This window comes from Epargyreus clarus, unplaced genomic scaffold (assembly GCF_041222505.1).
Source record: "Epargyreus clarus isolate Ecla_fem2 unplaced genomic scaffold, WU_Ecla_fem_2.2 ptg000019l, whole genome shotgun sequence".
NCBI lineage: Eukaryota > Metazoa > Arthropoda > Insecta > Lepidoptera > Hesperiidae > Epargyreus > Epargyreus clarus.
This window is the reverse complement of record NW_027332227.1, coordinates 13,602,820-13,746,998: the sequence shown is the minus strand read 5'-3', so window position 1 is coordinate 13,746,998 and position 144,179 is coordinate 13,602,820. Positions and strand designations below refer to the sequence as shown.

The window sequence follows — 144,179 nt, the reverse complement described above, 5'->3', positions numbered from 1 at the left end:
CTGTAATTGTATACCTAACCCGGACATCGAATGTCATGGTCACTTGCGAATTTTGGAATTGCGATTTACCTAGAATTTGCTTCGTGCTTATCAAATTGTGATTGAGAATTGCAGGATCATTGATGCATTGAATTAAGACGTTTTGTATTCTAAAAAGACAATTATATTTTTTCTATCGATATTGGGGTTAGAATTCGATCCCATTTCTGGGAAATTAACCATGATCAACTCTTTATTATGTGAAGTACTTACGAAAATAATATGATTAAACCTTGACCCATTTTAGCTATTCAAGATAGATAGAGTCGTAGTACAAGAATGTAATGTTATTATATTTATTACATTTTTTTAAACAAACAATCATCTTTGCTACGTTGAAACTATAACTATACCACATACGACTTTTTCCATTAAAATATCAAGTTAAATAAGCTTTATATCAACAACTTAAATTCAAAAAGTTTGATTTTTCGAACATTTTACATTTAAATTATACACTAGAAAAAACAATGAAACTAAATTTTATTTATTCGTATGAAAAATACCAGAAACACAAATTAATTTATACAAATAATACGGAAAACAAATGAAAACCACATTACACTGCACTGAGCTATTTAACAAAAATTACTACAGAATTGGGAATGTTCTCCTTTTTTGAAATCTTTTAAAAAAAAGCTGCACGCCCGTTAAAATCACTGTATTTTGATATTTTTCAAACACATTATAACCCGAAGAGAAGCGTAACGTAGTATACTCAAAATTACTCTACATGTATTTTAATTCTAAAATTGTGTATTAACTTTTTATTCTACAATTTTAATGTTCACTCAGTCCAATTTAATTATTAATCTAATTGAATTAATTTTCGTCTAGACTGTCCATAATAATTACAATAAATGGTGTTCACGAAAATCCTAATTACATTATAAGGGCATTAAAATCAATCAGTACAGTTGAATGCATAAATAATTAAATTTGTACATTGCACGGGTTTCATTTACGATTTATTAAGTCAATTTCATTATTAATTCAATTTTAGAAAATAGGTCATGGAGTACTTTATAAGTTTATACTTATTATATTTTGATGTGAGCCATTCCTTTACAGTAAGGTTTTACATGAATTAATACCACTTTCTACTATTTAAAACAATATGATAAAAAACTTTGGAGTACCAGACGAGCATGCAATTCAAGTGATGGTCAGTGGCTACTGCCGCCCATGGACATCTCTTATCTACCACAGATAAGATTATTTTCCTACCTGACAGTTTTCTAACCAGAACAGTGCAGCTATATACTGCAATAATAAGACAGAAATAGGTAACGATAAAAGATACTGAATTCAAAACTTAAAGTAAAAATACTTCAGTTAAAGATAGATACATTTTTCACACAGACCACAGAGAAGTCTAATTCAGTACACAAAAACGTAGAAATAAATTAAAAATAACTATTTCTGTACAATTCATTTCAAACAACGGAAAAGAATGCACGAGACTAACACAATAGCTAGAAACCTCCATTCATCACGAACTGTACGAGAAGTTGCGGCTACATTTTATTTTGGTAACACAAAACTATTCTTTCTTCATCTTTTGCCGCGTAACAGCGTTTTACGATTGTTTTAGTAATCAAAGACAAGGTTTTGTTGGTAACCACAGTGATATATTGACAATGGAATATGTATTGAAGTATTTGTGTATTGATCGGACATCAAACTTTTCAACTTCCCAAGTACAAGCTAGTAACTTTTACCGATAAAAGGAGTTTGACACTACAATATTATGTAGGAAGCAGTAAGAGATTGAATATTGATATGAATTTCTCAAGAATTAAATAAATGTCTCATTAGTCGATGTTTTGTCTTAAAAACAAAATGTCACAAAAATCATTATTCAAAAGTTAATCATTTAATTGATGAAAACATCGTGAGGAAACTAACATGCCTAAGATTATTCAATAAAGATAATCCGCACTTGGCCAGCATGATCATCTATGGTCTATTTTGGTAGTTATTAGTAGGATTACAATAATTTTATATTGATAAGTCGCATTTTAAACACATATACTTTTATTTCCAAACATACAAGTTACACACTAGTAAAAATAGTTTTACTGCAATAAAACTGTTTTAGTCATTCAGTAGTTTTTACATCTAATCATTGTGACTTTACACGGATCAAGGCCTTTCATTGTTGATCTCTTAATTTCACAGTCAAGGGCAGTGCTAAAAAAGTTAATGCGTAAACAGTCTGAATCAGGATTTTTTTGCACTATTTTCGCGATTTCTTATTTTAGCACGGATTTTTCTGGAATACAGTCGAAGAGAAAATTTGCTAGATTTTCCTATAACCTTTTTATTTTATTTTTTTCCAAAAGTTTTTATCTTCGTTTCGCATAATACAACTTGGTATTTGAAATGTTTTTTTTTTTTGATAAACAAAATATTATTTTATAACAAGGCCACATAAAATACTAAAAAAAGACAAATGTAGTAAACTTGTAATTAATTTAATAACAAAGTCCAAAAAAATTAAGGAATACTTTTTAACATTGCAATAAATGTACCCAAGAAGTATCTCATTTGTAAAAATAAAATAGGTATAAAAAAAATTCTTCATTCGTTGCGAAAATAAAATCGTATGACAGAACAAATAAAACCAAATACTCGTACAAATTCACTACATTTTTATCGATCCGACTGTACCCAATACAATCAAAGCTAACTTTAACTTGTATATAAAATAGATAACGCCACCGATTTGTTTTTATTATTGTTACTATCAGTAATTTCAAATGGTATATAAAGTGTTGCAAGTAGGGAAGATATTAGTTCTATTTGAACGCTCTGCGGTATTAACATATCTTTTACTTTACATTTCATTTGTATTTAAATTAAATTGAACGTTTATAATGATTGAGACGATAATACCTGCGTTTGCTGAGTTGAGTGAGTTGGCGAGTACCGGTGTAAGTATATTAAAAAAATATATTTATTTTTCATTATTTTCCAAAATATTGCCATCGTCGTATATAATAGCTTATATTGGAAAGGGTTCGATCTAAGCTAGTATAGACGACTATTTAAATGAAAGCAAGATTTAACACCACTAGCACAGAAATACCAATTAATATCCATATTTTTTAAGGTGGTAGCCATGTGATACAAGCAATCGATCTAAATACAAATTGGAGTAGATTAGGCTTACTAAAGCCTACTACTAAAATAACCGGTGGTACGGCTACAGTTGGTACATGGAACGATCCATGGTCCATAAGTGATAAGTGAGCATTCCCTCCCATGAACATCTATTGTCAACTCTATAAAGAATAGACGTTTCATCTGTAGCCGAACCCATATGCATTTTTACTCCAGAGAACTATATAGATGGTTAGGTACCCCATATTGCATATCTTAGTCAGCCGGTATCCACGCCCTTCCCGTTAATCGTAACGATTGGTTTACGCTAGAAATAGTTTTACCGCAAATCACCACTTCGTTTCAATAAGTTCGCTAATAACTTCTTATTTAGTACCAATGAACGGTCTCATTACCAAAATTGTTAATTAATACTTTATATGTTATTACGTTTCATTCACGACTCTTCATAGAAATATTCTTTGACTGTAAAAAATTACTTTAATTATTATCTTGTAAACAATAACAACATACTACAACAGTACCAAACGCTGGTATCTTCTGGTTTCGAGGGTGTGGCAAGGCCGAGATACTTACGCAAAGCATTCCACCTTAGTCCTCAGTGTACCAACGCATCTGTGACCGACCTTAAATCTAATTAGGCTTAATTATAGACATCTAGGCGGATCACTTACCATCCGACTGCATACTTATATGAAACTAAAATTTCATAAAATGGTCTTAATCGTAATAATTGAGTGTATTTTTAACCGACTTCAAAAAAGGAGATTCTGTATTCGATCGCTATGTACGAATGTATTTAAAATTTGGATGGACCATTTGTTGTTATTACTAAGGAGATTATTACATTATTTTATTTTAACTAAAACGATATATAATGTAACATTTGACCTCTTATTGGGTAACTGTTGTTATCCAAACCATTTCCGTGTTTGGGAAGATATAATTTAAGTACTCAGTAGTTATTGATAATATCTTTGAATAATCTTGGAATCTATCAAGTTAAGGGCTGTTGCTAAACTTAATAATCAGATTAGCAACAAGATTCAGTAATTACTAACAACAGGTGGGAATCCCAATGTTAATTTATCTTGTTATAGTAATTAACATATTTGTGTAATACGTAATTATGATCTCATTTAAATTTGTGGCAATACGACAAGAGATAGCGCCATACAATCCTGAATCACACTATCGAAGTTTTTTAAGCATTTTCCTAAGATCTATTTATATCAACCGAGGAAGTAGCGAAATACCCATTTCGTGAAGAAGGACGTGCGTTTCAGTGGAAGATCATAGATGCCGCCCCGCTTACATATGAAGTGACTAACTTAGTCCTCAGGAGTATCAACTCATATCCTATAATACTCCTATAATATCGCTTGCAAATGTCCACGAGCGGAAGCGGCTACATTTTCTTATGTTCATTGAATCTCATAAAAAACATTGTGTACATATATCAGCTCCGATTTTAAACTACCAGATACACTGCCTCCTAAGTATCATCTAGCTTGCCCAGAGGTCTCTTTTTGCTAACGTGGCAACAGTACCATAAATTAAATTTTTTGTTTTCTTATTAACAGGCTGGTGGCAAAGTCCTCTTTGCAACGGACGATTTCTTCGCGACATGCGAGAACATGATATCTGATGCGGATCCGACTTTCGACGCTGATAAGTACACCGAGTTTGGAAAGCTGATGGATGGCTGGGAAACCAGGAGGAAGAGGATCGCTGGTCATGATTGGTGCATCTTGAAGTTGGCTACTAAGTGTGTGATACGAGGTGAGGAGTTCCAAAGTGATTCTTTTAAATTTTTGTATGTAATTTAAAAAGAAGAAGCGAGCATGCGGTGTGCTATCTGTAAGTGGACATTGTCGCGCTTCGGAATTTGTAATCAACCTCAAATGGGATTATGTAACTGATGGAACTCAAATGCTACCTCTGATGAGTGTAAAAAAGTTATAACATACCCTTAAAATAAGAAAAAAGTAGCTAAAACTTTATGGGACTTTGTGGTTCTACCTACTCAAATACGCATGTTATAATGTAACGTAGCTGCTGACCCTTACCTTCCTCATCCACATATTTGGTGGCGTACGCTCCAGATATTCCTCAATAGTCTTGTATCAGATTAATCCCATTCACAAAAAAATAAACACAATAAGTACAACGAAAATGTAACAAAAAATCTCAATAAACGAATATTTTCAGGCTTGTTGGTAGACACGGCATTTTTCACCGGAAACTATGCACCGAAATATTCGATACAAGCAGCGCGGCTGACACCCGAAGGTATTTTATTTTTTGGTTTAAACTTTGCTAAAACACTTTATTTTAACTGCTACACGATTTCTAGTTGTGTAATTTACCGACTATTTTAGTGCTATTCAGAAAATAATATCCAAGTCCTTTACATTTTAACTTTTTAACTCATAACAAGTATATCTGTAATCTTGTAACCGGGTAGTTTTAGGTACATATTAAACGTTAGCTAATATTTATTTTAAAAAATCTATGTATGTTTTGTAACATAGAACCGTGAGGTTAAGTTTTCCCCTAATAAGCTATCGAACTATCGAGCTGATACAAAATAAACAACTTTTCAAATTCGTTTCAAAACAAAACACACATCAAAGACAGGTCTTACTATCTGTTGTCTTTATATCAAAGGTTCAGTTCCATCTGCTCCCTCTTATCTACACATCAATAATGGATGAGGGTACTCTCACGTATAGCAAGCCGATTTACCACAGATCTGTCCGCAGAAAATAACCTTTATAAAAATTATGACCACGACTTCATATCCTTTCAAAGGTATTATAATAAAAAACTGAGAAGTTGTGTCTATTCTAATTGAAATAACTCTTACTTTTAATATTGAATGTGTAAATAAAGATGTAATGTTTATTGACATTAACGGGCATAATAATATCGGAAATGAAAAAATTGAAACCTTTGATATTTATAGCAAAATTTAAAACAACCCTTACTAAACGTTATGTTTTCTGATTAAGCATCGTTTTGTAAAGAAAATACTTGTTACGGTAGACATAATCGAAATAGTGCGTCCCTTAGAAATCATAGTCTTCATGCAAGCATAATAATTACAGACGAGGCTCTAATACCCGGAAGGGACACACGAATGGGGTCGGCGTGCGCTGAATGTGACTTGGTACAGATGGAGCAGCTTAAGTCAGACAAATGGGAGGAGATAGTGCCCATTACCGCTCTCCGGCCAGGCTATCAAGAGACAAGGCTCAACTTTCAGAAGGTAACGAAATACTATGTTTTGCATTGGATATTTAGGTCAAGTGTACGTAGCCGGTTAGTTTCGCTGTAACCTTTTAATGTTTTAAATTTTGCTCTGTAAAAGTTGAAAATGCTGAATTCTACCTAATTATACATTTTTAATTTCTTCTGTCGTATGTCGTAAAGTAATTTTGACTTTAAAGTATGTTTTTGAAAGTAATTCAAAATTATTGATTTCAAAGGATAATTTATTTCACATATTTGAGAATATAAATTACCTTTAGCATTTGATTATAAGAAATGAGTTGCTGTAAAAAAAACAACATCATACAATAAATTGAATGTATTTACTAGAAAATTATTTCATATTTATATAATAAGTATCATATAGCTATATGAAATTAACGAGTAAAATAGACAAATATTGTAAGAAGCTTATCAATTGTAATTTCACCGATGATTGAAATGCTTATAATAATAAAAAAGGTTATCAAAAAATTACATTCCATTAAAGATAAAAGAACGAAAACAATTTAGAATTACGAATGAAAATGTATAAAGAAATAAGAATATTATCTGTAATTGTAATAGTTGGAAAATCTCTTAAAATGTTTATTTACACAGGTACTAAGCGATGAAGCATGGACCCATATCAGGGTGAACATTTACCCTGACGGTGGTATAGCGAGGCTCCGGGTATTCGGAGAAGCAAGAACCGAGACACCTGCAAGTGATGAGATTATTGATCTGCTCTCTTTATTAAACGGAGCTACTTGCCAAGGTAAATGTTTGACCGAATCTGATTTTTTTTAAAACAAAATATATGCTATTTTCATAAGACCCTGACGAAGACAGAAATTGTGAAAGTATTATAAAAATCGCACAAATAAATAGGTTTTTGTAGATTGGCTTAAAATTGTCATGAAATTCAATCATAAAACTTAAATAATCCAAAAGCTATAGAGATAGAAAATAATCTACATTGCAAAAAATATCCATAAAGAACCACGCGATCTCAACTGTACAAGTTCTCTCCTTCAATATTCCGTTTTGCGCTTTAAACTTTTATCTTCCTGTTTCTAACCACGAGCCTGAGTCGGAGCTATGCGGACTAATAGTATCGCTTTTACAAATTCTATCTCAAGACGATCCAAACGAATGGCTGCAATTTTGCAAGCTGGAGCACGCCGAGACGGTCTTTTGTCACGATAACGCTTATACATTCAGATCTATATAAAACGTACCTCGGAATAGGTGCGCGAAAGTAATCATCGTTAAACTGCTTGAATCCTTCCGCGGAATCCAATTCTGCTATGAAACGCGGATGATATAAAACTGCGGATTTAATAGCACATTTTCAACTTAAAATGAAAACTTTGTTGCAAAGAACAATGTACACGATTTGTTTTGTTCTGCTTATCTTCTCGAACGTTTAGTTTCAACAGCTGGATTCAGTTGCAAGTGCTGTAGGGGATAAAATCGAGATGTCAATAGTAATTTGGTTTTATGTGACTCTTTTGTTCCTTACAAAATTGAGTGCAGACTTGTACGTAATTTAATTTTATACCATATCCGCTATTCACATATTTTTGGCAGTGTCCATTTACATCTATTACTTACTGAAAATAATGGCCTAACACAGATTTTCTCAGACTTATATTGTTTACCGCCCACTTTCAGAATCAAATGTTTTCAAGCGCACCCAAAATTGACAATCTCCGCAAAAATATTATTCTGTAACAATCATCTATCTTTGCAAAACGCGGAAGAAAAATAAAACAAATATTAGAAATAACAGAACCCTGTAAACCGCGTAAAAGAAGACAACCGTGATGGCGGAGCGCTCACCATACCTGTCGAAAGCGCAGTTCTGGGTAGAGTAGAGTTCTGGGTTCGATCCCCGGCCAGACAGAAATCTGAATGATGAATTTAGATATCTATTTGGGTCTGGGTATTTATGTATTCGTCTTTGTATATGTTCACGGCATCCACGACACTGAATCCTAGTATAGAAAGTATCTTTAAAAAGTATGTTTGTAATCTCAAATTTTCTTCTTTAACAGCATATTCAAACGCACACTACGGTCATCCAAGAAATATTATCAAACCTGGCAAAGGTTTCACAATGGCGGACGGTTGGGAAACAGCCAGGCGGTTGGACAGGCCGGAAGTTATTGAAGCCAATGATGACGGAACTTTGAAAGTGCCAGGTAAGGTTGCAAGTGAAATGGAATCTTAGAGATAAAGTTAGTTTAAGCAGAAATATATTCAAAGTTATTTTGAATGAACTGGTTTTTTACTTGTATTAAAGATACGTGACAGTGAAAAGTGTCTTTGTAGATATAGGTTTAAAGCAAAAGTTAACCATACTATCTTATTTATGAATGTTACCTTGTTAGATAAAGTTACCTGTTAGCTAAAGTCCTGAATAGAACAATTACTATAATTAAAAATGAATACATAAGTCACATACCATACATACATAATGTAAAGATTAATAATACCAAATGGCTATTTATAATTTATTGTCATATAAGAAATCTGGTAGAAACACAACAAGTAGCATTCAAGTGACTTATTAAAGGAAACCTATGTTCTACCACCAGGTGAAGAATGGGCAATCTACAAACTAGGCTTTTGCGGATCAATCAAAGAGCTATGCGTTGACACAACACACTTCAAGGGCAATTTTCCGGACGCCATCAAAATTGAGGGAGCGTATTTGGACAACCCTGACTGGACCGAGCCACGGCAAATTGTTTGGAAAAATATTTTGAAGCCTAGTAAGGTAGGTGTTTTTGATAACTTAAATACTTTTGATAACTTACTTTGCTCATTCTTATTAAAAATAGCAATTTATAAAATTAAATAAAGTAATTCATTAAATGTGTTAATAAAATTTGTGTAACAAATACATTATATTCACGTATAATATTCGCGAAACTAAAATATCTATTGAAATCGTGATTGATTGTGTACTTGCAAATGAAAATGAATCTGACTTTTTATCGCATTGACTTTAGAAATAAACTGAATACATACATTTATATTACATTACGTAGCAACTATGATTATTCGTATTAAAAAGAAGGCGTTATTTTTTAAACAATATGTTATTTTTTTACTTTCCAGCTATCAGCTAACAACGAACATTGGTACATCTGCGATTCAGACTACATTACCCACATTCGAGTGACCATATCTCCCGATGGCGGCCTCAGCAGGATTCGAGCTTTTGGATTCGTTGAACCTTCTTTATAAATCATCACCATCACTACAAAGTGATAAGTAAGATGATACGCACATTGTCAACTAGATAATCGCACGTTGTCTTGTCTGGGTACTCTTCCGAATGTAAAATGTTAAAGTAGCTAATGTCAACGGTAAATAATATTTCTGTTTTCAATCAACTTTTATAAATTTAAAATATATTTTTTTAAATTTCTCTCTCTATCTCTGAACAGACATAACTGTACATTTAATATTTACAGTCATGTCTGTTCAGAGAGAGAGAGAGAGAGAGGGAGAGAATTAAACACAATATAGTATATTAAAATTTCCAAAGGTTTATTACATAAACTTTAATTATAAATTGAAAAAAAAAAACTATAAATAAATAATAACAATGTTGACACTAATTTAAGTAAACTTACTCGTAATGTGCTTATGAACAATTTTGTGTGTATTTTAATTTTAAGTTGTAGTTTAATATTGTATTTTCAAGGTTGTATTCTTAGTTTTAATATCTGAAAAGTATTATTATTATTAAAGATCTTTTTTGAAATATACTTTGAGCTTTTAATATATGTTTATATCCTCTGTTTAATAAAAGGTATAAAGTAAATTACCACATCTTACTACGTCAACAACACAAGCCTAATAAAAATAAAATTGTATTTTTTGGATAAATTAAAATTTCGTCGGTAAATAAGTAATACACAAACATTGAAAAGACTTTTGACTCACTTTCTATACTTACCTATTTGTCTAATCAAATAAAATTGTACATCGTCTCCTTTGTCTATAGAGAATCAATGATGTAGAATATTGACATTGCTTTGTTCCAATAACATGGCTTGACGCGTCGCGCCTATAATGTGCGCTAACCTCAAGAGTGCCAAAAACAATATAATTCATTGTGAGTAAAAATATCGGGTGGATCTCGCAACATTTATGTTATAAAATATTCTAGTAAAAATCCCAGTAGATAAAACGCGTGTATCCTATAAGCGTTTCCAATCTCCTGAACAATATCCGGTTTCAAATTTTATATGAGCCTTGTTCATGATACACAAAGGATATGGTACAGTATGGAAAACAACGCGAGTAGATTTCATTTTTAACTAGCTTTTGTTCCTGACTTTGGCCTCGTTATTAATATGCAATGAATTTGTAAGTTCGCTCCTATGAAGTCCAAAAATATTGTTAATAGGAACTGCGCTAGAACGATAGAATAGGATTAGTTGATGTTACGTACAGATAGCAAACCTTATACAGTGTCTCAACGATGCAAAGGTAGTGAAGACTATATTACTCGTATTCGATCGGGGAGTTACCACTGCCACATCCATTTCTAGCGTAAAATAGCGTAAATAGTTCTTGAGTGACAATGGAAGTGTGTGTCGTCAGGAGTAGCAACGTCTGATTAACTTCATGTAGAATGTGAATTGTTTAGACTTGGTCATAGATTTGTATGGGCGGCTGTGACCAGTTGTCATCATCAGATATCGGTAAACTGCATGCCTGCACGCCTGAGAGTTGCAAAAAATGTTAACGGTACTTGAAATCTACCAAATCGCAATTGGCCATTACGATGGACTATAGCGTAAACCCTTTCTTTGAGAGGAGATCCCTGCCCAGTAAGACAGTAATGGTCGACGATGAGACTGCCTGCTCATTTGCGTACAAGAGTACATTTTTATTTAAGGATATTTTTACACAAACTTTTATATATTTTTTGTGGATATTATATTTCTCATATACAAGTCCAACTTCGCCGGTTGTAAAACCTTTCGGGCCTTATGAATATTAATGGAGATAAATATACGGATTAATAAATACGTGTTCGCGTTAAAATAATGTTGAACGAGAATGATATGAAATTATAATTAAGGAATATCTCTAATTGGCAAAACGGTTATGGAGAAAATATGAACTGTATCTATATTACTTGTATGTAAATGGATATCAAGCGCTGGTGGTAGAACCGTTTGTGGTTAGATCCGGGGGCTCCACCGCCACACCTACATATTTCTGCCTTATAGCACCAGTACTTATTTAGCGCTGATGTGCTGGAAGGATGTGTTTAGGTTAGATATACGTATCCGAGGCGTCTCAACTTATTCTTCGGCGATCTATATATTCAAATACATTATCTATGTTATGAAATAGTGCCCCTATTTTTTCGTTTCGATTTAAAATGTCAGTGTAATCCTCATAAATATAGGCCAATCATACAGCACCATAGTAAAGAAAGAGTAGTAGGTTAGCTAAGGCATCTCGGCGAGATAATTACCTACTCTTGCAGTGAAGCATAGGGTTTTCACTTTTATTTTTAGTTAAATACCAACTGACCCGGCAAAATTTTTACTGCCACAGAATTTATTTATGAAATATATGTCATATTTACTCACCTTTTAAACCTTCCCCGGACTTCCACAATTATTCTAAACTAAAATTAGCCAAATTGTTCCAGCCGATCTCGAGTTTTAGCGAGACTAACGAACACCAATTGATTTGGATATATTTTCGTATTATGACAGCACTAGGGTTTAAATACCATAATATAATGAAATGTTGTACCAATTCATAAATAGTTTGTGAATAAAATACGTCTTAAATATAAAATACATATTTAAATAATTATAAATTGGGCACAGAAAAAATCTTCGATTCCTGAAAGTGCGGAACGCTTTATTGTTCGCGGTTAAAGTAAAATAGATTCTCATCCTTATATACAATTTACGCAAAAAAACTTATAGGGAAACATGGGCAGGGCATTAAAAATAAATTAAGCTTAAATAGCTATTTTTTCAAATACTGAGTAAGCATTATTTTAGTAGTATCGCAATATACCTATGTAAACACCTTATATGACGAGTACTTTTATTTACTGTCGTGTAACACGTTGTATACATTATGTTAGTAAATATATAACTTGTACGAAGTAAATACACCCATAATCGGAACAATTACATATCTTTGAACTCAAATCCTAAATTCAGAAAACGGAATGTGCGCGAACATGCAAGGGGCGCAGCCCGTACTGAGGCAACTCTCGGCCACTCTCCTCTATTTGATTGTGTGCGTAAAAAGTGCGTGCTTACACGGCGCCCGCTAGTTACGCACACATTCAAAGCGGCGGAGGCCGATTTGTATGAAGCTGAGCTACTACTCTTTCTTTACTATGACAGCACTATGCTTATTCCTATTGTCATTGGGCAATGACCATTATCAAAAGAAATACACGCCCACTGTTTGATATATCTGCAACAAATAACAAACACACTAAGTATTTAAACCTGCCTAAAGTATAACAATTCAATTTAGTCTTGACATAAACATAACACACATTAAACAATCGTATCATGCTCAAACCGGTTATGTTCGGAACATCGTGAACTTTGTATCAATAGGTCTACATTATCACCACTGAATTGCCACGTGCCAGAAGCGGTCTATATAACGGGTCGTAGAGTTATCTTAGGTCCCGTGTACATGCTATCCACCTATTAATTTCTCGTATGTTCGATACACGTGGATAGTTAGTTCATACTTGCATTAATTTTACACGATATTACAGAAATAGCATTGATATATGAAACGTGTAAAGCCCCGTGATTTGTGTACATTGCATTGTTTTTTACGCAACTGTAATGTTTTTAGCGTATGTCTGTATACTGTATATCTCATTCTTTGGAACGCCTTACAGCCCAAACGTCTAGACGTATTGTAACATGTGAAATATCGTTATAGACTATATTTTTAAGCAGTTGAGTTTTTGTTTTTATAATAATGCTCTTGTGTCAGATGGAAGCAAGCACGCATTCCATCTGATAGTATCGTCGCTGTCTATGGACATACTAACTTTATAAGGAGTGCTTGTTGAAGTCGATCGTTGCAACAGATGCGTTGCCACTTCTACGAATTAAGATGGCCACCATCTAGGACTGAGATCAATATTTCCTAGACCCATAAACTGCAGTAATCATTTAGCATCAGATGCATTTCATATTCGTTTACAATTTTACAATTAAAAAAAATAAAGTAAAACATACAATTCCTTGTAAGTCACGTAAAGGAGGCTGTAATTAGGGATGGCCCTAACAAAGTATGTTTTGAACCGGAACAGTGGTTGGAGACAAACGACCATGTTCCGATAGTCATCTGCTCGGAACTCGTATTTATGGGTGCCGGAAGGCTTCATTAACTTGATTTATATTCGACAGTGCATTGCTGTCATGTGCTGCCATCTGGCTAGGGTAGCTATGAATTACTTTAAAAAAGTCGGGACAAAAAGTAAGCAATGCGCATTTTTTTAAATACCTTAAGAATAATTCCTAAAAAAAATCTGTTTTACTCGGGTCCTTTCGACTTGGGACTCGGTACATTTTCCGAAAAAGAAACTTGCTTAATATCGGCGTAGTAACTTTCTTATTACAGAAAATGTCGTATCCAATAATAAATAGTTCAGCGTATTTTTTAAAATATCTGGTATTAATATTGTAGTACCCTCTATACTGTTAGTATAAACAGAATTGGTCGTGGTCATTCACTTTAGGTTTATGAAATCAAATCATTTCTTTTTATTCAAAATAATTTTATTCTTTACAAAACACTTTTTAAAAGTCACTACCGTCACTTCACAAGGTGTTTCGTTATTGAGAAGAAGCGGCGAAGGAAACTCCATAACTCATATATATAAAAAATCAATGTTTCATACAATGGCTCCTAACCTAGTGGTACATGTGGAGCTGGAACTACTTCAGACCACACCGGTGTATCGGCTAAATTATCCGGTTTGTGTAATTACAAGTTTAAACTGTTTTTCTGTGAGATTCAAGATGTGGTCGGGTATTTTATCTCATTACTTAGCTGCGCCTGTAAATTGTATACACTACCTTTGTTTATTAGTCTTGATACATAATATTACAATAAGCTCTCATAATCGTATTTAATTTCCAATGTAGAGCCCCAGCTTACATTACGTGCCACCTACTCGTTAATGCTCCACACAAACTTTTCAGAGGGACAAATCTGAAAACTCTCAAGCGCATGGTAAACTTACATCCAGTCGACCGCAATAAAACGCTAAGCAAGAAACATTATTGAATAGACATGTTGGACTCAATACAACAACGTTATTAAGAATATTTTTTATAGAATACTTCTGAGGGACCCACCAGATCTGCAACTTTCTGTATCGTCGGTCAATTGAGCTGCTTTTCGGAAACAAGACGCGTCAATGAAACGGAGAGTTACAGAGTTTTTAAACGCAAACTTGTTGCTAAAACTCACGTTTTCGATATTGGGATAGAACATTGCAAGTCTATGCTACGATCAAAACCCAAATCGCCAATGTCAAAAGTAGTCTGGTAGACCCATAACGTATTTTACACTGAAAATAAAAACTTTAAGACTCCTATTATATGAAATATTAGGAATTGTAGGAATAGCGTAATAATCTAGGACCACTCACTACCTGCAATTGCAGGTAGTGAGTGGTCCTACATTATTACGTTTTTGTTACGTTACGTTTGGCTTTCTATGTGGATCTTCATGACAGGTACACGAAATTTCGTGTACCTGTCATGAAGATCCACATAGAAAGCCAAAAAAGCTAGACATAATTCCGAAGTTGGTATTATTTTCTAAATCATATTTTATATTTCCGTCCAGTTCAGATTCTTTTTCATTCGTACATCACCCTCGTATGTTTAAAAAATGTCCAGCGAGCTGCAAACAAAAACAGAGTGAGAAGATAATATTTCATTAATTAGGATGAGAGCGTGATACAAATTTGAGTAGAATTTGGGGCGGCAAAAACTCTGTAATTAACATTTCAAAGCCTAGACTGGTAGGTACTAATTAAAACCACATGTGACAAAGACCGCGCTAACCAAGTTATTCTTTACACATACTCTTGAGTGAAAACCAACATTCCAAATTAACTTTATGATTATTGACCTTTGAAATACTGTGTGTATTATGGTTTTTCGGTAAATTAGTAAATGTATGCGAATGTTGCCTTTGGACCTTATTCCTCTCACGCGTGTATACTCCTGCGCGCATGTAAACCCGTACGCGTGACGAAATTCGTTTTAGTCTAAGCGACCGGTGTGCGTATAGAATGCAATTGGCAAGCGTGCTGTCGAGAAACGCTTGCGGGCATAAATCAGCGTGACAGGAAAGAGGGCCTTTGTTTTCTATACTCTACACACTAGTCCACCTGTTGTTAAGTTTTTATTGCCGCCGTTGAAAATAATCAAACCTAAATAGGTCTGGAGTCCTACCTTATCTTCAATCGTTTCGATTTAGACCTCAAACGTAGCAACCTATATATAAAGGTCTAAATTGAAACGATTCGTCTTTCACTGTCTTATCACCAATCAGACCAGAACTTAGCAGCACTCATCATTGTCATGAGAAGAAATAGAGAATCTTATGATATAAGTAGGTCAAGTTACATAAAATTTCATAAAGATTGCACATAGCTAGGTCGTATCTACTCAAGTTCTACACAGTATGAAGAAAACTCCGGGGATGAAACTTGAATAGAAAGATAAGCCGCTTAGCTCAGTATTCATCATAATATACATGTTGTATTCAGATCTCAGATAATATGAAGGCTTAGTTATGTGGAATACTTCCTTCTTTTTAAGATGATGGATTACTCGCATTATAGATCTTTGTGTCGTCTTTGGGGTTTATCACGCGAAAGATTGCGGGTTTGATTGCTGGCCAAGAAAGCTGAAGAACTGAGATACGTGTAACTTATCGGTTTGTGTGGTTTTTAACAGAATTCATCTACTATGTATTTTTATATAATTTGGTAACCTGTACCTTGTACCTGTACCTGTAACCATGTAAGTAACATAGTGCTAAATTATTCAAGGGCGTTTTTAATAACAAGTACGTACATCATCCTTATCCTCACTTCCTTACTAATTTTTACTAATATTATAAATCCAAAAGTAATTCTGTCTGTCTGCCTGTCTGTCTGTTTGTCTCTTCTTCAAGCCTAAACCACTGAACCGATTTAAATGAAATTTTGTACAAAGATAGTCTAAGACCTGAAAAAGGTCATAGGATAGTTTTTATCCCGAAAATCCCACGGGAACTAGAGATGGCAATGTAAGATCTATTAATTGGAGAATCGATCTTTTGGACCAACAAAAGTCGATTATTTTAATCGGTATTAATAAGGATTTAATCGTAAACTATGCATTTGATTAAGTGATGATCTTTAACAAAGTTGTTGTCCATGAGCCCACGAAGGTTACAGAGTTGGTACGACCAATTTTCGCCAGATGGCGACACTGTCATTCCAATTAAGGTACGAATTTTCAGTTTTATGTATGTTAGTAAGTCATATTATTTTATTTTAAACGCGGGCGAAGCCGCGGGCAAAAACTAGTTTACAAATAAAATTAAACTGTCTACTTGCAATTTCAAACAACTGCAATTTACTAAGCTTGTTTACTTTTTTTAGATATAAAATACATAGGTACATATATATATATATATATATATATATATATATATATATATATATATATAGTAGAAAATGTTGTCCATCTTATTACATTCAGATGGCACTTTACGGTGTGCATAGAAACGTGCGCATAGTAGCACGATACATTCTACATATAGAATACCATAAAGAATTTCTATAACCGGTGACTGACGATATTCGTGCTCATAGCAAACGTGCTTCCTTATGATACAAAGACGTCAAAGCTACAATGCAGCTCGCAATAGACTATAAGTCAAGTATCACAAAGGATCATCCGCGGATACGATGTGGGAAGTTGAACGATAAATCTACAAGCAATGAAAGGCCGAAATTACTATTTATTACGACGCGGGACCACCGAATGGGTGTCTGTGTCATCTTTTCGAAACCTATGGATATTTACTTTTGAGACGATTCTATTTTATTTGCTTAAAGTTTGTATGTATGTGACGGTGAATTTTACAGCTGAAATTTTTAATACTATTAATACATAAGCTGGCCGTATTTAAGCATTGTAAACCATGCTTTTATTAGAAAACTTAGTCCTTATAGTATCTTATGATAAATTTCTTATTTAGAGAAGCAAACAGTAGGTACCCTTACCATGAGTTTTTACGTTTTGACAAATCTGACTGTTTTGGTATTTGTTTACGTATTTGCCCATACAATTTCCAATCAGCGCCCCTAGCGGATTGTATCAGAACTATAGTGTCAGTAACGTATCATTAAATGTCTAAATTGACAAAATGACGCTTTATGTTTTATCTCTCTTTTTTACGAACATGTGAGGTAGACAAAAAAACTTGAGCACTTACTTATTGTTACGTTTACTCAGTCTACTGCAGCAAACGGAACAGAATAAACGTGACGTATAATTGTGGGATATTTTGAAAACTCATGGTAAGGGTACAGGTGTGACGAAAGTACACACGTACAGTTCATCGCTGTATAATTGCCGCCGCGTCCCGTCACACCCTCGTCAAGCTGACGCCATTTGCTTCGGAATATTCCCTGGGAATTGGCTCCACTAATACCAAGCGCATTATCAATAATATTTTGCGGATTACCGAAAAAATAATATAATATATAATTTTTTTATTGATATATTATTTTATTATTTTCTTCATGAATGTCTTATTATATAAGTAAATCGCAAATATTACCACAAATAGTCTATGTAACAGTGAGTAACTAAGTAAATGTATATACAAGCATATTTAATTTAATTTAATAATTTTTTAATAAAATTTCTATAGCGTGATTAGAATACCCGAGCCGCCATATCTGAGCAAGTTGCAGACTCTTCACACCTATTTACTCGTGAAAACTATGATGGAAAACCTCGAGTAAGTCCCATAACACCACCTATTACCACACTTTTCAATCTAGAACACCGATGTGGACACGTTTGTTTTAAGTCAGAAATTGGTGTGACAAGAAAACAGGAAGTACACACTACTCTAGCACTGTTTATCCCTGATTAATTGATCATCGAAATTCAATTAAAATAAACCAATCAACATCTGCTAGATTTGATAACATTCGAATAAATACCAATACGAATTTACTAGCAACTAAATAACAGCGCTCAGCCGATTGTGTTGACATTCACCTGCCGAGTTCGTTTGTGAGTAATGCTAATCAATTTGTATTGCTAACGTGACCTTATCTAGTCTCACTGCAAGTCATGTACGATAAGCGAGTAGTATAATAGCCTTTTTTTGTTGACGAGGGGGAAATCTTCAAAAGGTATCCGACGCCGTGGAAGCGACGACGGGTTATGTGGGACTTATATCGCACTAAATCGTTCTTTCCAGGGTCGATAGCCGGGCGGTTAGAGCTCCCCCTCTTGCAGTCCGCAACCCTGAAAGCCCCCTTTTAGTTGCGTCTTACCCGTAGAGGATACCGTAGCCCTATTCTGGTCCCGGAACTACAGGGTCAAGGATTAGCAACTAAATAACAGCGCTCACCCGATTGTGTTGCCATTCACCTGACGAGTTCGTTTGTAAGTAATCAATTTGTATTGCTAACGTGATCTTACCTGGTCTCACTGCAAGCGATTGACGATAAGCGAGTAGTGCAATAGCCTGGTGATTATATCGCCTCTTCATCAAGGGCTCGGAGGTTCGAATCGTATTTTTTCAAAATTGCGTGAATCTATTACATTTTTTTTTTATATGTAACCTAACGATAAGGCAGACGGGCTGCCTGATGGAAAGCAGTCACCGTCGCCTATGGACATTTGCAACACCAGAGGAGTCGCCAATGCATCGCCGGATTTGAAGGAGAGCTCTTTTTCTTCCTTCCTCCTGAGGGAATACCTCAGGAGGAAGTTCATTCCACATTTTGCACGTACGCGGCAAAAATGATCGATTAAACCGAACCGTGGAGGACCGCCACGGGTCCAGTTGATGTGGATGGAACTTCATCCTTCGGCGAGTGGTGCGATGAAGGAAAGGCGACGTAGGCACCAGATCAAACAGTTCCTCAGAACATTCACCATTGTAAAGTCGGTAGAACACGCAGAGGGAACCTATGTCCCTCCGAAGGCTTAAGGGTTCTAACCGATCAGAGATCGCTGGGTCATCGACGATTCGCACCGCGCGTTTCTGTACGGAGTCAAGTGGGTTAAGTTGGTATTGTGGTGCAGGGGCACCACAATACCAACTTAACCCACTTGACTCCGCATAAACGTTTAGTTTGAATGACAATACATTGATTAGCTTGCTGATGTTATTCTAATTCGAATAGCGGACGTCACATACTCGTAATGGCGGACCAATTATGCAACCACATTACATTTTTTTTATAATATAAGAGTAGCAGACGAGCATGCAGTCCAGCTGATGTAAGTGGCTACTGCCGCCCATGGACATCTGTAATCAACCCCAGATAAGATTAGATATTCCTACCTGAGGTCGGCCACAGATGCGCCGCTACCCCTGAGAACTAAGCTGGAACGCCTCGGAATATTCTGTCTGCCTTACCACACCCTTCAAACCAGAACACACCCTTCAAAACGGGTTGTTTATTAAATATTTCTTAAATATTATATTCGTCCTACTAATGAAGCGCAAATAATTTTATTTCAGTTCCTCTTCATGAACTTGTCCTGAAGATGACGTCGTGCCTGAGTAACGGTCGCAACTAGTCCCAAGTGGAAGTAAGGTGTGAAACATAATTACGTCAGACGCGACAGGATATTTTGCAGTGCGCTTATTTCGTTAAATAAACTTCGTTTATTTTGCTTTCTAGCAACCAGAGTGGAAATCTTAATTGATTCCCTAGTGAAATGTGAATAAAATAATACTATTTTACGTAAATAACGTATGAAGATTTAATGTATTTGTGAAATGAAGATAGAACTTTTACTCGACTGCGGCAAATATACTTTTTTTATAATATAGCAGTAACAGACGAGCATGCAGTCCACCTGATCATAGGTGACTACTACCGCCCATGGAAATCAGTAATCAACCCCATCAGATCATCTGAGTTGGAACGCCTTGGAAAAGTACTCGTATGTCTCCCTTACCACATTCTTCAAACCAGAACACAGCAGCGCTTAACACTGTTTTATGAGGCACAAATAGGTGCGGCGTTGGTGCCGCCGGAGTAGAACCACAAAGGGTTCTACCACCTTCAAAGTTTTTGAGTGTACGCATGTATGTATGTAGTGCAAGGTGGTAGAACCATTTGACTTCGTGTGTTTGGGTGGAAACCGGTAGTGGCAATCGTCTGAGTTATATATGAGGCTACCATTTTTGTCCTCGGAAGTAGCAACGCACTTATGCACATCCTCATGTAGGATTCTGATCACCTCTGGGGTTGATTATAAAAGCTAGCTATTTTTGGATGCAGAAGCCTTTTACCATCCAGGACTGCATTTTATATGTATTTTCTTTTATTGCGTACATTAAAGAGTATAGAGTTGATTTTATTTGATTTGACTGCAATCTAGTTTGCTACTTGTACAAAATATTATAAAAAAGTTGAGCTACTACGTGAGGTAAAACCAACTAACGACGCAACATGCAATAATCATAATATCATTTTATCATCTCATATTAGGGGTTATTCGAAAAAGAATAAAAAAAACGAAGCACGCAAGGAAAACTTCCTACAATAAAATTAAAATCGAGGAGGGTGAATAAATTTATTTTTGACAAATGTAAACAGCTACTTTTGTTCCTCATTTCCAAATTTGTGTGTTCAAAAGAGGTTCTTTTGTTCTAAATAGCTTTTTGAATGGATCCAGTGAATTGTGGACATGGACAATGGACAGATGTAGAGTGTCGCGTTTATGAAACTATTATTTATATTAAAAGGTGAGGATGACACATACTCTTTTAACATGGTCTTCATGGGAAGCAAGCTCCTGTAGGCTGTCTTCAAGCGACGTCAATACTATTTCGGGCTTCTTTTTAAATATAGGAGAATCGGACGAGCATGCAGTCCAGCTGATGGTAAGTGGCTACTGCCGCCCATGAACATCTGTAATGAACCCCAGATAGGATTAGATATTCCTACCTCAGGTCGGCAACAGATGCGCCGCTACCCCTGAGGACTAAGCTGGAACGCGTCGGAAAAATATGCCTCTCTTACCACACCCTTCAAAACGGAACACAGCAGCACCTAACACTTATAACAGGTGTCCATGTGCGCCAATAGTCACTGACCATCAGTTAGAATGCGTGCACAATTGCTACTTTGTTCTCATAAAATTCATCAGATTTTTAGGATGAATCTATTATGTACTCACAATAATCCGTTACTATTTCTATCGTATTTTAATGTTATGTTACAATAATACAGTTTATATTGGAGTATCAAAAGCTTTATTTACACAATAATTTGATACTTTTTGCTAGATTAGTCTAAATCATTATTTAACATCCAGATAAGCTCCACAAGCTCAATTATAATCTATTTCTCAGAAATACTATGTTCACAGTAAATATTAAATTTCTTATTCAAATTAAGTTTATTCGCTTAGCCATTTCTAAGAAAGCCTATAAATAAAAATATTGAAACTAAATGCTTCATTATAAATTGTAGTTGTTTATATGTGCTTAAGATTAGATTATGTCTCTCTAAGAGCGTTAAATTCATCATCCCGAGACTCCAAGTGATGGGCACCGGCTCAGAAGAGACTCAGAATAAGAGGCGTTTTTAGCTTAAGACACTTACTAGGCAACTAAGGTTGGATACTTCTTAGTGCGGTTTTACCAAGTGGAAAGTAGTCACCATCGCCTATGGGCATTTGCAACACCAGAGGAGTCGCCAATGCATTGCCAGCTCTGGAAGAGAACTCTTTTTGCACCGCCTTGAAGAGTCCCATGTGATAGCGCTCAGGGAATACCTCAGGAGGAAGTTCATTTCACATTTCGCACGTACGCGGCAAAAACAACCGTGCAAACCGAACCGTGGAGTATCGCCACGGGTTCAGTTGAAGTAGATGGAATTTCATCCTTCGGCGAGTGGTGCGATGAAGGAAGGATGACGTAGGCACCAGATAAAACAGTTCCTCTGACCACAGTACTATAATATATTTTTATAATAAAGCAAGGAAAATCAAAACTGAATATCCGAAATTTTAAACCCAGAAACCCAACCTAAGAGGTCGCAATTCGTAAGTGTTCTATTACTGTTTTTTCTTTTCACTTACCTCATCAGTCACAGAACAATTGCACCGTTTATTTTGAAAACAAAATCCGCTAAAGATTTTCTTCTTTTATTTATATCTTTGTTATAGCAAAATCCAATATCGAGTGTCGGGAACAACAGAGTAAACAGGAAGTATGACGTTACTATTTGAAATCGTTGACAGAGAAATATGTCTCTGGCTACGTGTGACTTATAGTCCGATGCAAGCTCTTTGTAGTTTTGAGATTATTTGATACTCCGAGTAAAAGAAATAGAGAATATTCAGAATAGAAAATCTATTCTCGGAAATGCAAAAGTAGGCACGGTTCATCTATTCTGCCTTTGAATGGCTGTAACGTTTTTGTGTTCTGCTTTGAAGGGTATATCCAATTTTACAATTTATTTCTTGTTGTTGGCAAGGCAATAAATATGACAGAAAAAAAAACGAAGAAATGGTTGAAAATTACGATGAATATTTCTGCCTAATAACTTGATGTTATTTTTAGGTTTGAAGGGTGTAATAATACAATTTGTTTGTGGAGTGGCAAGGGAGACTAAAGGGGAACTAAGTATAGTTGGGGTCTTATCTGAGGTCGGCTACAGATGTAATGGTCCATGGGTGACAGTACCCATTTACGATCATGTGGACTGCATACTTATTTGCTATTTCAATGCTATATAATATATAATTACATAACATAAAGTGAATATTACTCACGTTTACAACACATACTAGAAATAACAATAACTAATACAAGAAAATTAGTCAGGGGTTGAAAGGTTTCAATTTAAATTTCTATGTACCCTTATCTGGCAGAACAGATTGCAATTTTCCATTTGAAAATGCACCGCTAATTGAATTTTAACTTTTGGTCTTAACGTAACATTTTTCGAACAAAATTCGCAAAGAATTTCATTCTGCATGCCAGTTCAATTAGATAACAAAATGTTCTAAATATCTGCATCAAAGATTTTCAACCTATTTTTCAGATTATATGAATTTTACTTCAAGTTTCAAAACATTGCCATTAAGATCGTAGAAAACCAAGAAATCAATTAATCTTAAGAAATTCCGCGTACATGAGAAGAAAACACAGATTGTTATGTAAAACATAAAACCAAAAGCTACTCAAGATTGATCGCCTAAAAAGTTGCTGCATAACTTTCAAAGTGATCATGTAAAGTAAACGAAAGCCGAAATAAATCAAGAGACGTGACTGTTGTGACGGACGGAGCTTTGGAGCAAAAAGCGAATTCAATACACTTTTGGTTTTCCTTTGATGCTTTGGTTTTTTATTTTAATTTCAACAACCATTTATGGGTCACGGGTTTACCGTACAATGGTCCGAGGTTCGTATATAATTTTCTGACATCAAAAACCCTTTAATCATTCATTTTATTTCTTCTTTTTCGAGACTGTGTGGTGTTTATATCAATTTAATTCAGTTTCCTTATTTAGAAATTTTAATCTTATTATGAATATTTTTATGACAATTCATACGGTATTTTTTATAAAATTCGTTGGATTTTCTTCCTCAAGGTGGATCATCAATCGCCATCCCTGAAGATTAAGTTGGATCTTTGAAGCATAAATTTGATAATTCCGAGCATGTCCCTGATCCCGGAGCAAAGAGCGTCTAACTACAGAATTTATGTAGAATTTCATTAAAACCAAGCTCATTAAAGTTCCAAAGGATCCCAGAATAAAGCAATCGAGCGTCCAACAATGCATCAAGAGATTGCACTTACTAATTTAGTTAGCGTCTCAACTAGCCATTAACTCCGGCAGATAACACCAATTTCGAACGAAACTCTTGCGGAATGCTAATTCTGGATTTGAACAGACGAAGAACGAATTAGTTAGCACAATGAGTTTTTTTAAAGCGGTTCTTTGAGGTTTATTTACGGTTCCACTGTAGCAACACCTCTTGCATGTCTATTGATCGTTTGTATTTCATAAACAAAATTAGTTTTATAATACTGATTACGTCTTTTCTTGTTATGATAACTAGGTATATATCACAGTACGCCATGCTGCTCAAGAGCAGATTTGTAAATTATATACATCTGGCATCGGGCATATAAAACATTTTGATACTTTTCTGAACAATCAGAAGCGTATCAAAATATACCTATAAAGCAGCCTGAAATAATCTTCAATCACTTTAGATGGCTAAGGGTATATCCATAAAACGGAGGCAATATATGAAAATTCTACAAAGTCCGTTACCCAACGGTTTTCAGTACGTTATCGCATTACGCAAAAATGCAAGCTCAATTTATCAAGTGGATAGTTCCATCCAGCGCTAACGCGAAAATAAAACATAAGTGGAACAAACAGTGGCCACTCCGGCCGGATCCCGTGAAAGTGGTGCTCCAGTGGACCGCGCGCGAAAACCCGAGAACACTTAACAGAGAGCCTTCTATCATGTTTAGATAACATTTCGCACCACTTTGTACGCGCGTTGCATCGCGCGCGAATACGAGTAGATTAGTTTTACACACGGAATATAATATATTTTCAGTTTAACTCAATGTCATTTTAACATCGATCCATAGACTAAAACGAGATATCTAAGACAATACGTTTAAAGGAGAAACAGTGGCCACTCCGGCCGGATCCCGTGAAAGTGCTCCAGTGGACCGCGCGCGAAAACCCGAGAACACTTAACAGAGAGCCTTCTATCATGTTTAGATAACATTTCGCACCACGCACGCGGGTTGCATCGCGCGCGAGCGGATTAGTTTTATATGCGGCATATAATGAATAGATTAGTTTTACACACGGAATCTATGATTTCTATCATGGTCTACAACTTGAATTTACCAAAACAAAATTGTCCAAATAACTTGTTATTGAAGCTACAACACGATTTTCTCGTTTATAAGATTCGGGCATTTAAAATTATGAATATATTGAATGGGTGCACAAAAATTCAATATGCCGTTCTCATCTTCACATTTTGTTAGAGAAAGTCTCTTACTCTACATTTACTCATCACATAATCAGTAACGACAAACTTATTCTTAATCTCGTCTCGTAACGACAGTGTCTCCTTTTCATTATCAATATTGTAACGACAACAGCTCCCGTTCAATATTCATTACGACCTAATTTTGTTCGACGCGCTACTAGATCGTTACTCGCTACTCTTTCGCTATAGACAAAAGGCTTTATGGAAGCTTCACTCTACTTTTTAAATTCACTTCTACATTTGACGGATGATTTATTGAACTGTATTTTGCGATAACTCTTTACCCTTTTTTATTCGCTTCAATAAATATAGGTTACTTTATTGGCGCTGTCAAGGCACAAACACACGTACAATGGCGCTTTATCAATGTGAATAATATCTCCAATGAATGACATGTAAAAATTACTTTTCAACAAATTTTACTCTTGATCTGGCTGTGAGAGCCGAATAATTCGGAAAAAATATGTACTATAAATACGTATTCCAAGTCTTTTAAGTCACGCTCAGAGTGGAAATTGCCTTAATGTTATTATATTAAGCCACTTAATAACAATTATCCGATAAAATTAAAAGTTCATAAACATTTCCAGTTTTATTCATGTATTAATGTTTCGGATGTTCTTGAATCAAATCGTTAAAAATTATATTATGTATGAAAGTCAACGTTTATACAGTTATGCACGTCTAAAACCAATAATTTGAATAAAAAGGAGACATGATTGTGAATCACGCTGTTAAAGTTTTCTTTACATCTTACATATACACACAAGCTCAGAACTGATACTCTGGGAGCATGGCTCTCAGACGTAATCATCTGGCCCGGCGGGAGATCTTCCTTTAAGAGAATATTTTCAACAAATCTCATACCTCATAATAGTGTAATATTAAATATGTGATCTTGTTAGAAATATCGTTGACAAGATGGTAGGAAAAGCTCGTTACTATAACCGCAAATAGTGCAGAATTTCCGAGAGTTCACGACAAAATTGCAATTGCCAGGCCGTCATAGATTCTCGCCTTAGTATATAGAGCGTCCTGTCACCATTCCTCTATTCGTGAAAAAGTCCCCAAATTTCCCTTGAAAATGCACGGATTTCCTCGCGATACAGATTACTGTGCATCCATTCAAAAAGCGACTCTGAATCCGGAGCAGCTGCAGTGATCTTCCACTGAGTGTCGACCTAACCGGTTAAATTTCAACGTGTTTGTGTATTCAGCCATTAAACCACAAATTTAAAGTCAACCCATTTAGATAAGAGAAAGAAATTTTGCCAGACGATCCTTTGTTAGTTTAAAACTCTATGATAGAAGTCTGCTCAAGGTGTCTTGTTGATCAAGATTGATTAACTTTAGAAGTGCCCTCTAACTTTGACATCGACCTCCAATCCCTTGAAATGTAATAAAATTCGTTTCTTTTTTGTGATTCTTGTGATATCTCAGACTCAATTCTTAAATAAAATGGACATCTATCGGATCAATCGTAATTAAATTGAGTTTTCAAGTACAATATACTTGTATTAGAAATATATAAAGAACGTAGCGACGAGTTCTTAATATACCTAAAAGTAGCACGTTACTTAATATATTTTATTTATTACATAATCATTTACATTACATAACTTTATTTTTACAACAACAACAACAATTTTCCAGAACCAACAGTCAAGCACTTAGCAAACTATCAATACTCGTACACAACCGTAAACAATGCGCAACCGTATTTCCGAAATACAATTTCCAGCTGAAATTCAAGCGCTTATCAAAATCTCAAATCCGATATCCCAAAAAGACGTAATCTTGTAAACAATTACACAACGCCGCGGTACGTCAGTCACGTTCCGACTAGCCCCAACATCAATATTTGCCCATTTAACAATGCAAACAGCCGTTCCAGTCTTGTTTGCTCGCTCCGGCGATCTCGCTGATGGTGTTGTAATGCGATGTTTCAGATGAGCTCGTATGATATGCTCGTATTATTAAAAAAAAAAATTAAAATCATATTATTATATTATTAAAAACCTCATCAGGAAATAATTTATAAAACCAACATTTTAAAAGCCGAGCACCTTTACTTAGTTTACTTTTTCTAACGAAGTAAAAGAGGTTAAAAGGCGTGACGTCAGCAGCGCTGACGTCACAATTATTGTAATGTTGGTGAATAACTCACGTTCAAACCTTCGAAAGCAAACCACACCAGAATTGTTGAGCTTCGTTTATTCTTCGGGCAGCATAACGACGTCCTAAGGAGGTCCGCACTGTCCCACAGCTCGAGCAGTAATGCCCCAATGTCGCCAGTACGGCCCTTTTTATAGGACCGGCACACGTGCACTTGTTTTCCTATTTAAGATGCAGGTAGTTTTACCTCAGGTGTTTAATCATTTCATTTTATAATAGGAGAACTGCCGTATTTGCTCCGACATATTATAAAAAACCTCATCAGGAAATAATTTATAAAACCAACTTTTTATAAGCTGAGCACCTTCACTTAGTTTACTTTTTCTAAATAAATTAAAATAATGGCAAATTAAAATAATGATATTGACAAAACGAGCAATTTTTTCAACAAATTTACAGAGTAACGCTTTTACATGCCCATTTTTAGTTAAGACCCTCATTTGACAATTATTTTTTTTACCTGTTGCAATACAATACAAAAATGCTTTATTGTACACCAAGTAATAAATGACAAATACATATAATGAAAAGTACAACAAGCGGTCTTATCACTTAAAAGCGATCTCTTCCTGACAACCATAGTTATCGAAAGAAAAACATTTCAGATACAAGAAACACAGGGTAGGGGAGTTTACCGGAAGAACACAAGAACACAGTTTTACCGTCTCTCCTAACAATATTCTACGTAGATTCATTACAAAATTCCTTTTTTGAAAATAATATCAAGTACCACTACTTCCGATGGTGTTTCGTTATGAATAAGAAACGGCGAAACAAACTCCATAACACAATATAATGGTGGTAGATTTATTTGTGGTTTAACTCTGGAGACACCGCACCTATTTCTGCTCTATAATAGCAGTTTTCAGTGCTACTGTGTTCCGATTTGGGGTGTGGTAAAAATAATATACTTAATCAACTTGACAACCAACAACTTACTTACCAAAGCGTTCAAACTTAGTTGTCAAACATAATCAACCTCAAGTTTTTTTAATACAAAAGCCTAAAAATGAAAAATAACACGAAACAAGAAAGTCACTAAGCCCTTTACAAAATATTGCTTAAAAAGCGGGTGTGAAATAACAGGTGGGATTTCGGTAGTGTTGTAATACTCTTACAGCGGATTATCCAGGGATAACGAAATGGTTGGCGCGGATTGTTCAGCGTTTCCGTTGCTTACTTTGCTAGGCTCGCTGTAATCGTAGATAAGATCCGCCTAATTTATTCCTTTGCCTATCCTACATCTGAAGGAAATCTTTAACTAAATCACAAGTTAGTGGCTAAGAGTACTTAAGAAGTTTTCAATGGTATTACTGAAATTATTATAGTTGACTAAATATGAGATTGTACCCCTGAAGACTAATGCCATTTATTAATAGTAATTTTATAAATAATTTAATAAATCAAATTACCTTTAAATATATATTTTCTTAGTCACCGACACTTTATATAATACTCTAAAAGTTTACTGAAATGAATGTATTTTGTCTGACTATTTAATCGAAATTTTATGAAAAGGACACCATATATAAAATACATAACGCTGGTATCTTTTAAAATATTTAACTGAAATATATTTATATCCCTTAAATTTCATTAAATAAAGAAACAGCGTTGTTACGCTGAGTTTATAAAAACAAAACAATAAGTAAAGCTAGTTTGTAAAGCCGTGAATAGCTATTTCTAGGCTTATCCGCGATTATCAGGCCTCGCGCAATGAGGAACGGAAGCGCTCTATCTTTTCTTTATCTGTGGCTAATCCGTTGGAGAGCCTTAAACTCTATCAACAAGATTGTAGCGATATTGCTAACAACGAAACAAGAATCTTGTGAACATTTTAGCTACTCAAAGTTAATTTAGTGACCATTTGTGAGGTATTAGAAGAGATTTATATTGTTAACATAATTATGGTGAAAGTATGGTAGAGAGAGAATGGTTAATCATAACCTAAGCTCAGGTGAGTGTACTATTTTTTAAATTGTAGTAACAAACGAGTTTACAGTATCTATCATCTGTGTTAGCTTACTTTAAACCCCATCAACCCATTGCTGTCCCATTGCTGAGCGTCTCCTATCAGAACGAGAAAAGCCCTATACCACAGTCACACGCTGGCCAAGTGCTAATTGATAAATTTTACACATCTTTAACATTTGTTTAGTCCCCTCAGATGACAGATAACAAATTTGTAATACGCACATAACTTTTAAAAATCAGAGATGCATGGCTGGGTTTCGAACCTCCGGCCTTCAATTGAAAGCCCGAGTTGCAACCACTAGGCTACCTTTACCTACTATCTTTATGACCTTCACAATTACTAAATTCATACAAAATATTATGAACTGCTTTAAAAATACACGTATCAATTCATTTGTATGACTATCGATTATTAATATATTTTGTACATCTAAAATAGCTTCATTAATATAATTAAATGGAGCTGTACAAACACCGCGGCTAATTGTCATGAAAATATAGAAATAACATACAAACTAGACAACTAATTATGTGGTTTTTACCACAACGACCACCGACACGGTACATTTTGTACTCATTATAACGCTCAATTAATTCTGGGCTAAGTACGTAGGTAAATAAACAGAATTGTTTGGCAGTGATACGAATGAAAGTGCGTTCTTGACCGAATTTATTAATGATGAACTTCAATTCTCACTGTGTGCCTACATTATAATAATGTTTGATGTTATAGAAAAAAGTTCAGTATAGTTCTGTACTAGGAATGTTTGTCTTGAATCTCATAGACAAATTCATCAATACCCAGCCTTTTTTTATATGTGCGCGATTTTTTATATGTGTTTTTTATGTGTATGCGATCACACAAACCGCTGTCCTTCCCGGGGTCGCTTGGTGGACGGCTTGAGTTCCCAATCTTGCCGCCCGCAACCCCGGAAGCCCCCTTTTAGTCGCCTCTTACGGCAAGCAGGGGATACCGTAGCTCCATTCTGGTCCCGGTACTACAGGTACAGTCAATACCAAGCCTAGATATAAATATAAATTCATCCTTTGCAAGTCTGTCTGGCCAAGAATCGAATCTGGAGTAGTAATTTACTTCTCTTCAGGGTTGTCAAGTCCTTGAGAGTCAGTAATTTTTGGGGTTCCGTACGGGTAAAAACGGAACCTTGTAATATTTATTTACATTTTGTCATATTCTCGACTTCTTTTAGAGCAATTATTATGAAGAACCACTAAGAGCATTAACCAAATCGCCTTACAGCAAAACGGCTTTACCAAAGATTATTAAATGGCCAGACAATAATCGACCGCGAAGTCTTGTCAATTCTTCGGCATCTATCATTCTCTACAATATTTCTTTTTTCATTAATATCTGAAAAGAACATATAAATTTACACGTCCTATTTGATAGCAATAAAATACTTTTTTATGTAATCTAGGAGTAGCAGACGAGCATGCAGTCCGCCTGATGCTAAATGGTTACTACCGCCCATGGACATCTGTAGTCAACCCCGGATAGGATTAGATATTCCTACTTGCGATCGGCCACAGATGCGCCACTACCCCTGAGGACTAAGCTGGAACGCCTCGGACAAGTATGTCTCTCTTACTGCACCCTACAAACCAGAACACAGCAGCGTTTAACACTGCTATTAAGTAGAAATAGGTGTGGCGGTGGTGCAGCCGAAGTTGAACCACAAAGGGTTCTACCACCTTAAAACTAAACATAAACATACATCAATCAAACTCTCCATTTACCTCATTAAAGGTGACAGAAAACTTTTCTTGGTTGCTTTTGACTAAATCTTTTTCCACTTTCACGTCTAATCGTGAACAAAAACTTTGCTCTCCTGTTTTGGGAGGAGTGAAAAATAATGAAACGTCCCTCCCAGGGGCTCTAACAAAAAATTCTTTTGACTTGACTGTCCTTTAGTATTAAGATTGATGAATTGCCGTGTTATTTTCCTCCAATCTTGGAGCTTCATGAATTTTGTTCACTTCTGTTTTCGTCGAAATAATATTCTAATTGGTTTTTATTGCGCTCGGTATCACTTCTCATAATTGTTCATCTATTGTTAGTGAAGTGATTTCAACTTAGATAACATCATTTTGTACAATTTGTACGTGTAAAACAATAGAAGCATTATTTGGTTCTGATTCTTCTTTGATTTTATTTGCCTTTGTCTGCCTTATCACTGCATTTCTGTAGTCACTGTGGTAAGAAATAACGATAAAAATAACGTCCGACCCCCATGGAGGAGTGGTCACCATACCGGTCTGACACGCAAAGGATACCGAGTTCGGCTACCGGCCTAATAGAAATATAAATGACTAATTCAAATTTCTGTTCTGCGTCTATGTCTTTATGTGTTCATCTTTATGTGTGTGTGTGTGTGTGTGTGTATGTGCACCCACCATACAGGAAATACTAGTGCAGGGCTGTGAGTTTTTTTTTCTATATTTGAGCCTAACGATATAGTAGACGTGCTAACTGTAACTGTAACTGTGGTGGTTACTCGTAGAACTAAAATCCGTAGTGACGTAACTCGATACGTAAAAAACCTATCGAAATCAAATCGCTAGCGAATGTCATTATGATCTATTGCCATACAAATTCGGTCCCATGAGTCATTAATTTGACAGACGTTGTCAAGAAATACCGTAACGATAGTAGTTATGTTATTCACTAGCAAAATGACAATAGTTTTCTATTTACCATTTCTATAGTGGCGTTTCTATGCCATAATGCCATGGTAATGCTACTGATGGAACGTAGTCAACGTCGAACGTAGTGTAGATATGGTATACTGTTTTAAAACGTTCCAATTTACTCATCAGAAAAAAGAATGCACTTTTATGAAAGATTAATTTTAGGAAAGAATGTAACATTTAATCAGCCTGCGAAACCCATTTTAATCCCTTTCTGTATGATTCAAATGACAAATAGGAGTAACAAATAGATACCATCTACAACAAAAACTTTCAGCGTCCATCTCTTTTGATTGAGTTCATCTGTTCAATTGACAACGGTTACTGATTTCGCACGATTATCCGTCCACGTTCACTCATTTCACATTTAACTCGCTCTCCACGTCACTAATTGCGCTGTTGGCCATTTGTTCCCGACTTGCGAACTGAATTTAAATAAAACGAATTTGAATGAACATTGCGGAACTGTCGGGTTCTTTGTTTTTGGGGTACATTTTCATACCTGTATCGGTGTCAGTACCAGTCTAGATATAAAAACGGTAGTGCGAACAAAGGTTATGATTACAGTGAGAATGATAAATATTATATCAATTTGTGTTTCAAATGTATATATAGTATACATTTATTTGTGGTCTAGCTACTTTAAATTCTGTTTCTGAGCATAGAAAATTATCCTAATTAATCTTTGATTTACTTACGCTGAATTGAGATTGATAAATTTAGGCGTATTAAAAACGTCTAAGTTATGCGAGGTCTTAAAAATAAGTAACTAATTAATTATAATAAGGCAAATTAAATGCAATGTTTTTTCATTAGTATTAATTATGCCTTTTCAAGCTACGCTAATGGAATTCTAAAGTCACACCTATATTAATAGATGTATTCTTAATCCGGCTAATACAACAAATTTGAATAGGCCTCGGCAGGCTGTTCCTCCCTCTGTTTTTGCATTTGCTTAACCCGATTTCGGTGTGCCAATATGACCGTTTGAATTAATACTTGCAAAATAGAATAGCAAAAATGTGGATTAAGCCGGTCAGGTGGGGGTCGAGCGAAATGTGTTCAGAATTTGGAATACAATTTGGTTTTGGTGTCAAAATAAACATTAAGTAAAGATTGCTTTGTGTAAATGGAATAATATTTATCACAAACGACAAGATATAATACCCGTATAGATATAAAAAGTTACAAAATATTATCTTTTAAATTGATTTGTTAATACGTAGCATGAAAATAAAGTGATCAAGACAGCAAAATTTATGAAATAACAAGGCAAAAAGTGAGTTAAAAAAATATAATGATTTATAGTCCGCGTAAAACTGCTAGTCTGCTCCAAATATAGAAATTAATCTATAAATTGTATGACTACACCTGCTCGCAACAACTTCAGAGCGGTCTAGCAGTTAGGCGCGGACTATACATTTATAACCCCACATGAGGATTCCCCTTATTGGATTTGACATAAACAAACAAATACTCAAATCCAGAATAGAAATTTAATTTATCGCCTAAATTAATGAAGCTCTCTGCGTGTCAGACTGCTGAGTCTCGTAGGTCGTTATAAATAATGGAAAGGTCTCACTTAAAATTTAAGATGGACGACACTACCCTGGGAGACTAAATTAGAACGTTCAATGTCGCTCTTAACACACCGGCTGTATTCTCCATTGCTCCCTAGCAACTTTCTCGGTTTACCACCAAGTAAAGCTTATTAACACGATTTTCTCGATTTTATTATATAGAAGTAGCAGACGAGCATGCAGTCCATCTGATGGCAAGTGACTACTGCCGCCCATGGACATCTGTCTACCCATATAGGATTAGATTCCACCACAGATGCACCGCTATCTCTGAGGACTAAGCTGGAACCCCTTGAAAAAGTATGTCTCCCTTACCACACCCTTCAAACCAGAACATAACAGCGCTTAACACTGCTGTTATTAGGTAGAAATAGGTGTAGCGGTCGTGCCGCCGGAGTCAAACCACAAAGGGTTCTACCACCTTTAATTACATCGTATCTCTCTTGTCAATACGTTCTTGAATAATATTTTATACTACGTTCAATCAACGTTTTTGATTCGTTTACGAGGCATAACACCCGTTACTAAATCATCTAAGCATATTCATCATTATAAGGAATAAAAACTTACCGCAGCCGATATTCCAACTTAAATAACAATAAAACTATTTCTATCTGATAAGAAGCTTTGTCTTTAGGATTAAAGTGAGGAAAGAGAATGCGTCCTGACGACGAGCGAATAACATCGTTTTCATATTTTAATGTTCCGACTGAGTGTTGCTGATCGAATTTAGGTCGTCGAGAATAGCTAGGAAAGGGCAGCACTCTGCGTTTGAACGCCAGACCGAGCAGCCCCGCCTGCTCGCGCTCTAAGTGTTCGCTAACCCAGATTTTTTGTCTGGCCTTTCGGCCGGTTCTCGACTACTCGATTTTTATCGGTAGCGGTCCGTGCTTTGTTTATTGCCAATTTATTGGGAATAAACAAAACTCACGTCCCGACGCGTTTGAGTTGGTGGATACCTAACGGTGCCAACGAAACCAGCTAGCGTTGACCCGGTGCGCTTCTCAGACCTCTCGGTCTGAGAGAAACCGGCAGACCCGATCCCACTGCACTTGGGCTATCCCAAGGGTGACGGTAGCAGTTACTTTCCCTTAGGGGTAATTGCATTTCCCTCCCCCTCCCCGTTAGCTCCCTGCCTCGGCAGGGAGGCATCCCTGGTTACCATGGCCTACATGGTAACAGATAGGTTTTTCGAGGCTCTGTCCTCCCTCTTGAGCAAGGAGCTCAACCGCCCCATTGACGCTGTCAAACTCCGCTCCCTTTGCGAGCCCTTAAAGTCCGTAACGGATCCCCTGTCCGTTACCGACTCACCCGCATCCCCTGATGCCACCCCGAGACACGAGATGGACTTTGACGCCATCTCGCTAAAACGCCCCGCCTCCTCCGACGAATCGTCGGAGCACACCCTCATCACCGCCCCCTCCTCCGACGACGACCAGGGTTTCACCCCTGTCAAGTCGAGGAAGACCAAGAAACGACCGGTCAAACGCGTCGCTAAGGCGACAAGTGAGACTTCTTCCGAGGCCTCTATCGAAGCCACCCCAGCCCCAGCGGCCCCCGCTCTGGCCCCCGTGCCAAAAGCCTCCACTCTGGCCCCCGTGCCAAAAGCCTCCACCGAGCCCCAGAGCTCAACCCCCGCGGCTAAGCCCGCCAAGCCAGCCACACGCTGCGAACCGGCACTTGCCAAGTGCAAACCGCCCCCACACATTTTCTTCAGAGATAAGTCGAAATGGTCCGACTTCTCTAAAACCCTAGTGGAAAAACAGATCCACTACACCAAGGCACGTAACCTTCGCGACTCTATTCGCGTTTCATGCCCCACCACCGAGGACTTCAGGAGCCTCATTAGGCTCCTAACTCACCTTCAACTCCCGTACCACACGTACGCTTTAGAAGAGGACCGCAAAATCAAAGCGGTCCTTAGGGGTCTCCCCTACGAGCTTCCCACCGACGAAATCCTAACGGATCTAGTCAACCAAGGGTTCCCCGTGGAAGGTGTACACAAGTTGTACAACCGCAACGGGGTCAAATACCCTCTAGCCCTGGCCATTCTAGCCAAGACCCCGTCCTCCAAGGACATTTTCAAGGAGAAGGAGCTCACAATCTGTGGCCTTTCTGAGATCAAGGTGGAACCACCTAACAAGCGTGGCTACCCTGCCCAGTGCCACCGCTGCCAGCTTTACGGCCATGCAGCGGCGAACTGCACTGCCCCCCCAAGGTGCGTCAAGTGCCTAGAACCCCACGCCACACGTGAGTGCAAGAGAACTCGTGAAGACGAGTCCCCTCCTGCCTGCGTGCTATGCACCACTTCAGGGCACCCGGCTAACTACCGTGGCTGCCCTAAAGCCCCCCGTCCCGCTCAAAAGAAGGTTGCTAAAAAGCAGCCCTCGAAAGCAGGCCCACCTCCGGTCAATTCGACCAATTTCCCGCGGCTAGGGGCCTCCAAAACCCCAACCGCTCCCATGAGTTGGAGGAAAGTCGCTCCCGCGACCGCCCCACCAACCCCGGCCCCTAAGGCCACTCCCACTCCCCGTCCCACCCAAGACGCATCGGTAAGGGAACATATTATGTTCCTTAAGGACTGCGTTAAGGGCGTGAACCTCGACGAGATCATACTCGTCTCGCAAAAGATGCGTAACGCCAGCCAGGCGGAGCGCATCGCAATCTACTCTGAACACCTAGCGTTGTTCAAGTCCATTCAATGAGTAACGTTCATACTCAACCCCTTCATCCCGGTCGTCAAAAACCTAAAGGCGTCTCGCTTATCTCCTTCAATGCACGAGGTCTTAAGCCTTGCATTCCCGAACTCAAAGAGTTCGTCCGCAACAGGGATATCGACCTGTTGCTTGTTCAGGAAACTTTCCTCAAGCCCTCCCTTAAAGGCGTAAGTCTCCCCTCTTACGCGCTTGTACGTAATGACAGAGCCGACGATCGTCGTGGCGGAGGCACTGCCATCTACTACAAGAGATCCTTCCATTGCACCCCTTTGGAAACACCCAAGCTCACCAATATGGAAGCCACCATATGCAAATTAGGCATGACAGGACACCCGTCCCTGATCATAGCCTCAATTTACCTCCCCGCCAATAAAGCCCCTCTCCAAAGCGACTTGGAGGCCCTCCTCTCGCTCGGAGACTCTGTCGTACTATTTGGAGATTTCAATTGCAAACATACCGTTTGGAACAGTCGTCTGACTAACACCAACGGTAAGAAACTCTTAACCATTTCCCGCGCACTGGACTTTGATATCTTCTCTCCAACAGCGCCAACCCACTACCCCGATCGGGAAGACCAAGAACCCGACGTGCTGGATTTCGCCCTCCTTAAAGGCGTCGCGCTCAATACAAGAGCGATCGAAACACTGGACGATCTGGGCTCCGACCATCGTCCAGTCTCTCTACAGTTAGGTTCCTATGATCCAACTCCCCATACCTCCTCGAAAACCTTCACTAATTGGGAAGGGTACGAGAAATCTCTCACCTCGGCCATAGAGGCCCCCGATTCACCGTATACTATTCCCCCAGACTACCTTGTTAGCTCGGAGAAAATAGACAGTACGGTGAACTCACTCACCCAGCTAGTTCAGACTTCGCTTCATGACAACGCGAAGGTGGTAGAGGTCCCGAACCGAAAACTACCTCGCGAGGTCAGGAAGCTAATCCAAACTAAAAACGCAGCCCTCAGATGGGCCGCCAAGTATCCCACCCCTGTCCTTAGGAGGCGCGCTAACGCCCTCCAAAGGAAAGTCAGATCCCGGCTAGCCGAAATGAGGGACTCCAACTGGAACTCTCTCATGGAGGATATCCAACCTTCTCATAAGGCATTCTACAAAGTCGCTAGACGATTTCGTACCGAAGCCTTCTCAAGCACTCCCCCTCTCACGCGTCCCGACGGCAGCATAGCCTTCGAAGACGCTGAGAAGGCCGAATGCTTCGCAGATAGCATCGCTGCGCAGTGCTCCCCCAGCACTCAACCGTGCGACCCTATCCACATTCTCAAGGTGGAGGAGGAGGTCCTTAAAAAGATCTCTCTCCCTGTCACCTCTGCTCCCATTAAAATCACTACAGACGAGGTCCGGACCGTCATCCGCGGTTTGAAACCTCGTAAAGCCCCAGGTCCGGATGGTATCTCCAACCTGGCGCTCAAACACTTCCCCGAGCAGGCACTGACCCTTCTGGTCATTATCTTCAATGCCTGCCTCGATCTCAGCTTCTTTCCAACAGCCTGGAAGACAGCAACAGTTATCGGTATTCCCAAGCCTGGGAAACCGAAACATATTCCCTCCAACCACCGCCCCATTAGCCTCCTCAATGCAATGGGCAAGGTTTTCGAACGGGTGATCCTCGTGCACATAAGAGGGCACCTCTTCCCAATAGATGCTCCCCCACTCATCATTCCTCACCAATTTGGCTTTCGCCTCCAGCACTCGTGCCCCCAACAAGTCCACCGCATCGTCGAGTACATCACAAGCGGGTTTTATCCAAGACGTAACAAGACACTAGCAGTCTTCTTCGACGTCGCCAAGGCTTTTGACAAAGTCTGGCATGGAGGACTGGTATACAAGCTATACCATTCTGGTCTTCCTGATCGCCTAGTCCGCATCGTGGCTTCCTACCTTCAGGACAGAACCTTCCGCTACAGGCACGAAGGTATCCTCTCTCCCCCACGCCCCGTAACAGCCGGAGTCCCTCAAGGCTCAGTGCTCGCTCCTACATTATTCATATCGTACTCCAACGATATTCCTATCCCCAAAAATGGGGTGCAGCTCTCACTCTTCGCCGATGACACCGCCCTTTACATCCAAGGGCAAAAGGAGTCATCTGTCCTCGCCAAACTCCAACGCTCGGTCAACGAGTTAGGAGATTGGTTTAGGAAATGGCGCATCGAAGTCAATGCGGAGAAAAGCTCCGCAATGCGCTTCGACCACAAACGCAGGCGTTTAAACAACCTGCCCTCCGTCAAATTACTTGGGGCCCCCATTCCATGGAGGCCCACAGTAAAATACCTAGGAGTTACCCTTGACCCGGGCCTCACCTTTAGACCCCACGTCTCTAAGGTCACCCATACCGCCCGCTCTTACATGAGCCGCCTCAACGCCATGATTGGCAGACACAGCAAGTTGTCAGCCAGGAATAAGCGAACGCTGTATAAGGTTTGCATTCGACCGGTGTTAACATACGCCTCTCCAGTCTTCGCTCACGCGAATCCCACCATCCTAGACAAACTCCAGGTCATACAAAATCTCTTCTGTCGTCGGGCACTTAATGCCCCCTGGTATGTCAGAAACGCTGACCTCCACCGCGACCTGGAGCTCGCTCCAATACAACAAGTCCTCAGACAATTCTCTGAAGCGTTCTTTGACCGCTCAGAAAACCATTCCAACCCCTTAATCAAGGGTGCAGCGGACTATGCTGCCCCTCTTCCTACCCGTTACAATTGCCGTCGGCCAAGAAATATCTTGACCGACGCTCCTAACAAACTCTCCACCGATGTGGAGAATCTTCTGGCCGCCCACAGGGGCGTTCAACTCTCCATAGAGAATCGTCTTCCCGACGATTCTAATCTTATTCATGATACGTTGACACCTTCAGTGTCATCTATCCAGCGGTAGCTCTCTAGGGAGCGCCGCTAGCGCCTCTCGCTCCGCAAACGAGAGGTCGCTATCCGATGTCGGCTGTACGGTCCCCTTGGACGAATGCCTTAAAGGAGTTTTTAGTGGGATGGTCCTCCCTTCAGGAGGACCTTTCAGTCAGCCCCACACGACGCAGGCACCGGCCGTCGCGGCCTGTAAGTGCTTGGACGCATTTTTTGCTCCTCCCTCTCCGTAGAGGGTCAGCCCTTTTTCCACCTACATCTGGGCGCCAAAAAAAAAAAAAAAAAAAAAAAAGCTAGGAAAGGGGAAGAAATACAGAAATACTATTTGCTTGGAGGAGATTTTAATATGTACCACGATGCATAAGAAGTACAAGTTTTGACTATAGCGATATATTCATACCTATTTCAATTCCTTGTAAGTAGTTTTAGGCGCCGCATTGGTCTGCTTTGTATGCATCGATTATATTGAGACGTACATGAAGCGTTGCAATTCAGTCCTCAAGGATAGCGATGCAATTATAGCCGATCTCAGGTGGACAAACAATCCAATGTGGATTTGATTACAGGTTGGCGGAAGGATTAGTTAACATCTTGAAGGGTACATCGTTTCAGTTTGTACTGATCTTACAGGTCTTTGTAGACCTCATGTCCTGTCATTTACTCGTGTTACTATGCTGCAAACATTTAAATTAAAGTCTTGCCCAGAATATACAGAATAAACAGACAATCATGGAATGCGCTACAGACAATCTTTATAAAGACCTTAAATATCATCATGATCATCATATAAGATCATATTTATAAAGATATTCATCACAAACATGGCAGATCCAACAAAACTACTACTTAAATAAAATATGAAATTTAAGTCACAAAGGAAACTAAAAATTGCCGTCTTAAAAGGAAACCTCTCAGCTCTCATTTCAAAATCCTCAAATGGTCGAAAAAATATCGCATATCAAAGATAAAACAGTTTTTGTTACGACGGCTCCTTATATCTTTTGTTCCGTACTCCCATAGGAAGTATCATCTCACTGTGTGCCTCTCGAGAAAAGAATGCTCGGTATTTTTCCATTAAATTTTCCTAATTTCGTCTTTAAAAATTCAAATCTTTTGGGATATTTCATTAAAACAATAAAAATGTATTAACGGATACTGTTTCATTATATTACTTCATTATTGTTATAAAACGGCTATTAAATTTTAGTTACTGACGGCTACAGATATATTTAAAAAATCTATAAAAGGTTTTCAATTAATGAATACTACCGTGCTTTTTAAAATTGACTTGTCTCTCGAAATGAATTTAACTTTAAAATAACTGAACCAATTAACATACGTCAAAAACGGCTTAGGAAGTGATGTTGTGGTTCATCTGAAATATATTTAGACTTCAACAACTTTATCTTTTTTTAACCAACCTTGGATTTTGATCACTGGTTATCCGGCAGAATCTTGAAAGACGTCTAGCCAACCACACATCTAGATTATTGTTTAGGTTTCCTTACCATTTATTCCTGTAGTAGTGGTATCGGAATCCCCTGCCTGTCGTATATGGCGACTAAAAGGGGGGTTCCGGGGTCGCGGATGGCAAGAGTGGGAGCTCGAACCGTCCAGCAAGCTACCCCGGGAAGGACGGCGGTATGCGTGGTCGAATACCATCGTAAACACCAGACGGTGTGGAGAGTGTCTGGGCTCACCTGGGCGGAGCCTGATGGGGCAACACGTTCAGAGGACTCTGGTTGCATTCCGTTGGAGATCCCGGAGTCCTCTTCATAGCGCTGAGGATGGCCACCGGGGGACCCTAGGAACCCTAGTGTGAGTGAAATTATACGATGTAACACATGAACATGATTGATTTCCGATATTATTTTTTCTGTAAAAACCTTCAACTTCGACTTTGGTTATTGTTGCACCAATTCCACTGTCCGTGCCAAGCGGGGTGTGAGCGGGGCTTAAAATTTTATGAACGTTTTAATGTCTAAAACGGATAGCTCTCCAAAGCTTTGCGAATTTCAATTTTTGCCAACATTTCAGTTATTGCTCGAACTTATTAGTTTCGATTCCATTGGGGTGTTACTATGTAAATGGTGAAGGTTTTATTTAAATATTAGTATATGTATAAAATTATGAGTTTGTGAACATACTTATGCTCTTAAACATCCGTGTGAAAGAGAACTTTAAAACATAAATGGAAAACTTTTTAACAAAAAATCAGATTTACGTAAATAACTATCAGACTTATAATATCAGAGTATACCTAGGTACATACATTTAAAAGGTGGTAGAACCATTTATGGTTCGTCTACGGAGGCACCACTACCACCCATTTCTGCCTAAAATAGTAGTGTTAAGCGTTTCCGTTCCGTGTTCCACTTTGAGGGGGGTACGGGAGACATACTTAGCGAGACGTTCCAACTTAGTCCTCAGAGATAGCAACGCATCTATGGCCAACTTCAGGTAGTACTCCTATTGTATCTAAAGTTGATTACAAATATCCTTGGGTGGCAGTAGCTACTTATCATCAGAAGACTTTACGACTTCTATATTATAAAAAAGTACCCCGGACCCTCGAGGGCTAAATGTCAAACCACAAAGCTATTATAGCGTTTAACGTTAACATATTGCAAATAAATACAAAACCCATGTTGTGGGATTTTTCTAACGTGATAAAAAACAGTGATTCATATGCGAAGGGTTTGATACGAGTAATAATTTATTGCGGCAATATTTCCCTTCTAGTTATTAGAGACCCTTCGAAGGGAACGCCAAAAATTACCTGCGCGGCTACGAATTTTCATGTACGAAATATTGAAATCCCAACATAATTCGGAAGAAACCTTTCAAGAGTTTAAGATTTTCTTTACATGTAAAGAAATATGAATAAAACGTCATAATACGTTAGACAGTATACACGAGGCATTTTAAAAGGATTTAACTGTACTTGAATTAATATTAGGAACTGTTCAAGAGGACTACATTTTGATTTAGTTATGTAAACTTGGCGGTATAATGTCCAAGAAAGTAGATATTCTTATAAGGTCTTACAGCGTAGAGAACTATGACGACACTATCCTTGCTATTTAGGAGCCTTTCTTCTCAACAATGGTGCTCAAACGGTGCGATATAATTTAGGTACAATTTATTAATTCTGTAACACTAACTTTTAATCGTCTATATTTGATCTTTATCTCAAACTTAATAGTACCGTTCTGCATTGCGAAGATTTCAGACTGTAAAATATTAGTATAAAGAGAAGACTAGGTACTTTCTCAAAGCATAAAAATCACTTCAATTTGAAAAGTTCATCGGAACACACTTAACCTCCACAATTTCAATACGGCATTATAAGAATCGTATCGCATTATATATGGATATAGCGATAAAATCAGGGTCGGGCGTCGCTTGAAGTATTTTTATTCACGAAAAAATAACACCTTATTTCTTCGGCCCTTTTATTATTGGAAGAACAAATCGAAGTCTTATGTCAACGATTTTCTTTGGGTGTTTTAGGACCATTATCCCCACGGCTACCATTTTATGAGCAACTCTTTTTACCCTATTGTACCCTAATAAAAGAGTTGACATGATTTCAGATATCGCTATGAATTCACAGAATATTTTTATCATCGTTCTTTTGTTTAAATATTGTTAAGAAATTGTATATTGGAAATGTCGTTTACGGGAATATTTATGTAATTGTAATCGCTTTGGAAATACTGAACAAGTGTGAAAAGACATTTTAGTTTTGATTATATCACGAGCAGTCGCGTTAACTATTTTATCGACCCTCAATACGTAGTTGATTCGAGTTTATTGATTTTAATGATCATTTGAGATATTATCTGTTATGAGTTTGGGTGTTTGTATTGTACTCTAGGAATCGCTTTAGAGAATATTGAAGCCTATATAATTATCATGGTATTAGTGTACTTTCACTGTAATTTGTAAAATTGTGCCAGCATTGAGCCATACAGGTTTATTTGTAAACATTATAAAGAATATCAATATATTATAAAACGTTGTGCACATTTGCGAATAAAAGTATATAGTTTTTATTATTTATATATTTTTTTACTTAGAATATAAGCATCCTCTCTAAGTTTTTCTTAAAGTAAGTTGTTACAAGAAGATTTGTGTTCCACCTTAGGCTAGATGGAAGATCTCATATTTCTGTATTGCAATGTCCTTGAAAGCAAAACATACGCTATACTCTACTATTATAAAACGTGGCACCAACCACGAAACCCTTACTTAACTTTGTTCAAAGCTACAGAAAATTAATAACTTCAGTCTTAATACCAACGTAATTATAATTAAAAAATATTGGACGTAAACGATATAATTTAAGACTGCGCTTACGTGTTTCATTAAACTGTTACTAAGACGCTATGAAATGTTTTACAACGTAGCCAGCTTTATTAAATTTGAAACCGCAGAAACTTAATTACTTTAACTATGATATATAATTGTATACCAGTGTATACCTGTTATATTATCAGATTTATTAGCGTTGGCAATCCGTTTAGATCTTGGAATTGAGGGAGTAATGGGGCAATCTCTATAATGCTGGTCCAAGCTTCTTTTCTTACTTTACCACCTTGTTTTTTTTACCATCTTTTTTTTTACCACCTTTACCATCTTTATACAAGGTGGTATAATAAGTATGGTTTGACCAAGTTACCATCGCCGAATTTATTTCTAGCGTGAATCAGTACGTTTCGGCGAAAGGGTGTTGATGGCAGTATATTTAATCGACCATCTTCCCTCAAGATTGGCAACGTATATCCACTGACTTCACTTGGGACACATATTGTATATGGAGTTGTTTACGTATCCATGGGCGGAGGTGACATCTAACCGTCAGATGGGCATGTGGCACATATTTTTGCTACTTCAATCCTATATTAAAAAAGTGTTATTTATACTATTATAATTCTTTAGAAGATACCGATATACTGTCTGTATACATACACACACATAAACCTGCTTTGTAGTGAGTTGTCAGTAGTCGGGTAAAATATATTTGTTAACAACAGTCATAATATTTTATGATAAATGTCTTAAAGTAAGAGCTTATTCTTCCACTACCTACAAGTATGACCGATTTCGGAAACCGACACGAAAACGTTTAAGCCGCGTTACATTTCCATAAAGAATCGCCGTAAGCCCGAAGAGAGCAAAAGAAACAGCAATAATCGCTTACAATGCAACATTTATTTATGAGTGCGATTTGGGAGGGATTTCAGTCCTTGGAATAATTCGGTAATGCTCGGTAATAAATGTTTGAGAAATTCTGTGAAGTTCTTTATAAATACATAACTCAAATCTTTTTCAACGTATGGTAAGTCTGTTTAGGAATTGAATTCTGAAAGTCTAGTTATACATTCGATATTTCTTGTTATAGTTACCTACTTGATATTTTTATCTCAAAAATAAGATGAATTGAGTATCTACGCCATGGTAAGATTTTTTTAGTTGTATACTACAGATGTGAAAAGCAGGCAGTTTTTACTTGATAAAGGTCGAACTTAAAGTATATAAATTTTCACACACGAAGGCACTTAAACTCATAAATAGTTCTAGAGAAATACTATAAAAATCAGCTGTTTAAGAATATAGACTATGTCACTCCCACAATAAAGACGAATCAAACGAAAGGTTAACCCTTTTATGTTAAAATGCGTCAAGCCGTTTATGCCATAGGGCGTGCCAAAGAATGCGGCATACATACACTCAAAAACAACCCTCCGCAGCTGTGTAAAAATAACTTACAATGTATAAAGTAATCGTAGCCATTAAATATGAACAAGAAGTTCCAAATAGAATTACGTAACGTCTACTTGTCTCCGCATTGTAAGACCGTGAAGTAGGTGCCTCAACAAATTGTGTTAACCAAGACCGACGTTTACGAGGATACAATACGGCGTATAATCGTATGAAACTTTACCATATTTAGTTAGACAGCCCGAAGAGGGTTACCAACTAGTGTGGTATTTTGGGATATCGTGAACTCGGTAACCGAGGCCACTTCTAGGTTTCCAGTTTAGATCACTTGTTAGACTAGTTAAATGAATGTAGATTTTTATACCCACAACACTTTAATGGTTTTGAAAGGTAGAACACTTCATAATAGGTACAGATAATTTTCCAAGCATGGCAGCCTTACCTATTTCAGCCTAATAACAGCAGTTTCAAGTAGACTTGTAGTTGTAGTTCACTAGAGGTGTTCTAGTAAGAAGGATGTGTTAAGGGAGATACACGTATTCGATGTATTCCAACTTACTCCTCAGGAGTAGTAACGCACGATGTTCATGGGCGTCAGTGGGTACCAACCGGTTGACTGCATGCTAATTCACTATTACTATATTATAAAAAAACAGCACATATTAACGGACCCTGTTGCTATGAAGCAGAAATTATGTAAATCTAAAAACACTTTTCTGGTCGAAAAGTGTTTTTTGGTTCGAAATCGAAAGGATCGAAAGAGTTTGGTTACTAATATTTTCCTCAACTCTTATTAAGATAAAAACTCCTAAACTAAACAGCTACACAAAGAAAATAGATTTTCTATCGTGCTATGGACTGGCCACTCAAGAATTCGACTTGCTTAAGACACCTGCAAGTATACACGAACTGTATTTAATCCATCTTCCTTACATAAACTTTATACTCCCGTTTTACCTAGATATATAGGTATATAGTACAGCATCCTACTATTTCTGCTTCTGACTCCTGAGCTATTTCAGACGGAATGTTACTCCCTAAGCCATACCGCCCGTTATTTGCCTATCCTGCGAATTCCCAAACGTTCTTGGCAGCCCTACCCGGATCGGTGCAAGATGCCTCGTCGTCAAGAGGCATATCGACTTTGTTGTTTTGCATATATTTGCATATTGAGACGCTTCGTGAGTTTTTATTTATATACGACATGATACCCGGAGGAAAGGAGGTTCGCTTATCAAAGCGCGTTACGTTACGCTGTCTAGTTGGATATCCAATTAAGTGCAGTACGAAATATCGATATTGTGGAGTGATATATAAAGGATACAAGAGTGGCAGTGGTTGATAAAATATTGCAGAATATTTAAAAATTTTATAGAGATCATGAAACAGTTTATGCAGTTTATATACTCAAAGGTTGGAGATTAATAAATGATAGGTGTTATTACATTATTTAGATGAGAACGTAGGCTTCTTATGTACCTATGGAATAACCTTTAAATTGCGTGTAAGCAAATTCAATAAAGTACCTACATCGTAAACTGGATTTTCCAATATTTGATGCACTCCTTTCTATCAATATTTCATTTAATGTACAGTATTGAATAAAATCAACATAAACTTTGCTCCTATCCAATATTATTACAAGTTCCAATTGCCCCACTTTGTAACAATATTCTTGCGCAATATGTATTTTTATCGGGAATGGAGCAAGCTAATGTCACGTCGTGAACGAGACATTATCGCGAAATGTCGTATCGGAGGCCACATGGCATGTAACATTTTATTAGGCGACGTATGTAAACACATGCACCATTTTGTGAATAAAATATCCTATTACTAAAAGGTGATGACAGAAGTACGTTCATGTTCTACATCCATGTAACACAGTTACAGAGTTATTTTAAGGATTCTACCTTTATGGTTCGACTCCGGCGGCATCACCGCCACACCTATTTCTGCCTAATAACAGCAGTGTTAAGCGCTGCTGTATTCTAGTTTGAAGGGTGTGGTATGGGAGATATATCGAGCCATAGTTGCGACTCTCGTGACGAAAATTTTGAACGTTTGAACCTTGCCGAAGCATTTATTTCCCTAAGTTACACCGAGCATGTGACTTCCGGCAAAGGTTGTGGATAACTGCAAAGATCCGTGATAAAGATAAAATCTGTTTCTGTTGCTAATTTGTCAAACCAATCTCCAGATAGACCACAAATCGTTACCCGTATAAAAGGTCTACTAACATTGAGATAAAGTAGTTGGTTCTGTAGAGACGCATGGACAAATATTTCAAAATCTACTTCGTTTTTAACCGACTTCAAAAAAGGAGGAGGTTTCTCATATTCTTCGACCGTGTATATATATATATATATATATATTTTATGTTTGTTCGGCGATTTTTTCACGATGCCGCGACCGATCGACATGATTCATACACCATTGTATGCGGCTAGTTTCACAGGGGGTCCCATTTCGAGGAAATTTGAAAATTTCCGCCAGTTTTCCCGGAAAATTGGAAAAACCCGATTTCATATAAACTTGAATAAGTCGAGTATTTCTTAACCAATTTTAATTTTCTTTTTTTCATATGAAAGGGAGTTTCGTTGCGGTATTTTCCTACCTTAACATTAGTATATTCTGAATATAATTTAATTTATGGGGTGGAACTCATCATCACTACCCCTGCTTTTTACATATTTTATGACAACTTCCCTTCTGCCCACTCAATTCTCATGAAACTTAAAATGAACATTGAGTATCTAGGTTAACATGATATGATGGAAAATTTGACCTTCAACTCTTCAACCCTGGTAATGCAGAAGTGCCTCCTGCCTCAACCATACAAGTTAGGCATTTGGAACTTACGAATATATGATAAGGTCTTTGAGTAGAGACATATGATGGAAGATATGACCTTCAATTCTTCAATCCTGATGATGAAGATGTGCCTCCCATGTAAAGTATAAGAATATACATTTGTTGTAATGAAGTTGCTAGACAGAGACATATGATGAAAAATTTGACCTTCAACTCCTTAGATCTGATGATGCAGAGGTACCTCCAGCCTAAACCACATGAATAAGCCATTTAGTGCTTTCACACATATTTTACAGGTCCTAAGCAGGTGCATGTAATGAGAAAAATCTCCTTCAACTCTTTCACTCTGATAATGCTGGTGTGCTTCCAATCTAAACCATAGGAGTTAGCATTTTTGTGCTTTCATATATATATTAACGTCACTAAGCAAACACATAGGATGAAAATTTTGACCTTCAAGGTCTTAACCCTGATCACTTTGACCTTCAAGTCTTCAATTCTTGTGAATTGGACCGGTTCACTCGCAGAGTTTTACCACCTAGTTTGATTTATTTACTTATCTGTTCCTACCTAACCTAGCCAATAATTAGTATCTCATAAAGCCTCGCCTATAGTGTTTCGTATTGAATTGGTTAGGTTAGGTTGGAACATATAAGACAAAATAAAACTAAGCGAGAAGGGCGCGGCAGCGCCCTGCGAGCGGGCGGGTCCAATCCGTATGAATTCAGACCTTACCTTTAATCATGACCACCTTTATACAATTTTACGTAATATTAATACAAACTTTAGCATATCATCACTAAAAAGGGTGAAAAAAAAATTTTAACAAAAAAATAAAACCGACTTCTATGTCACTACAAAGTAAAAAATAATTGAAATAAATGTTGGTTTAGTACATATTTCTGAAGTCGGCGCTCATATTGGACACGCTGTTTACGCTGTTATCAAACGAAATATATTGAGCGCCAACTTCAGAAATATGTACTAAACCAACATTTATTTCAATTATTTTTTACTTTGTAGTGACATAGAAGTCGGTTTTATTTTTTTGTTAAAATTTTTCTTTATAATACTTGTAAACTTTAACATTCTTGTTATTTCAAATAACTAACTCTCTTTTTTTACTCCTGTATGCAAGTGTCTTATGAATTGTTACCAATATTGGCATTCTAAATCAAAAATATTACTTTTGTATCGTGAAACAGTAAAATGTAACTGAAATCCATATTAACATGGCGTGTTCAAATGAATTTTGGCGTCAGCTGCTACTAATGTCTTTTGGTAATGCGGTACTGGCTGATAAATAGAATTAGGTTTTGTAAAAAGAGCCAAATAATATTGACATAATATTATTTATTATCCTTTTATGTCTCTGTACGAAAGCGCATGAAATGTTGCCACTTACGGCCACCCATCCAAGTCCCGACACAAGCCACGAAGCTATGTGCACTTCATAATATTTACTATTTACCTCAAAGAATAGAAAAAATACGTCCATGGCTACTTGGTTATATTCGTATTGCAGAAAATACAAGATTGTTGATGGGGATTATGTAATATCTACTAATAATTAATCAATATTGTCGTCTTTTGGTTATCCTATTATGTTATCGCTATCGCGCTATTTACACGGAAGTACCCGATAAAGACAGATTTAGTTGTAAGACTGTATTTCATCGTAATAACTAAAATCATTAATATTTAAAGACACTTCGAGGTATCTATTCGAATTAACTATAAGAAGGTGGTAGAACGGTGGTTCGACTCCGGCGGCACCACCGCCACACCTATTTCTACCTAATAACAGCAGTGTTAGGCGCCGCTGTGTTCTGTTTTGAAGGGTGTGGTAAGGGAGACAGACTATTCCGAGGCGTTCCAGCTTAGACCTCAGGTGTAACGGCGCATCTGTAGCCGACCTCAGGTAGGAATATCTAATCCTATCTGTGGTTGATTACAGATGTCCATGGGCGGCAGTAGCTACTTACCATCAGGTGGGCTGCATGCTCGTCTGATACTCCTATATTATAAAAAAAATCTATCATACAAACTCATATGAAAATTAAAATGAATACATTTTAATTTTCAAAACAGTGAATAATTTTCAATGACATATCTTTGAAAACTATTTCGCTCATGCCTTGAATGAAAACTATTCTCATTTCAATTCGAGTACAATTAAACTCGTCCGTAACTTATTTCAGTTTAAGAATCCCGTTTGAACAAGAGGTGACATCGCCCGTTTTGTTCAATGGGCATTATGACAGATTCTGAAATTACCTATAAAATAGGTGTTCGTAGACAGTTTAAAAAAATCGAATTATTTCGGAAAGAAATTAAATTTTAATAGAAATGATAGTACTTTTTCTACCTATTTTGAATTAAGTGCAAAAGCGCTCGCAAGTGTCATGGCGTCCGCCGGTGACGTCACACATCGACATTTCATAGAAAAGTTCGAGCTTTATGGTGACGAATGTGGCGTGACGTCATTTGCACCGATTAGCATTTCAGGTATGGCCCATTGCAATATTCAATGTTTTTTATTTGTTGAAATATAACTACGCTAAAAATGTATATCAAAACTGGCTCATATTTTTTAGAATCTCTTGCACATATTTTTTGTCACTAGAATAATTTATTCTTTGATTCTTTAATACCGTCATCTTGCCTATTTGATCTTCTTGGCTCAAACAAGCGTGATCGTCAATCACGTTCATATTATGCCACAAAGCCTTACAGATTCGGGGTGGTCACGTTTCTGGATTGAGTGTATACCAAAATATATTTTGACACATATTCTGAGTTTCTACTCAATGTCGATAATCCTATGAAAATAGAATGGCCCTTACAACGTTTTTGGATTTATGGGTTTATGGATAGCGAAGTAATGTAGACGTGAGGACAAAATAAATGAACAATTTTATTATATTTTTTTTTCGTATGCATAGAAAGAAAGAAATGATGCTTTAACTTTTTAAATATTCTTAGTACGACAGCACAACTGATCTGTGTAATGAAAGTATATTGTTATATCGAATAGGTATTCTAACTTTTACTTTAACGTTTCAATGAGGCAGTATTTTTGTTAGTGGGAAGGGAATAAATAAAACAGATGTGCATAATACATTTTTTATTAAAAATTAATCGAAACATTTAGATAATAGAACACAGAAACATTTATAATGTTGGAAACAAACAACAAAACGTTACTAACAACAGTTGAGTACAAATTAATTATTCAAATTGAGAGACATTTAGTTAAAATTTCTTCTCGTATTAGACACTCAACTGTATATAAAACAATTATACATAATAATTACACTAGACACCGATACATTTGGTCTCCGCGACGAAATTTAAAAGCATTACATTACATCTTACGAATTAGTTGTTCCTCTTTACAAATCTGAACTTAAATTACAATTGTAATTATTTACAGATTATGTTAAGGTTATTATATGTATGTATAATATTAAGCTAATTAATACCGATTCCAGATTAATCTATACCTCCACTTACTTATAAAATCACATTTTCAACAAAGCATTGCGAGACAAATTTCTAAAATAAGTTTTGTTTACAATACTTACTAGTAATGTTATGGTTTCCCTAATTATCCTAATATTCGGACTATATACCTATTTTAGTGACATACAAAACATATAAGCTTATCTCTTAATTAATCATTTACACCGATTCAATGTCTTATTAATTTCAAACCTTTTTTATTCTTCACCATAATTTAATTAATCATTAGTTTTTAAAACACATAAGACAAATTAAACAAATTAAACTCATAAATAGATTTTTTGTGTTTCACTACATTTAAGAATTTTGCTTTTACTTAAAGTAAGTTAATGGCCATAATTAAGTACTTAACAAATATACTACGGCTGAAGCCATCCATCAAATATGACATTTGTTTTACTGTTTTAAATTAATATTAATCTTTGAAGTAACAGAATTATTTTTACAATTAATTGGTAACGTTAGTTAAATAGTATCCTGCAAGTGCAATTAATATTTTATTAAAAGGAAATGTGCCTTGATATATAAGATGAATATATAATGTAGAGTTGTTAATTATTCTCATTAAATGCTATTATAATCGAGTTAAACTACATTGAGATCGATCCTTTACATAAGCAAATTTACATAAAGTTTAAAATGTTGTTACTAGTTTATTATGTACAACGTTATTTCGTGACGTTAATGTCAGTCAGATGAGTACAAAAATCATTTATAATTATGTTACTTTCGTTCTTTTACTAAGTAACTAAGTTTCAAGAACAGTAAAATAACTGGATATCCACGTATCTTTTCATTCGTATGCGTAAAAGTCATGGTAAGTTTGTTGAACTTCAATAAAAATTTTAGGCTTCTTATTTTTATACAATTTCACCATACAATTATCCGATGTAGAAAGTAGAATTTCAAATAAAAATAACTATTAATAAGAAAATAAAGACAAAATAGCTAGCAATGATAATAACAGGACAATTAACGAGCTACGTAAACTTCACAATCAATTCTTATAAAAGGTACTCAAAGAAAATAAAAACGAAGAACTATGGGACATGAAGCATTCTTATAAAATCTGTAGGTGTATAAAAGATTTGAATTTGAAAAAAAATATTATACAACAATGATCAATTTATGAAGTCTAGACAGAGGATTAGTTTGTTGTTGTATATAATTATTTTTTTGACCTGATATAATTCAAAAACATCTTATTGATCGATTGTCCGTAAGATAAAGTTAGTATTTCTTAGCTTTATTTTTAGCTTTATTTATAGGGTTGAATTTTTACAGTGAACATAGTGTAGGAAATTGTGACAGATTGTGTAAAAACTTTAATTTCTTTCGGAGTTTCTGGCTACTCTATTCCGGATTGCACTTATTTCTGTTTTAGGTGACTTAAGAAATGAATGATTAGTCATAATTAAAATAGCTCAACCAATTCTGAAAACACCTACAGTCTAGAAAATTATACATATTTGTTTGCTTTTTACATTTTATTTACTGTTGTTAAATCCGATAGCTGTTTTATTTCGGACAGGTCCGAAACTTGGTTGACGCATACGAATAGGTTGACGTGATAATATGCGCTTCACATTCGTGGACTGTGCAAAAAATAATGTTCTTGAGTGACTACATCCAGACATGACTTGTAGCGATTTGCTTAAGGCAAATAAAGAAGTTGCCTTTATACTTACAACTAATATTACTGGAGCAATATCACATACGCCCTCTGAGCTTTACGATTACAAAATCACCTAACACTACACTCGTGTCCTCTCCACAGATCATTAACGCAAAAGTTTAACAATAGAAGTGGTCCAATCTTCAAACCTTAATCGATGAAGATTGCGCGGCCTCTGTAAGAGAACAAAGGAATTGAGTACATTGTTACGGAGACAATATTTGGAATTTCGCAAAAAGAATATGACCAATAGAGTATTAGACGGAAGCAACGCAAAGGTTTCAACGAAATTGAATTTTATGTTCGGAGAATAAAGTTGAAGTATAGGATAAAAGTACGACATAATAGGGCCCAGACTTAAGTTCGATATTGAGTCTGGGCTTTCTATTCATTTGTAGTGCTTATACTTAGGAGATAAATTGGGTATTTTCAATCATTCCGAATATACAATTTTTTCGTACTTGCCTTCATGTAAGAAATAACGAGCCAATTATACTTTGTCTGCAAACCACAACTGTGCCTAGACGGCAAACATTTTTTTCATGACAAAATTTGTAGTAGTCGAAGGAAAACACTCTCTTTGTTAGTATGCGAATGTCTGCCAAATGTCATATCATAAATTTGTTTTACTGTAACGTGGTAAAATTATTTCGTAGCTATGAATATGTCCTGCTCCACAATACTGTGAAGCTGCTATTCTACCCTCACCATACTATCTAATAGTAATATAATCTTTGTGTCGTCATGATTCATGAGACACACTCAAAGGTGTCATCAAAACACATAAATGGTCATACACCCAGATCGATATATGTATTCTTGGACCAGGCTTAGAACCCAGTACTCTATATGACAGGATAAGATAAACAAACGAACCTTTAAACCACAGCAGCGACGCACAGAACCAAAGCGATCAAGAGTTCCACAATCGACGCAGTGGTAGCAGCAGAGCGGCCGGACGCAGCGAGCGCGCTGGCCGCCGCCTCCACGCACTGGCGGTACGCGACCGGCTCCAGGCAGGTGATCGCGCAGTAGTGCTGGTGCGCGCACGCTCCGTCGCACACCTCCGAGCTCTCGTGCTTCACGCTGTACGCGCGGATGTATCTGGAAATAAAAAAAAATGTCATTTTCCAATAATGATGAGAACTACTATAACGGACTTTTCCTAGCACATATATGTATAGTTGTATACCCGGATGTAATTAAGAATTGGATGTTTCCAATCTGCGTATAAGCTGATAAAGTTTTCCAACTGTACACAAATTATGATGCATGATAATGATACTTTACAATCCGTTCCTAACTAGTGGTCTTCAAAAACAAAGCTTACTTATTAAACATGGTGGTCTCTTGCGGAGTGCCTATCCGTAGCTTGTCAGCCAAGTTGTGAAGGGATTCCGCTGATACGTCCCGCAGGGCGTAGTACTGCGTGAGATTGTACTCCGCAATCCATTCCGCTCCACCCGTGGCTCTGTTAGCTGCTGCCAGGTCCAAGTAGAATTGAGTGTAGTCCAACACCTATAGCAAATAACAGTCACTTAATCTAAGTAATTGTAAGAATTGTCTCACGTGTGTTGCATCATACGTTCCCTTCTTCTCTGGGTGAGCCTCAACTGCATCTTAAACATTGCTAAGAAACTAGACTGCCACTTCGAATGGCTTGTGGCCGCGGTCACTAAAGACAGGCGGAGCAATTGTCGACGTTAAGGTCACTCGTGTGCTCTCTTAGTTAAAATATCTCGCATAACTGTTTCTCAATTACCACACTTGGTAAAACAAAAACACTAACGCTTAAAACCGCGTTTATATAATATAGATAGAAATTCTTTCGCACGTAAACGTATTGAATCATTTCAATAATTACCACATTCATTATTAACAAAGAGTAATTCCCCCATAAATAAAATCAACTTGTAACCCCAATTCAATTTAAAAACCAGTGCTCTTGACACAAATCATCAGATTTTAATGCGTGAACTCATTGGCTTCGTATTTACAGAGCAAATACACTGGAAATATTTATCGAGATCAAATTCCACTTTGGGCACGTTTGTTTGTTTGTACGTCCTGTTATTTTTATCGAGAAGTGTTATTTTGTTTGATGAGAAAATGGGATGATATTTTAGCTATTAGTGATTCAATAAAATATGTAATCTAAGATGGGGGCTTCTGGTATACAAACCACATTGCTCATAAATATAACCATATAAAATATCCGCCTCTTTAGTATGACCACTTTAAATACTGATTTAATTAATAATAAGTGATAGAGTACTTGAGATGATTTTTATTTTTTTCGGATGTTTTTACGATGATTTAGGGTGACTTGGTGGAGTTAAATACTGCGAGAAGACCTACATCAGCTTAAGGCCACCAATCAACACTTAGTCATTATCGTGAAGAGTTAGCAGTAGTAGTATCTATATTAAATAATTTTTATAAAAACCCTTTTTTACCTTGCCAGTGTCAGAGTCAAATTTGAAGAGTCTCAATCCGGGGTTCGATGACCCAGACGGGTCGTGGTGTGGGCTCACAGATGGCGCCAGTAGAGCCCACGATACTGGCTGATCTAGATAATGGAAAAAAATATTTAGGTTATTTGTTTCATTTTCCATTCACATTCTTGCAAACATTTTTTTTATTAATAAACCATTTTAATAAAATACAAAGTCGACTTCAATAACACTTCTAAGATTTTGAATATATACTTTAAGTCTGAACTTTAAAAAGCATTACTTTTATCTTAACCTAATCCTATCCTTATCATACATTTTATCACACAATGACCTACCTTTATCATAAATAACCCTGAAGGTATCAGCGTGGAGGTGGCCGAAGAACTGGCCAGCGATGATCTTTGCATGACGCCGGACCATACGCAGGTATTTAGCATTAGCGTCAACAGACTGCGCGTTGTACGCGTGCCCGGAATCCGAGCCTGGTGCAGCGTGACCCACGATGTACACCTGTCAAATATTATAATAAGTAAATTGAAATGAAGTCGAAACGTTGCGAATTTCTGAAAGAGTCATGGAACGTGGAATGCTTGGAAAGTCCTTAAAGACAGAAATTCCAATGTCACCATGTGAAACATGACATATGGTGGAAAGGTTGTAGATATAGGGGACAGCATTGCTGCACTAAAATGAAGTTGGGCAGGGCACGGTGGAATGATGGGCTTTTAAAGTCACAGAGTAGAGCCCACGAACGGTCAGACAACCATTCAGATGGATGGACGACACGATACGAGTTGTTGGAAGAGGCTAGATGAGAATGAGGCTATTGGGTCTAGTGGATGACAAATGTGAAGGCCTACATCCAGCAATGGATGATAACAGTCAGAAGAAGAAAAAGTATTTAGTCTATTGCAATACTACATTCATCGCACAGATATGTAAGAATAAAGAGACTCAAATTGAATTATCGTAAAAACAAAAATAACAAAGTTAATGATAAATAATTCACCAAGTACGAGTTACAGTCGAGGCTTCCGTACCACCGTTCATTATTTTTTACCTATTTTTATTCATTTTATTATTTACAACCATACTTAGTTATATAACACACAAAAGATGGGGTTGGGGTGATGATGAATAATACGTAAACAACGTATAATAAAATTAAAATAACTATATTAAAATATGTTTTATGGTTCTTATTTGTATTTATTATAATAACAGTTATAGTAGTACACGGATTGTAAAAATTTCAATTGTCTTCTTAATACGATTTAAGAGTTAGATCGAAAAATGCCAAAAAATACTAGTTTGTTCTATGGAGACCCCCTTTAATATTCAATTTTATTTTATTTTTAGTATTTGTTGGTATAGCGGCCAACGTTATGCATCCTATGTAAAAATTACATGTGTCTATCTATTACGGTTCCGGAGATATAGCCCTGTGACAGACGGACAGCGATGTCTTAGTAATAGGGTTCCGTACCCGTACCCTCTGGGTACGGAACCCTAAAAAATTATAATAATATTGGAACAAATTTATAACTCCTTTCAGTAATTTCTCAGAAAAATGTCTTGAGAGAATTTGATAAAGGGGTTTTCGAGGAATAATTTGTAACAGAGCAAATTTTTAACGAGAGAACGAAAATCAAAAATAAACAACATTTTTTAGTTCCATTTTGAATTTGAATTGCTTCACGCGGTTCTATTTACATGAAATTCATACGGTTTCAATTTTAGTTTTGAACTGAAAGTTGATATTTTCGGCACAAAACGAACCCATATTAGGTTCAACATTTTTTCTGTGAAACTCCTGCCAAAATTGTTTTGGCCATTTTTATGATTAGTCAGTAGATAAGTACAGGTAGCCGAAAATTAAACTAACCACTTTATCATTTAGTATTGATTAGATAAATAAGCAAACTTATTATACTTACCTTTAGAAGTAATTTTAAATTAGAAACCTGTGCAGTGTGCATAATAAAAATCCTCCCAAAATTTGCATCCGCCCTAAACGTAAAAAAAATCATCAAATATCCTTTTTATATGTATGAAAAATGTTTTATATATAAAAACCAAAAAAAAATCTTACTCAAATTCTACGATCGGTTTTATGATGTTATCAACACTTACATAACATTTACGCTACACAATAATCTTGCTTTTAAATTAATGCCTTCACTCTTGCATTCAATCAGGCTTCATTCGTTTTTAAATTGAATATTTTCCAACGAAATTAAACATTTCTTTTACATAACGCAAATCGTTCATCTGCACATGCAAAAAGAAAAGCAATCAGAGCAAAAAAGTAAGCAGAAAAGGCAATGAATCGACTTATATAAGCAACAGCGCTTTGCTTTTATGCAAATAAATGACGTGACCTTCGGGGTGAATGCGAAATATATTTTTTTTGTTTTAAATTGGTTCGAAATCCCTAGCTTTAAGCAACATCAAAAAATAAATTGAATTTACATAACCCTTTAGGCTCTTGCCAAACAGGAAATGTTTGTGGATAACGTTTCGATGTGACGGGAGGCTTTGGAGAAAATTCTAAATGTGTATTAAGTGAGGAGATTAGGGAAAGATTATTTTTCCGTAACCACTTTTTTCTTTGAAAATGCTGACGATGCAAGATGGATTTTATTATAGAGATGGTGTAAGATTAGAATAAAAGTGTGAGTTACTAGCGCTAAGGAGCTTCCCTACCAAATTATTAGTATATTCGAGATCAGTATTAACCAAAAATTCTCATATCGCGGTCATTAGTGTGAATCTGATTAAGACTTTGTTGGTTTTTAAATAATCGTAGTTTTTTTTTTTTTATATTCAAGTTTAATGATTGGTTGTAATGCCGTTATAAAATTATTGTACTCATAAGAAGCACGATACGCACGAAGATACGCGTAAGAAATTATACTTTTTGTCGTAACAAAATGTAAATAAAATTCTAAACGTTCGTAAAAAACGTTGAAAATGAAAACCCCAAAGAGTTTAACTTCAAAAGAAAAATGCGATGGCATTATTCAAGAAATATAAGAAACTAATGAAGCTAAAAATTAGAACCCTTATTAGTTCACCGCAAGCCGTCGTCAACATAAATTCAACAATTTTCCCATTTCTACTCAAAAGGTATCGGTAATTAGAAATTATAAAGTTGATTAACTGAACGAAGAAAACTTTCCTAGAAATATTAATCGAAAAGTTTTCGTGTGGGTTAGAGCAATTTAAATTGTTAAGCGGCAAGGCTGTAGTTCAAGGGCCACGGAAGTAACTAAAGAATAACTTCAGACAACTCAGTTGTTAGCCTAAACTTTCCAAGGTTCCACGCCTTTATACACGCGGCTGAATATTTTATAGGAATGATTTTTTTTAATTTATAAGATAAAAGTAACAAATAAACACAGTTAATAAGCAGTTTTGTGATTGTAAGTGGCTACTGCCGCATGGTTTTTTTTTATAATGTACGAGTAGCAGACGAACATGCAGTCCACCTGATGGTAAGTAGTCCATGGACATCCGTAATCAACCCGAGATAGGATTAGATATTCCTACTCGGCCACACATGCGCCGCTACCCCTGAGGACTATGTTGGAACGATGTCAAAAAAGTAGGTCTCCCTTACCACACCCTCCAAACCAGAACACAGCAGCTCTTGACACTGCTGTTATGAGGCAGAAATAGGTGTGGCGGTGGTGCCGCCGGAGTCGAACCACAAAGGGTTCTACCACCTTCAAACCTCATATATAATCAACCCAGAGAAGATATTAGTCCTATCTGTGATGGGCCACGAAATCGTAGCTACCCTTGAGGACTAAGTTGAAGCACCTCGGATAAGTATGTCTCTTTAAACCGGAACGCAACAGTATACTACTGTTATTAGGCAAAAAGTGTGGCGGTGATGTCGCAAATTTGATCGACAGAGTTTTACTACCTACTAGATATTTACTTAAATGTAGTTGCCATCAGTTAGTGGAAATTTTATAAGTAGTTACATGTCATTAAGGATTATTATGTTTTGTTTAACTACTTTAAACTACTATGCCTAGTATAAACTATTAGAACAATCCATCACTATTTAGTTAAGTTGCAAACCTTACATGCTTCATGTATTATACGTCAAAATTAAAAATTACAATTACACGTACATTATTTTACAAAATGAGTCGTTCAACGTTAATACGGTTATTAAATCCACTACCAGTTCAACGGTATCGCTGTTACGAACATTTGTTACGCTAAATTATTACCGGCCTATAGTTGTGATTCATTTCATAATTATGGATGCGGCGGCTCATATCGTACATGTTACGGGTAAGGCTGCCGACACATGTGCGGGATTAAATGTGCAGATAATGTTGGGTTTGTGATCGAGTATTTGTAGTATGTAACTGCCCGTAACCAGTTTTAGCCAGTTTTGATGTATCGCTCTTTGTTTAATTGTGGAATTAGTGTGCAGCGACGGAGTTCTGAATTCGAATATTAGTTCATTGCAGAAAGGTAGACCTACAAGCCTATCTGAGCTTTTAGATCATATTTAAAATAAAACATAAAAAGTATAGTTAAATTATTCTGTTAATTTTGGACATTCATTTCCAACGACTGACCGAAGACCGAAAAGAAGTTTTATATCAATAGGACTGAATAGACTAAGCTTAAGCTGTGTTCTGATTTGAAGGGGGTTATAAAGCAGACGCGTCTTTAAAGATAACAAGACATCTATGTCAAATTGTCCACAATTAATAGAACTACAATCCTATTAGGATTTAATCACAGTTGGCAATTAACAATTTTGACCGCTTACTGTCAGATGGCCTACATACTCGTTTGATACAAGAAATCAACAAATTAAAAAAAGGCGTTTAAATTTACAATTTAAAAACGCGCATGAGTAAACAGCCTAACGTAGTATCCACTGAAAACAAAGCTATTATGGGAAATATATTTGCTAGATTGCTCGTATGTATTTGAAACGGCCGCACCGAATAGAGTTATGTTCGTTAGTTTTTGCCTGTTTAAATATGGAATATTTCCGGCGTTATGACATTTATTTAGTTGTTCACTGTCCACTGGTTTAGGTTAATTTTTTCTTTTAGAATGAAATGTTACGTAATAGTGACCATTTGAGGACCCAGTTTTGAACCCATTACATCTCATATTTTTTTGGTATTAGCAATGAATTTTCAATAATCATTTAAGGAACAGAAATTGAACATTTGTTATGTATAATTACTTTATAGAATTTATTGTTTTTAAGCAACATGATGCATTGAGGTTATATGGCACCCCATTTTTCACTATGGACTTTTATATAAGACGAGCTTTTGCCCGCGGCTTCGCTCGCGTTACAAAGTAATATATTCATCCCATATTTTATCCCCTTGGGGGTAGAACTGATCAAAATCCTTTCTTAGCGTATGCCTACGTTATCACATCTACCTGCATGCCAAATTTCAGCCCGATCCGTCTAGTGGTTTGGGCTGTGCGTTGATAGATCACTATGTCAGTCAGTCACCTTTGAGTCATATATAATTAGACTGAGGTAGCAAACTGTAAGTACATTGTAAGTAGTCACTGATACTCATGTATATATGAAATTCACTCTAAACAGAACAGGTGTTTCACTTGTACAATACTAGACATATCAAAGCGTTTTTACACGGACAATTTTTATGCTTCCATTTCCCTAACGTTGCCAATTACAACCACATAACGAATAATTTAAGTCCATGCGAACGAAGTCACGGGCGGAAACCGGTCTCCCATAAACTAGCCGGGAAGGAAATCCGATCCCAGCGTAAATGAATTGAACATTAGAAACTCGTTAATATAATAGCTTTGGATGTATGCAAACATTTTTATTAACTTGCCTGTGTATTCATTACTTGATGTCACCGCGGCTTTGCCCCCTTTTATAAGTCTTCCTGACAAACATTATTATTTATTGTTAAGTACTTTGTAAGCTTTCATATGCATCTGCGTTAACTTAAAAGTTGTCGTAGAAACGCCTTCCTTTTTCGAAGTAGAAACGTCCAGCCTTTTATAATATTGTCTTCAATACAAGTGTTAAATTTAGTGACTTACAGTTTAGTGATATACATATTTTACAAAGCATCAACTATTCAGTAAATATAAAATATCGCAATGAATATTATAACAAGATACCGTAGAAATTCTAACGATCTTACAATCCATTATACTTCAAAAATGGGTATCATCTTGGTATAGATGTTATAATTTACTTCTCTTTATTCGATATCATTTCATTCCATCGTTAGAGTTAATTGATTTGGCGATTAGTAAAAATATATTTATACTTTACTCAAAGTTATAATTGTATTTTTAAATTGATTGAAGCATTATATTGTGTTAAAATGTATATTGTATGTTAAGACTAATCAATATGACTAAAAAGTGTACGTTGTAGTGTAGTGTGTGTGCGTAGTGTAATATGTCAATGTGTATGCTCGTGATATCTGCATTTTATTCATATAATTCTGAGTGAATAAAGAGTTTAATTATTGAATAGTATTTTTATGAACCTATCTCAAACAACCACAATTTTGATATTTCAATACGTTTGATGAAAACAGCGCCTGATATAAACTTATTTGCATTTTATCATAAAAATAGAGTAAAAATATATGAAAAATTTTGCACAAAATTTTCATCGTGTTCGCTAAAAACGTCTGAATTTATATTCGACTTTTAATCAAACACAACCTATTTGAAGCTCCAGACTTAACGAATTTACATTTTTATAAAGCATGTTCATTTTGATTCTACTATTCCGATGGGTATCAAGACTGGATGCAATCTATATTTATTGCACAAATACACATATGTATGTACACAAATACACATATGTATTTGTGGGCGTGGAATTTTTCGCATCCGATGTATAAAGGTATTATTTCAGGTAAGCTCACAGTATTGCGCTATTGACGTCAATAGCGCTTATAACTTTGCGTTGGCGTGTACCAAACTATGTGGGTTTATGCAACTCTTAATGCGGTGAAGGGCGAAAATGGCAGATTTTCTTTATGTTTACATAGTATCATAATATTGCTTCATTTAAAAAACAAAGAACATACAGCTATACTTAAATAGGTATTATTAATTCAGCAAAATATTTTAAAAGTTTAGCAAATCGAAGTTATCCCTTTAATTGAAACCCTCTAAGGACAAGGCCTAGAATTTTGTGAAAATACAACAAACATTAAATATGTGCATTTATTAATTACATTTTATCATATCTGATAAATTCTTTATCTACTTGAGTATAAAATATGATATTAATTATAAATAACAATCTATAATATAATAGATGTAATATAATAGTAATACGTTCTCTTATTCATTTCATTATAAACAAAACCAACTGCTACGACACACAGTCTACGACTTAGCAGAAACTACACTCAAGTACACGATACCTCAAATTGTAGCTATTAAAGTTACCATCAAACATGAATTTTATTATAACTCGTAACGCTGCTACGCCGTAGACGTCTACGTTAGCAGTATCTACACATAGGTCTACGTGGCCTTTAAAACTCATTTATCACAGTATGGCCACAAGTTCTACGCGCACGTAACGTAGCAGATGGGAACCACTGCAGCATGACATGACAATCGCGTTAGGATATGAATAATGTTGTAAACCTAGCTTCATATTACTAGCAAGCAGGTATAGATGTTAAATATTAAAGAATAAAATATTCTAGTTTCCCTTACAAAAACGACGATCAAGTCCAGTGGAATGAATTAACACCACCTTTTTTGACACTATCTAGGTACTATTTTTTTAAATTATGACATGTTGAACACAACCTTCTTAGTGGAGCTGTACTAAATTGACATGCAGAAATTACCGGCTCCTATTCAAAGCTATGGGTGTGAACATACTGAAAATTCTTCCCACATTTCTTTTAGCGGCATTAAAAACTTCGTAACGTAAAGAAACCTACATTTTACGTCTACATCATCCTACGTCTATGCTAAGTCTTAATTAAAAAAATAACATGTTCATAAACTTCTCAAAGGGATGAATAGAAGTATAACTTCGCTGGCAGCCATCGTGGTCTATCTCTTCGATTTATTAATGAGTCAACTCTTATGATATCAACAGAATGAAATAGCTTTATCTAAAAAAAACTGATACTCACCATTTCCTTATTACCAGTAGCTTTCTCCAGTACAGCATCAAGCCACTCCCACTGCTTCCTGGCGTGCGCGCTGTTCGCCTCTCGGAGACTAAACAGGTTGGTGTTCAATGCTACTATCCGTAGCTTGCTGTGTGATTGTTCTATTGTGTAGTACCCGCCTGTGAAGAAATTACTAAGTTAAAATAGGTTAAGGTAGGAATTTTACAGAAAAATATTGTAGTTTTAGGACAGAAACATCTTAATGTATTGTACACTAAAAATTTCCTGTAAAATATGTTTCCAAAAAACTAAGCCTCAAATTAAGAAGATTGCAGACATATAATAAAAACGTACATACATACAAAGCATTCGAATTAAGAATCTTCTTTTCTGAAGTCTGTTAAAAATAGTGTTTACACTAAATACCTTTTGAGTGTTTACCTTTTTCTATTGCCCATTGCATCTCTAAGAACTACGAGTATATATTAATACGATAAGATGGCGTCAGGCGTAGGATAGGGTTAACCAATGTTATCTAATGATAAGGACCCATAGCCTAACGCACGCATGAGACTTAACCATTAGCAATCCCCATTTAACTTCTTAACTTAGCCGTTCCTTAACTTTGTAGATTATTATATTGTTTATATTATGTATATTAAAATATTCCGCATTTTATCAATAATAATCTGTATTCTCGCTTCTCGAATATCAAAACCGGCTTGAAATAGGAGAGTAGAAGGTAGAGGAATCAAAGCGTCATGTAACCAGAATATCACGTATAGATGCATGCAAAATTCACTATGACGTCGGAATTTGAAACTTTCAACAACCTCGAATTTCGAATTTAGCGCTAAACTATCGCACTATCGAAATAGTTCTGGATTTCAGTTTCAGTTTCAGTTGATATTTCAGGGGTGAGATTGTTTAAAGTTATTAACACTGTTTTAATACACGGGTGATTTTGTAAATGGCAGACGCTGTCACGAAGCTTTTGATAATGGTTTTTTGGACGGAAATTCAATCCGTTTCAATGCAATTATTGAATATGAAAGTGGTAAGGCATGCACTCACAACACATTAAATTTACATACTCTTAGTTTATGTTATGTATGTATAAAACAAAAATGTGGCGAAGACGTCATCGAAATCGACCTTCTAACAGATTCATCTTTACACATCACACTTACCGTTCTTCAAAGTCTGTAAGGCTTCCATGGGAAGCCAGTGGCTCCACAGATTGGTGAGGCTCTCAGACGGCGCAGGGTCCGTGTGGCCCAGCGCTGGGAACACGAAGTGGGAGCTGAACGTCATCCGAAGCAACTCCGTTATGTTCCTGATTGCCTGGTATCTGTCATCTTCATTTCCTGTGTGCCGAGCCGCTATGATGTCACTATGAAAAAAAAGTATGTATTATCGATATGAAAAATCTGTCGCAATTAATTATAAAAGTCACACATCTTATTTTTTTCTTTAGAGATTAAAGCAGTTCAATTTATATAAGTTAACCTAATAGAATTTAAAGATTGTTTTTAAATAAAAAGCTTACATTTAACAATTAATAGGTAATTGTTAAATGTAATTGTCATTTAAACATAATTATTTTCCTTATATTCTTACAAGCTTTATTGTGTGATAGCTCAAGTAAATAAAGTTGTATTTTTTGTTTATTTGTTATCTCGAAAATATCGTTTAGGTAAATTGTTTGTGTACCCATACTGTTTTGGATCTAAACATAATACATCTAAACATATTACATAATTGTCTATTAAAATTATTTTACGCTGAGTTTAAAAAACCTGTTTAAACAACACTAATTTACCTATATTTTTCAAACATTTCTCAACAAATCAACTGTAACTGGTACATGGCACTTCATTTTCAAGATCGTATTCGCAGATGGTGAAAATAAACTTTACAGTCGTTCAAACTTCCCAACAATGAGGGGCGTTACGTTTCGTAACTTCCGGCAAGACGGAATGAAGTCAATTACTACTTTATTTTTGACAATGTACAAAAAAGTCAAAACCCTTCCAATTTACTTTAACAACATAATTTAAAAAGTCTAATGTTAAAAAAAAATATTCTCTTATTGTTTCAATAAATTTATGTTTGAGAAACATTTTAATTAGTCTTTTTTACTTCTTTTCGTGACCTGCTTTAGTTAAGTTTATTAAACTACAAGAAATTTAAAACAGGTTTTGAACATATCGTGCCGTGTAAGATATGCGCTTGAAATTACAGTTATTAAAAAATAAAATACGAATACTTCAATTTATTTACTTGTATTGTAAAAATGAAAGAGAAAATGTATATAGTAAGTCTAAGTGTGGCAATATTTTAAAATTGGTTGCATAGCATTAATATTTCATATAACAACATCGTATAGCATATTTTGGTAACATAAACGCCCTACCACTCTACCTAAAGATATTTATTGATATACAATGAGGGACGCAAGAAAATTCATAGATGTGTACGCATATGCATCTGTACCCTTACCATGAGTTTTCAAAACATCCCACAATTTTACGTTACGTTTCCGTTCAATTTTACGTTATGTTCCGTTTGCTTAGTAGACTGAGTAAACGTAACAATAAGTAAGTGCTCAATTCTTTTTGTCTACCTCACATGTTCGCAAAAAAGAGAGACACAACATTAAGCGCCATTTTGTCAATTTAGACATTTAATGTTACTTTACTGACACTATAGTTCTGATACAATTCGCTAGGGGCGCTGATTCGAAATTGAAAACAGTCATATTTGTCAAAACGTAAAAACTCATGGTAAGGGTACTGTACGCAAGCACGCGCATGTGAGTTATATATTGCGTGAGTGAATTGAGTGAATTCCCACGTTCGGGACTATACAGTGGAAACGGAGCGGTGGTGCGGAGTCAGCGTTCACACGGCACAGCGGCGGTGCAAGATCGGGTGTCTTCTTGATAATTTTGTTTAAGGCGAACTTCTAACTATGGTGATTAAGGCCAATATATAACATGTGTATGAAATGTGTTATTGTTGACACCTTTAAACTGTGTATAATATAATTAATTGTACAGTATACTGTGTATATTTATAATTAATTGTACAGTAGGAATTATGACACGTCAAAGGTACTTTATTATTTTCAACATGAAGCAAGGAGTGCTTTACTAACTCAGTAATTATCAGTAACACACGCGGTACCGCTACTACTACACGAAAGGTTTCAGCGTGTTTTTCCCCTTATTATAGTAGACCCACCCTGTAAGCTTTTAAAGAGAAGAATCGACTGGAATACGAAGTGATATCGGCGGAAATTTTAAGGAAAGTCGTGGAAAATATTATAAAACGGGCACAAATGATGGTCACCGTTGGTGGAAGTCATTTGAACGATATCATATTTTCTAATTAGCAAAAAATCTTACAGGTCCTGGTAAAGATTTCTATTACTCAAAATCACTCTATTACAAAATCACTCACCCCATATATTGTAATAGATTCTCTAATACACAAATAATATAATCAAAATTGACTGTGTTAAATTCAAAACAAATACATGTAAGTAGACAGTATACACTATGTAAAATTAAATACTTAATCATAAATCTTACCCGGTCCACAGCACAAACTCCACGTTCTCGGAGTGGCGTGTCCTCATGTACCGGAGGGCGGATTGGATGAGCTCGAGGGAGCTATCGCAGGAGTAGTCGCCGAACCTTCCCAGCGCGCGGTGGTGGCCGGAGCTGCCACGCTCGTCAGCTCTTCGACAGTCTGAAGACAAAGTTAGGTTAATAACTTCTTATATAATCGTGTTTAGTATTCTGTTTACCGAAGTAAAGGATGACTTAACAGCTTAATAACTTGAATTTCACAAGGAAATAATTAATAATAAATAATTGAAATAAAGAAATAATTAATGAAATAATAAAAGAACTGTACAATCATAAATAATGCAATTTTTAAAAACTAGGTATTTTACTTTTTTTTTAAATTTCGTATTTTAAAATTTCAGTAAGTATCAACCAAAAACACGGAAACTTCCTATGATTAGTAGTTTCTTACGACTGACATTTATAGAAATGGATATATGTATTTTGGGAAAGCTTTTTTAAGTACTTTTCACATTGTCTGAAGGCAGAAGAACCGTTCGTGGTGCAACTTCATAGTTAACACACACACACACACACACACACACACAAAATCTAAACAACTCTAGCCCAAAGAAATAAAAATGAAAATGTGACTAAGTAAATGTATTACTTATTTGGTTTATACCTACGTCTTCTAGTGTCGCCTTGTGGTGTGTACAGAGGGTCGTAGTGGAAGTCGGTAATATGCCAGAAGTAACCTGCAACAAAGGAAACCAGTCCGTCAGTTATTATTACACGCAATAAACCGATAGTTCTATAGCGTTGTGGAGTAGAATGAGGAAGTTTTAGAGGTATAATATGAGGCTGCTGATGTGGCATCGACATCACATGAATCAAATGCGCGGCACATCCATCCTTTACAAGCAGAATCACCATTTTTTTGCAGTACACATGTGAAAGCCGACATTAAATAAAAACAAAAATAATAACTAAATAACAAGTCGGATTCGCAGTGAGTCTGCTAATTAGGTACTCACACCTTCAATACACAAATTTGCCTAAACCTCAATGTATAAATCCATCTAGCCTAACAGATAGTAGTAAAAATTATATATTAATAGAAAAATATTGAAACTGACAATTTGTAAGCGCTACTGTAGGCCTATACAAAAAAATTATTTAATTTCATATAATCCTAAAGTACTTACAAACTCAAGAAACATTACGTACTAGAGCAGTAGGGTAAAAATACATTTCTTTTACACAGCTACCTGGATCCCGCTTACTATAATACCCTTAATCTCCTTCATCTAAGTTGCGCAAAGCTCTTGAACACGAAACGACAATTCATTTTGCTCTTACCAACGACGTCACTAGCCGAGATCTGAATCTCAATGAGATCTACAAACAAATGTTTGTTCCAGTTCAGGACAGTTCCTGCTACAATATTAAAATACACACATTCAAAGGAATTATTGAAAGGAATTAGTTCATTAGGTTATTGGGACTGCATACCAGCTGTTAAAAGTCCACTTAGGGCCTTAAAAAGACAATTATTCGAACCACACCATATTCGAAGGTGGTAGAAACTTATGTGTCTCGACTCTGGCACCACCACCGCCACACCTATTTCTAATATTTCTACCTATGAACATCAGTGTTAAGCGCTGCTGTGTTCCGGTTTGAAGGGTGTGGTAAAGGAGACATCATTTTTCGAGGTGTTCCAGCTTAGTTCTCAGGGGTAGGGTAGGGCGCATCTGTGGCCGAGCTCAGGTAGGTATAATCCTATCTGGGTATGGTTACAGTTGTACGTGAGCGGCGGTAACCACTTACCATTAGGTGGACTGCATGCTAGTCTGTCACTCCTCTATTATAAAATAAACTGTAGCTTTAGACTTCTTACCAGCTAAGATCTACAAAGGGAGGAGACACATAAGCGACATTGAGCTAATACATGAGCTACTTTTCATGTTGCTGAACATGCAGCGACGATCGATGACGACAGATGTCTACAATCGGCGACCTTATATAGGGGTCTTACGTGAAACAAGTAACAAATGCGTTTCCATTCACGAGAACTTCTATGGTCACTTCATATGTAAGTAAGTCAACTGGCATCTTCTTTATTATATAGGAGTAGCAGACGAACATGCAGTCCACCTAATGGTAAGTAGCTACTGCTGCCTATGAACCTCTGTAATCAACCCCAAATATGATTAGATATTCCTACCTGAGGTCGGCCACACATGCGCCGCTCTACCCCTTAGGAGTAAGCTAGAACGCCTCGGAAAAGTATGTCACGCTTCCACCGAAACACAAGATCTTGATGTGAAAATCAAGATATAAACGTGACGGCGATACCTCGTCGAATAAATATCACTTCTACCTTTAAAACATAAAAAGAGTTACTCACATTCATCCAACGAAACCTGAGATACTTCATAAGCATCAGTACAGTTCCCTCAGCAGCTGTCCACGAACTTTGAGTACAACCCTCGCCGGAGTTATGAGCAAAAACGACTGATTAATGACTCCACGACGAATATACTTGATCACACACTACACCTCCCCAGAGAATATCTTACAAAACTTTACTCTGAATTAACTTGCCTTTAACTTACTTGTAAGTGGATTCGAGTTATTCGCAGTTTCTCCTTTGGTTTATATTTCAATGAATTTGTTCATGTTTCAATGTAACTTAGTTTATGTGAATGTAAAATGAAGAGAACCTGACGCTGACATCGATTTTGTGATATTTTTTACCATTGAGGTACTTTAGCTTAAGCTACGACTCAATAACATCCTAGTTAGTTATTTTTTGTACTAAGCCTTCGCTATCTGTTCTTCTCTCCATGTGTAACATGGCTCTATTTCTTGTATTATAACAAAAAAACACTTAACATGTACTATGTGAATTATTATGATCGCTGTAATAATAGATACAAAGAAAAAACTTGAAAATAAAGGAGTATCTATATATATATACAGGGGGCTCATTAATAAGGTTCCAATCTTACTCGATAAATACGGAATCCTTACATGCCTGTTTTACATTTAATATTTTTTTACAATATCAAACAAGGATGCTCTCCACCCGATAGTAATTTGCCACCTCTGATAGGATTAGCGAATTATAATCAAGGTTAAAATAACCTTTATTGTTTAATATAAGATAATCTTCCAGTTTTAGTATGACAGCATGCATTACCTACTGATATTTAATGTATGAGGTCGTGGCAGGTGAGTAGTTAATCTGCTTGTGACTTGAGACGCCAGACTAATTCAGTATCTTAGGGTCTCATCTTGTTTGGTATTAATTTGGGACGACAATATGGTATCCATTGTTATTAGATCTGGCTTAATAATGTTCGTTAACTGTGTAGGTTCGACACAAATTGTCTGTAATATGGTGTCCCTGTTTGTGCATGTGTGTCTTTATTATGTAACGCAAATAATTTTGAAATTTGTAACAAGGTTACAACTAATAATTATAGTTTAAAAACTAAAAACCACGCTAAAACCCCACAAGGAAAATAGTTAATCCTGATTCCTGACGACCCTAATGAGGTGAATGGGATAAAATTATTAAAATCGTGTATGGTCACGGGTACTTGATAATTGTTCAAAATTTAAAATTAATCGGACCGTTCAAAGAGGGTACAAATCGGGTTCGAAGATTCCGTTACATACGTACATACAGATCGAGCTAATAAAAGCGTGGTAAAGACATAAATGAAAATACGAGTAATTTCAAAATCAGAACCAAAAATTTCTATTTTTCGGCGATTTTTGCATTTTTGGAACCGTTATAGGTAGACAATTAAAATTTTCACAATGCATTTACTTCGATGTGGTATGTTTTTTTTTTTATAATATAGGAGTAGCAGAATAAGGAGGTAAGTGGCTACTACCGCCCATGGACATCTGTAATCAACCCCAAATAGGATTAGATATAAGTACTTGAAATCGGCCACAGGTGCGCCGCTACCCCTGAGGACTAAGCTGGAACGCCTCGGAAAAGTATATCTCCCTTATCACAACATTCAAAACGGAACACAACAGCGCCTAACGCTGCTGTTATTAGGCAAAAATAGGTGTGGCGGTGGTGCCGCCGGAGTCGAACCACAAAAGGTTCTATCTATCACCTTCACCTTCACCTTCACCTTAATATTTATTATATGAAAATATGGTGGTACGGAACCCTCCGTGAGCGTTCGATTCGCACTTGGCCAATTATTTATATCTTACTAAACTTATCTAAACATAAGCGCGTTACAAGAAACAATCTCTCTGCCCTTAAAGTAATATTAATTTCACGGCATCAAAAGTAAGTTCATTGTAAAATACAAAATGGCAGGTTCGTAACTTTGAATGGGTTCCATGCAGTTATCAAGTGTGGCTGACGGTCGAATTAGCTGGCTTGTCTCGCTCCACAACTCACTGCAAATAGCACTGTTTAGTTAAACACGATTTTATATCACACACATTTTCTGTAATATTGTGTTCTTGTTTGTGTAGTGTGTATGTATGTGTAACTTTGCTAAATGATGCATATCGTTTTTAAGGATAAAAACGAAACCCTATTACTAAGCCACTGCTTTCTGTCCGAATTTCTGTATACAAGAGTATGCCATTTTTCAGTGCATTTCGCATTTTTGGAACCGTTATAGGTAGTAAACTTCAATTTTCACAACGCATTTGTTTTTATGGGTGCTATGATAAGAAATATTAAAAATAAAAATGAAATGAAAATTTGATACGGAACCCTCTATTTACCAGTTCGACTCGCACTTGGCCAATTATTGCTGTCTTACTAAATTTACAGAGATCAGGACATTAATACAAACGTTTGCCTTCATAAAGTACGGATATTAATTTCACGACATCAAAAGTAGGTTCCTTGTAAAATACAAAGGCAGGTTCGGAACACTTTGAATAGGTTCCATGCAGTTATCAAGTGTGGCTGACGGTCGCGTGCTACACGAATTAGCTGGCTTGTCTCGCTCCACAACTCACTGCAAATAGCACTGTTTAGTTAAACACGATTTTATTTTCTTGTCTGAATAATGTCTGGCCTTTTTAACACGCTATAAGAGTTTTTTTTCTCAAGGATAAAGGGAATTCTGCAATATTTAGAATAAACTGCAGATTTCAAATAGACCTGAGAGTAAGTGGCTACTGCCGCCCATGGACAAGAGATAAGACATATGATGAGAGTCCAACCTAATGTCAGTCCTGTTATAACACCATGGGACTAAATTGGAACGCCTTCTAATAGTCGTCTGCCGTCGTGGTATTCTGTGGAGGTTGTGGTACGGGAGACATACTGTCCTGAGGCTTTCCAGTGTAGCCCTCGTCTGCTACCCATATTATAAAAAACATTCATCATCATCATCATCAACAACTGATTACTGTCCCTCTGCTGGGCACGGGTCTCCTCTCATAATGAGAAGGATTAGGCCATAGTCCACCGCGCTGGCCAAGTGCGTATTGGTAGACTTCACATACCTTTGAGATTTTTTTTAATCTCTCAGGTATGCAGATTTCCTCACGATGTTTTCCTTCACTGTTTAGCAAGTGATAATTAATTTCTAATACGCACATAACCTTGAAAAATCAGAGGTGCGTGCCTGGGATTTATACCTCGGACCCCTCGATCGAGGGGCCGAGTTTCTTAACCACCAGGCTATCACTGCTTTTGCTTTAAAAAAAAACATTATAACTAATAAACTAGAGTATCAATACCGTCAAGCGTCTCGTGTGCAGTGAAACACGTCCCTCATACAGGCGCGCATGTTAAACTTCGGTTGACTAAGATAGTTTAGTCAGTTCGTTGATTTTAATTAGCGCCACCTGCCGCATAAGTTCTGAATCGGGGTGTAGTTACTATGTTTATACAAAACTTAGATCTTGTGACATGCCGTAACAAGGTTTCATAGACAATTTAGGTAGCAAGCATAAATATAAGGTATATGATAGACAACTAAATTAAGATACGATATATTTAATTTAGATTTAAAATAAAAATAATGTTTTCTTACAAGTAAAAGTAATACAATCGTTTTCAAATTAACTCTTTCATTTTTTAATAATAAAGAAGTAATAGATGATTATGCAGTTCACCTGATTGTAAGTGTTTAATTAACTAATTGCCTAAAAACGTAGGTATATAGGGTATTTATAACATATAAACAATTATTAAATGTCTGTCTGTCTGCTTGTTTGTTATCTCCGAAAATACCAATTTTCAGTTAGTTAATGTTATAAGGAGTAACATAGGCATATTTTTATTAAAAAAAATAATTATGGTCCCGTGCAAAACACATTTTTAAACACGGGTAACACCACAGAGCCTCTCGTATCTAATAAACTAGAATATACCCACACATTAACTGGCTAGCTGTCACCACACGCGGATTAGACCCCTCTAGGGAAATTCCAGCGGATTCATCCTAGCTGATATTAATTTTCAAAAAGCATAAGGATTATATCCACAAAGCAGTTATGTTTTAGTTTAATTTTTGTCGTCTACTGGCTTTAATATATTACGTTGGCAAATAGAAGTCTATAAACACTTACTGCGTTTACTTATGGTAACATTAAATACAGTTGCACCAAAAATAGGAATATATTACTTAAGTTTTTTAATTAGACTGAAGCTACAAACATGCATGTTGTTCATCTGATGGTCAAAATCACTACCCACGGTTATCTGTTACAAAGTCGATGTATTCGTAGAATGAAATCTACCAAGAGTACGCTCTGAGTTTTTTTTTTATAATATAAGAGTAGCAGATGAGCATGCAGTCCACCTGATGGTAAGTGGCTACTGCCGCCCATGGACATCTGTAATCAACCCCAGATAGGATTAGATATTCCTACCTGAGGTCGGCCACAGATGCGCCGCTACCCCTGACGACTAAGCTGGAACGCCTCGGAAAAGTCTGTCTCCCTTACCACACCCTTCAAACCGGAACACAGCAGCGCCTAACACAGCTGTTATTAGGTAGAAATAGGTGTGGCGGTGGTGCCGCCGAGTCGAACCACAAAGAGTTCTACCACCTTCAAATGAATATAATAGATATAATTAAAATAATAATAATGAGATTATAACGCTTTACATAGGCACGACTCTCTTAGTTTCACTGTGGGTAAATACCACAAAAAATGGACATGTGTGGATATACTAATACACATCAACACATTAAACATTTAGGTGCTTGCTTGGCCAGGGACTGAACCCTTACTGCTTGTCAAATTAGAATTATGATTGCGCTACCCGGGCTACCAAAATGATACAATATAAAAAAAAACATTGAGAATATATTATTTACTTCCGAATTTTCAGCTTGGCTGAAAATCAACGGAAATCAGGAAATCTTAAATATTTCTAATATGAAAAGAAATTCAAAAATATGTTTAAGATTCAAACCCCAGGCCCTCAGGGATCGGAAACCAAAATCATACCACTAAGCTTCCCCATATTAACGTCTCCATATTAACAAAACTTTGTAACCCCGCCAAATTGAACTTGTAGAACAAATTAGACAAGCGATTTGTATTGCTGGGAATTAAATCGTCTTAATTTATATAACGAGCCACGGCATGGAGTTACAAGGGAAGGTTGCCTCCAAAATTACACTTCCTTTCTCCCTTTGTTTGAAACAAATTGACTGTGAAATGGTATAATCTGTAATTTTAAATTTGATGCGTAACTGAACTGGTGGTTATTAGTAAAGCTGGTTATTTTTTTTAATATACCTTTTAGTTTATATTATTAAAAGTTGAGATCTAAATTCTTAATTTCATTTTTCTTGGCTCTTCAAAATAAGTGCAAAACAGTACTTCTCCAAAGCCGGTGACGTATTGAGAACCCCTTCGGTATGTCTATAGATGACGGTGACTACTTTCTATCAGGCAGACCATCTGCCTTATTGTAGGTTTAACTAAATTCAAAACGTATTTATGTTGGAATTTGTATAAAATGTTCTTCCTAAAAAAATGAACTAGTGTTGTAGAAAATACCGAAATGTGATTATATGACTTATTGTAAATTTGTATTTATAGCTTCCTCACATCAAAATTACAATAAGCTCCATACATATATTCAAGTGATATTTCTACACACTAGGTCAGTAGCACTAATGAAGCCTGTAAAGTCTCAGAATACGAATACAGAAATGAACAGAAACAATTCCAATAATAGGACGATGGCGATGCCGGGATCGAGTCAAGAAAACTAAAATTTTGTCATAGTTGTAGATGATTTGAAATAAATAACTTACAATTCGGACTTCTTAACCATCCAGGTATAATACCTAATAATATGCATTGTACAAAATTGGAACAAAACAACAGTCATACACTTGTTGAATTATAAATTCATAAAGCCGGTATTAAAACAGGAGTAGCTGGAAATGAAGAAGTTTAATTCATATAATTGTGAATACTGTACTGCATTCAGTAGTGCATATGACATTAAAATTAACTTTTCCATACAAATTGCAGTTGTTTTTTAATTTGTCCCGTGCTCGGGACGTGGCGAAAATATGTCATTTTAAAATAAATATTTTTGCGCTGAAATTCGTAGTATTTGTGACAGCGATGTTTTCGCTGCAGTAATTTTGTTTATTAAAATAATATTAAGTGCGTATAATTTGTGCAAGTAATTAATTAAATTCGAAATGACGACAATTTCATTTATCTCCACATATAGATAACAAGACTACCTAAAATTAAAATGCTGTATTTCGTTAAGTTTGTTGCCCGTTACTGAAAATCCATCCGTCCAATTTTTGCCTCGTAAAGATCAAAAGATGACAATGTATTTGTACGAAGAAATTGTTGATTAGAGTAGATCTTAGTGGTTCTAGTCTGAATAGTGTACTCAGAATTATTATTTAGTCTTTAAGGATATCAAACACATTTTCCATAATTTCTTGACTAAATTCTGATGAATTACTTCTTAAAATTCGTTATCAGCGCTGAAACCACGGGCACTTGATACAACTTTACTAACAAATCTAACAATAATATCAAATAGTAACAAATAAATAAGCAAAATTGGAGAATTTTCTCCAAGTAAATACGAAGAAACTTTCCTAATTATTTAAAAGATAAACATTTGAATGAAGCAATAAACAATGTTGTATTGTTTAAACAAATACAGATTAGGTAACGCTGCTGATATTTGAAGGGCAAAGGGTTTTCGAAATTTGTAGAACATTCGTTCTACAAATTATTACATTATTACATTTTTATACAAAATTTTCTAAGTAAAAAAGTATCAAAATTTGTATAAGTTCAAAAGTAGACAAAGAACAGAAAGACCAAAAGTAGTAAATACAAAAAAATTAATGAACTTCCTTTTGAAATTCGTCAGAATGACGTCAGATAATGAGTTAAGTTACTAATTGTAACCATAAATAAATAGATAAATCCTTCAACTCGACAAAAATTTAAAAAAATATTTAAAATGTTTTGTGGCTTCGATTACTCCGCCAACAAAATCTAGTTAAGAACCATTTCGATTCATCCAATAATCACATATAAAATCAGTACCTGTAAACAGAGGCTACACTTATATATCCCCTCTAGGCGTTTTTTTTTTTTGTATATATAATATAGGAGCAGCAGACGAGCATGCAGTCCAACATATGTAATCAACCCCAAATAGGATTAGATATTCCTACCTATGGTCGGCCACAGATGCGCCGCTACCCCTGAGGACTAAGCTGGAACGTCTCGGAAAAGTATGTCTCCCTTACCACACCCTTCAAACTATAACACATCAGCGCTTGACACTACGGTTAATAGGCAGAAATAGGTGTGGCGGTGCGGTAGTTCATAATCATTATTTTATTTACTATTTCCTTAAAAATTATCATTTTTCTTTAGTTTGTCAGTTATCATTACTTCCTGGAATTTAATCTTCATAAGGGACACTATCTGATAGTGGTACAATACAGGTGTTTATTTCACAAAATGAACTCGTTTGATTCCCGGCTAGAATAAAATAGTTTATAAAAAACGAATGAAGAAGTTTGATTTTTATCAAAATCATAACTCCTTTCGGCATTTTTCGTTAATCCTTATACTTTCCTTTCGGATTTTTCCTGATGGCCAATTTGAAAAATTTACCCTGAATAAAATGAAAAATATATATCATATAAAAAAAATGTAGAGCAGTGTAACCTGAACCAATCCGCGGTCCCAAAATTGATGTTCAATCGGTTTTAACATTAAATTTATCGTATTAATAAAAGAGATTCTCACTTTAACTTAATTAGTCATTGCCAACTCAATTAGCGTTCTTCAGCGGGTGCTACCTTGTAGAACAATTACAAGTTGTTTTAGGAACAAATTTGTTTTATCCGCTCTTCTAATGCAGTTACAGTAACTTCATTAGTATTGTGGTAACTCAATTAGATCTGTCTAAACTGAGCGGTAAATCTATTTTATTTGACTGAAAGAACAGCTCAGTAGTATGGGTTTCAGCTTGTCTTATTATTGGGAGTCCGGAATTCGAATCCGAGGTACACATCTTAAATTTGTTGATATTATTTTTTTCATAGTAGTGTCCTGTCCATCAACGGACCCAACTACCAAAATCTAGACATAGTCTATGACAGCTTAAAATTTAAAGACCGTAGCAACACCATTCCCTATTTCAGCCTAATATCAGCAGTGTTAAGCGCTGCTGTTGTTCCACTTTCAATGTTGTGATAAGGGAATCATACTTATACGAAGCCCTCCGCTTACTCTTGATCCGCAGAAGTAGCAACGCATCTGAGGCCAACCCCAGATTACAATCTAATCTTATCTAAGGTTGATTACAGTTGTCCTTATGCGGCAATGGCTACTTACAATCAGCTGTACTGCAGCTCGCATGAATATTAAAAAAAAATGGTCATCAGACAATCAAATTCAATGACTAAGGTGAAAACTACCATTTCTAGGATAGACATATTTAGTTATAACCTCTCTTAGCTCAATATATTTTAATCTCCATCAATCATCCTGTTATAATTTATCTAGTAAGCCCTACAGACTTGGCTCCAACCCGTAAAGGGCTGTTCACACAGAGATTACCAAAAGCTATTAGTGCAATGCAGGCCCAATTGTCTAGAGCAACCGCAAGGTTCTGTATTAGACCAAAGTGCAGTACACGTACACACTAGACATATACAACGTTATAATATTAAAGTATTTTTCACAAATAAATAAATTGTTTAAGATTTTTAAGGTGCCTTTTTGAGAGCATTGACCCGATATTGAAATAATAAACTAACTTTCACTGATTGTTTTTATGTACGGGTTATTTTTTGCCATACTTTTCACAAAAAGTTATGCTCAAATTTATTTCCAAAACGCTACTTTTTATTTCTATCTATAGTCCCGTTATAACTTGTTTTTACGAAAAATAAGTTAACACCCGTGAAAATTGCAGTTCGGCTATAGTAATCGTATTGAAAAATGATATTAAAATAAGTATTTAATAACACAAATTATCCTAATAAAAAATGATAGGATATAAGCCCATTTAACAAGCCCATCCTTCCAACGCCCAGACCGCAAGCGATTGCAGGGTTATGTAGTTAGAACAGCAAAGTTTGGCAGGATTATTAGGGGCAATTTAGGACTTAGGATAACTAGTTTGAATAGTTTTACACTCCTTTTATACAAGCTTGACAAGATAATCTACATCGTTAAGCTAAACTTTTTACATTCTATAATTTATTTGTATTAATTACCCAATTTTATTTTTAAATGAAATAAATATTTTTGTATCGAAATTTTAGGACTGATAATTAAAAATCTTAAACTTTAATACCGAAACTAACAAAATAAGCGAAAAGCGAGAATCTGGGGCGAAAGTCAAAGACAAGGTATTGATTGCTACAAGTCTATTATCGCGACGCAAACCCAACTGACTCCCAGACCGCAGCAATTGCACGGTTGAAAAGCTTATGTATACCCAGAATTTAATAAGAGAGCTTACAGCAACGTTTTATAAAAGTAAAGACAATTTCAAAGTTAGCTTAGAAAGTTCGTATACAGACTGTTTCAGGATTAATGGACTAACAAATAAGAATGTAGAAATTTGAGGTGAGACCGCTTTTTAGGGTCTAATTACAGAAGTCTAAAGGTGGTTGATCAATCACCATCAGGCACGTTTTGTTATTTTAATTTTATACGTATGTATGTATTGTATCTGTAAATTAGACTACTGCAACCGATACTCAATCTATCCAAATTTTGCCTACTATTCCACCTTATGGCTATCACCCGATATCGTCAATCATTAAGCTTTCTAAATTGTTGCCTACCACAGATCAATATTTGGTAGTAAAAATTATATTTATTAATAACTGACGTATGCAGAACTTATCAATCTGTAGTTGACAATATAGGATTTTAGTAGAGTTACACAATTCTTTAATTTCAAAAGCTACCCAGACCTACACAGGGAAAGTTATTAGCGGGGGCGTAAGAGGGTGGATCCGCGGGAAAAGCTAATACGTAATATCCCAATGACACGACCTTCGATGCTCAGCTACAAATTGTACCAATTACATATTCCGGGGCGGAACGCGTTAAATAAATTATTTCTATTACTAGGGTAGGCCTATTACTTTAATTCTACAGCGTTTTCTATCCATCCTTGTTTGGTTTTATAAAACGCCTCTTTTTATTTTACAGTTCTTATTTTGAGGCAACTATGTTATTATACCAATCATTGCGGGTTATTTGGATCAATTTGTTTTAAACGTTGTCATCAAATGTAGCTCACAAGCATTCGTGATAATTTCTATACTTATAGAAAATGAAAATGATCCAGAAGTTAAATGACGTAAATGAGTAACAAACAAAATTATTAATGGTACAAAGTTGATTATAACTTACTTCTATAGCATCTGTCGTATCGATTTGAAATATTAAAGAATAATGTAATATCTTGCTTTTCTCTTCTATGTCTGATACCGTTTTTAATCCGTATTTAATCTGAAGGTGGTAGAACCCTTTGTGATTCGACTGCGGCGTCACCACCACCACACCTATTTCTGCCTAATAACAGCAGTGTTAGGTGCCGCTGTCTTCCGTTTTGAAGGGGGTGGTAAAGGAGACATACTTTTCTGAGGCGTTCCAGCTTATTCCTCAGGGGTAGCGGCGCATCTGTGGCCGATCTCATCTGTCAATATCTAATCCTATCTGGAGGTGACTACAGATGTCCACGGGCGGCAGTAGCCGCTTACCATCAGGTGGACTGCATGCTCGTCTGCTACTCCTATATTAAATAAAAAAAATCTCTAGTCTCTTTCCTTCGGAACTCTTTATTTAAATAAAATCTGAAGGTTTCAATTAAATAAGCGATGAGATTAATACACACTTGGTAACGGAGTTAAGAGGTAGAAAAGGAACTTTTCAATAACATGTTTTGTCAGAATCCAAAATAAAGCGCCAAATAGCGCATAAAATAAGCCAAAGACGTTAAGAGCACCTGACCTTAGGCGCGAATCATAAATTAGCGTCACACAAAAATGATTTCATTCAAGCACCTTCCAAGGAAGCTTTCTATTATCCTGAACTTAAATGTTATTCACGATTCATCCGCTAGCCGTTCATTCTTTTGTGGAGAAACACGAGATTTACCACATTAATATTCGCCCTGATTTATTTCCCAGAGATTGTACGGAGTACTTCCCATTATTTAAGATAGCGGGATAGATATTACATTGAAATTTATTAAAATGGAATCTGCCATTCGTACAATTGGTAAAGAGCGTTCGGGGAAAAATATTCGACCCTTTGTGAGGTTAAAAGGTTTTACCTCCGCAACATATAAACGATCAGCTAATCTCACGTTATTACAGTTCTTGGAAGAGGTTTTTCAAACGGATCTGCTAAATGTTAATTGTTAATGGATTAATACCAGTAACTTGTTATTTACGAAGTTTTTCCTCAAAAATATTATGTTTCGACGCGACAATTTTTCCTTATAGCAACAGCAGGTTTTTCACATTTGTTTGTTATCTTGTTGGAAATGTGTTTAAAGCAGTGGTGCCTCAATGAGAAAGTCCAACTTAAGTTAACTTAACTTAACTTAAGTTCTCTGGGATGCTAATGTAATGCAATTGCTACATTTTTATGTTTAAATACTCATACTCAATGAATTCAAAGAGGTATTCCTCTTTGAATTCAGTGAGTATGACAGTGACAGCTTCAATTTCTTACAACAAATATAGTCACGGCAAAAGAGCCGTAACGCAGTCAATCAACAGTAATTCTGCCGTGAGTAAATTCGATTTGAAAGGAATAAGCCGTAGCTAACGGTGTGAGGCATCACGAAGGCTTGCGTGATAGACCCCCCGCTACCCCACGCACACCTCCACGCGGACCACATAATAACCCCCGTTGATTGATGAATACATCCCTTCACGTCAGTTCGAAGCTTAACCACAGTTAAAGAGGAATAGTACGTTACTCATAAGTAGGCACTTATTATTTTGATTTTTATTACCTGATTTCCATAAATACAAAATAAAATAGCAAAAATAGATCAGTCTTTGAAACGCGGCCTCTCCATCGAGTAGTTTGAAATTCCAAGCACGCATCTGACATTTCAAATTATGCGCGTATTTGACACTAATTACCATGAAATTGATAACTAATAACATAATGAGATAACCTACATGTGCGAGAGTTCTCAATGATGTGTCAATTCTACTAATTCTCACTGAGCATTCACTCTGAGAGGAGACCGGTACCCAACAGAGGGACAATAAATCTTTTTACTATCGCTGTTAAGGTAAAAGACAATTGGAGTGTTTGTTTTTAATATTGAAATAACCGCTTTTTACTACAATCATGTGAATATACATACGGTACATACACCAAAATAACATTCTTTACAGTTTTTATCTATCTGTCTGTTTGTTCTGGCTAATCTCTGAAATGGCTGATCCGATTTTGACGGGACTTATATTGGCAGATAGCTGATATAATGAAGAGTAACTTAGGCTACTTATATTTTAGAACTAGCTGTGCCCCTTTTCTTTTTAACGCGAGCGAAGCTGCGGGTACTGCTAGTTTCAAATATAGCTAAATATTAAGTTTAAGAACGATATAAATAAAACGTATGCTTATATAAGCCGCCTTACGACTGTAAGTAATTATCTAAACAAACCTCTTGACTTACTGTTCCGTATTTACTTAGCTGAACTGACATTCACTGCCGACTTCCCACAATTGTTGCTTGATGTAGAATTTAATTTATGGCAACACTGGGACACGGTGACTGATTCATCCTTATCTGGCTCGCTTGTTTATTGGGAGCATTAGTTTTGATGGAGTCGTGCTATTGTTGTGGGAGCTTGGCGCCACGAGGTACTAATGTGGATCTTTACAGTTTGATATGAAGCGGCGGTGAGAGATGATTAATGGCTTTATTTATTAAGAGTTTTGATCACGGCGCCACTAGTGTAGTTTGGCTAAATCCTTGTCTCTTTTCTATAGGGAATCGGTAGCGTGATCTACAAAGTCTGTTTTTACTTTTTTAAGTATTTAGTATTTTAAGGCATATCTAAATATTAATATAATATTATGTATTATTCGTTCACTTATCTTATGAATGAGTTTAAAGGTTGGGAAAAATGTTCTTTTGACGTTGCAGATTAAATAATTTTAAAATTTATTGTCACCTAATTACTCCTCTACCGTTACACCCAACCCATCCACCACTCGCCGAAGGATGAAGTTCCATCCACATCAACTGGGCCCGTGGCGGTCCACCACGGTTCGGTTTGAACGTTCATTTTTGCCGCGTACATGTAAAATGTGGAATGAGCTTCCTCCTGAGGAACTACCTCTATGACTACTACTATGACATAGGGCTCTTCAAGAGGGGTGTAAAAATACCTCTCCATCAAAGCCGGCTATGCATTGGCGATTCGTCGAATGTCCATAGGCGACGGTGAATGCTTTCCACCAGGTAGCCCGTCTGCCTTATCGTTAGGTTACATATGAAAAAAGTGTTAAGGTTATAAACATCTGATATAGAAAATACCTTACAATGGTTTTATTGTAAGGTACACAATCACTAGTGATTGTAACAATTAATTTAGTGAAAAACAAAATTAAATTTAAGACCTAAATAATGTTAAATACTTCATAAAAATTTTAAACTACAACAATCTGTGATCAAGATTACAATAGTAACGTTGAACCTGATTGCACGACTACTTTAAGCGACACCAAATAAAATTACAACAACATTTTTTTCCGAGACGTTCCAACCTAGTCCTCAGGGGTAGGGCGGCATCTCTGGCCGACCTCATGTAAGAATCACATCTTATATGGTGTTATTACAGATTTCCATGGGTGGCAGTGGCCACTTACCACCAGATGGACTGCATGCTCACTTGCTGCATCGATATTATCTTAAATATAAAATTCTCGTGTCACAGTGTTAGTTACCGTACTCCTCCGAAACGGCTTTTCCGATTTTCACCAAATTTTATATGTACTCGTATATTCAGTAGGTCTGAGAATCAGCTACTATCTATTTTTCATACCCCTAAATGATAAGGGTTGTTCACCCTTAACATGTTTTTATTTATATGGCAACACAACGTTTGCCGGGTCAGCTAATAATATATAAAAATACTAAACTACAACAATCTGTAATCAAGACAACAATAACCATTTAACACTAAGCATAGCACGACCTTTTACTATTATACTTATTACTTAAAGTAACACCGACTAAAATTACAACAATCCGACAATTCAAAGACTAAAACATAAACGCATTAACGTTTATAGTACTAAATTCAATAGAATAACGCGAGGGTGAGAGCACGAAGGATAGACGACATTCATTAACTATTCCACTCCGGTGTCTTTATTCCGTTTAAAATCGAATTTCTGTAAGTCCGGAATGGAGATGCCCGGAAAGCTATTATTCAAATCGTTGCATGCTTCGATTAATTGTTCCAAGTTGTTCCTTCGGTGCTATCTAATAATGTTCATGATCGCTTACTTTATTTTTATTACCTCGTTTATTATGCTTTCTGTTTTAATTATCTACTTTAGTTCCACGATCTAATAGACTTTTTAATTTTATGACGTTTTTATTTTTTATTAGTTCTTACGTTGTTGATCTTTTATGTGATAAAATTTTATTTATGATCAATAGTCTAGTAAGTTCTCTATTCAGTTGTAACAATAGTCTCTTGCCCATTATTAATAATTAAAGTAGGGACTATTTGTCCAATGTCGATCTTTGGTATGAAAACATTAGACAAATTGATTATTATTATTTAGAATAGGCGTAAATCTAATTTTCATATTGAAAACTAATGAGTTACAATCAATAGTATTAAAACCGCACTTATTACTTAGTAAGTAATAAGTGCGGTTTATTATTATATATTCATAGCCCTTGGATCCCATCTTCTAGGAAAATAGGTTAATACTAAATTATTTCACATACTGACGTTAAAACTATCTCTTCAATCTAAACTACGAAAACCAATTTAGAAAGTTTTGCACCTGAACTAGTGTGTTATTCCGGCATAAATAGGTAATGTAAATTATATACAACGAAATAAGTACGAGAATGTTGAGGTCTGGACTATTTAAAGTTAAAAGATTCTAAGGGTTTTACCACAATGGATAGGAATAATTAGGTTTTTAAAGACAGTTGAATGTGAAGGATAATTCGATATATGACAATAGTATCAAAAATTATGTCGCTTGAAAAAATTCTAATAACTTTAAAATTGAGGCCAAAAAAGTGCCCCAAAATAAGGCATATCCTTAATAGAAGATTATAATAAAGAATACACACAATCTGAAATTTTTAAAATTTAATATGACATCAAATCACGTGCGTGGAAAGTTTTCACTGTTTGCAGATAAACTGAAGAAAGTCGGTGAAAATGTGTATAAAATCGATAAGAGCGATCAGGCAGATTATAGGGCGGAAAACGAGTTCCGATATAGACTACGTTTCTTGATCGAGCGTTCCCGGAAGCATTGCTTCGATGGAGTTGATTCAAGTGAGGCTTGATTGTTACATTGTGAGTGAGTGGAGTTGAAAATATTCGAGATGTCATTCCGGTGTTGAACAACAATCTTGTCTAGTCCCGTATTCTTTTGTTTAAAAAAAAATCAGACAGAAAAGTATTAAAATAGAATTTATAAGACATCTTCTGACTTGTTGGTCTCTCTCTAACAGCACGCATGCCACGTGACGACGTTTATACTTTGATATTAAAGATATAAAGATTTTATTAACCCATTGAAGAAATCAGCTCATGCTGATAAGTGAGAAGACTCTTTGGCAAAGGGAGGTCACCCGCTGGGCTAGGTGATCACGTCTGGGGAGTGGCCGTGCTCCGACAGTCTCAGTTCGGAACTTGTATATATGCGAGATATTTAGAAAATTTCGATAGCGTGATTCAGAATTCTCGTGGCGCCACCTCTTGACGAGTAGCGAGAAATAGTCACAACTCCTTAAGACTTGATAACTACGAATAGGTGAAACATAATAATATTAATAATATCATTAACGTGACGAATGCAGAAGTGGTTATATTTCAACAGAAGTATATGCTGCACCTGGGTTACTCGTATCCTAACCTATCGGTATATGGTGATGCATGCTCGATGTACCCGCGAAGAAATGCCTACGACGACGGTAGACAGTGAATATTCTACGACCAAGACAAACACATACTTATAGTATAAAACAAAATAAAACAAGTCAAAAATTACGAAGCCGCAGACAGACATGTATAATTACTTAAAAGTAGTGTTCCGAAAGGCGCCTAATTCTGTATAATTAAACTTGCAACATTCCGTGATATCCCCAAATGCCTAATAGCGAAATCGTGTCGTACATGACACTAGCGATAAATAACTCGGTATAATGCTTCGAATGAGGTAGTAATTTTCTAATAGATCCAATTTATAAATTTATCAAAATTGTTATTTATTAAAATGATTTTGTGTATAAGTAATGTTTCTCACACAAACATAACAGTTTATATATTTTAACCTCAATTTATCTTTTTTATAACAATACCTTATTTACAAGTGTTTATTTAAAACTAAAATAAGTCGTGTCACCTTGCCACAACTTATTTCTCCTCATAAATTATTTTTATATTCTTGTACATAATTACTGAGGCAGCAATAACTATTCCATGAATACTTAAAGGAGAATGCCCACGGGTGGAATCGCCATCTAAGTTGTGTCACAACTTCATGAAATCAGTAATTCCTATTATTAATTAGAACAATGTTTGTAAATATTCTTTCCGGATAAAAAATTAGATATAGCAATTAGATATAGCGAGAAATTATGGAAAATCCATCTCGTCGATGCATTATTTGCGCTAGCAGTCGCAGTGTGCTGTTGTGCATACTTGATGGCCATCACTTTGTATTCGATAATTATCAAACATTGATTGCCATTGCTTTGTTAAAATGAATAATCATATTAGTACCCATTATCTTATATAGCTAAGTATTGAAAAAAAATGTAAATAAGCCCTTAACGACTCCTTAACAATTTAGAAAATTCTAATTTTAGTGTTCTTTCATTACCAGATTGCGGTTGAATGCCAAGAATTATAAATATTTTTATTTGTAATTAAAAGTACTAAAATCAAACTAAAATTAAGCACATTTACATTACGGCACAATAGATTAGATAGCGATTCTGAGTTCCATAATTACTTGGGCAATGTTCTTTACTGAAATACTACAGCTATATTGTCAATTTAATTGTTTACGTATTAACGAAAAGATAACCGCAGATATAAGCCCACAATTAACAAACTATCATAAACCACATAGAAACACGTATAATTACTTAAAAGTAGTCTGCGGAAACGGCCTAATTCTGTATAATTAAACCTTTCGCTACATTCCGTGATATTTCCAAATGTCTAACAAGGGAGCCGTGTTTCGACGCGAATACGCATTACACATGAGATTTGGAATATATTATACGCTGTAATGTTCGCTGTGATGTAACGTAATGCTGCATGAATTAAAAAGCGTATAATTTTTCAATTTCAAACAGTTACTAAGCCTAGATTACAAGCAGAGCGATCCTCAATACCTTAAGGAACCGTCAATGTGTTGACTAAATATGTAAGAGATGTATTTTCTAAAAATGAATATGAAATTGCTTAAAAACAAACAGACTAATTGTACGAGTTTTAGGTCGCTGGTTTGATCCGACATATAATTTGGAATCTTTGTGCGCTAGTGACGATAGTGTAGGTGAATAAATGTATAAATACCGATGAGTGGTGCGCAGCTCCCTTGGTTGTCCTTGTTGCACACACACTCCCGAATAGGTCCCCAGGACCCCCGTAATAAATATAAAGTATATAATACATGTCCCGTGACGAATTCCGAATACCGACTGTATCTAATTTTCGCGTGAGTAATGAACGAAACGTCAACATTTAAAATTTATTCTTTTTATTTATAATTACAATACAATACAATACAATACTCTTTATTGTACACCAGATTTAGTAACAAACAGAAATACACAATAAAAAATAATTAAAGGTACAACTGGCGGCCTTATCGCTAAATAGCGATCTCTTCCAGGCAACCGTTTACAAATAGGAAGAAAGTAATACTGTATAAAAAGAGATCCAGGGTAGGGGTGTACATATGTATAATGTAGCGAGAGTTATATTTTAAATATATCAGCAGCTAGAGTAGTAAAGAATGGAAGAAAAGGAAAGAAAGAGGAGAATACATAAAGTAGGAAATAATAGAATAGTATAAAAATAACAGAGTAACTAGGAAGCAGATTATAATGATAGATAAAATTCTTTTACCTGATTTTTAAAAGAATCCAGTGACTGCGCACGTCGGATAGTAATTGGTAAGGCATTCCATAGGCGCACAGCCACTGAAGTAAAAGATTTACTAAAGAATGATGAAGAAGAAGAAGGAGTTAATAGGGAAAGGTTTTTATTGGAGCGCAGTAAATGTGTATCATGAGACAGATGCAAGTAATGGAAACGCTCTTTTAAATAATTAGGTGTGTTAGGGTTAAACAGGATGCAGTATAAAGCAGAAAGTATATGAGTATTCCGACGAAGGCGAATTGGGAGCCACTTGAGTTTTTTACGATACTCAGAGACGTGATCATATTTACGAATTCCAAATATGAATCGGATAAATAAGTTTTGGATACGCTCAAGCTTATTTAATTGCTCCACGGTTAGATCTAGATAGCAAACATCTGCATAGTCAAGGATAGGATGCAGTAGACATAATGAAAGCGAGATTTTCGTCGCAATTGGTAGGAAATTGCGAAGCCTCCGGAGGGATCCCATGGCCGAAAACACTTTCCTGCTCACCTCGTTGACCTGAGGAACCCATGAAAGATAGCAATCCATGTAGATACCTAAGTTTTTCACTTTTTCTCTTAGAGGTACGTGGATGCCGTCAAAGAAAATTAAAGGTAGATGAGCAAAATCCACCTTATGCAATAATCTAGAGCTACCAATTACAATAGCTTGGGTTTTTTCTGGATTGACTTTTAATCCATGCAACTGGCACCAGTTCGAGATACGAGTCAGATCAGTATTTATAATACCGATGGCTTTAGGTAAGTCATCAATCGGGGATTTATAATAAATCTGTAAGTCATCGGCATAAAGGTGGTAGAATGAAGATAAATTATGAGATATTGAATCGATATAAATAGAAAAGAGGAGAGGAGACAACACGCCACCTTGCGGTACGCCAGCAGTAATGGTTGACCAAGTTGAACAGCTGTCATTAACCATTATTCGCTGTCTGCGCCCATACAAGTAACTCTGAAACCAGTCAATCACAGCCGGAGATATGTTAAGAGACTGTAAAGTAGCAAGCAAGATGTCGAAATCCACTGTATTAAATGCATTGCTAAAATCAAGTAATGTTAACACAGTTACCTCCCTCCGGTCCATTCCCAAACGGATGTCGTCCGTAACTTTCAGTAAAGCTTCAGTAAAGTAAAGTTTCAGTCGTCGTACTATGACCAGGTCTGAAGCCGGACTGGTAAGGATTTAGAAGATTGTGCGAGGAAAGAAAGGAACTAAGCTGGTTATATATAAGACGCTCAAAAACTTTGGATAGAAATGGAAGGATGGATATTGGACGGAAATCGGAACAACAAACAGGACTTGTCTTTTTAGGTAAGGGAATAATTTGAGCGTCTTTCCATACTGAGGGAAATAAACTACGGGAAATAGAATAATTAAGGATGTATGTGATGACGGGTGTTACAAGATCTAGGATGGGAATGATCATATTACGACTAATGCCATCACTGCCAACGGAATCCGAATGGATTGAGAGGATACATTTCTTAACATCACGACTGTCGAATTGACTAAATGAAAAAGCGGAATAGTCAGGAGCGGGCCGTACAGAAAGAGTGTTCAAAGTAGTTTGTTTCAAGTTGCTATCAATGCAAGAAATAGTTGAGAAAAACTGGTTAAGACAGTTGAGGCTAATATTACTAGGGAAGGAATTGTTACGCGGTTTCCCAACTCCTAGCGATCTAAGAAACTTCCAGACTTTTGCCGGATCTGTATCTTGAATAGAATTGTGAATATGGCGTCGTTGTGCAACTCTACACACCTTATTGCAACGATTCCTAATGATCTTATATTTTAGTTGGTTTTTATTACTAGGATCTGACTTGTACCTCGACTTGGCGTTGTTCTTCTTGGCGATTATTGCTTTAATCTCCTCAGTCAACCAAGGAGCAGGAAGATGACGGACACGAACAGGACGAACAGGGGCATGCAAATCAAGAATCTGCACTAGAAGAGAGTTAAAGATAGCCACCTGTTCGTCAATGTTGTCAGCACTATAAATGGGGCTCCAATCAGCTTTGGCAATATCAGAACGGAAAGCGTCGATGTCCATGTTGTTAAAATTGCGCCGAAGAAGTATCCTTGACTTAGCTTTGGGAGGTTTTAGTTTATAAGATAGAAAAATGAGATCATGGTAGGAGAAAGCGTCAGCAGCACATTGACCATGCTTAGATACATGGTCAAGAGAGGATACAAATATCAAGTCAAGAAGTGACGGGATAGAATTTGGAAATGAGTGAGTTGCAGAAAGAGGTAGAATGTGTAAATTGGCTGCTTCTGCTAAAGATTTCAGACGAGTAGCTCTTATGTCGTTTTTAAGAAGGCATGTATTAAAATCTCCCATAAGTATGGAGTGAGAATAAATGGGACAAAGATCTTCCAAAATTTTTTCGAAAGAGGAGAAGTAGTCTACATTTAAAGAGGGACTATAAAATACTCCTAAGAGTAACTTGGCATTGGAGAATAAAACTTCGACAAAGAGACACTCCGCTTCACTTCCAGGTTGAGATAATGTTGACATATGGACAATGGAAAAGGGGATGTGTGAACGTAAATAAATAGCAACACCGCCACCGCCCCGGCCAGTGCGATCATTGCGAATCAAGTGAAAGCCCGGAAGTGAGAAAGATGTAGATGGGAGGCATGGTTTCAACCATGACTCTGAAACAAGGACTGCATGAATATCTTTGCTATCAAAAGTACTAATGAGATCGGGGTAATGTGCTGGAATACTCTGTGCATTAATGTGACAGACAATGAAATTTTTCTGCAAATTACAAAAATGAGTTTCTAACGTGGTATGTAGGGAGGAAATGCTTTGAAAACTGTCATCGCTGCTTAACTCGTCGGAAGATGAAGAAAAGGATACATAAGGCAAGCTATCATTACTACTAGTTGCTGACATAACATGAAAATAAATATTACTATTAAACTACAACTATTATACTAAAAAAGGCAAACAATATTAAAATAATAATTATAACAAACAAACATTAATCATTTAGGTCTAACACCTACCAGCTACATATTATGAATCACAGGTAATATGTAACTAAAATATAAACATAATACAAATACTGAAATACACTACGCTTTATAAAATTACTAATTAAAAATAACAATTAAAACAATAATGGTAATAAGATAAAGAAAATGATAAAACGGAACGCAATCTACATTGGTAAACACTAAACGTCAGGTTAGACAACTAACAGACGTCACCGCACTGGGCACCGTGAGGCAGTCAATTGACAGCACGTCAGTTGTCGTTGTCATTGTCACAAGTCTCACAACTCAAAAGTCAAAGTACTATAAAATTGTAAATAGTTGTATTTTGTTATTTTTACCCACATAAGAAAATTTCGAAGAAACATTGCAAAATATCGCATCCAATGGTACGAATAAAGACATTCCAAAAGCAAATAGTGATGTAAACAATTGAGCAGTGAATTAGTTGTTACCAACAGTGCAGAAAAAAGTAATGTAATGAAATAGTAAGAAAAGAAACATTGAGAATACATATCATTACTTCTTCTGGGTTCTTTTGAGGCGGGAAGCAATCCGGTCCTGCTTTTGTGCATCACTGGTCGTCTGGGCCGGGGAAACTGAAGCCGGCGCTTTGGGAACGGCATCAAGACCCACCAAGCTGTCTACTTGGTGGCGAGAGCCATCCGCCGCCAGAACATGGATCAGGCCGTCGCGAGTCCAGCATTGCTTGACACCATGCCGCCGGCGAGCCTCCATAAACACAGCATGCCTAGTTTGAGTCAGAAACTCAGACAATGTGATCCCCGTGCCCCTGAGTTTGGTTTTTGTAAACCATATTTTGTCACGCAGAGGAGCTTCACGGAATTTAACAATAACTGGTCGCGGCCTCTTTTCCATGGGACGACCCAACCGGTGACAACGACTAATGGAGGCTGAAGAAAATGTAGATATGTTGAGTTTATCTCTCATAATCCCAGCAACAATAGATACAGTATTCTCCGACTTCTCCTCAGGAATACCGTGCAACAGAAGCATTTTTTGTCGTGCCCTAGTTTCAACACGGTCCATCTCATGTCCAAGGAATTCCACTTGTCGCTGAAGGGTGCTTAGGGCTGACAGGATGAAAGTTTTAAAAGCTGTGAACTCCGACGCTAAAGAAGTGGTGGACACCGCTGTGGGACTGGTCTTCTTTAATTCCTTCTGGAACTCGTTCATCCTGTTGTTGAAAAGCTCTGTCATCTCAGCAAGGGATTCTTTGACAGACTCCATATTTTCTATGTCAGAGTAGTGATCAGTGTAAATCTTGTTGTTTGTTACGTGGTGTAAATAGAAGTTGGAATTATTTAAAAGGATTATAAGCTGGTAGGTACTAAACCCTTACATACACTTATGTACACATGTAGGGATGTTTTAATATTTTAAATTTTAAATTACACTTAGAGCTCTAAAAACGTGTGTTGTTAATTTCACTCCTACCCGCGAAAAAGTTATAATTAGTATTTAAGCCAGTTCTGTCCGAAATACTGAACACTAAAATTTGAAACTAAACACACGTATTCCATTTACCAGCATCATTAATTATCATTGATACATCACTGAAATACCACAGATAAGCGCGAACATTTATTCAAAAGTAGTGTTCTGAATACCGCCTAATTCTGTATAATTAAACTTTCTACAACATTCCATGATATTCCCAAATGCCTAATAGCGTATTCGTGTTATACATGACAGTCTCCGAATAAATAATTCGGTATAACTCCAAATGTAATTTAATGGTACATAAATTATATTACAATGTTTGGTTTAGGCCTCAAGGGTTAATTTAGAGTTTAAGAGAAATATTTCTGTATGTACCGTCTAAGGTACATTTAACTTGGTAATTACTTTGCGATTACAGTAAACTTTGCGGTTTAGGATATAATATGTTTTAATACAAGTTACCGTTCCTTACAGAGGGTGCTATTTAGATTCTGATTTTTCGAAAATGTTTTTTTGATCTCCCTATTCGTTTATGTTATGATTATAGGAAGGTGCTTGGTGAATTTGCGGTTCGACACCAGAAAAACCACCGCCTTACCTATTTCTGCCTAATAACAGCAGTGTTAAGGTCTGTGTTCCACTTTTAAGGGTATGGGAGCCATACTTACCGAGGCGTAAAGACTCCTTTTTCCATGGGTGGTAGTAGCTACTAACTGTCAGTTGAATTATATGTTCTTTATCTACCCCAATATTATAAAAAATACAAATGTTAATTTTTTATACATATCTATCGTGTTATATAAATCGTGTTACCTCTTATTCAGAGATAGTTTTATTGCGTATTTACTGGGGTACTCCGCTCTACCCATAACTGGTTCACTAGCTTAAAGCTTTTGTATCAGTGGAAGGGTGGAACCGGTCGACATATATATACGATTGCAGGTAAAACATGTTCTATATGGGACCGACCCTGCAAAAAGTTACCTAATAAGTAAAATACTAGATTCATCTTAATAATTTAGCAAATTTACTTTGTTTTAAATCTCATAAACGTGTGCAATATCCCGCTACTATGCTCGTGCATGGATAGAGAATATAATAAAAAATAATCCTTCCAGTCCCCATAATCTTCTGAACAAACACTTATGAATTATTGAGCCATAAATATTACCTTACCATTGGGATGTATTCATAAATTCATAAAAACTTTTTTATTAAGCTCTAAGTACAAACTTACTGAAACTTTGACGTTACGCCAAAGAATAAAGCTTCGATAAAAGATCTGATGAATATTTACAATATACTTTACTCTATTTTTATAAGCGGTTCTTTGTAATGTTAATATTTAATTGTTTTAGCGAGAACCTTTCTAAGAAAGCTTTAATGAGTAAGCATTTTCCAGTTTTATGAAGTTTATTTTTATGTAAGTTATAAAAATAATTTTACTTTTTTATGAATTATTAGCTCTTTAGATTAAACAACAAGCCAAACCTATTATAAAATTATTATTTCTACAGGCCTACGGAGGCTGCCCATGTAGTCTCAGGGCCAGAGCTACGGTATTCTCTACCTGTCGTAAGAGGCGACCAAAAAGAAGCTAGCGGGGTTATGTAGGATTTTTATCGCACTAAAACCCTCCGGTGGCCGTGCTCAACGCTTGTTGGAGAACTTCGGGATCTCCGAGGGAACACGACCAGAGTTCTCCAAGCGCGATGCCCCGATCGGGCTCAGCCCTGGAGGAGCAGTTTTCGCTCCTCCCACACCATCTGATGTTCACGACGGTATGCAACCACACATACCGCCGTGCTTCCCGGGGACGCTTACTGGACGGACTCTTGCCGCCCGCAACCCCGGAAGCCCCCTTTCAGTTGCCTCTTACAACAGGCAGGGGTTACCGTAGCCCTATTTTAGTCCCGGAACTACAGGGACAACAGTAATAGGCCCTCGACGTACAATGAAAACTGTCATTTACAATATTTTTTTTAGACTACTACTGTATCGGAACGACGTTAACATAGTTTTTTGGACAAGTATTTGCACTTTACTATGTTTTTTTTATTTCTTTCTCATTCTCCCTCTCCACATAAATAAACTGAAACATAATTTTTGAATATGACTCGTCAGCAAGTTCATAGGAATATCAAGACGTGACATGGAATGGTGTAAAGAGATTAGTGTTGTCTGTTTTGCTTCGTCACAGGATCACTCATTCCTTATCCTTACGTTAAGACTTTAGGCAAAATAACGCGGCAACATTTAAATTTAGTTATTTTTTTTTAAACTAAAGTCTTACATGAAAATACAGATCTCTGAAATAAAAACATTCAGTGGTGAGTGAAGTAGGAAATTAGAAATACGACCCATACGGCGGAGCGGTCCCCATTATAGTCTGACACGAAGTGAGTTCCGGATTCTATCCTCGGCCAGACAAATATCTGAAGGTTGAATTTAGATTTCTGTTCTGGGCATGGTTATTTGTATTGGTCGTTATGTGTGTCCCATGATATAGGGAAAATCCTAGTGTGGGGTTTTGAGTGTAGAAAGCGGTTAATAAAATCATAAATATTTCTACTAGGTACCTCTAAATTTCAATAGCTAATACCATAGCTCATTGTTACAACGACTGGGATCAAATAATCCATTTTATACACAAGACTACTTTGAATAGTAAATAAATGCTCAACATTCAGCAATTTATGCGCTGTATAAACATTAACGGCTCCTCGTAATGTCAAGGAACGCTCCGTCCATTAGACGTCGTTGACTCGTCAGAAGTTTCAGCTCAGATGTAAACTTTACAGCCTACATTGTGAGCTAAGGTCTGTCTGAAACACTTCGAAATTTCAGTAAAGTGTTTATATTATTTAAAGGAATTAGGTATACTGGAACCTGTAATGTATAATTCAGAGTTCATAAATAAGTAATACGTCAATTGAACAATAAGCAAGGATTTATATAAGGGTGAACAATTAAACGAAAAATATAGTCAAGCTTATGATGATTCATACTCATAAGTGATTAAATGAAAACACATCTAAATTAATATCATATTTTAGGAGTGTAGGCTAAGAGTCGAATACTGAAAAGCTGTAAAGCAAAAATACAAAAAGATACATAAACATTTCTCCTATTTTTAAGTTCTAAAGTTGAATATCATACCGTAGCACATTGTAATGTCAATAACTCATTTTATTCACAAGACTACTTTGAATAGTAAATAAATGCTTAACATTCAGCAATTTATGCGCTGTATAAACATTAACGGCTCCTCGTAATGTCAAGTAACGCTCCGTCCATTAGACGTCGTTGACTCGTCAGAAGTTTCAGCTCAGACGTAAACTTTACAGCCTACATTATGAGCTAAGGTCTGTCTGAAACACTTCGAAATTCCAGTAAAGTGTTTGTATTATTTAAAGGTATTAGTTGCGCTCGAACTAATAATATATTCATAAGAGTTTGTAAATAAGTAATATCGCAAAGATTACGAAAAGAAAAACTTTTTCTGTAAGGGTGAAATATTAAACGAAGAATATATATATTTCTACCTAATAACAGCAGTGTTAGGCGCTGCTGTGTTCCGGTTTGAAGGGTGTGGTAAGGGAGACAGACTTTTCCGAGGCGTTCCAGCTTAGTCCTCAGGGGTAGCGGCGCATCTGTGGCCGACCTCAGGTAGGAATATCTAATCCTATCTGGGGTTGATTACAGATGTCCATGGGCGGCAGTAGCCACTTACCATCAGGTGGACTGCATGCTCGTCTGCTACCCTTATATTATAAAAAAAAAAAAAAAAAAAAAAAAAAAATATTCGACCTCACGATGATTCATAGTCACAGGCGATTAGATAAAAACAAATCTAAATTTATATATTATAGGAGTCTAGGTTAAGAATCGAATACTGAAACGCTGTTAAGCATAAATACAAAAAAAAATACATAAAAAAATCTCCTGTTTATAAATTCCAAAGTTCAATAATATACCGTAGCATATTGTACTGTCAATAACCCATTTTATTCACAAGACTACTTCGAATAGTAAATAAATGCTTAACATTCAGCAATTTATACGCTGTATAAACATTAACGGCTCCTCCTAATGTCAAGTAACGCTCCGTCCATTAGACGTCGTTGACTCGTCAGAAGTTTCAGCTCAGGCGTAAACTTTACAGCCTACATTATGAGCTAAGGTCTGTCTGAAGTACTTAAAAATTCCAGTAAAGTGTTTATATTATTTAAAGGAATTAAGTATACTGAAAGCAGTAATGTATAATTCAGAGTTCATAAATAAGTAATACGTCAATTGAACAATAAGCAAGGATTTATATAAGGGTGAACAATTAAACGAAAAATATATTCAAGCTTATGATGATTCATACTCATAAGTGATTAAATAAAAACACATTTCATCATATTTTAGGAGTGTAGGCTAAGAGTCGAATACTGAAACGCTGTAAAGAAAAAAAAAACAAAAAAAAATAATACATAAACATTTCTCCTATTTTTAAGTTCCAAAGTTTAATATCATACCGTAGCATATTGTACTGTCAATAAACCATTTTAGTCACAACACTACTTTGAATAGTAAATAAATGCTTAACATTCAGCAATTTATACGCTGTATAAACATTAACGGCTCCTCGTAATGTCAAGTAACGCTCCGTCCATTAGACGTCGTTGACTCGTCAGAAGTTTCAGCTCAGACGTAAACTTTACAGCCTACATTGTGAGCTAAGGTCTGTCTAAAACACTTCGAAATTTCAGTAAAGTTTTTGTATTATTTAAAGGAATTAGGTATGCTGGAACTACTAATGTATGGTTCGGAGTTCGTAAATAAGTAATATGACAAAGAATACGTTAAGAAAAGTTTTCTTTGAGGGTGAAAGGTAATAAGGCTAATGACATAATAATTATATTATAAAGGTAATATGATTCATGCTGATAAGTAATGAAATAAAAAAGAAACACTTAAAATATTATTATATATTGCAGAAAAACGGAACAAAAATGTCTCCCACGAAAGGATACCTACGCGCTAGCAAAGTATTTGATGCAAAACGGCATTTGTTTTCGCAAGATCCGTGTATTGTGAGCTAAGTTTTCGGTTTCAGTTTACTCAATATACAAGTAAATTAAATAGAAATCTTACATTAAGCGTCTTTTCGGCCTTTATATCTCTGATAGGCCTTAAGTACAACAATCAAATCCCTTTACTGAAACTAGTACTACAAACTACGAGTTTAAAGTAAATATTCTCCGTTTACGACTACTAATGTCAGGTATCGCCGGAGGACCATTAGCCGGCGTCACCCGGTAAGCACTTCATCTCAGACATAAAGTTTAGGGGCTTTGTTGTGAGAACTGGATCTAGTCTGAGACGTCATACTATCTTATTTTTATTAAAGACTATGAATCTTTTCATTCGCAACGCTCCAAGATATTTTAATAGCTCCTTTTTTAATTGAAGTAGCAAACAAGCATGTCACATGATGTAATATAGGAGCCACTGCCAATATAGGAGTAGCAGACGAGCGCCCATGGACATCTGTAATCAACCCCAGATAGAATTAGATATTCCTACCTGAGGTCGGCCACAGATGCACCGATACCCATGAGGACTAAGCTGGAACGCCTCGGAAAAGTATGTCTTCCTTACCACACTTTTCAAACCAAAACACAGCAGCGTTTACCACTGCTGTTATGAGGCAGAAATAAGGGTGGCAGTGGTGCCGCCGGAGTCACAAAGTGGAACCACAAAGGATTCTACCACTTTCAAATGATCAAAAGCTGAAGTTATCAGCAACTGTCGCTGGCTGTCGCCACTTTTCCTCAGCAACTATCGCCGCTTGTCGTCAGCTCGTGAGCTGTCGCTCGCATTTTAGCTCACTATTGCTCATGTGTTACCGTCCTTAGTGGTAATGTAAAGTAATGTCCTTCGTCCATTAGACTATAACACGTCAAAGGTGCTTCATCTGACGTAAAGTGTCGCTACGAGCACTAAATCTAGAGACGTTTTAGTATCTAGAGTTGTAATTCCCGAACGCATGGGGCAAACTGAAACTGCTAAGCTATCGGTAGTTACACGTGTTATTGTGAGTCAACCATAAAAGACAGACATATACTATACTGCTCTGCTTCTATTGATTGTAGCGTGATGAAAAGTATACTATAACCAGCTCAGGAGTATGAAAAATAATTGTACCAAGTTTCGTTAAAATCCGTCGAGTAGTTTTTGTTTCTATAACGGTTATACGGACAGACAGACAAAGAGACAGACCGACAGACAGACAGACAAAAAAAATTTTCTGATTGCATTTTTGGCATCAGTATCGATCCCTAATCACCCCTTGATAGTTATTTTGGAAATATATTTCATGTACAGAATTGACCTCTCTACAGATTTATTATAAGTATAGAAGTTGTTTTGTATTGTAAAAACTTAATGCGGAGGTTTAAATGAGATTGCTGAATCTTTAACATAATTTATATAAAAAAGGAACCACTTCGTAATCTTCTCAAGAACCATTTTCATTGATATCATGGGGTGGTATAAGAAATAATGCGCCGGACATCTAAAGGGCCAGCCAAATGAATATAATGTACAATCATATAATATCATCTGAACCAACCGTGGAAGCAAAACTTTAAGCTCAATAGGTTGAGGTTAAGTGGTTTAAAATTCAGTTGTAAAATTTAATCCGCACATACTAACAAATATAACGCAAACTAAACGAAGCTTCTAAAATATTAGGTCTAAACGAAGGAAATTAATTTTAACAGAATTTAATTTATAGATCTCTTTATATAAATACCTTTCACGCTTATATTTAAATCAGGCTATGAAACTTTGACTCTGAATGAGATTCGTTATTCTCCATTCAGCGATTACGTGATATACACTCAAACTAACGGACCATATTCTATATTTGGCGATGCCACCGTCATATCTATTTCAGCTTCATAATAAGTGTTTAGAGCTGATGTTTTCTGGTTTGAATGGTCACATACTAAGGAGTAAGTGCGACATACCTACTATCACAAGGCTTTTCAACTTATTGGGAACAACACATCTGTGACCTTCCACAGATGTGTTGTTGATTACGTGTCTTTACACGTAATGAACACGTAGGACACGTAATGCCTGGGATTATAGATGTCCATAGGCAGTGGCCACTCACAAAAAGATTCTTATAGCAACTGTATATAATTATAATAAGTTATGTTTATATACCTATTTTATGCGGTCGTTGATATATTCCACTTGTGTTTTAGTACCAAAGCTATTTCCTAAACAAACATGTACTTGTAAGCAAACACAAAAAGGTAAAAACAGCTCTATATAATTCCAGCTATTTATAGTGAAGCGCTGTATAGCCAAGATTAACTGTATATCAGGAAGTCAGATCATCAATCAAGCCTTACCCTCAACAGAGACCGCCCTGTGATTAGCGCCCTCTATTATCTACGATCACGAATACGAGCATACATCGCCATTGTTATATAGCCTTTTGTGTGGGCACAGGATTTTGGTCATGCACAGTATATTGGGCATATACCACGTAGTGCCGGTAATTCGTAATTCATGTATATATTTCCTTTATTCTTTGTAGATACATTCTCCAAATTTTGTTTTTATTAGATTACACCGCAAACCTATTTCTGTCTGAAGGTGGTAGAACCCTTTATGTTTCAACTCCGGAGTCACCACCTCAACACCTATTTCTGCCTAATAACAGCAGTGTTAAGCGCTGATGTGTTCTGATTTGAAGGGTGTGGTAAGGAAGACGTACTTTTTCGAGTCGTTTCAGCTTAGTCCTGGGGGGTAGCGACGCACGCGTGGCCAAACTCAGGTACAAATATCTAATCCTATCTGAGGTTGATTACAGATGTCCATCGGCAGTAGTCACTTACCACTTATCAGGTGGATTGAGTGCTTGTCTGCTACTCTTATATTAAAAATAATACAGAACTAGTAATTACTATAAAAGAAAAACCCACTTGCTTTAAACTGTAGCTTATAACACTCCCACCATTTAAACCAACCAAAATATTTTAAAATTCGTTAAGTCATTTTGGCTACAGGATGTGCCAAAGAATTATATAATGCTTCATGACTATTTCTCTACCCAATTGATTTATTTATAACTTTTTTTTTGTAATAATTACTTGTTATACTTTAACATACTGAAAGACAGGGAAAGAAAAATATTGAAAAACCATAAGTACCTGCTTCCAACATCAGCCTTACACACATCAATCAAACCTACGTTTAATCAACTCGCCCTATGATCAGGCGTTCAATTATTATCTGCCATCTCGCCCGTATCACGTATGTGAGAGCGGAACGAACAATCCTTCGCCCGCATACACGCACGATATCAAATTTTAATGCCCTGATGCTCACTTTTGAGATTGTGGCCCTGGCTCCTACAATGATACGGATGTTCTCTAAATATTTTAATGTATGGAGTAGGCTTATGTAAAGAAAATTACGCTAAATGCTTTATTAAACTGGCTTATGTATGAGAAGTAGCATTATTTATTTTAAAACGTAAAAAGAATCATGTTTTGCTAAAGTTGGATCTCTACCACGTATTTAGTAGTAGCAGTAGTAGGCAAAATTGGACAGATTGATTATTACTAATCGTCCGTTTTATCTTATATATAAAATTCTCGTGTCACAATGTTAGTTACCGTACTCCTCCGAAACGGCTTTACCGATTTTCACCAAATTTTATTTGCATTTTCAGTAGGTCTGAGAATGGGCTATTATCTGTTTTTCATACCCCTAAGTAATAAGGGTTGTTCACCCTTAACATTTTTTTATTTATACGGCAACACAACGTTTGCCGGGTCAGGTAGTATCGTATAATAGTAATTTTACAGGCTTAAGTTATACATGGTTAAACAAGAGTGTAGACGGCCAAATCCGAAACTTAAAATATAGGTATACAATATTTAAAAAGTACATCTTTATATATATATTTCTTATGTGCGTGTGTATGTCACTGAACTCCTCCTAAACGACTGGACCGATTTTGATGAAATTTGTTGTGTGTGTTCAAGGGGACTTGAGAATGGTTTAGATTCACAATTTAGTCCGTGGGAAAAGGTTTTTTTTAATATTTTTTTTAATTCGTAAGTAGTTATAGAATCGGAAACTATGCATTTGATCAAGTGATAATCTTTAGCAAAGTTGTTGTCCAAGAGCCCACGAGGGTTTGGGAGTTGGTAAGACCAATTTTCGACAGATGGCACCAGTGTCATTCCAATGCAGGTACAAATTTTCCGTTTTATGTATGTCATATTATTTCTCTAAAATGCGGGCGAAGCCGCGGGGACCACTAGTTATCTTTAAAATATTATGGCAATATTACGTACAAAATATTGTGTAAGTATATTACACCTACTTTAAAAGTTAATAAGAAAATGTGTAAAAATACAAATATTGCTTTTTAACCAAGTTAACTAGCATGTTTAAAAAGTTAAATGTCTAACACGAATTAATCAAATAATAAGCATGAAGACTTGACATAATATACTTTTAGTTAAATCCGAAAATGCTACTCTCTTTAACCTTCGCAATCGAAACCGTTGCATAAGAAATCCCTTCAATCATATTACACTTAACATACATACTAAGCTTAATTAACAAAACCTTTTTATATAAGTACTACACCAAAAATAAACCTTCACTTAAACGTGTTAACGGATTGCTACATATATTGCATATGTGCCTATAAAGCATCACTCACCAACGTTGGGAGTTCATCAGTGAAATCTTCTAAAAGGTGAGGTATTTTTCACGGGCTGTTTTTCGCTCCCAGTAACGCTAATCCATTCCACCATTTGGATTTATTGCCCTCGCCTACGGATTCTCAGGAAGTGAGCGTATAAAAAATAGCGTGTAAGTAATCAGGATTCCACTCGGGTGGAGTCCGCCATTTTGATTTTAGTCATGACTGAAGTTGTCGCATTGAGAAAGGGTGGGCGATATGCGAGTAAACTATTAGCAGATAATTAAACGGCATGCAAAATATGGCTAGTTCCTAAGAACAGAATTGTAATGGACCAGAGATTTGGATTCCAGACTTATACTCTAGGTAACTGACCATGTGACGTAACAAATTAATTCAAATTTTAATAAACGTCATAATTATATCAAAATTTTATTCGATCAAATCGTGAGATACGAGTATAAATGAATGAAATATATTTATTTTGTATAGGTCAACGGCGGCTCTTACAAACTGCCAGTTACAATATTGTCTTAAACTACTACCGAATCGGAATGTTGGAATGGAATGGAAATAGGATGTTGTAGCCACTTATGGCAGACCCATTATCAGGTACCTACTATATTACTACGAGTATAGAAACTTCAGGTTAAAATTTGTGTTTTTTAAATTCAAAAGAACTCTTATTCACATCTTCATTTTTCAATTTAGCTTATTGTCGACATCATTGTAACACGATTGTAATCAACAACATCTCTCTCGCTAATCTTTATTCGCTTGTGTTCCAACACGTCAGGCTACTCATGCGTGACTGAACTTTAAGCCTGCACTATGGAAGTTACATAGACGACATTTTTTACCTGGAGTACTTTAGCATTATGTCTTGTGCAACAATATTAGTAGTAATGAGGGTGACGATTTTCTTGTGGTTTGCAGCACTGAGTGGTTACAATCAGTTATAATTTTAATATAGAATTAGCAAACGATCATGCAGTCCACCTAATAGATATTCTGTCTGATGGTATTTGTTGCCCAGTGACATCTGTAATTAACCCCAGATAGCATTAAAAAGCACGTTAATCTAAATTGCACGTTAGAATGCTTCTTCATACATATAAATAACCCCCCCCCCCCCTTACTACATACATACGTAAAAAAAACGCTAAATACTGCTGTTATAAGACACAAATAGTTATGGCGACGGTACCCTCAGAGTAGAACCACGAATGATTTTACCACATTTAAAAATCCATCCATTCCACATCCACATCCACATCCTCTTTGTTTACCAATCCGTAAAATTGTGACCAAAGGACCAAAGTTATCAATCGAAGTATCCAACACACCTACATAGACTATAGAATCGGACGCCGAAATACAGGAGAAGTCATAAATAAATAAGTGCGAGAAAGGACCTGTTTTTAGATTCAATCGATAAGTAAATTTGTTGCTTATAACTTATGATGGATGTATTAGACTTGACAGTTTAATAATATATGAATGCTGTTTTACGGATGAATAATTTATGTAATGTAATTGAACAATTTATTTGTATATCGTCGTGAATAGTTACGCTTTATATTACGACTTGCGTGACACTGCGTTTTTTATACGGTCTACACGCAAAGATTACTGATTGGTTCCCTGGATAAATATCTCTATGATTTTGGATGTATCTTATAAATGTTTGAATATTCGTCTCTGCATTTGTCCATGGCTCCTACTACACTTGAAAAAGGTTGCTACGTAGCTACTGCCGCCCATAGACATTTTTGTAATTAACCTCAGATATGACAAGAGTCGTATCTGAGGTCGGCCAGAGATGCCTTGCTACACCTTAGGTAGCACCTAAGATAGAACGCCTCGAACAAGAATGTCTCTCTCTCCACGCTCTTGAAACTGTAACACAACAACGCTCAATACTGCTACAGAAACTACCGGCTGCTAAAAACCAATTGCTACCTCTGAAGTCAAACCACAAAGGGTTCGACCAACGTAAACTTAGTTATATAACTCAGGACACCCAAGAATAAATAAATCAATGTAAACCGAGCTATGCCATTTATTCCGCAAATAGCTCAATTACATTTCTAGGAAAAATACTATCATTAGCTAGAAAAGAAACGGAAAAATCATACCACTAGCGGATTCCGGTCCCATCGTCCTCGCTTTATTCATTTGTCTCCCGCCAGATGTCGCCATGATTTCCCCGGCGACCGCTAACTTGCTGCTTATTGCTTATGCGTTCCGTTTACTATTACGAAACAATATTGCTATTTCTGTTATTATTAAACTCTTTAGTTCTCTCAAAATTAGGAATACTAATATGACTTATTCTGTTTTTGTTGACGAAAACCTGATAATTAAACCCTTGTAATAATAACACTAATTTATTTTCAAATGTGCTTCACTGCCGCCCTTCTTGTGTTCCAGTAATGAATAATTATTTCTCCCAACACCTGGAATATTCCAGATTATTCTCTGATAGAAAATGTTCTTCGTCACAATATTCCAATGAGGATTGGTGAAGGAGGGTATGGGTCAAAGTTTTACTGCTGTTCATTGAGCTATTTGGACCGTGTTTAACTAAATTTGCTTCGTAATATGAAATCACTCAAATTTAGCCACCGGTTACCCATCCAATATTCAATTGTAATCGATCTATAAAATCCAGGGAGCTAGGGAGCTAGCTATGCGCGTTTCATAACGAAAACAATATGCCTAAAAGTTCTTCATAAAACTTTCGAAATTCTGTAAACTCTACCAATAATGAATGTATGAAATAGAAAGAAACTTGTATGTACAAGGAATACAAGAACTTTTAAGTACAACGTAATCGTCAAAATATAAGTACCAAGGCTTCAGACATTCTGAAGACGAGTTTTGAACAGGTACATACAAAGGACTACGCACATGACGTCACACGTCTTCCAGCCTAAAGAACTTCATGATAATACACCAAGACACGTGTAAGTAATCAAGGTATCTGCGTAACTTAAGGGGATTTTACGGTCTAGCGAATAAGAAATTCTACGTGAGTCTCTAGGAGTAAAATGAAAATATATGCGAAGAAATTATAAAAATAAATTTGATGCGATTGTATCAAAATTTAAGAGTCTCAGCTAGATACAGACCTCTCTTCGTTAACCCATTATTATCTCACTACACTACATAACTGCTGAATAAGTATTCAGTGTACCAAATACTATTATTTATACATATATTATAAGTATAATATATGTATAAATTATTTCAAAAGTTGTAATCCATATTCACTTTAGTAACGTCTATAATGTGTGACCAAAAATGTACAAGAGTGCTCATTTTAGAATTTTTTTCTGTTCGAAATAATACGATTGATATGAGAGAAAACTTTTAAGCATTAAAAGTAAAATTTACTATTAAAGTGAGTTGATTCATAAGTTAATAGTTTTCACTTTGTTCCTTTCTTCTCTGCGACGATAGCATTATTCTCTACATCGGCTTGATTAGAGGATCATACCGCGATTTGACACGGTACTACGACTCAAATCTACGTAATTTTGCTTGAAAATCGCTTAAGTAAAAGCAAAATTCTGGTATGACAGCTCCAATTGTTTACAATGAAGAACACAAGCCTGATAGACGTCATTGCTTCTAATGGACATCTGTAATCAACTCCAAATTGGATTTGTGACGTTGATCACAATTTAATGGAGTCTATTACAAATCTATTCCGTTACTTTAGTAAAAATATTAATCTATTCTATTTGTATTAATACGCAGTACCTGGATGTCTGAACTTCGCTATAATTGTTCGTTTAAAGCTATAGGATAGTTATATTAATTTAATAACTTGTTATACGCTTCCTATACTCTCAACCCCACACTAGGATTCCCTTAGTCGTGGATGTCATGGACACATTTATAGAGACATAAGCTCAGACTCAGAAATCAAAATTGATCATTTTGATATCTGTCTGACTGTCGAACCAAAGACCCTACGCGCGTCAAATCAGTATAGAGACCATTCCGCCATGCGGGTCGTATTAATAAATTAATAAATTAATTTATTGACAGTTAAAAGATTTAAATACATCTTTTGAGTTCCCTTTGAAACCTTATTAAAGTTGTTTTAGCTACTTCAAATATCCAAACTATTAAATATTTCATCTGAATATTTTATTAAACTACGAAAAGTTCGTGTAACGTAAAAAATATTCAAAAAGCAGTAACGTTCCTAACCTTCCTTAAATAACAAATCACTTTCCCAAGAAATTTCTTCCTCACGCCGCCGCCCAAAATGTGACCTCATTTCCTCGTACACCTGTTTCACCTTTATCGATAAAGAGTTGCGAGCATTGTAGCTTAATTTATGCAGGGACCCTTAATATACTTAGCCATGGAACTCTCATTTTTAACACTTCTAAGATCCTCTAAAAAGTTAAAAGATACTTATAGATACCATTTAGCCCCTCTGAAAGTGTGCAAGAAAGAAGAAAAAAGATACATCCATAATTAGTTACTTTAACATTTTAACCATAAATAATAAATATAATTCTATATTTGCCATATACATTACTTATTACTCGTATTAATATCTTAACGCTATCCTGATATTAGGCTTGGTAACAGAGATTTACTAATTACAGAGATTAGATACTAAAAACATATTTTTACTATACTTCGGAGAGTAATGTTTATCGAGGGTATGATTTTATGTATATCTCATTATCTGGCATTCTCCACAGCAAAAACGGATTAACTTATTTTAACTTATATGTGATTAGATTTTTGTTTTGATAATAATTGTATCAACACACTAGCCTAATTGTATATTTATTATTAACAATAACTCTCTTATCGCTTGATCGTGTACGGTAAGACACGTCAAGGCTTACACTCGTATGAGCTCTTTTTATGCCTTTGAGACATCTGAAATCAGCGTTCTGTGCCGTTCCCTATATCATCAGTCGGGAAACTACATGTTCCAGTTCCACAGCTCTTCGGGTTTTAATATGATGTACGTTTTTGGTAACCCTTCTTAGCAAATATTTTTATATCGCTGAACAAGAACCTTTTAGCTCATCTCAAACATAATAGGAATCCTAATCAGGATTTCTCAGGTCTACGTTAAAGGCTACGTCAAAATGGCTCAAGATTATTAAAATGTTACACTAGTATTACAAGACAGAAACTAATATTATACTGATGATATGTCAGTTACAAAACTACTGAGTTTTACGACGATAAAATGTTAAGGATTATGGGTTTTTCGAATAAACTGATTTTATTGTACGTTTTATATTACTTACAACAGTATTGTAAATAATGAAATATAAATTGCACATAGGTATCTACAAAAAAAAAAAATTAACATAACTTACAATTCACCGATACTTCAAGTAGTTTTTAAATAAAAAAAATGATTACGTGAAGATTAAAGTAAGAAACTAAGAAGTCTGAGATATTATTTTGTACCACTCCTGTAAATTGTCAACATGAACAATATTACAAGTTATAACCTAGATATTTTGGGACTTTGCTTTTCTTTCATATATTTCCCTTTTGGTGTTTTTATTATAATGAATAGGCCACTGCAACATTACAAAAATATGAGGTGATTTGTCAAAATTACGTTTAACCTTCACTGCGGTACAGACAAAGGGGGTTATTTGTTATGGAGTCAAACCCTTACATTTCGCGACCTTGTCTGGCATTAAATGCGAAACCTGGGAACAGTGGTTTGCTGTGTGAGTTGTCACATCGCTGTTTAGGTTTATGTACCTTTACCTAAACAAAACTTCTACCTAAACTAAACCAAACTTGGTTTGACACAATTTAAAAGAAATATGACATATAATCTGCTAAAATTTATTTATCTTTCCAATAATTAACTTTTAATATTTTAGAGAGATACGAGTCTGTCCCGTCTTTTCTATGAGTCAGCTTTCACTCAATACTTCAATCGCCTATTTTATTATTCTAAGATGTACGTTTCAAATAACATAATATCTCGAATACAGCGTGATTTTTTTAAATTCTCCTGGAATAACACTGGCATAAAAACTCGGTCGTCGTGTAAAATAAATGGAGCCGTAACACTCTTTACATTTATTGTTTTATGGGTGTAACATGTAACAAAAAAGTCACATAAATACAACTTAAACAAAACTTGGTTTAGGACTTGAATGGTCTATTAGTGATGGTGATTAATTTACGTCGTATTACTTATAAAGTTTGACGTTAGCATTGAAACTTATGAGTTCTACAGGCTATCACAACTAATTAACATTGTGTATATGAATTTAAATAGATGTTTGTAAAACTTACCTATTTTAGCATGTGTACAAGTGAAGGAGATGACACAAACGAGTGTCAGAACCAGGTTAGCGGTCTTCATTCTGGATCCTTTTAAGTCATCTTCGGGTGATATCTGTAAAAAATAAGAAATATTTATTTCCTAACTGTGAAAATATAAGGAGCTCTATTTTTATGCAGATTCCCAAAGTAGAGTGTATCTTTGTAAAAACCACTTTTTTGGCGTAAAACACTTCTGCGTCAAACAAATCATGGATACCTTTGGATTGGAAGGTATGGGAAAATGGCGTTCTTGGACCGATTTTACTTCCAGCACAACATTTCCAACAAAGCTTATTAAATAATGTAACAACCATATCATTATAAATAAATCTTTTCTGCATTTGTTTGTTAGCAAAAGAGCTTCTTTATAACTTATTTTTTTAACATTTAATCGACTTATAGATTGATAATAATTACATGAAATTACCAAATTCAACAATATCATAAACAAATCTAAATGAATCTTTAAACCTATAAACAAACAATAAAAACAGGATTCATAAAAATACAATTTTTCTAAGGTTTACCTAATAAAGGAGCGTAATATATTCTCAGTATTCCGTCACTCTTTTGTTCCGTCGCCCTATTATCTTTTTTTGCAAAATACCTATTGTTTGCGCGACGTAACGATTTCCCGACGGCAAATGGGAATGTCATAGTTCCCACCTACGTTTATTTGGACTAATGCTTTGTTTACGATTTCGCCTTGACGGCGGTGATTTGTCAAAATTATATTCGTTTTGGGTGTGGTTTAAGGGGGTTATGGTCCACTATTGGGTACCGTATATAAACCACGGAGACCCAAGGGCCAAGGAGGATCCAAGGATTCCACGGTGATGCAAGAGGGAGTGTAGCTTTTTGGAGCATGAAATGATGATGTTGTTGAAATTTGGAAGTAAACTCTGATTTTTAACACGAAAAAATCTAGGATTCTGAAAGAGGTCCGCAAGCGTGGTTTTGTCGACCGCTGATTTAAATAATGTTAAATGAAGGTTGCCATCAATGTCTGTTTTAAGCTGAATTAAACAAATATATATGAAAACTTTCAAAGGTTGTATCATCATCCAGTTCAACTGTGCCATGCCTATCTACGCTATAAACCAGCAGTTTTGCCATAACGAGTAGTATTTAGAGCTACTGGGAACATTGAATTTCGAGATTATCTCACTCCTCAGGAAAAACATCTGTCGCCGATCTTATGTAGATCGCCATTTCCACTTGTTGGTTACATATGTCTATCATCTATCAGGTAACCATCAGGCGGAGTTTCTTTCTACTCAATTACATACATAAATGAATAAAGGAAAACCCATGTAGAATACATTTAATATTGTTATAATATTACTCGCCACGATATGCGACTTATAAATTTCATGTATGTAAAATACTCATGAATATTAATACGGTCGGTCTGAGCCGACTATCGTATGACTGCTTTATTGGGGCGATTCTACCAACGAAATTGTTTCACTGTAAGCTATAAGCGAATCACCACGAAGGCGATGAACTGCCATTGTATTTAAAACTACTGGTTTTGTTGAAGAAATATCCGTATTTGTTTTATAATTCCAATGTGCACTTATAGCTAGTTACTGATTAAGCATGTGTAGTTACATAGTGTAAGTGTTACCACTTGCTAAAGTTGACCGTGGTCTTTTTATGCACTGTGAGAAGAGTTTTAAACCTCTGACTATACATACATAATTCTCATAATTTCCATGGACTAGTGGACAATATTATGTTAATTTTTATTTTTTGGCTTGTTTCTTGACCTTAAGTTGCAACACTGTCAACGGCAACACCGTGCAGTCAATTAAGAACGTACTTTTACTTCACGTTACTTCACTTCACTTCACGTCGTTTCTCAGAAATATTTTTCTTGGTCTTTCGATCATGTAGTTTATCGCTACTATTCTTTAATGAGACAAGAGCACAAATTATGCAATAAATATATAGAGAGACATTGCACTCCATAATGAGGCCTGAACAGGTGCTTGAATCCGGTATCGTGTGGAAACGTGAGCAAAAATCTGCTGGATGATGCCACTTTACGTATGAGTTCATTATGATGTGCGTCATATGTGTAAGTAGTCATGTAAATTTGAAGAGACTAATTGTGGTTGTCGCCATATGGTGTTGTCTAGATGTATGCGTATGGTAAAATATATAAATAGTATGTATGGTTTGTTGGTATATGATTTTGTAATATAAAGGTATTATTATGTGAAAAGAACATGAGAACATGAGAAATTTATCTCCGCCTATAAACTGCATTTTATTTTGGCGGATAATCCAACAATATACATAAATGTTTTTTTTTTATTTGTATGATATCAAAAATCTAGAGAACTGCCCGCTTTAGTTAAGTTCACAGATACCCATGTACTTCTCAGCCTAAATGATCACTATTTAGAGTAATTACTGGATTATTCTTTAAAGAAATTCAAGGAAGTCTAATTTCGATTCATTATAATTAGACCAGTGCCGAAGCCTTTAAAAATGGTAAAAAATGAAAAAAAATTACAATAGAATGAAACCCATTGGAAAAGGAGGGGAATATGATCAAAATGAAAGGAAAAATAAATTACGGTCGATCCGAGTTCGGGAAGTGGGAGGGGGTGAGTTTTTAAGGGTAAAAAATGGTTTATCTTGATTTCCGGCTAATCTACACGTCCTATGCGAAAAAGTTCAATGGCAAAGTTGTAGGTAATAAAAAGATCTACAACTTTGCCAAGATAAACCATTTTTTACCCTTAAAAACTCACCCCCTCCCACTTCCCGAACTCGGATCGACCGTAATTTATTTTTCCTTTCATTTTGATCATATTTCCCTCCTTTTCCAATGGGTTTCATTCTATTGTAATTTTTTTTGGTTTCAAAAATTATCGACCCTGGTCTAAATATAGGTTACTCTAGAATGATAGAAAAGAATAGTAAGGGTTTGTTTTTAAATTAAATTTAGCTTCGGGAAAAGGATGGTACGGCCGTGCCGCTTCTTTTGGCTCGACTTGGCGGAGGCACTGCCGTGCCTCCAGATAATAATTAAATTTAAGAATTCCTCGCCAGACTGACAGATAACGAATATTACTACTTGAATTAAATTAAATAATAATTAAATTTAAGAATTCCTCGCCAGACTGACAGATAACGAATATTACTACTTGAAATTTTGTAAGTTCTATTATAGATACAGACATGAAACATTTACTAAACGCTATAGTTTCCACGAATCATTTAACAGCTGATTCTAGGAATAATTTTAATTCCCCACTTAGAAGTAACAAGCATTCATACTGAAAGAAACATTTTAGTAGGAAATTATTCGAACGAGCTCGTTCTAAAAGCTCATTAACCTCCATTTAAAGTAATTAAATTTGCTGAGCGAATAGAAAGAATTTCATGTGATGTTTCGCTCGGTACCTCTTATTTAAATTAGGCTTAATGTAGGCAACTCACAAAATAAATATTTAACAAGTAATACTTCCTTTGATGAACCTGATCAGTCTACTCCTGACAAATATATTTTCATGAATATCGCGATTAAGGTTTCTGGATCGACGTTATTAAAGTCATCTTTTTAAAAAACCTTATTTAATGGAAATTATACTATTGTATACTGTATATATAATGTTCCCATTATATACAGATTGACATCAACATGCATACAAACTTCCATTAATTGTTGTAAAAAAGTCAACATTTTTATGAATACCAATAAATTCTATAACATGCAAGATATGAATAAAATGTTTTATGTTGAATCGTTTGGCATTATTATAGAAACATTACATTAATGAAAACATATTTATAGTAAAAAGCATATGCCTTTTAAAAGTATTTAAATAAATTTCACATATTAACCATGCTCTATTAACTGACAATCTACCGATCTTTATAAGCTACTCGTATGTGGTGACAAATTGCATCATTATCATTTAATTCAATACAATAATCTGTAATATATTTAAACAAAGAATAAATTCTAACATTACAAACACATTTTTCTACATAGCAGACGTAAAACTTTATCAATTCGCTCTCAAACCCAATTTTAGTTACCCAGCTTAATCCGCACATCGTATAGTTCCAAAAATACAGCGAAATCCAACAGTTTCTGTAGCAACAAACGAATAGATTTGCTTAGTTTGGTCCGATTTATACGTGGACGCAGAAGAATTCAATTTCCTGTACTAGAGTCCGTAGCGTGGCTTTACATAGGATTACCGGTGTAGTCTTGCCGACTGGAAGGGTCAAGTTGGAAGCGGGAACCATTTTAAATATTAACGGTATGAAAATTTACGGTTAAATTTTGAAAGTTATTTGTTTTGGTTTCATTTTCTAATGGTGAGCGAAGTTTTGCAGGTCAGAGATAGCTTTTCTTCTTAAATATGTCTAATGTCTATCTTTGTGTGTGCATAATATGTTATGTTAATTTAGTTTTACATATGAAGATTATCTTTGAAACGAATTTAATTTCAATGGTCCTTCGACATTAGACTGACTCTTTGTCTGGATTTACACATTCAAAACTCTTTTGGAAATCTCACAAAAAACTCAAACATTTCAATTTTTATCACCGTGAAGTAATTGGTAATTATTTTTTAAATTTCGGTTATATTTAAAAAGCAGTTATAATACCGGTAATATATAATATTCAGATTTAAAACTACAGATTAAAAAATATTTTACGTTTATAAATAACCAATTCTACAGATAACCCAGCTATAAGGGGGTCTACGGCGTAGCATGTCTACACGTAGCACGTAGCACGCAGTGTAATCGTCTGTTATCGTAGCATAACGTAGTTGTACATAAAATGTGCTGCTTTAACATACTTAACTAGATGGAGATTGCGACATCGTTCGTGTAGAAACTGTAGAATGTAGACTAAAACATATACCTAGTTTGTAATTTGAATAAAATGTATTTTGCATGTGGATAATTATAATAACTTGCAGTGCATATAGCATCAACATTAGGTACCTACGATTATTACAAGGATCGTAAATATATGAAGAAATTTAGGACGTCGGGAGTTGTATCGGTGACCGATAGTGGGTAAAAATCATAATTATATTTATGATTTGAATGAGACCAATAATCTGCTGAAGCAGAGGTTTATACACATGGTGGTATTTCTCCACATTGAAGGTAATATCGGATTGTGGGAGAGAATCATACCAGTGGTCTGCAGTGAGATATGTAAAAAGTTGCAGCTATAGTAAATATAATAAAATATTTAGAACGAACAACATAATAATAATAAATTTGAAATTAATAGCTATATTATATAACCAAGAAAAATCTTATACAAAAAGCTAAGGATAATTTATTACATCAATTCAATAATTTCCGACAGACCTTCATAAGAAGTCTAACTCCGTACTTAAATCATTTCATTTCCTTTTTACTCTTCCGCTTAAACCTAGACGGCATTATTAATGCCAGAGTAATGAGCGTTGCGGTAAATCAAAAATGTATTAACGTTTATTGTTTGTTCAATAAAGTAATGCAATAGTGCAAAAAGGAACTACCATTGATGAAGTATTTGCGTGTTGCCATACGACGGTTTATTATAATCTCGGGCCATGAATGCGTGATTCACGCATGCTTGGGTACGGTTCAGTACACGGTTGTTTTGTGTTTAACTTACAATGTTTGTAATGTATATTTTATAATACGCTAAGACGTTTCGAGGACACATAACCTTGTTGTTCGACTCCAGTAGCACAAGTAACATAGAAATTTCTACCTTATAAAAAACTGTGATTTAAAAAAAAATAGTTTATTTTTATAAAAAACATTTTTTTAATAGGAATAGCAGACGAGCAAGCAATCCATCTGACGGCAAGTGGCTACGGCCCCCCGTGGTCGTGTTTAATTACCCCAGATAGGATTAGATATTTCTATCTGAGGTCGGCCACAGATGAGCCGCTACCGCTGAGGACTAAGCTGGAAACATCTCGGAAAAGTATGTCTCCCTTACCATACCCTTCAAAGCAGAACACAGCAACGCTTAACACTTATGCAGTTATTGGTGTCTTGATGGTGTCGCCAAAATCGAACCACAAAGGGTTCTACCACCTTCAAAATAAGATAAGATACTACTTTACCATAAGACTTATACGACGTGCTGCCCAAGCTGGCGAACGTCGCCGATGGTTCACAGCACGGGCTGCGCTATACTGCCGCTTGTGTAAACCTTACCATTGATGTCACGGGTAGCTTAATCAAACGTCAGAAATCAACCTCAGGTAGAACGTCAATTCTACTTCGGGTTAATTACATTATAATTTCTTTTGGAAAATACATCAGTAAAATCTTACTCTAGGACTAAGGTTTGTGAAACATGGCTTACGAAAATAATTTTTCAAGTATCTATTAATTCAGGTAATATATTTTCGTTATATTAACATTTGTAAATAATGTAAATGTAAAATAAAATTTCTGTCCGCGTCTAAAAATAATCCGCAAACCAATATCCCAAATTAGAAAATTTATTTCACCCACCTCCAGGAAACCTGGAATTATAAAAGAATAAAGATGTGTTGTGTACATAATTTAAAAAGCTTTCCGAGAAACAATAAATAATGAACAGCGAATGGAGGCTAGAAAATAATAAAACTGTAAATCATTTCTTCGAGTAAAACACTTAGAAATAATTTATTATTCCTGAGGTATTTTTTACAATGGCGAGGTAATTTTCAGTCGACTCGATTCTCTAGAGATGTAAAGTTTGAACGGTAGAACGGTAAGGTGTCGGGAATTAATAATTCAAGAGGATAAAGGTATGGTAATAGTAATAAGATTTATAAGCTACACAATATTATAAATTTTGCTACAAAATAGTATGTTTGTGTGAGTTAAATAGACTTTTATTTTTAGATAAATATTTCATATTAAAATACACATGATTTATAAATATTAAAGTCAATACGATTTGTTTAATTAAATGCCTCGTGTAAATATGTTTGTCTTGCCATACCTATTCTTTAGACCAGAATTAAATATTGCTTAATGCTACAGAAAATAAGGCACAATTAATAATAATAAAAATAATTAATAAAGCATAAGTTGGTTATATTGCCAAGAGCTGAACTGAACTTGTCTCATTTGTTGGAGAATACATAGTTTAAATAGTTGTGCAGCTACATCTGCGGATACCCACATACCAATCGATAGATCTACAGTTGATGACCATGATCGACTTTAATCCACTTCAATCGATAAGTATTCTAACTTTAATTGCTTGACGAAAACCGGAACGACAACCGCACAACTGACGATCGAAATGGAATGATCAATCCTACCATCGATCGATCGTGGGCACCTTACTAGAGACTTATTTTCAAGTGGATTAAATACATATGAAACATATATACATATGAAAGGATTTAAGATGGAGATATATGAAAGTACCAAAAATAATCAGTATATAAATAAGTCTTCTACCGTTATTGTAGTTTGTTGTTTTGTATTCAATAATTACATTAAAAATAAAATCTAATTACAATGCGGGAAGCTTTGCCGGGATGCAAGAAACGATACATAAAGGAATTAAGCGTCCAATTTAAGAGATTCTGTATAAAAATGTTCTGTGCAAGGAAAATCGAATGAAAGGTCAGATAAAAAGTAATGCAAATGACTAATATGTTAGTATTACACAAAACTGAATACACTACGATTTAATCTAGTCGACATCGAATGTATATACAAACACATCCAAACTAAAAGTGATAAAAAACTAATACAGTATTTCAGTACACAACAGCATAGCAGTTATTATTTTCCTGCCAACAGATCAATAGTTTCGTTTTGTAATAAAAGTTTCCAAAAATGTTCTCAAAAAATTATAAAACAAGGGTTCACATTTATTTATCTGCGGCGGTATCGTCGAATCCATTTCTAACACGAAAACAAAAATGTAATACTACTGTGTTCCGATTTTAAGGTTATTTCAACTTAAGGCAGATCCTCTTATAAGTTGTGCAAATTTACTACTCAGAAGAAACATTGTCTATATTTGAGGAACTGATTACATATGTCCATGGGCAGCAAAGACCACTAACTACCAGATAAATCGAATGCTCGTTTTCTACAAGCACTTATATTTAACAAAAAAGCTATAAAGCTGGAATCCAAATAGGATTCTCTACCTGCGGTCGGTCGCAGATGCGTTGTTCTCCCTGAGTATTAAGTAGGTTAGCCTTATTACGTCATTCTACCCTCCTACGTGAGAAACCCTTGCCCGTTTAACTTTTGTCCGTAAATGCTAGTAACCATGACATGAAAATCAAACATTTTCTATTACTAAATTCGGCTGCGTACCGCCTACGTGTTATTTGTATTGTAAATCCCTTTATACCTATAAATAGTATCCTTTAAGTTAGGTCTCCACAAATACGTTTAACATGTACAATTGTACAATTAATATGAAAGTACAGCTTATATGAAAAATTTGGATACGCAGTATCAGGTTAGAAACCATTATATAATTTAAAGATGAACACCGCCGTTAAAAGGTGGTAGAATCCAATATGGTTCGACTCCGGCGTCGCCACCGCTATACCTATTTCTGTCTAATATCAGCAGTGTTAAATGCTGCTGTGTTCTTGTTTGAAGGCTGTGGTAAGGGAGCCATACTTTTTCGAGGCGTTAATTAGTTCTTAGGGGTAGCGGCGCATCTGTGGCCGACCTCAGGTAGGAATATCTATTTCTATCTGGGGTTGATCACACATGTCCTTGGGCGGCAGTAGCCACTTACCATCAAGTGGACTGCATGCTAATCTGCTACATTATATAAAAAATCTGTCATATATACTAGCCTTTATAAGCCACACAGACAGCAGGAAACTAAACTAAACTATAGACTACGGAGTTAATAAGCGGTGATGATAATGAACATTAATACTCTAGGCTTTTAACTTTTGACGGAGCCTGCGTTTCTGTTGATCCGCTTATAGCCATGATATGAGGATAACCGAACAATCGAAGGGTTAATGTAAAAGTAGTTTTGATCGGAAGCCATATTTTGCGGAAAAACTTTGGGCCGTGGTTTTTGTTAAATTGAAACAAGCATCTACTAGATGGTACAGTCTATTTAAGATGATAGAAATAATGCTTTTCGACGGGGAGAATCCGCTGCCACGCCTATTTCTAACGCATTCTTTTGTTTCAGTGGAAGGGCATGGATGCCGGTGGGCTCGCATATGGGATGACATCATAGTATTCAGGGGTGGCTACGAACAATCTAGTAAGCGTGCATGCAAATCTTTGTTTACTGCTTCACATGTTTAAAATGACATAGACAGTACGATATGTTAGGGTTGCAGAGGTTTCAAATTCTTCCAATGCCAATGATCATGGGCGACCATGCACATTTAACAGTAAGTAGATTACAAATTAATTTACTACTACAAGAAAATACAAGTTATAGTACAAAAATAATTTTGAAACCAAAATTATTTAAATGAGTACTTTGTTCTCCTCAAAAGCAGTCCATACAAATCTCCAACCAACAGCAAAACGAGTAAGAAAATCGTGGAATTTATTACCCGATCAATTTAAGCGTTTCCATTACGTAAATGTAGGACACAAAAAAAAACTTTCATTTAAATGCAAGAATTTTCAAGCCTTTTCATAAAATGTTTCCCGTATCACGTTATTCGCGTAATTGAGGTCGTTGGGCAAAAAATGCAGGGCCATTAAAAGTTTAAAGACCGATCAGCGATCGCTGTATTAAATCGGCGTCATTACCAGCTTATAGGCCCTTGTTTCACCGTACGAGAGGCAGAGAGTATTAAAGAAATGAGTATTGATTTTAGTTCTGTATACTTCACTTACCTAATATTAGTGATTTGTTGTGAAAATATTTGATATGTAAGTAAATCTATATATATAAAAGCGAAAAGATACTAACGTTCAAAATGTATTAATCAAGGTTTTGCCTAAACTACTAAAGCTGCAATCATAAAATTTGGAATATAGCTTCATTTTATAATGTAGATGCGCATTAAGAACGGATTTTTTATATTCTACCGTTAAGGGGGTTACATAGGGGTTGAAAGTTACTATGAAAGTATGTCAATTGAAAAGCAAACTCGATGATAATTCATATTTAGCTTTCTGATTTAAAATAATAAAAATCTAATAAAGAGTTTTTCCAAAATCAACTCTTAAGGTGGTTGACAGCTTGTAAAAGCATAAAAGGTGAAAATATATTCATCGCTACATCACTTTAAGTAAATTTTCCCCTTTTATTCTTGAGATGTAAGGGTATTCCACATATTCGATATGTTCATCTCTAAAATTACGTGTGGTTTGACAATTTGAATATCTTTACTAGCTTTAATTAAAGAAATGATTAAGCCTTAAATGATAAGAGTTAAAGTTATCTATGAGGCTATTGAGTTAATATTACCAATCTATACTTAGCCAACGTCACGAAATACATTCCAAAATCATTTTATTCTGAAACCATAGGTGTTCTGCGACACCTACACCTAGGCCTACACCAACCTACACCTACGATAAAAAAGAGGAATATTTTATGAAAATAATATTAATATGAAAATTGAAATTTAATCTGATTTTGGGCTAAATATAAAACACGCAAAAAGTTTCATAAACTCACTCGTAAATTAAAGTAGAAAGATAATTTGAGTCTCATGAAATAATTTCGCAATATTTTGGTCATTTTACAACTCATTTTTCGGAACTAATTTAAGTTTGTTTTATATGCTTTAATGTGTACCTTACTATTTAAACATGTCAAAAGCAATCAAGTCTTATGTTGTTTTATTTTTACTTAATTGTATGGATATTATCATTAATTGAAACCATTTAAAATTGTAAATATATAAGAACAAAGTATTTATATTACTTCTATGATAATAAATACTAAAAAAATGTGTGTGCGTATTCGAGTTTCTTATGTGCGACTTGGATATTTGCACTTAGACAACTATTTAACTATGTACTAGGTTATGTTGAATTATGTGTGTTTATCAGTTAAAATCGGCACCATTTTTTTTCACAGTCAATAATCGACTACAGTTTCATAATACTCATATACTTAATTCAAAAAACTTGTTCTTACAACCACAAACAACAATTTTCGGGTCTTAATAAAAAATTAAAACTATTGACTGGTGTGAAACTAAATGAAACCTTATATAGATAGGGGGTGCGTAAGCCTTACGCATGAGTAGGTTTGTGTTCATTCAGCCATCACCAACACCCCTAGGGATGAATCTCGACACTACCCTCAAAGATCCAGACTTGCTGATTTTGCGCTAAATTTAGAAGGGGTGAAAATTCTTTATCGAGTAATGAGCGTTCACGTTAAGGCGGTCAGCGAAGGGTGCTAAATGTCTAGTCTACTTATCGTCCAATTGATGTTACTGCTGCTCTTGTAAGGGACGTTCTAACATTGGTATGAAAGGCTGATATCTGTACAAATAAAACCATAACAAAACTCAATGATTTACGAAATAATACATTTTGTCTACCTAAATTTCTGAAAAGGATTTTTTATTATGGTGTTTATGTACCTTAATATTAAAGTTGCCTTAATTATAACTTAATTATCATATGTGTCTTCAAAATCCATAAGAATTACATTAATTCCATACAAGAAGGTAGAATTGTCAGTTATTAAACGCCTTAGCTTAAAAATAACATATTTTATAATAGATATGTATAACGTAAAATTCTACCATTTTACTATAGCAATCATGCTAATGTAATGTTGTAATGTGCTTCGCACACTCATGTTTTGCCGAGTTACAAAAATAACATCCAATACGTATACTGCACTAATATTTTAAAACTGTTCAACAGACTAACCCAATTTACAGTTAAACCAATTTCTCATTTTAATTTAATTATTTCTATCACAATATTGACACTTTCCTTACTCCCCGTTAACGAGTAAAAATGCAAAAGCAATTTAATTAGTTCAGCTTTTATGGGGCTCATTTTTAAAGTCAATATAATTACACCCCGAGTCAATTTAGCCGTATTGTTCCGGACCTCTCGGTGGCTTTGTCCTGCCTATCCAGGGTTTAAAATTTAATGACACAATGTCATTAATGAATTTTACTCTTGAGTATGCAATTATTTTTGAAGTGTTGAGTGCTATGTTCAATAGAGACGGTTTGATTGGACACTTGTCGTTACTAAAAGAAACACAGTTAGTACACACTCATTTAATAACCTATTGCCATTTTAACTATCTCAGTTTATTATATAATCAAATATCAATACAAAGCATATTTATTTATACGAAATATAATCACAAAGCTTATCACACAAAATACAATTTCGGTTATACAACACGTATATATTTATTTTACCCCATTTCTACTTGATTGCTTTTACACAATACTATGAGTATTTTAAACTAATAACCACAATATTTACCTTTACTAGATCAAATACTTATCTGACAGAGTTTCCTCCTACTCGTACTTACGAGCTGTCTGCGATACGACTAAAAGCATACTAAAATAGGAGTTCTTCATGAGGACAGCCACAAATTAGTACCTACCACCAGTGAAGCTACTACTGAAGTTTATCCACAACCAAATGTAGATGCCACATACTTTGAAATAAAAAATACGTGTGGCACTCGGAGACTGCCGCGGTAAAGCTATTGCATAGCATTTTTTATCAACTTATGCAAATTGCAGGCGTGATATTTCAAAAAGTCATTAACCCGTCAACGGGCGTGTGCGCCCCGGGGCGCACAGATCGCTACTAAAAAGTATCACCGCTGTGCCGGTCGGAGTGGGGGGTGTTAGGTTTTTTTCGTTACGGAATTTCTGGATTCGGTCTCCACGCTCAAGGCCTGCGATAGAAGCTATGCAATAGCTTAAAAACATCAACATTTAAATTCCTTAAACGTAAGTTAAGCAACGGTGGGTGCGGACGAAAATTGGATGGGTGACCGCAAGTGGCAAAAACATATTAAACTATCAGTCGTAATGTACGTTAAAATTATAAAAACGTACGTTAAGCAATGGTGGGCTCGGTCGAAAGTCGGATGGGTGACCGCTAGTGACAAAAATATATTAAAATAACAGTTGGAATCAATATTCAAATTACTAAAACGTAAGTTAAGCAACGTTGGTCGAGGTCGGATGTTGGATGGGTGACCGCTAGTGACAAAACCATTAAAATAACAGTTGTAATCAACATTCAAATTACTAAAACGTAAATTAAGCAACGTTGGTCGAGGTCGGATGTTGGATGGGTGACCGCTAGTGACAAAAACATTAAAATAGCAGTTGTAATCAACATTCAAATTACTAAAACCTAAATTAAGCAACGTTGGTCGAGGTCGGATGTTGGATGGGTGACCGCTAGTGACAAATACATTAAAATAACAGTTGTAATCAACATTCAAATTACTAAAACGTAAATTAAGCAACGTTGGTCGAGGTCGGATGTTGGATGGGTGACCGCTAGTGACAAAAACATTAAAATAACAGTTGTAATCAACATTCAAATTACTAAAACGTAAATTAAGCAATGGAGGACAAGGCCGACAGTAGGATGGGTGACCGCTAGTGACAAAAACATATTAAAATAGCAATTGTAATCAACATTTAAATTACTAAGACGTCACTTAAGCAACGTTTGTCGAGGTTGGATGTTAGATGGGTGACCGCTAGTGGCATAAACATATTAAACATCAGTCTTAATCAAAATTGTTGTTAATAAATAAAATTTAAAAAAATGTGTATTGCTGCCATCTGTTTTCAAGTTGACGAATTAAGGTGTTAGGAATTTTCGTTACGGCATTTCTCGATTCGGTCGCCGCGCTCAAAGCCCGCGATAAAAGCTATGCAATAGCTTAAAATACAGTTACGCTTAAAACTGTTTGTTTACTGAAGTAGCCGCGGAGGTAGTATCACTAGCGTCGAATCACATACGATTCTGACATCTTTAAAGTATAATAATATCGTTGACTCTTATGTTACATTTAAGACGTCAGTTGTTCGCTTGTTAACTTTATTTTACAGATATTTAACGTATTCGAACCTTCAGACCCTTGGGTGTAGAGGCCGAATTTCGAAATAACTTAAACCAGCGAAGTTAATTAAACGAACAAAAACATATCCAAAGTAAACATTTAGTTTCTCGTAGGTAAAGTACTTGGCTTAATACATAAAGCTATCGAAAATGGCAACTATGAGATACATTTCTCGCTCACACTTAATAGAGAAAAAGCGAGAGGTGAACAAAAATGCTTTCTTTTTGGATTACAATTTTATAGAAAGAAGTTATACGGAGGTAAAGTAGGTGGGTTCGTAACACAAATGAGTTTTTCTGGAGCAACGAAGTCTGTTTGATTAATGTTTTGGCCGTGAAATGTAAAATAGGGCTTGATTAACTAGTAGGTTCCGATGTGGTCGAGAGAGAGGGTTGCGTGACACCACAAGCGGCTGAAGATAGTTAGTGGCTACTGCTGCCTATGAACATCTGTAACCTGAGTTAGATTTCAAGCAATACGTGTGTTGCTACTTAATCCAGTTGCATTTCTCTGAAGAACCACCTAAAACCACCGGGGGGGTTTTAGGGTGGTAAGAATGCCACATAACCCTGTGCCGCTCCCACAGCATAGGGTACCTTTTGAAGGTTCCCCCTTCGTAAACAAAAAAAGGTGTGTTGCTACTTATGAGGACAAATTCCCACACCCTTCAAAGTGGAACACAACAGCACTCAACACTGCCATTATTAGGCAAATATATGAAGGTGGTGCCTCCGAACTTGAAGAGGAGTCTACCATATGAATAAATAAGATTAAATGGTCCGACTGTGATTAAGAATTGCTTCTTTATAAGCTTAAAATTGAAGCTACTAAAATAAGAAAATATTTAATATATTCTTATATTTAATATATTCTTATTTTAGTAATAAATACTAAAATAAGAAAATACTAAAATAAGAATATATTTAATATATTCCTATATTTAATATTTTCTTATTTTAGTATTTCCAAATCAATCTCTTAGACCATTCATCTAAGCTATACCTCATCTCCTGTCCTGTTCATTCGTCTGACCTTAGAAATCTTAACAAGATTCGAACCTCTACAACGGAAGCCCTAATTTAATTTCAATAGGCTATGAAAGTAAAAATCGAAAATGAATTCAATGAAAGACTCTTTCATTAGATACTACGTATAAGTGAATTTGAAAATATCAATTCTTGTAAAGGAAATCAAAGGACCCATAGAATCGTTGATGATATATGAAAGTTAACCAATTATAATATCAGAATGTACTAAACCCTTTCAACCTAATCACTTTGAAGTCAACTTTTCACATTAATTTGACTACCAATTTTGATGTTTGTAAACATCATTATCTCAATTTATTGATATGTAAAGGATATGTAAATTTGATTTTAATTTGACTTAAGTATACTGTATTCTATAGTAATGGCCTCTATTTATTCGAGTTATCTTGTTTGGTCCTTCGAGTTCAAATTTAGAACCCTGGTCAAATTTGAAAAATAAAAAAAATATAGGACAAGACTCTAACGGCACTGTATTAAAAGTACAATTAATGTTGGTATTTATAAAGTTACGTAAAATCTACCAACTTTCACTTAGTCAACAGCATGCACCATTACTAAGTTATTTTTCTTCTGTGCCCAGATTTTCCCTTTCTATTTCCTATTACGGTGGTAATACAGGTAGCCTAATGATTTGTATTTTTACATGCTGTAAGATTAGTAGTTGGTAGTTATAGTATCTTGCCTACGAATGAATTTGTAACGGTATGGGTTGATTATGATAAAATTAATAAATTCTTTAAAGATACAGTGTTGGGTATAGTTTTGAATTATAAGAGTTTGCTCTTCATTTCCAAAAATGATTCAACATGAAGACGAATATTTTTGCTACAAAACTCTTGCAAAAATAGTTCCCATATGTTCTATTAACAGAATATGACGTCAACAAACAAAAACGATCAAACTTTACGCTTACCTAGTTATAGCAACATCACAATTGTACAATAAAACAGGTACACGTGTAAACGTAATTCGGGCGGCACGAAGCACGACAGGCATGCATGAAAAGTTTAAGGAAAGAATGCAAAAGACGCTTGGGAAATACGAAAGATGTAAACGATCCCTCATATTCGCTTAACCCAAAATACCTCGTTTTATTTCAATAGGTTTTGTGTGGAATGGAAATGGTAAAACGTCTTGAATCTTTAGTTTAAAGACAGTAAAAGTCTAGGTATTTTTAATTTGGAAGGCAGCACCACTATCACAACTATTTTGACTTACAGGAATAACTTCACGCTTTACTGACTTATAGCAGCACTGTATTCTGGTTTGAAGGGTACTATAAGATAGAGAAACTTACACGAGATGTTCCAACTGAATTTGAGTAGGGATTAACATTTATTGGCGACCTCAGAAAAAGTCTAATTTTGTTTGCAGTCACAATTACAGGGGCGATACTTTAATCATAAATTCAAAAGTTCACTGTTTTGACTGATGAATCAAACATATTACAAACTATATATGATACTTTACAACAAAGAGCGCTTTTCCTGTCACGTGTGTCACTTACATCTTTTTAACTAATTGCCTATCGTTTCATAGGCACTCGCACTCGCATCGAAAATACAGCGAGTTAAATAATCTGTGACATGAAAAGCGGCGTTAAACAATATAGCTGAACGACTTTAATTGACGGTACTGTGCTATTTGAAATCAATAACAGGTTCTTAAAGGCGACAGTGAATTCATATCAGACAAATTTGAAGGTGGTAGAACTCTTTGTAGTACGACTCCGTCGGCACCACCGCCACACCTATTTCTGCCTAACAACAGCAGTGTTAGGCGCTACTGTGTTCCGTTTTGAAGGGTGTGGTAAGGGAGACATACTTTTCCGAGGAGTTCCAGCTTAGTCCTCGAGGGTAGCGGCGCACCTGTGGCCGACCTCAGGTAGGATTATCTAATCCTATCTGGGGTTGATTTCAGATGTCCATGGGCGGCAGTAACCACTTACCATCAGGTGAACTGCATAATCGTCTACTACTCCTATATTATAAAAAAATACATTCTGCCTTTGTTGATGTTCTATATTGTTGTACAATGCTCAACAAAGCGAAAAAACTTAAAATATAAAAAGCAATGGAATGCAACACGCTAACCGTATGCAATTTGTAATTAATTAATTTATCAATACCAATTCACTTACATCCATTCATTCCTTACAAGTTTACCCCAAACCTTATGTTCTTTACCGGAATTCTATTAAAAGTTTCGCGAAATGGTTATCGGATCGCGATAGAACTACCGGAGCGAAAACTAGTATAATAATCGGGTAAACTTCCCCACCTAATGGTTTAAGTTCAATATAATTGTACAATCAAACAAACTTACCAAGTGTAGTTCGATTGAAATTATGCTCCTTGTTTTCTCGTCCGAAGATGATCAGAATACTATTTGTTAGTATCGTGTTCTAGTACTCTCTGGCGCCACATAATTTTAAAGATTCTGAAAATAAAACAAACCTGAACGCGCCCAATGCATGGGCACATCCTTATTCCTTACCGCGCTTTTATCTGTCATTTAGTTTAAAGCTTTTTACATCTGAAAACTGATTCTACAACCAAAGGGATCAGGTCTGACACCTGAAGGGGTGGGTGGGATTGATCATCTTCGGACGAGAAAACAAGGAGCATAATTTCAATCGAACTACACTTGGTAAGTTTGTTTGATTGTACAATTATGCACTTGTTTTCTCGTCCTCGATGATCAGAATACTATTTGTTAGATGTTTAAAGTCCTGTTGTAGAATCAAAACGTTTATTATTCCTTATAAAAATATTATCTATAAACATTAACACCCTGGTTGTTATTTTACATTTAATCAGTCTTTCTCGCTTAAGTACTAATTAACATTAATTAGTTACTATCACAAAATAATAATAATTGAACTGAAAAAACCTTCTGTGCAAATAAAATGAACAAAAAATAAAAATATATCTTTTTTCTTATAATAATTAAATACTATTAAATCAAATAATTTAGAGTGTGTTTTACACAAATAAAATAAGAACCAAAATATCTTCTTATAATAAAACCGATTCAGCAAATCTATTATTACTTAGAATCGGCCGGTTATAAAATTTTGCAAAGCTTGTTGATGAATCAGTCCAACCAGCTGTCCTACGTATTTCATCTATGCTAACGCCTTTCATAAAGGCGGCTGAAGTGGAGGCGTGCCTTGTACTGTGTGTGGAAAAAATAGATGTATCTATTCCACTTGCAGTCATGACCATTTTAATCCAACGACTAAGTGTACTAATTGTCACCGCCAAATGAGGTTTCTTGTAAGATATAAATAATTGTGTACATTTTCTTAAATTAGCAGTAATTCTTATATAATTATTCAAACATTGAGCTGGGCAAATATTTGGTCGGTCATGAAAAAAAGGTAGAATTAACAGAGGTTGATTTTTATTGTGCGCTGAAGTTTTGATTAATTTCTTTACTTTAATTATTATACTGTTATCAATTACATTAATTTGATCAGTCGTAATAGAGGCTAAGGTCTGTAACCTTTGACCTGTAGCTAAAGCTAGTAAAGTTATTGTTTTTAATGAGCATGATTGCAAATCGGTAGGATTATTGTAATTTGACTCTAAAAAATTTAGTACTATAGAAACATTCCATGTATAATTGTATTTTGGCTTACTGGGACGCAGACGAAAGAATCCTTTAAATAGTCTTTTCATGTTTTCGTCTGTTCCCACATGCGGCCCTATCACTAGTGACACTGAGCTTCTTATGCAATTGAGAGTACCATAAGAAGCACCCTCACGAAACTTTTTTGTGAGATAAGTTATTACCTCAGTTACTTTTGTCTTGGTTGGATTCAATTGTCTGGCGTGGCAATAAGAGAACCACTCGGTTATATAAGGTAAATACTGTTTAAAGGTATTATCTGATAGAGAAGAAAGCATCACTTCTGCTGCCTGTTCATCGATGCCAGAGTCTATGAACGCCTGCCGGACAATTTCCCTGCCATTAGTGATAGGTTGCGGTGAAGAGGATGAGGTGCACTGTAATTACATAAAATAAGTAAATTACTATTTGGTTCAAAAATAATTGGTTCCATTACCAGTAACTTTTTGAATAAGGGAAACCAAGGTTGGGTTTTCCAATAAGGTACTACAAGAATTCCAGTTGCTTCATCAGTGATAATTTTTTCTATACATTTTAAAATCATAGAGAATGGTGGAAATGCATAAAAATAGAAATCACTCCAAGACATTGTAAATGAGTCTACTTTATAAGCTGAAGGGTCCGGATGCCAAGATACATATTTTTTACATTTTGTGTTTGTTCTTGAGGCAAATAAATCTATGTCTGGATTGCCAAAAGATTGAACAATCTTTTTGAAATAATTATTGTTTATTTCCCACTCTGTATGGTCTAAGTTTTTCCTAGACTCAAAATCTGCAACTATATTATCTTTTGTATTTATGTAAGAAGCAAATACAAATATATTCCGCTGTTCACACCACTGCCAGATATCTTTTGCGATCTGATGTAAATGTGGATATTGTATTCCTCCATAGCGGTTTATATAAGAAATTGCTGTTGTGTTATCGATTCTCAGAATAATTTCACATTTAGAAAAATGTTTTGCAAAACTTTTAAGACCAAACAAAGCAGCTTTAAGTTCTAAAGTATTAATGTGAAGCTTGGATTCCTGTTCTGTCCATGGACCACTAGCTGTCTGCCCATCACAGGATGCACCCCAACCTGATTGTGATGCATCAGTGTATATTTCTAATACATACCTATTTTTTCTAATAGAGGAAACTGATGTTGAAATATTTTTTAACCACCATTCAAGGTCAGAATAACAATCTTTTGGTAATGAAATAACTGCTTCGTAATTATCATTGTTATTTAAAAGAGATAAGTATTTATGTCTTTCTAACTGTTTGGTATAAAGTAATCCATATGGGATAGCTGGACATACAGACACCAGTGTTCCAAGAACCTGAGCCAAAAATCTAATAGAGAAGTTAGTTTTGGATAGTAATTTTTTAATAAGCTTTCGACATCTTTGTCTTTTATCAAAGTCAATAGAAATTGTCATTACATCTGTGTTAAACAAAAAACCAAGAAATTTACATTCCTTTGAAGGAATCAGTTTACTTTTATTTCTATTGATTATAAAGCCTAACTGAGTAAGGAGGGCGACAGTCTGTTCAACATTTTGAAGGCACTCTTCATATGTGTTTCCTAAACACAGCCAATCATCAAGATATTGAACAGATTGTAACCCTTTCCCTCTGAGTACTGTAACAATAGGTTTTAATAATTTTGTGAATACATATGGTGCAGTACATAAACCAAATGGAAGTACATTAAATTGGTACATTTCGCCATCAAATATAAATCTAAGATATTTTCTATGATTCGGGTTAATGTTACACATGTAATAGGCATCTTTCTTATCAATTGTTGCCATGAAACAAGCTTTCTGTAGAAGCTTGCACACTGTACGGTAGTCTTCTAATTTAAAATGACTTGTTGAAATGAAATTATTTAACTTCTTTAAATTTAGAATAAACCTAAAATCTCCATTTGGTTTTTTAACTAAAAAGATAGATGAACAGAACTGCCCTTGTGTTTTATTGCATTTTTCAATTACATGTGATTTAATAAGCTTTGTTATTTCTATTTTAACTTGGCTATATTCCTGTGATGAGAATGACTCATTCAGAGGATGACAATTTTGATGTGGTCTTGCACTAAATGGTATTTTGTAACCAGATACCCATTTCAGTATGGTGGGATCATTGGTGATCTTCTTCCAGTTATTTTTAAAAAATTGAATTCTGCCTACCTGGACTTCTAACGCCTGTAAGTGTTGTTGTTGCGGTTGTTCTGGAATAACTGCCTCGGTTTCTTGTTTTCTTTCTTCTGCTGTTTTCCGGGCTGGGTCGGCTTCCCTCCTGTTGGTGCCCGGGCATATGGACGAGGAGGGCCCCGCCAGTTTAAAGACTTGGGTTTTCCAGGAGTTCTGGTAGCCATAACGTGGGTAGTCTTAAGGTCCTTTACTGACCTTTGAACAGCTTTCGTGGCCTTAATTTTTTCTGAAAGGTCATTTCCAAATAAGAAAGTACCAGCTTCATCAGTAAGGGATTCCTTCATATCTTTGTTAATAACTGCAGCTATTAGAGACCTCCTGCTCTGTGTATCTATATAAATGGTATCACACATTATCTTGGCAGCATCATTCATATTTTTGATAATGTCTATGTTGTCATCATTATGAATACAAAGTTCCAATGATTTTCCAATGGCTACTAGTGCAGCACCCACTTGTTTCTGCCTCTCTGCAATAATAGAATCCCTTTTCTTTATATTTTCGCTAACCGCTGCCATTATTTCAGGATTAAGTCTGGGAGTTAGTGTTGGCATATTTTCAAATGGGATGTGCTTTGTCATTAATTCTATTTTCATGTCCTTGGGCAAACCTTTTGTAACAATAGGTATCCACCTGCGCACGATTTCAGCATGAACAGTGGGTCCCTCTTGAATTTCTTCTATGTTCCCCAGAGCATCTAATATATCCGCACCAATTGGTTTGTCCAAAATAGGTATGGGTTCCTCATTTATTGTCTGTGATGGAGCCTCTTCATCAATTTGATTAAGCTCTTCAATCCCAGTAGGCGTTAAAGGAATCTCTGTTGCAGGACTTGTAGCGACCGATTCTTTGAAAGAAAAGAAACATTGACCTGATTAGGTATGTTATAAAATGATTTGCAGATCTAGTCCCTACGGCATAGCAACTGCAATCTATTATCGTGATATTCCTTCCGAATATCCACGACGGAAAATATCTCATAAATAAACAAAAAAATTGTATATTTGAGTATTTTTCCCAATTGAATAGTTCTGAAATGTTTCGACACCGCCGTACCCCTCAGGTGGGCCTGAGTATCCATAACAAAACACATGATCTAGAATATTAGAAAAGAAAAACTTACCGATGCTCTCCGAGTCAGACGACTCCGCCATTGCTTGTAACTTTTTATTTAATTTGCGTATTTTTCTTGCGATTTTATCTCTTTCCTTCTCTGCACTTCTTCTTTTCCCCATATTTCACTTGTTTGATTATTAAATATCAGTATTTATATAAAAATATAACTTATTCTATTTATATGGAGAAAAAATGCGGCGCCATTAAAGTGACATAGAAAACGAATGACAGATAAAAGCGCGGTAAGGAATAAGGATGTGCCCATGCATTGGGCGCGTTCAGGTTTGTTTTATTTTCAGAATCTTTAAAATTATGTGGCGCCAGAGAGTACTAGAACACGATACTAACAAATAGTATTCTGATCATCGAGGACGAGAAAACAAGTGCATAATAGGAAGCATTAACACTATTTTCGGGGTGTAGTGCTGACGGTTGCATAAACCGAAATTAGTTATCGAACTCCGAAGTTTCGTATTTATCATCTGGCTTTACTTTGGAATGGAATTATTTTGGCTCTGATCAATTAATGGTAGAATCCTTTGTGGTTGGAGTCTAATAACATCACTTAGTACACACTGCCATACCTATTTCTGCTTAATAGCAGAAATAGCAGAAATAGGTTGTTATTAAAAACCTAATACAATGGACGAAACGCTGTACTTACAACCCTTGACAGTGTGTTTCTTTCTAACAATTTCAATCCTAGACAATTGGTTATTTTTAATTCAAGTGACATATTCATTTCTAAAAATTCCTACATTTTTTGCATCACCAGAAACATTACTCTCCAAGCCATTTTGGTAGATGAATGGAGAAACAGAAGTCCTGCGTCACTTCCGACCGTGAACTCATTACGCGGACGTCAACGAAAAGCGAAATATGTGTTCCGCCGGAATTCCGAGCGAAACAAATCGAGGCGCGTTCTTTCTATCAGCTTTTGCGGAAAGTTGGTCCGAGCCAGGCCGGTCGCTGAACAAACTTTGAATCGATACGTTAAAAAAATACTGACAACGAGGTTTTGCTGCTTTCCCGTGTTGGTCCACATTTAAGGTAACGATGTCTAGCTTGGAAAGTTTGTTCGAAAACGTTAGTGTAACAAAAATGTGTAAGAATGTTTTGTTTACATTTTGTTTGGATAGATAATAATTTAGTTTTGTCTTTTGAAATAACTTTATTTTGAAGTTCATGGCTATGTCAATAATACTTGCAAAAACCTACAATAATTGTTTCAGTAAAGGACTCCTCAATATAATGAAGGATTCCTTAATATATTGGCATGTCCTAGAATTTTAACACTTTCAAAATATATTTCACGTAACATCCAAAACGTTAGTAGAAGTGTTTACGATAATTTAAAATCAATAACATTGACTAATATGTCTAAAATAATAATCCAACAGACATTTTAATTCTCAAAAATTTACACGTCATTTACATATCCAAAACCATTACAAGCCATATTGATAGATGAATGGAGAAACAGAAGTCCTGCGTCACTTCCGACTGTGAACTCATTACGCGGACGTCAACGAAAAGCGAAATATATGTTCCGCCGGAATTCCGAGCAAAACAAATCGAGGCGCGTTCTTTCTATCAGCTTTTGCGGAAAGTTGGTCCGAGCCAGGTCGGTCGCTGAACAAACTTTGAATCGAAACGCTGAAAAAATACTGACAACGAGGTTTTGCTGCTTTTTCCGTGTTGGTCCGAATTTAAGGTAACGATGTCTGGTTTGGAAACACATTGTTGTTTTGAAACTTAAGTGTAACCAAAAACTGTAAAAGGGTTAGATTACAATAGAATATTTAGGTGTATTACAAAATAAATTAATTTTAATAACAATAATGTAATATGTTATTTGTTCCTTTCCGAGTCTTTTTGTACCTATAGTAACTAAAGCACGTAAAATATGAAATATGTAATTTTATGGTCAGATAAAAATATTTTTTATTTGTACTCACCACTGCAACGGGTTTCCATTGGAGTGATATGAATATTTAAACATGGCGGGATATGCTTTTAGATTTGCACTGCGGTATCCGCACATATTTTACATATCGCAAATGTAATAAAACTCACTGTGTGAAGATATTGGATTTTAACAGAACATCAACAATTCTGAAGTAGGGATTGTTACTTTCACACACTATTACGTCATACCGTCATAAATTCAGGACAAACTTTTAAATAATAATAAATACGAGTAATTCATATATTAAAACTATGAGTATGTATCAAAGCTAAATTGTTACAGGTACGTACTGCGCAAGTATAGTGTTATATAGTAATAATTGAAAAACAATGAATAAAAATATGTTTTATTCATATTTCATAATACATTCATCTAAATTCCAAGCGGAACAAGTTTCACACGATTTCCTCAATGACGAAACAATTCACTTATTACAATATTTAAACCATTTAATATTATTGAACCCATTGCATTCCCATACAGTTATTTTATAAAATAAACCATAAGGGGTTAAGGACGCAGACCATCGCTCAAGCCTTACCTACTCGTAAGTAAACAGACTCCATAGAATAGAAAATTGAGGATAATTTCAAACGCAAAAAAAAACGCGTAAAGTAAAGTACGCTGTGCGTGTGCGTGTGTGTATACGCGTGTAATAAATTTACCAGGTTTCCATGTGTAACATATCCCGTACAATTAATCTAAAATGATATTCTAATATGAATTATAGTGTCGGGTCTCTTCGAAATTAAAATAAGTCAGGAAGATACATAGATCAGTAAAGATACTTCGCCGCCTCGAAATTGAATGAAGCCACAAACGGCTTATTAGTAAGTTCTTTTTTTTAATTTTAAATTTTAAAATTTACGAATAAACAACTAATACTGCGTAATTTACATAAACAATAAATAAATATTTCAAATATTTTGGGGACATTTTAACAGGGAAGTGGGAAAACTTTTTTACGCAACTATTTAAATTCTCAAAACTGGGTACATTTTCTTGTTAGGAGTGAGTAATCATTACTTATCTATGGGAAGATATAGATAGATAGATAGATAGATAGAATACTCTTTATTGCACACTTACAGTTGAATTTAAATAATAGCAAAATACATACACAGGTCAAACAGTATGCAATAGGCGGTCTTATCGCTAAGTAGCGATTTCTTCCAGACAACCTATGCATGAAAAAGAAAAGAGAGACAAGCGGAGGAAGAAGGTTAGTGCGCGCGAAGTTAGAGAAGGAATAGGTTATGAAGGACAGGATACATGTAGTACATTAGTGTTAAAACAATAATATGTGAAACCATTAAATACAAGCAACAGAAAATGATAAAAAAGCACACATAGAAAACTGTGACAAAGTACATATGAAAACGACGAAAACAAGGTGGAAATCATAATTTAGAATAATATTTAAAGAGCTGGTTTTTAAATGAATCGAGTGATTCAGCACGACGTATGGCCATGGGTAATTTGTTCCATAAACCAACAGCAACTGTAGAGAAAGAGTTTTTGTAGAAGGAAGAAGAATGAGCGGGAGTTTGGAGAGAGAGATTTACAGAGGAGCGAAGACAGTGGTCATGTGCAAGGTACAGGTACTGGAAACGGTCTTTTAGATAGGTAGGAGCGATGGGGCTGAACAGCACGCAGTATAGCGCAGAAAGAATATGCATATTCCGGCGAAGTCGGATAGGGAGCCACTTGAGTTTAGTACGATGCTCGGATATGTGGTCATATTTGCGAAGACCAAATATGAAACGAATACATAAATTTTGGAGACGCTCAAGTTTGTTAAGTTGCTCTTCAGTGAGGTCGAGATAGCAAACATCAGCATAGTCGAGAATAGGAAAGAGTAATGAATGAGTTAACGCAATTTTAGTAGCAATAGGAAGAAAGTTACGGAGTCTTCTAAGTGAGCCTACCACGGAAAACATTCTTCTACATACTTCCTCGATTTGAGGAGACCATGATATAGTAAATTATGAAGGTGATAGAACTGAATAAAGTTCGATTCCGCAGGCATCGCTGTAAAACCTTTTTCTAATAACGGCAGTGTTAAGCGTTGCTGGGTTCCAATTTGTTGAATATACGATTTTTAGAGACGTTCCATCTTAGTCTTTAGAAGTCACAACTCAACGCAACTCTTATCTCATCTGGACTTGATCCTTTTAGTAGTAAACTAAAAGGATATTATTTTAAGAACAATCTGGGATAAGCAATGCGTGTACACATAATACATCCACCGGAATTCCGAACGGAACATGTTTCGCGCGGTTTTCTATCCATCAGCTTTTTACGATGGAAGTTATCCCGAGCCAAACCTCGGTTTTACTGAACAAACTTTGAATCGATACGCGCACAAAATATCGTACTGCCAACGTTTTCAGCAGTTTCGTATGCTTTTGTCTTGAATATAACATTAGCAGCTTTACTTTGACATATTGGTAAATTCCAGTTCAAAGATTGACGCAATTTCGCGAACGCATGAATAATAATGTACACTAAATAAAAAATTACAATTTGAAATTTATGATAATTGGTATAAAAAAATTGTATGCTCTATCAGATGTTTTGACAAGGGCGTTGAACAGGAAGAATTTACACATATCCTGTAACGCTAAGCAATTACTGATCCTAAAGTTTACACATGCCAGATCGTTAAGAAGATTATAAAGAACTCCCGGGAATTATCTATTGGCGTATGTAGTAGTATTTACGTATGTATGTGATGGTGTCAGTGGTTATGTTAGTGAACACTACAGATTTGACGCACAAGTCTTTCTGGGCGGCCAGGAGTGGCGCATAAACAGGCCTTGTAGACAAAGGTACAGTTTAGAAAATTCTAGCAAGACACCTGGAAGGCTTCTTATGAAGCTATAATACATAACTCTAAGCTATTATACAAAATGTGTCTGTGTATAATATCCGACAAGGAAGACACGATTAAATAACTCGAAGATTAAAGCAATCTCGGGCTTGGAATGCTCAAAAATGTTTACAAATTAGAATTTTTTTCGGCATCAAATACAAAGGGAAATAATGTTTTAATTAACTGGAGAATTTAAATATTCAATCATAAAATTAATAAGGTTAATTAAATGGCGACGATCTAGGTTCTAAGATACGTTTTTCAAATGCTTTAACCTTAACGAATTAAACAAGTATTAATCAAAGTTGTTCAACTTTAATACAATTAGGCGGATTTAAATGAACTCCATATGAATGTTTATTTATAGCTTTTTCCAACCATTACTTATGAGTAAGTCATAACATAATATAAAACAATCTTTGAACCGCCATTTTACCTCATGAGTTGATTTGATTGATTTTCTAAACACTATAAAATAGGTGTTTTATAGCTAGAACGCAAAATTATAAGTAAATTTTCAAACCTTCCTACACCTTGAGGCGGAATATCAAATTATCCTCCCTAAGTATTTATATGCCTACGTCATAAAAGGATTAAATTTCACGCATCTAATATCAGTAGTATAGGCTCCACGACGATGAATCAGTCAGGACAAACCTTTTTTTTTTGTTCACGAGGGGGAATCCTTCAAAAGGTACCGGCGCCGTGGGAGCGACGCAGGGTTATGTGGGAATTATTACCGCACTAAAACCCCCCCGGTGGCCGTCCTCAGCGTTGCATAGAGGGCTCCGGGATCTCCAAAGGAACGCAACCGGAGTCCTCTTAGCGCGTTGCCCCGTCGGGCTCTGCCCAGGTGAGCTTGACGCTCGCCACACCATCTAGTGCGTACGACGGTATGCGACCACACACACCGCCGCCCTTCCCGGGGTCGCTTACCGGGCGGTTCGAGCTCCCACTCTTACTGCCCGCAACCCCGGAAGCCCCCTTTTAGTCGCCTCTTACGACAGGCAGGGGATACCGTAGCCCTATTCTGGTCCCGAAACTACAGGAACACAGCGCCTGGGGCCTTTACGTACGCCCGTGGCGACTCCTCCTCCGCAGTCAGGACAAACCTATGGATTTTAAAATTTATGAACCTTAACATTTATTGGATTTCACTAGTCAACTCGTGGGGAATAGGAGTATAAAATAATCTAAGTTCAATGACAGAGATGACGTCAGTCGCAACGCTGGCATGCTGCCTTAAACCAGTATCTTCAAAACACAGTATAGGGTAATTATGTTTTTGTTTCATACTCTGTAACATATTTTGCATGGTAATCTCAGCCAAACTGAGTAGTTTTTTATTTAGCCTCACCAGTAAAATTTCTAAACATCTAATTCCTGAGTAGTATCGTTCAGATAATCAAATGCTTTAGTTACAAAAATATTGTAGGAACTAAAAACCAGAATGCTTAAATATATTTTAAACTATTTCACAATTAGATGAATCCAACAACATCTTAGTTTGTAGAGCGTGCTAAAAAGTGAGACATACACTCAAAATATTACCCTCCGCAACCGAGTAAAAAATAAGTCATTTAGGATTTGCAGATATAAATTTTATTCATCTGCACACATAAATAGTAGATGTTCTATTGAAGATTCCTGAAGATTTTTTAAGACGTTTTGCATCCTGGAATCAAACAAATATTCTAAAATTTCTCAGTAAATTGATTTAAAACAACAAAAACCCTTCATTTACGTTAACGTATATGTATAAACATAGTATCCACTTATGCGTATTGTAATACATCATTCGTGAGCAATCAGTCACGGGTGAATAGTGCCTACAAAATATAGATTTGTATCTAGAATGCCTGAGCATAATACCAAATGAGCTGATTAATTACCTGCAATCAATCTTCTATTTACCACGCCTAAGTCATATAATATAGTGTAGCATATGATGATACTATTTGATTACCTAATTATCATCATCATGCTTAAGCTTATCGATATCACACTTACACTTAATCATCATCATTACAAAGTTAAGCTGATAGTAATAAATATAATTTCTAATTTAAATCGATTTAAGTTCTATCTGAGATTGGTCAGAGATGCGATATAATTCCTAAGGACTTATTCGAAATGCCTCGTGTATCTCTGCTGTACCACTCCCTTCTATCGAGGCAGCAACGCTTGACATTGTTAAAAGACATAATTAGAAGCAACTTATTTTTTTTTCGAGGGGGAAACCTTCAAAAGGTACCCGACGACGTGGGAGCGACGCCAGGTTGTGTGGGATTTTTACCGCACTAAAACCCCCCCGGTGGCCGTCCTCTGCGCTTGGTGTAGAACTCCGGGATCTCCGATGGAACACAACCGGAATCCTCCGAGCGCGATGCCCCGGTCGGGCTCTGCCCTGGGGGGAGCACTTTACGCTCCTCCTGGTGTTTACGACGGCAAGCGACCACACATGCCGCCGTCCTTCCCGGGGTTGCTCTCCGGACGGTTCGAGCTCCCACTCTTGCCGCCGGCAACCCCGGAAACCCCCTTTTAGTCACCTCTTACGACAGGCAGGGAATACCGTAGCCCTATTCTAGAATTAGATGTAACCTTACCCATTATTTGAGGCGATTATTAAACGACCAATAAAGTTAAGCAAACTCGAACGCGACCGTCACTTTGATGGGTGATTGCTAGGAAAAACTTTTACGTGCGCTTTAAGCCATGGGACCCGGTTGTTATAATTCGATAGCAGCTGTTAAATATTGTCCTTATGGATAATTCCTAAGCCTACAATACATACGTTTACGTAAGTTTGCTACTTACCTGTGCCTTGCTTCTTCAATCCGCATTATACCTGCCTGGTAGAGTATACTCCAATTTTGAGGAGAGACCCGTACCCAGCAATGAAACATACATACATACAGGGCTGCAGCAGCCATCCATTACGAAACATATTTCGTTTTCGATTGTTGTTATAAAGTAGGAAAACTAAATCCAACTGTTCCGCAGTTAGTTTTAAAGTTTATAAAGAAACAAAGATAAAGGTTAACTCGAATAGCGATCGTCAGAAAACTAAGAAATAACGTGCCAACTTTGATTTTTCTTGTAACTTCTTCTGTTCAATTTTCTTATAAAAGTTAATACAACTGGCTATTTTATATTTATTTTTCTATGTCTTATTTTCTTAACCATTTCGACTATTTAGCTTATTCGTAACAGTAGTGTATAGTGCGCATAAAACTGCTAGTCCGCTCTGAATACAGAAATGAATTGCGTCGCCGTAGCAAATTTTATGACTTCACCTTCTCGCAACAACTTCAGAGCGGACTGGAGCAATTTGGCGCGGACTATAACAAAAAAGAAAAGTTACGAAATTATATATCCATAAGAACGTTATGATTATAAAATAATAATAACAAAATGTATCAAAAGTAATTTGTTACCGAGTGCGTTCCAATTTTCAATTTAAATCTCAGATTTTTTTTAATTCAACTGTTTGCAATTTTCAACTAAATCCTCTCGCAATATACAATACCATCACAGGCCCGTATTTGTATTGTACCTTACATAATACACGTATCGAGTTTCTTGCGCCGCTTTTTCTCCATAGCGAAACACCTTCCGAAGCGGTGGTAATTCGTTGACTTTCAAAAAGCATTCTATGTGAATCTATTTTGCATAAATGAGACTTGATTGATTTGATTTCAATACAAAAATTACCATTTGTTAACGGTACATACATATGTATAACAATTTTATTCAACCCTTAAAATGATGCGGGCTTTAACGAATGATAAGAATCGGAACCTTTTTACATTTTAGTTAAAATCGTATCCCAAATTTGAGGAGCTTAGTTCCAGTATTTTCAACTTTGGGTATTTTGTACGTTATAAAGTAGCAAAATTACGCTCGTTTTATGATCACAAATTAACCCATTTTCCTTTAGATAGGACATTTATTGGCTATTCATCTCTGTTTGTTTCAACAAGTTCCAATTAAATACGAAAACGATTTATAACGAACATCATTAAACAAAATTGAGTATAAGCCTTAGGTATTTAAATAAATTAACGAAATTTAAGAGTATATTTTAGTGTTAATTTAACCAATTAATAGGTTATATACTTACTATTATACTTAGGTACTCGTGCTAATATTAATGCTTAAAATACTTAATAAAAAATTGTTTATATATTTTTTGCGGCTTGGCCTTTTTGTTATATACCTACTGAACTGATTTAAATAGGACTTTAACGAAAAGATAGATATCTTAAAAGTCTTTCTTGTATCTGTCCGTACCATTTAGTTTTGAGACTATCTAAAACAATTTCAAATTAACTGTCATATAAAGATAACATTACAATAAGTTACAACGATTACCCTTAACCCCAATATACAATGTAAAGAATATGTATGCGTAAATAAGAAAATATACAAGCAGACGAACGGCAAGACGGAAAGTTTCTTAAAATAAAGCAAATACCTTCGCCGTTAATCATTAAAAACGACGCCTAAAAGAGAATTCATACACCATGAATATTTAATTCAGAATAAAATTATTACCACCCCTAAAAACATATTTAATATGCGAAGAATATTTCATTTCAAATTTACTTATTTATATGTGTCTAAATTCATAATGTATAATAAAATTGCACTTGTCGCCATAAATAATTAAGTAAGTAATAATTCGCTCCAAAATGAATTATGTATGCATTTAGTCTCAGAAAAAACAAGACTAAGAGAATGATTAATTAATTGAGAAAACTGTCTATATGTCTAAAGTTAATTAAGAGACCAGTTATTTTTTTAAGACACAGCAGTTTATTTAAGAATTTCGAGTTAGAAACAAAATAAATAATATAATTAGACTGACGTTGTATCAGACACGGGCTGTAGAAGAAAGTTGAAAACTAAGATATGTAGAGATTTTTATAACCAAAGCGTCGATTTTATAGCTTGGAACAACAGCATTCAATGATTTAACAAAACTATTCGAATGGTTGGACGTTTCGAACGGAATAGAAGTATTCGAGCATTTAAAAAAATCCCACCTGGGAATCAAAAGTGAACTTTTAGAAGTGAAAACTTCTAAAAGCACCTTTATTTTTATACTTAAAACTTAATGAAACGACACTTAAATCTACAAAAACACATTTTACGACATAGGCTTCAAGAGAAATATTTGTGTTAATTCCTTGGAACAAAATCTATCTCTTATAGTTTTCGAATCCCCGACTGACCGGTGTGAATGAAACAATCTGTATAGCGATATCGTATATTCTACGCGCTGCGCCAAGTGGCACTGGAAATCGACTTGAGATTTTGTTAAATTTCTGAATGAGGTAGAATGCAATATTAAAAAGTTTTAGAATCAATATTATTCGACTAGAGAGTACCGCCGCTACACTTATTTATATCACGAAGCAGTTCTTCGTTTCCGTTGTTGCATTTCCGTGGAAAGGTCTAGATACAGGCCGACTTACATACGAGGGGACCATCTTAGTCTGCAGGAGTAGCAACACAGCTTCAGGTTTATCCCATGTTCTATGTAGTTGGCTAAACTCTCCATGTTCTGCATTTAATTTGGTCCACAATGAGGTATTGAAATTATATAATTCTCCTCATAAACATGTAGTTCTTCAAAAACAAGTAATGCTACCTTATAAATCTGAGATAAAACATCATACTTTGTCCATCTTACCATTGCATTCAATTTTAAAGTTATATCTATAATTACATGAATCATTAGAAAACACAGTGTGTCGTTATCATAGAAAATTGAATTGAAACGCCTCATCGTCATGTAACTTCCTCCTCCTCCTCCTTCCTCCTCCTTCCATCATGTAACGTCCTTCAAACTATAAAACTGATACATTGCTGCTATAAACCAGAAATTATAATCAGACTCCCATTTCTATTGTCCGTTGATACAATGAAGATGTTGTCATTCGTGGTTTAGCAATACCAATAGCTATCTTGTTTCTGCCATCTACTAGTTATAGAATAGTTGCGGAACTTTCGTTAATACTCGTAAAAGATAAGAAAGTTCACAAATCTCCACAATTACAATTTTTTTAATGTATACTATCATAACTAGGTAATCTTCCATACACGTGTATCTAGTGAGTTTAAATAACGAGATGATGATGAAATGACATGGATACATGATAAATACAGTCATCACATCATTTTACGCTTTAGATTTCATAGAAAAGCTAGATATATTTTAAATTAAATTATCATAAAAAATCTCCAACCAACATTTATATAATTAAAACCAGTTTTATTTAAACATCAACACTAATGAACAAAGAAACAAATAAGACAAAAAATATAATTTCTAATTAAGCATAGAAAAAAATAATTAAAAAGGAAATTAAACAGGACATGTCATGTGAGTAAATAAAAAATAATAATTCCACTGACCTTATCAAAACTGTGAGAACACACCAATATCCGGAACAATCACTCATACGTCCCTAAAACTTTGGTCACGGCAACATTGGTAACACTCGTTCATCACTATCACTAACACGCGTGATCAGGAGGACTGAAACAGACGCCCTCACCCTTCGGCGGCCGGCGGCAAACTGAGCCCGTTGCTTTGACTTTGGCTTCAGCGTTCAAGTTTCACCCTCGGCCGCCCTCGGGAAAGCTCGGTATGCAATGTGATTATTTCATATCGTATAGATCCCGTTATTTTCATTTGGGAAACAATCGGAAAACTGAAATCTACTTGGACAGAGCGAGGTTTGTTTCGAAACGCAAGTGGAATAAATTACTTTTGATTAAAATCTGATATTAATAGTTTTTAGGACTTGTAATTTGACACGATTTCTTTGGAAATATTTTTGGTAATTAAATAAAATGCTTCAATTAATTATTTCTAATGCCTAATCAGCTTCAAGAAATCAAGTTTGGCATTCGTTACCGCTGTCTGTATAACTTTAAACATAGGAAAGACTTACTTATTATTAACGTACTTCCATAATATAAAAATATTTCAGAATTTTATTTAGAAATTTTTAGATAAGTAATTCACGAAATTTGTAAGGGGTGTCGATTTATTTTTCGTAGTGAAATTTAAGATACTTTTGTACCTAGTTTATTCATAAGTAGAGCTAATAACTTATTATTTGAAAATATCCTACTTATCGTAAAATATTCACAAAGCAGAACATTTCAAGCAAACACATTTGTATCTAAGAGCCCGACTTAAAAATAAAAGATTTTATGTTGAGCTAAAAGTATTTTAATAATAAGTAACAGGTATATCATAGTAATAACGTTACAAGAAATAAAATTGAAAACATTTTATCATCTCCTAAGAGAATTACGAAAAATTCATAACATTCACAAAAGACGCGATCTTATAACTTAGTGATAAGGAAAGAATTTATTTCAGACTCGAACCATTATCCTAATACAGTAAACGGTTCTATTTTATTAAAGTCTTAATAAAACAATCTTTCACGTTCGAGCTGATACAAGGAAGAGCGGTCTTTATGAAAAGTTGAAACCTTTGAACTTTGTTCGTGATTGTGAACGTTTTGGCTCACTTGGCTCTTTTATGTTCTGCTCAAAACGTTAGGGCGTTTTCTGACGACCGATTCTTATCCTATTTTTGCCTGATCGTTATCTGTGAAGGGGAACGTAATTCGAATGGCGAGCATTATTACAAGTTGTAGCAATTGACTTAAAATGTCAAGCCGCTTACTGAAATATAGAAACGGTCAGGAAAAAATTAATTTAGGTCATTGAGTACCCTTGGATATTAGATTAAGGTAGCTTGATGTCTCATTTGTATTATATTTTGACTTACACTATAAAACTAACGATGCAAGACCTTCATATTACGTCTACGGAGAAACTATCGCTGCAACTATTTCTGCTTTTTAACTACAGTACAAAACACTGCTGTGTAGTAATTTGAAAGGTATGATAAAACACAATCACTTATATGAACCATTCCTACCTAATTCTTAGAGCTAGAAACGCATATATATCTTATCTCACGTAATATTTCACATTAATAATACTACTTCAATATAATTTGGAATTGATTTCACGACGGTCGACTATGACCTCTTCTTAACAGGAAGCCTGCTTACTTCTTTGTCAATTCAATTTAAT

At 35.6% G+C, this 144,179-nt stretch overlaps 3 protein-coding genes across 3 annotated transcripts; 1 reads left to right on the top strand and 2 right to left on the bottom strand.

Annotated features, from left to right (window-relative positions):
* Positions 1–2,799: 2,799 nt before the first annotated feature.
* LOC140750223 (probable inactive allantoicase) lies at positions 2,800–9,903 on the top strand. Its single transcript, XM_073083646.1, has 8 exons — positions 2,800–2,975; positions 4,749–4,947; positions 5,377–5,457; positions 6,276–6,436; positions 7,039–7,195; positions 8,478–8,624; positions 9,021–9,202; positions 9,547–9,903. The coding sequence occupies exons 1-8, from the start codon at positions 2,919–2,921 to the stop codon at positions 9,673–9,675; spliced, it is 1,113 nt and encodes a 370-aa protein (XP_072939747.1). The 5' UTR covers positions 2,800–2,918; the 3' UTR covers positions 9,676–9,903.
* Positions 9,904–53,362: 43,459 nt separating this feature from the next.
* LOC140750445 (cyclic GMP-AMP phosphodiesterase SMPDL3A) lies at positions 53,363–142,626 on the bottom strand. The gene is made up of 11 exons (XM_073083970.1): positions 142,473–142,626; positions 109,137–109,239; positions 68,405–68,473; positions 67,737–67,896; positions 65,332–65,534; positions 64,163–64,320; positions 56,333–56,507; positions 55,998–56,110; positions 54,872–55,059; positions 54,418–54,645; positions 53,363–53,716 (listed from the first exon to the last, which is right to left on the bottom strand). Exons 2-10 carry the CDS (start codon positions 109,204–109,206, stop codon positions 54,420–54,422), a joined length of 1,362 nt encoding a protein of 453 aa, XP_072940071.1. The 5' UTR covers positions 109,207–109,239; positions 142,473–142,626; the 3' UTR covers positions 53,363–53,716; positions 54,418–54,419.
* LOC140750473 (uncharacterized) lies at positions 126,583–131,412 on the bottom strand. Its single transcript, XM_073084012.1, has 3 exons — positions 131,213–131,412; positions 130,066–130,936; positions 126,583–128,263 (listed from the first exon to the last, which is right to left on the bottom strand). Exons 1-2 carry the CDS (start codon positions 131,322–131,324, stop codon positions 130,074–130,076), a joined length of 975 nt encoding a protein of 324 aa, XP_072940113.1. The 5' UTR covers positions 131,325–131,412; the 3' UTR covers positions 126,583–128,263; positions 130,066–130,073.
* Positions 142,627–144,179: the final 1,553 nt, after the last annotated feature.

Coding starts and splice junctions, on each gene's coding strand:
- LOC140750223 (XM_073083646.1), top strand. CDS start 2,919: ATGATTGAGACGATAATACCTGCGTTTGCTGAGTTGAGTGAGTTGGCG. Junction 2,976..4,748: donor GTGAGTTGGCGAGTACCGGT/GTAAGTATATTA, acceptor TCTTATTAACAG/GCTGGTGGCAAAGTCCTCTT. Junction 5,458..6,275: donor AGCGCGGCTGACACCCGAAG/GTATTTTATTTT, acceptor TAATAATTACAG/ACGAGGCTCTAATACCCGGA.
- LOC140750445 (XM_073083970.1), bottom strand. CDS start 109,206: ATGAAGACCGCTAACCTGGTTCTGACACTCGTTTGTGTCATCTCCTTC. Junction 56,111..56,332: donor CAGGGTTATTTATGATAAAG/GTAGGTCATTGT, acceptor TCCATTATCTAG/ATCAGCCAGTATCGTGGGCT. Junction 55,060..55,997: donor TTGACTCTGACACTGGCAAG/GTAAAAAAGGGT, acceptor TATTTGCTATAG/GTGTTGGACTACACTCAATT.
- LOC140750473 (XM_073084012.1), bottom strand. CDS start 131,324: ATGGGGAAAAGAAGAAGTGCAGAGAAGGAAAGAGATAAAATCGCAAGA. Junction 130,937..131,212: donor GTCTGACTCGGAGAGCATCG/GTAAGTTTTTCT, acceptor TTTCTTTCAAAG/AATCGGTCGCTACAAGTCCT.